The 144,179-nt window shown below is 39.3% G+C and overlaps 6 protein-coding genes, 1 non-coding gene and 1 pseudogene across 9 annotated transcripts in view; 3 read left to right on the forward strand and 5 right to left on the reverse strand.

The window, feature by feature from the left end:
- Positions 1–30,280: 30,280 nt before the first annotated feature.
- On the forward strand, positions 30,281–30,353 carry TRNAK-UUU (transfer RNA lysine (anticodon UUU)). Its single transcript has one exon. It is a non-coding gene; the product is annotated as a tRNA-Lys (tRNA).
- A 10,793-nt stretch (positions 30,354–41,146) lies between these two features.
- On the forward strand, positions 41,147–43,688 carry LOC132476444 (small ribosomal subunit protein uS19-like; annotated as a pseudogene).
- A 3,408-nt stretch (positions 43,689–47,096) lies between these two features.
- SNRPE (small nuclear ribonucleoprotein polypeptide E) lies at positions 47,097–52,639 on the reverse strand. Of its 2 annotated transcripts, XM_060088460.1 has the most exons (5): positions 52,505–52,639; positions 51,981–52,007; positions 50,887–50,949; positions 49,629–49,707; positions 47,097–47,312 (listed from the first exon to the last, which is right to left on the reverse strand). In XM_060088460.1, exons 1-5 carry the CDS (start codon positions 52,556–52,558, stop codon positions 47,257–47,259), a joined length of 279 nt encoding a protein of 92 aa, XP_059944443.1. In that variant the 5' UTR covers positions 52,559–52,639; the 3' UTR covers positions 47,097–47,256. The 2 variants fall into 2 exon arrangements, with proteins under 2 accessions (XP_059944443.1, XP_059944444.1); XM_060088461.1 differs by lacking the exons at positions 47,097–47,312; positions 49,629–49,707; positions 52,505–52,639 and adding an exon at positions 52,258–52,480 and having other exon boundaries at positions 50,897–50,949.
- A 9,137-nt stretch (positions 52,640–61,776) lies between these two features.
- On the reverse strand, positions 61,777–89,984 carry ZC3H11A (zinc finger CCCH-type containing 11A). Its single transcript, XM_060091090.1, has 16 exons — positions 89,902–89,984; positions 88,661–88,780; positions 81,222–81,345; positions 79,152–79,355; positions 78,913–79,029; positions 78,570–78,650; positions 77,233–77,343; positions 75,893–75,955; positions 74,341–74,439; positions 71,973–72,041; positions 65,747–66,250; positions 65,162–65,238; positions 63,727–64,057; positions 62,962–63,128; positions 62,536–62,603; positions 61,777–62,119 (listed from the first exon to the last, which is right to left on the reverse strand). Exons 1-16 carry the CDS (start codon positions 89,953–89,955, stop codon positions 61,861–61,863), a joined length of 2,448 nt encoding a protein of 815 aa, XP_059947073.1. The 5' UTR covers positions 89,956–89,984; the 3' UTR covers positions 61,777–61,860.
- Positions 89,985–97,969: 7,985 nt separating this feature from the next.
- LOC132484494 (uncharacterized) lies at positions 97,970–104,594 on the reverse strand. 2 transcript variants are annotated; one of them, XM_060091092.1, is made up of 2 exons: positions 104,443–104,594; positions 97,970–98,590 (listed from the first exon to the last, which is right to left on the reverse strand). In XM_060091092.1, exon 2 carries the CDS (start codon positions 98,066–98,068, stop codon positions 97,970–97,972), a length of 99 nt encoding a protein of 32 aa, XP_059947075.1. In that variant the 5' UTR covers positions 98,069–98,590; positions 104,443–104,594. The 2 variants fall into 2 exon arrangements, with proteins under 2 accessions (XP_059947075.1, XP_059947074.1); XM_060091091.1 differs by having other exon boundaries at positions 104,424–104,594.
- ZBED6 (zinc finger BED-type containing 6) lies at positions 98,546–104,414 on the reverse strand. The gene has a single exon (XM_060091087.1). It carries the CDS (start codon positions 102,688–102,690, stop codon positions 99,748–99,750), a length of 2,943 nt encoding a protein of 980 aa, XP_059947070.1. The 5' UTR covers positions 102,691–104,414; the 3' UTR covers positions 98,546–99,747.
- A 22,217-nt stretch (positions 104,595–126,811) lies between the features above and the next one.
- On the forward strand, positions 126,812–129,114 carry LOC132476455 (TOG array regulator of axonemal microtubules protein 1-like). The gene is made up of 2 exons (XM_060078421.1): positions 126,812–128,872; positions 129,022–129,114. Exons 1-2 carry the CDS (start codon positions 126,812–126,814, stop codon positions 129,112–129,114), a joined length of 2,154 nt encoding a protein of 717 aa, XP_059934404.1.
- Positions 129,115–142,306: 13,192 nt separating this feature from the next.
- LAX1 (lymphocyte transmembrane adaptor 1) overlaps positions 142,307–144,179 on the reverse strand; it is a 7,178-nt gene continuing 5,305 nt past the window's right edge. The window contains exon 6 of the mRNA XM_060088462.1: positions 142,307–143,050. Coding sequence (XP_059944445.1) covers positions 142,307–143,050 — 744 coding nt within the window. The remainder of the gene's footprint in view (positions 143,051–144,179) is intronic.

Below are 144,179 nucleotides of genomic sequence, written 5' to 3' on the forward strand. Positions count from 1 at the left end.
GTGAAGATTACCTGAAACAGCTTATATAAGATAACTCACAGAGTGCCTGTCTTATAGACATATGATAAACAAATGCAGAGTGAATGAGTGATTTCCTTCACCTATTTCTGACTTCCTGCCCTTCTGTTCCCACTCTCAGTGCCCTATCCTCAGCCTGATTTGCTGAAAGGCATGAATTTTCTTGGTTTTCTCATAAACCTTCAAATTTTTCCTGTCACTCCTAAAAGGTAAGGGCAGTTTCTTTTTCACATTCTGTAGATGAGGAAACTAAAGCCCATAAAAATGAAGGAATTAGACAAATATGGTATTTAGGAGAGTAGCTGGCACTGAATCTCCTGATTCTTGGCCTGCTATTCCAAACACTCTGCCATAATATTAACAAAACAAAAACCAAAGTAAACAAACAAAGCAAAATCAAAAACCTTAGGACTTCCTAAAAGATGACAAAGAGTAACTGTGCTCAGACCCTAAACTTCCTATACTCTTTTTTTAAAAAACTATTTATTTATTTATTTTTGGCTGTGTTGGGTCTTCATTGCTGCACGTAACTTTCTTTAGTTGCGGCGAGCAGGGGCTACTCTTTGTTGTGGTGCGTGGGCTTCTCATTGTGGTAGCTTTTCTTGTTGCAGAGCACAGGCTGTAGGCATGCGGGCTCAGTAGTTGTGGCTCGTGGGCTCTAGAGCACAGGCTCAGTAGTTGTGGTGCATGGGCTTAGTTGTTCCAAGAAATGTGGGATCTTCCTGGACCAGGGCTCGAACCCATGTCCCCTGCACTTGCAGGCAGATTCTTAAGCATTGTGCCACCAGTGCTTAAGAAGTTCCCCATACTCTTTAAGTTTCAAAAACAAATCATTGAAACAGTGAAATTTCAATATCAACAATAAGACACAAAAATTAAACTCAAGGCAGAAGTACACACAGAAGTTAATACAGGGCCTATAAAAATAGTATTGCCACATTAGCTCACATTTAACCCAACCATTGAAATGGCTGAGCCATAAGAAACACAAAAATATGTTAGAGAGAAGCTGAAAATTAATTCCTGAAGAAGATGCAAGGGAATATCCAGTCTAGAGAACTCTCATATGTATGTACCAAGCAACACCTGGTCAGATTTTCACATTACCAAGTAAGATAATTGTGTAAAACAGTGAAAAGCAAAATGGACTCAACAGGAAAAAGTCAAATCAGTAAAATGAAAAATAATTTAGAGAAATATATTAGGAAATAAAAAATATAAGTAGATTTTTAAATAAAATGAAAGAGGAAGGTAGAACCAAATTTTGAATAATAGAAGTCTCAAAGAATACAGAAAAACCATCACAGGTGTGATCAATAAATGTATAAAAGAATATTTTTTCACCCCAAAAAAGACCCAAGATTGGACACAAAAAAGTTCAGAGGATATCAAAATTAACTAGCAGAGATCAAGACCATGGCTTTGGAAAAAGAAGTTAAATTACTAATAAAAATGAAATAGGGCTTCCCTATTAAGAATCCACCTGCCCCACTGGGTACCAAGTTTAGTTAGTCTGGAGGCTCTGGGCAGGTGGAGCCTGGTCATAAAAAGGGGTGGGGAGAGGACTGGAGGCTTGAAATTATGCTTCCTTAGCCCGAGGAAGCATAGGCTCAGATCCTAGATGGGCTGTTTAGACAAGGCCTCCAACAACCAGAGTGCAGTGAACTGAAGTGAGGCCAGATTGTGTGTGTGTGTGTGTGTGTGTGTGTGTGTGTGTGTGTGTGGTGTTCGTAGCCTTAAAGGTGATATAGATTCCTGTTCTAGAGTCTAGAAGGTCTTGGATTCCTGGCACCTGTGAGTTGTTCCAAGTTTAACAGTGCAATTTAGGTTGAGCTTAGGGCCAAGCCTAGAGTAGAAGCTTTCTTACCTGACAGTACTGGGGGCTGGGCCCTTAGGTCACTGGTCAATTGAGAAATGACGTTAAAGAGCAAAATCATTAAGTCACTTAAAAATTACACATTTGTATCCAATTTTTTAATTTAGAAGCTTCTTTTTTAAATTATTGTGGTAAGAACACTTAACATGAGGTCGACCCTCTTAAATTAAAAAGAAAAAGAATCCGCCTGCCAATGCAGGGGACAAGGGTTCAAGCCCTGGTCCGAGAAGATCCCACATGCTGCAGAGCAACTAAGCCGATACACCACAACTACTGAGCCCTCGTGCCTAGAGCCCATGCTCCGCAACAAGGGAAGCCATTGCAATGGCTTCTCACGCACCACAATGAAGAGTAGCCCCTGTTTGCCGCAACTAGAGAAAGCCCGTGCACAGCAACAAAGAAACAATACAGCAAAAAATAAATAAATAAAATAAATAAATTTATCAAAAAAAAAAGAAAAGAAAAGAAATAATTCTAAGCCTTCCAACCTGAAAAGAAAAGCAGGCTATATGCAAATTAGAGCAGCTTTATATTTTGCCATTAAAACAAAACTGAAGGAATCAGAGGGGAAAAAAAGACATTTATTTCAAATATAAGTTTCATTTGTAAATAAATGGACAAGGAAAGCAATATTAGTTTGGCAAAGTGTTGATAAAATCTAGGAAGCCTTTTGTATTTGGTGTCTTTAAAAGCACCAAAAGCTTTGAAAGCTACTGTTTGAAGAAAAGTGATTTTGGGGAAAAGTGATGTATTATGTGTCAAATTGGCTAGGCTATAACCCTGTTATTCAATCAAACACTAAAAAGGTATTGCTATGAAGGTATTTTGCAGATGTGACTAACATTTATAATCAGTTAACTTTAAGTAAAGGAGATTATTCTAAATAATCTGGGTAGGTCTGATTCAATCAGTTGAAAGCTCGTAAGAGCAGAACTCAGAAGAAATTCCACTCATGGACTGAACCTTCATTTAGTTCAGCAAGGAACTTCAGCCTGGCCTTCCTGATGGCCTACCCTAAGGATTTCAGACTATTCAAGCCAGTCCCCACAATTGCAAAAGCCAATCCCTTGCAATGAATCTATTAATATCTGTCTCCTACTGGTTCTCTTTCTCTGGTGGAAGCTTGACTGACACAGTGATATTAACTATGGTTGTTGGTAAGTATCTTCATTGATATAATATTAGGAAGAGATATCAAAGAGAGGTTGATTTTAGGAATTATAAAACCTCATAGTAAATTAATAAAGAATGAGAAACTATGAGGAAATTATAAGACAAAGAAGCTAAATGTACTAAACTGCTCATCTTATAATTTGGTAGCCAAATTCTTATTTTTATTAGATGGTTATAAGTAAGTAAATATAGAGTTAAGGATGTTTCTGGACATAAGATATTCACCAGTAGAATTAAAAATAGGGTGCTTGAGCTAGCCAGCCTCCAAGATAGCTCCCAATATCCCTGCCTCCTGGTATTTACATTCTTGTGTTGTTTTTTCCCACACTGTACTAGTGTTGGTCTGCATGACCAATAGAATATAGCAAAAGTGATAGTATGTCATTGGGGAAATTAGGTTATAAAAGATATTGTGGCTTCTACCTTGATTCCTCCATCTCTCTGGGTCATTTGCTCTGGGGAAAGCCAGCTGCCATGTCGTAAACAGCCCTGTGGAAAACGTCTATGTGGTAATGAACAAGGCCTCCAACTACCAAGCCATCAAGGACTTTTTTTTTTTTGGCTGCATTGGGTCTTCATTACCGCACACGGGTTTTCCCCAGTTGCAACGAGCAGGGGCTACTCTTCGTTGTGGTGCACGGGCTTCTCATTGCAGTGGCTTCTCTTGCTGTAGAGCACAGGCTCTAGGTGCACGGGCTTCAGTAATTGTGTCACGAGGTCTCAGTAGTTGTGGTTCGCGGGCTGTAGAGAGCAGGCTCAGTCGTTGTGACTTACGGGCTTAGTTGCTCCATGGCATGTGGGATTTTCCGGACCAGATCTTGAACCCATGTCCCCTGCATTGGCAGGCGGATTCTTAACCACTGTACCACCAGGGAAGCCCCACCAAGGCCTTTTGACAACAGCCACTGAGTGAATCTAGAAGCAAACTTGCAGCATCTGCCCCTCCCCGCATCAAGCCTTCAAAAGACTGAAGCAACAGTAGACTGCAGCCTCCTGACACACCCTATGTAAGAAATACCCAGCTAGGCCACTTCCAGATTCCTGACTTTTAGAAATTGGGTGTGATAATAAATGTTTGTTATACAAGCTGCTAAATTTATCTTACAAATTGATTTAAAAGACAAAAGGAAACAAACTAAAACCTATAGAAAAGGCAGAACTGAAGAAACAAGAATAAAAGTTAGGAGACATAAAATAGAAAAAAAAATAGAAAGTAAGATAAACCAAGCATAACAATTAAAATGATTCTAAACACTCGAAATCCCGCATTAGAAGGTAAAACAGCATAAATTGTTCAGAAATTAATTAAATAATATGTTATTACTAGAGATACTTAATAGCCAAAAGGTCTAGGAAGGCTAAATATCAGAGAATGGACAAAGATAAACTAAGCTAAAATGGGCAAAGATAAAAAAGGAAAGCAATGACAGCAATATTCATATCAGATAAAGTAGAACTTAGGGCAAAAAAAGCACTTAAGGCCAGTGGAGTTACTGCATATGAGACAAGGTAGTCAATAATGAAAATATAATAATAAGGAATTAATATGGATCAATATGGCATCTAAATATATAATGCAGATTGATAGACTTGTAATGAGAAAATAATAAAAACACAATTATAGTGGGAGATTTTAATACTTAAATAGCAATGACAGATTAAGCAGATAATATATAAAGACATGGAGGATCTAAAATATTCATAATGTAGAATATTATTTCAGATTTTATATTCTGCAATAATGGCTACACATGTTCATGTATAAAAATTGAGCATCCTGGGTCATGGAGAAAGTTTTCATTAAAGGCAATAAAGGAAAACATTTTATGGGCTATATTTTCTGTCCACAATTGAACAGTAGCAGCATATTTGTTTTCTTATAAATAGCCCCCAACCACTTGTAAATTAAACAAGTATCCAAGGCTATAAAATTGTATGGCAAATATTAGTGATTTTTATTAGTTACCTTTTTTTTTTTTTTTTCTTTTTGCGGTATGCGGGCCTCTCACTGCTGTGGCCTCTCCCGTTGCGGAGCACAGGCTCCGGACGCGCAGGCCCAGCGGCCATGGCTCACGGGCCCAGCCGCTCCGCGGCACATGGGATCCTCCCAGATCGGGGCACGAACCCACATCCCCTGCATCGGCAGGCGGACTCTCAACCACTGCGCCACCAGGGAGGCCCAGTTACCTATTTTTTAAAAAATAAGGAAATTGCCAACCTGTCTAAGTCTTTGTGATAAGTCAAAGCAGTCAAAGCAGTATTTGAAGGAAAATGTAGAGTTTTAAATATTTTATTGTTTCTTGAGAGAGAAAAAAAGATTGTATAAAAAGCAACAACAAACTCCCCAAAAGTAAATAGAAGCATGGGAATAATTAAAACCAAAATAAAATTAATTAGAAAATAAAAACGATGTCATTATGTAAACATCATGAAATAGACAAGCCTCTGACAAATCTAATCAAGGAGAGAGAACATAAACATAAAATATTAGGAATAAGGAGGTAATATATGAACACGCCAAATTTTCCCTGTTCTAAAGAAGAAACGCTTTCTTTTACTGTAGTTCTCTTTCTCTCTTCTTTTGAAAGACCCTCTCAAAACCAAACAATTTTTGGAAATAGTGCATGCTTTCTGATTACAAAAGTAATACAAGACATATTTCTGGTAGTTTAACAGACTAGGCACTAGAGGACTAAACCACCTGTTAAAATTAACTAAAGTTACTACACTTTTTAAAGGCTCAAATGTAATTTAAATTTCAAATTTCTTGTAATTTAAAACTTTTATATTTACTGAGGGAGATCTTTAGACTTTGTCATCTATTTTTATCACATATTACTCTTGGGCATACATAAAAAGTAAAATATAAGTGAAAGAAATCACTTAAATTATGCCTAAAATTTTCCATTTAATCTTACTTTTCTACACAATCAATGCTCTGTGATATCAAGAACCTTGGTGGTATATTATTTCATAAAATACTTCTTAAAAGAATGAAAAACCATTGATGCTGGGCTCTTAAGCCTGACTTTGCAATTATGCAGTACTAACTTACTTTTGACTTACATTTCAGGAATGTTGCTAAATATGTGTGGTTCACTATGAGGACAGCTTCTCTCCGCAGACATTTGATCCCTAGGGGTTAAAATATGCTCCACTATCAGCCTCAAAATTTTCTTCTAAGTCACGGATGTTCATCCTGCAAGTTTTTATGCTTCACGTTTGATATTCATACATGCATAAAAAATGTGTTTATCTATGTTATGCCTGACCCTGGCTGACCATGGTTGTAGGATGCCATCAATTTAAGATGCATAATAATTTCAGAGATTTTAAAATGTTAAAGAATGTATATTTTGAATAATGAAATATGATAAAATGGGATGAAGTGAAATATGGAAATATCTAGCAAAAGTGGAAGAGCTTAAGATTCAATTTATATAGCATTGCATGGCATGCAAGTTAGAAGTCAAAGCCCAGGAGCATCTAAAATAGGGAAACTCCTTTTACGAGATACTTCTCCTAACCACCCCCTCCACCCAGTAAATCTGAGTCCTCAAAGTGTTACCCTCTCAGTGTCAGGCAAATTATGAATCATCCATTTCCCTACCACAACTATCATCACCAGGAGACTACAACAAAAATTGCTCATCTCAAAAGTTTGTGCAAGTTGGGAAGAAGAGGAGATTATATCCCCTAAGAATCTGTAACCACAAGCCAACTTTAGTGCAAGTTTGCAGCCCAAACACCTACAACCTGGACAGTTAAAAAACCTAAAGCCAAGTAATAGGTTTAAAGTAGTCCTAGTACAATGATGCCCTCAGGTGCCCAAAAGAAGCAAAAGCAAATCCCTCTGAAGGAACTCATCCTCCTCTCAGGTTTTAAAAACTTCCCAAAGAAAATGTTTTTTAAAAAAATCACTTCATAGGGGCTTCCCTGGTGGCACAGTGGTTGAGAGTCCACCTGCTGATGCATGGGACACAGGTTCATGCCCCGGTCCGGGAATATCCCACATGCCGTGAAGTGGCTGGGCCCGTGAGCCATGGCCGCTGAGCCTGCGTGTCCAGAGCCTGTGCTCCACAACGGGAGAGGCCACAGCAGTGAGAGGCCCATGTACCGCCAAAAAAAAAAAAAAAAAATCACTTCATAGTAAAACAACAATAACAAAACAAAACAAAAAACAAATCACAAAACCATCAGGAAACAAAGTACCATGAGCAAGAGCCAGCAGAAATGACAGAAAAATCAGAACTGCAAAGACATCAGATGTTGGAATTACCAGACACCAGACACCAAATAGGAAAATTAAAAAGTATATTTAATAAATTTCTAGAAATAAAAGAGAAAGTTGAAAAAAGTTAAAAGCCAACATATATGAAAAGAAACCAAAAAGAACTAAAAAAAAAAAATATATATATATATATAAATTTAAAAATTTCTAGATGGGTTTAAATTTTCTGGATGTATCTTTAGACACAGCCAAAAATAGTAGACTAGAAGATAGATCTGAAAAAATTATACAGAACAAAGAGAAAAAGATGATAAATATGAAAAAGATAATGGAGGATATAGTGTAAGGATCTAAAAAATGACTATTCAAATCTCCAGAAGTAGGAAAGAGAGAAAATGGGGCAGAAGAAATAATTGAAGAAATAATGGCTAACAATGTTTTAGAACTAAAGAAAGAAAACAATTCATAGATCCAAGAAATCCAGGGAATGCCAAGTAGAGCAAGTAAAAAGAAAGTTATACCCAGACCTACAACAGGGAAACTACAGAATGAAAAAAAAAAAAAGTTACTTGAGGCAGCCAGTAAAAAAGAGAGATTACTCTCACATGTATTATAATTAGAATGACATATGACTTATCAACAGCAACAATGGAAGCTAGTGAAGCTAGAAGACAATGAAATAATATTTTTTAAATGTTTAATGTGCTAAAAGGGATAACTGTCAACCTGAAATTCTATGACCAGTGAAAACATCTTTTAAAAATGAAGGCTAAATAAAGACACTTTTCAAACAAAAACAGAAAGTTTGCCACTGAATATCTTCATTAAAGGAAATTCTAGAATGTGTACTTTAGGCAGAAAGTGATCACAGATGGATGGTGTAAGATGAAAGAATATATTAATAATAAAGAACAAAATAGTAAATACATAGATAAATTCAAACACTGGCCACATAAAACTATAATAATAACAATGCCTTATGAAATTTTTAAAAATGAGATTAAAATAAAAATACATGACAATATTAGCATATAAATTCAGAAGAAAATGGTTGGAGTGGGAATATTCTAAGTTCTTTTTTTCTTTAAACTTGGCCTTGTTTTTTTGGGGGGCGGTGGCTGCATTGGGTCTTCGTTGCTGGTGCAGGCTTTCTCTAGTTTCAGCAAGCAGGGGCTACTCTTCGTTACAGTGCGCAGAGTTCTCATTGCAGTGGCTTCTCTTGTTGTGGAGCATGGGCTCTAGGTGCACGGGATTCAGTAGTTGTGGCATGCAGGCTCAGTAGTTGTGTCTCTCAGGCTCCAGTAGTTGTGGCACATTGGCTTAGTAGTTGTGGCTCCCGGGCTCAAGAGTGCAGGCTCAATTGTTGTGGCGCATGGGCTTAGTTGCTCCGTGGCATGTGGGATCTTCCCAAATCAGGGTTCAAACCCATGTCCCCTGCATTGGCAGGTGGATTCTTAACTACTGTGCCACCAGGGAAGTCCCTCTAAGTTCTTCTGTACTGTCGGAGAGGAGGTTAAAGATTCTGATTCACTATAAATTTTCCATTTATCTCTTCATATTACCTTCCTTTAAATTCTTGAGTATATTTAAAATAACTTTAAAATTCTGTGCTACTAATTCCATCATCTCTGTTATTTCTGATTCTGTTTCTATTAACAAGCTTGTCCTTGTATGGGCCACATTTTCCTTCTTCTTTGTATACTATTTTTTTAATTGAATGCTGGACATAGTAAATGTTTCAATGTTGAGCAATGGATTTTGTTGCCTTCTTTTAAAGAGTGCTGAATTTTCTTTTAGCTGACAGTCAAATTTCTGGATCCTTTCAAGATTTGTTTTCAAGCCTCATTAGAGTGGGTCTACAGTAACCACTACTCTAGGACTAGTTTACTCCTACTAGTAAGGCTTGATCTTTCTGGAGTCTCTACTAAATGCCCCAGGTATTTAAAAAGTTCTTTCCTGTCTGGCTGGTTAAAATTCAAATGTCTCTCAACTTCATGTATTATCTGGAATTTTTCACCTTATTGCCCCTTCTTTGTTCAGCCTCAAGGAGTTTTGTTTTGTTTTGGTTTTTATTTATTTTTTATTTATTTTTATTTTTTTTTTTGCTGCGTTGGGTCTTCGTTGCTGCGTGCAGGCTTTCTCTAGTTGTGGTGAGCGGGGTCTACTCTTCATTGCGGTGCACGGGCTTCTCATTGTGGTGTCTTCTCTTGTTGCGGAGCATGGGCTCTAGGTGCATGGGCTTCAGTAGTTTTGGCACGTGGGCTCAGTAGTTGTAGCTCACGGGCTCTAGAGCACAGGCTCAGTAGTTGTGGCGCACAGGCTTAGTTGGTCTGAGGCAACTAAGGGATTCCAGACCAGGGATCAAATGCATGTCCCCTGCATTGACAGGTGGATTCTTAACCACTGCACCACCAGGGAAGCCCCTCAAGGAGTTTTACTCTATGCATTCATAGATTGGTAGTCAATCAAAAATATCAAGGGACCATGGCCCAAATGTCCAGAACCATTTCTCTATGTAGTTACCTCTTCTCCAGTGCTCTGATAAATAATTCCAACTGCCTCAGCTTCTCCAGATTCTAATCTCTGTCCCCTTAACTCAACATGTCCACTGTAATCTGATTGAGTTCTCCCTCTGATACCAAGCAAGGCCTCGTGGGGCTCCTGGGCACAAAGCCTTTCTGTGTTCCCCATTTCTTTGATTACAGGAAATAACCTTCATTCAACCTCCTTGACCTTCCCCAACTTCCAAGGGGCAGATTCAAGCAGTTGTTAATTAGGGAAGGGAGGGGATGTTAGACAAAGGAGAAACAAACAGTCAAGAGAAATAATAGTGTAGCCTTGGGGCAAGGTCCTGGTTCCCCGCCAACGGATACACACAAAGATATCTTTGAGCTCTTTTTGCAGATACTGAAACCCCCTCCAGGTGGGAGAAGTTAATGATTAATGATGGTATGCTGCCCACAAGCACGTAGACCCCAGACCAGTTGGAACCTGAAAGTTGATGATGCTGACTCCTACTTACCTCACCACCAACCCATCAGAAGAATGTAAGCCCATCATTGCCTTGATCCTTATCACCTACCTCTGACCACAAGCCTGACTATTAGACCTCTCCCTATTCCCCAGGGAGGGAGGCATATTTCTTGAGGTGCTACCCTATTGTGTTCCCTCTTTGTCTGGCAAAGAATAAAGCTACTCTTTCTCTTTCTTCCAAAACCCTGTCTCCGAATTTCTGTTCAGCATCAGTTCACAGAAAGCCAATACTTTGGTATCAGCTCCCTATGTCATATTCCAGAAAATGCCACCAAACTGAAAGTCAGAGTCACAGGACTGACCTTGTTTGTTTCTATTCTTTCAGGGATCCTAATCCTTTGCTGCCTATTGATCAATGTCTGAAAATAGTTATTTCTTATGCTTTGTCCAGTTTTCTAGTCATTTGTGATATATATAGGGAAGGGGTAAGTCCAATACTAGTTACTCTGTCATGGCCAGAATGTGATTAACTTAGACTATGAGAAATTAGGCATACATGTTAACATTTCTAGGGTAATTTCTAAAAACATAAGAATAGATAGCATATACTTGTGGTAGATTGCAAAAATGACCACAAATTCTTCCCATCCCAAAAGAAAGTCGAGTCTATTTTTCTACTCTCTTTTTAAAAAAAAAAATTTATTTATTTGTTTGTTTGTTTTTGGCTGTGTTGTGTCTTTGTTGCTGTGCATGGGCTTTCTCTAGTTGTGGCGAGCAGGGGCTACTCAGCTACTCTTTGTTGCAGTGAGCAGGCTTTTCATTGCAGTGGCTTCTCTTTGCGGTGGCAGAGCACAGTCTCTAGGCTCGTGGGCTTCAATAGTTGTGGCATGCGGGCTCAGTAGTGGTAGCTCACAGGCTCTAGAGCGCAGGCTCAGTAGTTGTGGTGCACAGACTTAGTTGCTCTGTGGCATGTGGGATCTTCCCAGACCAGGGATCGAACCCATGTCCCCTGAATTGGCAGGCAGACTCTTAACCACTGAGCTACCAAGGAAGTCCCTATTTCTCTACTCCTTAAATCTAGGTTGGACATGTTATTTGCTTTGGACTTTAGCAAACAAGAGATAAGTGGAAAAATGAAGTTTTGTGTAGTGGAACTTATTTGCTTCGTGCTCTTCAAACTTCAAGCTGCCACTGAAAGAAGTCTGAGTGAGATAATGGCTGACAAGAGACATGTGACCCTGTCAATAGTCACCCCTATTGGTCTGGCCAACAGTCTGCCAACCACCAGACATATGAGTGAAGTCATCCTAGATCATCCAACTGCCAACCAATCTGCTAAATGGCCACAGATTCAGAGATCCACCTAGACCAGAGCACTCCCCAGATGGTCCAGGAATTGTGAGTCAAACAAACGATTGTTGTTTTAAGCCACCATTTGTTTTTGTTTGTTTTTTGTAGAGGAGAGAAAGATCGTTGTACAGCAAGAGCTAATTATATATAAACTTCAAAGACTAGAAGTAAAAACTAGAATGAGAGAAAAAAAATTATACAAGAAAAGCACAGGACAAAAACAAATAAAAAGCAAGACCAAAAAAAGCACAAAATGACAGAAGCAAAATTTTAATTACAAGTGTAATAACTATAGTGACTACAAAAAAACTCAAGTGAACTAAAAGGTACAGCTAAGATAAATATTGACAGATGGATTTTTTTTTTTTTTTTTTTTGCCACTGCTGTGCAGCATGCAGGATCTTAGTTTCCCAACCAGGGATCAAACCAGTACCCACTGCAGTGGAAATGTGGAGTCCTAACCACTGGACTGCCAGGGAATTACCCAGACTGAATTTTTTTTAAAAGATAACTATATGATATTTCCTTGAGACACACCTAAAATAAGATGTTTAGGTCACAACTAAAAAGAGGAAATTAACAAGTATACTTTTAAAAATAACACGAGTAAAAATAAATCATAATTAGAAAAATATTTAAAAGAACACTAGCATGAAGACTATATCAAAACTTGTGGTATATAACTAACGAAGTATTTAGACTAAAATTTATAGTTTTAAGTGCTTATTAAAGAAATGAAAAAGTTAACAGTGAGTTAGACACTAACTTTGGAAAAAGACCAACAGAGAACAGAAGGAAGAAAGGAAGAAAATAACAAAGATCAGAATGGAAATCCATGAAATGTAATATAAACACATAATACAGAGAAAAAACAAAATCAAAATTGCTGATGAAACTGACAAACTGCTGATGAAATTGATCAAGAAAAAGGAATGGTGGCAGAAATAATCAGCAATACGAATGAAATAGTATATAACTATAAATGCTACAAATATTAAAATATAGCATAAACAATTTAATGCCAACAAGTTTTAAGAGTTTGATAAAATGGACAAACTCCTAGAAAATATAATTCCTGGACTTTTCTTTGTGAGGGGATTTTAAATTACTGACACTCTCTTTGGTGATTATAAGATTATGTAAGCATTCTACTTCTAGAGTCAGTTTTGGTAAATTACACTTTCTACAAGTTTGTCCATTACCAAAGAATTTATTCTCTAATTTATAAAAAGTTTCTAAGAATCATTGAAAAAAAATAAAATCAATAGAAAATCAATCAAAGAATATGAACAGGCAATTCACAGAAGAAATATAAACATACAATAAAGTACAAAGTATACTGTACTGATAGTTCTTGATAAATGGCATAGCATAATGCAAATAATGGATGTTGTTAACACATTACTATTTATGACACCACAAGTATTCTTTTCTCATTTAATATAGGTAAAACCTCTACTCATTCTTCTATCTCCCTTCCAGGTTTGTTTCCTTTTTTTTTTTTTTTTTTTCCCGCTAGCTCTCTGCCTGTCTCTTATTCCATCCTTAGTCTTCTCTTTCTCTCAATCCATGTTTTTTCACATAGGGTGTTCACCACTTTCCATGGTTTCTACTATGCCTATTGAAATTATACTTGTTCTTCAATAATAATAGCTACTACTTACAGTCTTTACTTAGTATTTTATCTTTATTAATCATATTGATGAGGAAACTGGGGCACAGGGCTCTTAAGTAATGTGCCCAAGAGACATAACTAGTAGAACTCAGTTTTTTTCTTCCAATTTTATTGAGATAAAATTGACATGTAGCACTGTATAAGTTTAGGGTGTACAGCATAATGATTTGACTTAACATATATCATTTGACTTAATGATTGTCACAAAAAGTTTAGTAAGCATCCATCATCTCAAATAAATATAACATTAAAGAATAGAAAAAATATTTTTCCTTATGATGAGAACTTAGGATTTATTCTTTTAACAGCTTTCATATATAACATACAGCAGTATTAGTTATATTTATCATGTTGTTCATCCCAAGTACTTATATATCTATATCTGGAAGTAGGTACCTTTTGACTGTCTTTATTCAATTCCCCTCCCCCCAACTCCTAATTCTGATCATCACAAATCTGATCTCTTTTTCTGTGAGTTTGTTTGTTTGTTTTTGAAGTATGATTGACATACAACTCTATGTTAGTTGCTCTTACACAACATAGTGATTAGCTATTTCTATGCATTTCAAAATGATCCCCACAATAAGTCTACTTATGTCACCATACAAAGATATTACATAGTTATTAACTATATTCTCCAGACTATATATTTCATACCTGTGAATTTTTGTTTTGCAACTGGAAGTTTGTACCTCTTAATCTCCCTCACCTATTTCTCTTCTTCTCTCATCCCCCTACCCTATGGCAACCACACATTGTTCTCTGTGTCTATAACTCTGTTTCCATTTTGCTTTGTTAATTTGTTTTTTAGATTCCACACTTATGTGAAGTCATACAGTATTTGTCTTTCTCTGTCTGACTTATTTCACATAGCATATCTTCTGGGTCCATCCATGTTGTTGCAAACTAGCAAGATTTCATTCTTTTTTTTTTTTTTTCGGTATGAGGGCCTCTCACTGTCGTAGCCCCTCCTGCTGTGGAGCACAGGCTCCAGACGTGCAGGCTCAGCGGCCATGGCTCACGGGCCCAGCTGCTCCGCGGCATGTGGAATCTTCCCTGACTGGGGCACGAACCCGTGTCCCCCTCATCGGCAGGTGGACTCTCATCCACTGCGCCACCAGGGAAGCCCCTTCATTCTTTTTCTTTAATGGCTGAGTAACAGTCCATTTGAAATATTTACCACATATTCCTTATCTATTCGCCTATTGATGGGCACTTATGTTGCTTTCATATCTTGGTTATTGTAATGCTGCAATGAACATAATGGTGCATATATCTTTTCTAATTAGTATTTTCATTTTCTTCAGGTAATATCCAGGAGTGGAATTGCTGGATCATATGGTAGTTCTATATTTAATTTTTAAAGGAATCTCCATACTGTTTTCTATAATGGCTGCACAAATTTACATTCCCAACAATAACACAAGGGTTTCCTTTCTCCACATCCTCCCCCAACACTTGTTATTTGTTGATAATAGCCAGTCTGACAGGTGTGAGGTAATATTGTGAGCTTGATTTACATTTCCCTGATGATTAGTGAAGTTGAGCATCTTTTCATGTGCCTGCTGGCCATTTGTATGTCTTCATTGGAAAAATGTCTATTCAGATCCTCTATACTTTTTCTAATCTGGTTGTTTGTTTTACTGATGTTGAGTTGTATGAGTTCTCTGTATATTTTATATATTAACCTCTTATTGGATATATTGTTTGCAAATATCCTCTCCCATTCAGTAGGTGGTCTTTTTCTTTTGTTGATAGTTTCCTTGCTGTGCAAAAGCTTTTTATTTTGATGTAGTCCCATTTGTTTATCTTTGCTTTTGTTTCTTTTGCCTGAGGAGGCATATCCAAAAAAATATTACTAAAACCAATGTCAAATAGCTTACTTCCTATGTTTTCTTCTAGAAGTGTTAAGTTTCAGATCCTACATTTAAATCTTTAATCTATTTTGAACTTATTTTTGTTCATGATATGAGAGAGTAGTCCAATCTGATTCTTTTGCATGTAGCTGTCCAGTTGTCCCAATATCATTTATTGAAGAGGCCGTCTTTTCCCTATTGTATGTTCTTGCCTCATTTGTCATAGATTAATTACACATATAAGTGTAGGTTTATTTCTGGGCTCTTTATTCTCTTCCATTGATCTATGAATCTGTTTTTGTGTCAGTACCATAGTGTTTTGATGAGTGTAGCTTTGTACTATGCTTTGACATCAGGGAATGTTGTACCTCCAGCTTTCCTCTTCTTTTCCCAAGATTGTATTGATGATTTAGGATCTTTTGTGCTTCCATATTTGTTCTATTTCTGTGAAAAATGACATTGGTATTTTGACAGGGATTGCATTGTATCTGTAGATTGCCTGTGTAGTATGGTCATTTTAACAATATTAGTTCCACCAATTTATGAACATAGTATATCTTTCCATCTGTTTGTTTCATCTTTAGTTTCTTTCATCGGCATCTTATAGTTTTCTGAGTATAGGTCTTCTGTTCTTTTTGATGCAGTTGTAAATGGGATTGGTTTCTTAATTTCTCTTTCTGATAGTTTGCTGTTGGTGTATAGGAATGCAACAGATTTTTATATGTTAATTCTGTATCCTGTAACATTGATGAATGCTAGTATTTTTTGGTGGCATGTTTACAGTTTTCTATGTATAATATGTCATCTTCAAACAGTGACAGTTTCACTTCTTCCTTTCCTATTTGGATTCATTTTGTTTCTTTTTCATGTCTGATTGTTGTGGTTAGGAATTACAATATTGTGTAGAATAAAAGTGGTGAGAATGGGCATCCTTGTCTTGTTCCTGACCTTAGAGGAACAAGATCCTCAGCTTTTCACTGTTGAGTAGGATGTTGGTCATATATGGCCTTTATTTTTTTGAGATATGCTCCTTGTATACCCACTTTCTGGAGACTCTTTATCATAAACAGATGTTGAATTTTGTTGAAAGCTCTTTCTGCATCTACTGAGATTATCCAATGATTTTTATTCTTCAGTTTGTTATCATGGTGTGTCACATTGATTGATTTGTGGATATTGAACCATCCTTGCATCCCTGGGATAAATCTCACTTGATCATTGTTTATGATTCTTTTAATGTATTATTGAATTCAGTTTACAAATATTTTGTGGAAGATTTTTGCATATGTGTTCATCAGTAACATTGGCCTATAATTTTCTTTTCTGTGATATCTTTGTCTGGGTTTGGTATCAGGGTGATGCTGGCCTCATAGAATACATTTGAAAGCATTTCTTTCTCTGCAGTTTTGTTTTTGTTTTTGTTTTTGGAAAGGTTTGAGAAGGATAGGAGTTAACTCTTCTCTAAATGTTTGGTAGAGTTCACCTGTGAAGTCATCTGGTCTGGGACTTTTGTTTATTGAGACTTTAAAATTTTATTTCTGATTCAATTTCATTACATGAAATTGGTCTGTTCATATTTTCTATTTTTTTCTGGTTCAGTCTTGGGAGATTGTACACTTCTAGGAATTTGTCCATTTCTCCTAGGTTGTCCATTTTATTGGCATATAATTGTTTGTAGTAATCTCTTATGATCCTTTTTATTTCGGTGGTGTTGATTGTAAATTCTCCTTTTTCATTTCTGATTTTATTGATTTGGGTCCCTCTTTTTTTCTTGATGAGCCAAACTAACTGTTTATCAATTTTGTATATTTTTCAAAGAACCAGCTCTTCAGTTTCATTGATCATTTCTGTTCTTTTTTTTGTTTTTTGTCTCTATTTCATTTATTTCTGCTCTGAAATAAATAAACAAATCATGAAGATTTCTTTCCTTCTACTAAGTTTGGGTGTTTGTTTGTTCTCCCTTTTTTAGTTCCTTTAGGTGTAAATTTAGGTTGTTTGAGATTTTTCTTGTTTCCTGAGGTAAGCCTGCATCATTATAAACTTCCCTCTTAGAACTGCTTTTGCTTCATGCCACAGATTTTGGATCACTGTGTTTTCATTTTCATTTGTCTCCAGGTTTTTTTTTTTTTTTTTGCGGTATGCAGGCCTCTCCCGTTGCGGAGCGCAGGCTCAGCGGCCATGGCTCACGGGCCCAGCCACTCCGCGGCATGTGGGATTTTCCCGGAACGGGGCACGAACCCGTGTCCCCTGCATTGGCAGGCGGACTCTCAACCGCCATGCCACCAGGGAAGCCCCTGTCTGCAGGTATTTTTAAATTTTCTTCTTTGATTTTTTCAGTGAAGTATTGGTCGTTTAGTAGCATATTGTTTAGCCTCCATGTGTTTGTGTTTTTTGCAGTTTTTCTCTTGTAGCTGATTCCTACTGTCATAGCACTGTGGTTGGTAAGATGCTTGACATGGTTTCAATTTTTAAAAATTTACTGAGACTTGTTTTGTGGCCTACCATGTGATCTATCTTGGAGAATGTTCCATGTGCACTTGAAAATAATGTATATCCCACTGCTTTTAGAAAGAATGTTATATATATTTATATTATATATATATTTATATTTATGCTATATATATGTGCATATATATACATATATGTGTGTCTGTGTATATATATATATATTCCATTTGGTCTAATGTATTATTTAAGGCCAATGTTTCCTTATCACTTTTCTGTCTGGATGATCTGTCCATTGATTTAAGTGAGGTGTTAAATTCCTCTACTCTTATTGTGTTACTGTCAATTTCTCCCTTTACGTCTGTTAATATTTGCTTTATGTATTTAGGTACTCCTATGTCAGGTGCATATATATTTACAATTGTTATATCTTCTTCTTGGAGTGATCCCTTAATCATTACATACTGTCCTTCTTTGTCTCTTGTAATAGTTTTTGTTTTAAAGTCTATTTTGTCTAAGTGTTACTAACCCCAGTTTTTTTTTTTTCATTTCCAGTTGCATGGAATAACTTCTTCCATCCCCTCACTTTCGGTCTGTGTGTGTCTTTAGGTCTGAAGTGAGCCTTTTGTAGTCAGCATATGTACAGTCTTGTTTTTGTATCTATTTACCCACTCTATGTCTTCTGACTGGAGCATTTAGTCTGTTTACATTTAAAGTAATTATTATTGATAGTTATGTACTTATTGTCATTATGTTAATTGTTGGGGGTTGTTTTTGTAGTTCTTTTTTTGTTCCTGTCTTCTCCTTTTACTCTCTCCCTTTGTGATTTCATGACTATCTGTATCTGTAGAGTTATGTTTGGATTCCATTCTCTTTTTTGTGTGTATCTATTATAGATTTTTGGTTTGTGGTTACCATTAGGTTTATGTATAAAAATCTATACATACGTACATGATTATTTCAAGTTGCTCATCTCTTAAGTTCAAACACATTTTCCAATCCTACATTTTTACTCCCCACCCCATGTTTACTATTTTTGACATCATATTTTACATCTTTTTGTTTTTTGTATCCCATAACTACTTGTTGTGGATATAGATGATTTCACTACTTTTGTCTTTAACCTTTACTACCTTTATACATAGCTGACTTACTACCTTTACTGTATATTTGACTTTACCAATGAGACTTTTTCATTCCTAATTTTTATATTTCTAGTTGTGGCCTTTTCTCTTTTGGTTAGAAAAGTCCCTTTAACATTTCTCACAAAGCTGGTTTAATGGTGCTTGTGTCTTTTAGCTTTTGCCTGTCTGTAAAACTTTTGATTTCTCCATCAAATCTGAATGAAAGTCTTGTGGGTAGAATATTTTTGGTTGTAGGTTTTTCTAATGCATCACTTTAAATATATGCCACTCCCTTCTGGCCTGCAGAGTTTCTGCAAGTCAGCTGATAGCCTTCTCAGAGTTCCCTTGTATGTAACTTGTTGCTTTTCCCTTGCTGCTTTTAATATTCTCTCTTTATCTCTAATTTTTGCCATTTTAATTACAATGTGTTTTGATGTAGTCCTCTTTGGGTTGATCCTGTTTGGAACTCTCTGCTTCCTGGACCTGGATGCCTGTTTCTTTTCCCAGATTAGGGAAGTTTTCAGCTATTATGTCTTCAAATATGTTCTCTGCCCCTTTCTCTCTCTCTTCTCCTTTTGAGACCCCTTTAATGTCAGTGTTACTACACTCATGTTTTCTCAGAAGTCTCTTAAACTGTCCTCATTTATTTTTATTCTTTTTTCTGTTCAGCTTCAGTCACTTCCACTACTCTGTTTTCCAGCTAGTTGAACTGTTTCTCTGTAGCATCTAATCTACTGTTGATTCCTTCTAGTGTATTTTTATTTCAGTTATTATATTTTTCATTTCTGTTTCATTCTTCTTATGTTATCTAACTCTGTTTAAAACTTCTAACTTCTCACTCTGTTCATCCAATCTTCTCCTGAGTTATTTGAGCATCTTTATCACCTTGAACTCATACTGGGTAGATTGCCTACCTCCACTTCACTTAGTTCTTCTTCTTGGGTTTTATCTTGCTCTTTTGTCTGGAATGTACTCTTCTGTTGTCTCATTTTGTCCAGTTTGTTATTTCTATTTCTATGTATTTGGTAGGTTGGTTATGCTTCCTGACCTTGGAGAAGTGGCCTTTTGTAGGACACATCCTGTATGTTCCAGTAGTGTTCTCCCTTCTGGTCATCAGAACTATAGGGGTGCCTCCTATGTGGGTTGCATGAGTCCTCCTCTTGTACCAGGCTAACTACTGTGGGCAGTCTGGTATGTGTGGCTGGCCCCTTGTTCAGTTAATTACTAGGCCCTGCCTTGTGCAGAAGCTGCCAGTCACTGGTGTGCAGGACCAGGTCATGGGGAGGCTGGCTGCAGAGCCCTGGGGGTTTCCAGGGCTAGTGCTGGCCCACTGGTGGGCGAAGCTAGGTTCTATTGTGGTTAGCTCTGGGACCAGGGGTCCTGGATCCAGTGTTGGCCTGCTACTGGGCAAGGCAGGTTCCTGACATGGTTGGCTAAAGGGTCCAGTTTGTCCCAAAGCTGGTGTCAGCCTGTTGATTAGTGGGGATGGATTCTGAGGTGGCTGGTTGAAGGGTCTGAGGTGTCCCAAAGCTGGTGCTGGACTATTGGTGGGTTGGCTGGGTACTGACATGGCAGGCTGCTGGGCTGTGTTGGTTGTAGGGCTAATGTCTGCTGACTGGTCAGCAGGGCTGGGGCCCAGGGGATCTTGGAGCTGGTGCCTGCTCACCGTTGGGTGAGGCCAGGTCCTGGGGCTAGTGCTAGCCAACTGGTGGGCAGAGATGTGTCCTAAGGTCTCTGGCTGCTGTGCCCAGGGGACCCAGAGCTAGTGTCAGTCACTAGTGAGGTGAGGTCCATGGTGTTCCAGGGCTAGTGCCATCTCACTGGTGGGTAGAGACAGGTCCTGGGGGTCTGTGTTCTTAATCACACAGCCATACGTAGAAAATATCACTTCCTCTGAATAGCTATTATTTTCTCAAAGAAGAAATAATTTATTCTTTCCCTGCATCATTAAAAAACTCTGATTTAAACAACAAGTAGTGCTGGAATTCAAGTGTACCTGACCCTTTCCACTTCAGCACCCAGAGTAGGAGCAGGGGAGGTAGAAGAAACTGGACAGATTTTGTGAAATCCTGGATTAAGACCATTTGTACATGCCTCTTGAGAAGCTGATAATGTGCCACACTTTTGCAACTGTGTAGGGTTCTGGTTGGGGTGTTTGGGTGGTCAGAATTGAGAGTCAGCGTATTCCATTAATCTCTAAGTAATGGGGATTTATAGTAAGTGAGCCATGGAATACTCAAGCACTTGTGCTCAGGAATAGCAAGAACTTAGTAAAGTCGGGTGGTCTCACAGAAACAGAAACCAAAGGCAAGAAGGAATTTGGGGCAGTTAAGGAATTTGGGAATTGACCCTCCAGCACCTCACCCTCATCCTTTGAGGATACTTCAGTCACTCATCACCTGTTTAATCCATTCTCCTCTTGCTAAGAGATCCCTGATTCTTTCCTTCCACTCTCCATATCTTCTCTCTGTCCTAGAACTACTCCTACTCATGGTGAATGCTTTCCCATGACTTTGTGTTCCCATGACTTCTTATTGCCCTCACTCCACATTTATATCATAAGAAGCCAGGTTTTGGAGAGAAGGAACCAGAAGACCAGTTTTGGGAAGGAAGACCATGAATCTTGCTTTAGACATGTTGAGTTTGAGGTGATCATAGGCCATCCAATTTAAATTTGGCCAACTGGGCCAATGTGAACCTTTCCTCCAATCTCCATCTAGCTCTGGAACATAGAGGACAAGTCTGGGCTAGAGATGTGGACTTGAGAGTCATTGACTCCTAGGTAGAAATTGTTCTAAACTAACCTAAACTCAGGGTACTCTCTTATTTCCTTCATTTTGTGCTTCTTCAGGGTTTTCATACACAGCTCATGAGGTAGCATGTAGAGTGGTTAGAGTATGCACAGTCTTTTCAAATAGATAGAGCCAAGTAAACTCCTACTGAGCAACTTATTAGCCATATGAACCAGGAAAAGTCACTTAATGGTTTGAGCCTCTGTTTCCTCATCTTCAAAATGAAGCAATTATTTAAGGGTTAAAAAAGATAATTATACCAGAGGAGAATAAGGAGACATGACAACTAAGTGTAATGTGATATACTGGATAAGATCCCACAAAAAAAAAAAAAAAAAAAAAAAGAAAAGGGCATTAGTGGGAAAACTGGTGAAATTCAAATAAAATTAGAAGTTTAGTTAATAATAATGTACCTATGTTAATTTCTTAGTTTTGACAAATATACCTAGTATGTAAGATGTTAGCACTAGGGAAAGTTGGGCAAAAGGCATATAGGGACTCTCTGTACTATCTTTGTAAATTTTCTTTAAATCTAAACTTATTCCAAAATAAAAATTTTATTAAAATATAATCAAATAAACAACTATTTATATATAATTTTATATAAATATAAAATTTAAGTGTGTATACTTTTTATATATATGTATATTAAATTTTATAGCTCTGTTTGCTGAGATAATTAGAAGCAGTGACACCCCAGTAGCAATGAGCACACCTGAGCCCAGATCTTGGTTTCTGAATACCATTCTCCAATAAAAAGAACCAAGGTTCCTTGAAGAAATGGGATTTCAGGGCTGGGGCAAGGAAAATACAAGATAGGCCTGGAGCACCTTTTAGTGCCAAAAGTAAGAAAGTGCTCAAAAGACAAAATGATGGGGAAATGTCAAAGGGACACAGGAACCAACTGAAAGAGCTGCCAAAGACCAAATTTGGAAAAATTTGGGCAAGAAAATAGATAACACAGTATTAGATTATAACCTAAGGCATAACATAAATATTCATGAACCCATATGGATGTAAATAAATGATTGAACAAATAAATAAATGAAGAGAAAATTTTTCCTTACAGAATTCCAAATCATGTATGTCGATATTTTCACCCCTCCAGAAAGTGAAACCTAATTCCCCCATCTTGAGTGTAGGTTCCTCTTAGTGACTTGTTTCCAAAAACAGAGTATGAAAAGGAAAACACAGTAACTGTTCAGTTGAGAGATCTGGCAGACACCACCCTAACCAAGTGAGAAAGTTTAACTCATCAGCAGTAAGTCATGTTAACATCGTGTGCCCCCAATATGATGCAATGAGAATGCAATGATGCTTTACTTCTGAGGTTTTCTTTCCAAAAATCTGTAGCTTTAGTCTAATCATGAGAAAATCAAAACTGAGGAATATTCCACAAAATATTACTTGATCAGTATCCTCAAAATTGTCAAAGTCATGAAAAACAAGGAAAGACTGAGAAACTGTCACAGACAAGAGAAGAAAAGGAGATGTAATGATAAAACATAATGTGGCATTCTGGATTGGATCCTTGAGCAGAAAAAGGTAACTTGTAGAAAAATGGTGAAATATGAATAAAGTCTGGAGTTTAGTTAATAGTGATATACCAATGTTAATCTCTAGTTTTGCTAAATGTACCATAATTATGGAAGATGTTAATATTAGGGGAGACCAAACAAAGGTATATGGGAACTCCCTATACTATCTTTGCAAACTTTTCTGCAAATCTAAAATTATTCCAAATTTTAAAATTTTATTGAAAAGAAATCATCTGGCCTATTGGATTCACATGTGAATTATTTAAAACTTTCAAGAAATTTAAAATTTCCATATTATATAATTTATTCCAAAAAAGATGGCAAGATATAAATTCAATTTATTAGGCATATATGGCCCTGATAAAGGTAACACACACATTCAAACAGAGGATAATAATAATGACCAATGAAACGTGTTGAATGTTTCAGGCACTGTTCTAAGTAATTTATGTGAATTAACTCAATTCATCCTTACAACAATCCTGTGAAGGAGTTAATTTTATTATTATCATTTTATAGTGAAGGAAATTGAGATATAAGCTTAAATAAGATTACTGAAGTAAGATTTGGTAGATTACAGACCCTAGGACACATCAGTAGACTACAGACAGTCTTAACATGGAATTTAACATTATATATAAGCCTAGTGTCAGAAAACACACTTTTTCTCAATGTAACACACTCCTAGTTGTCCACATTTTCTACTTAAGTGTCTTAGTTTTTGTTCCTCCAAATGCCAAGGCTGAGGTCAAGATTTGGGTACAAGTAGTTTATTTGGGAGATGATCCCAGAAAGCACAGTATGAAAGTGGGGAATAAACAGGGGTGACAGGAAAGCTAACAAAATTGTTTTAATAAGCTGGTTAACCACTGTGGGTAAATGGGGCTCAATCTGCTGCAGACCCTCTGAGAGAATGTGCAGAATATGTCTCAGAATTGTAACATGGTTATTTTCCCTCATTTCCAGTCTCTTATTAGTTAAGGGTTGCTCTAAGAGCATTAAATCTCAGGCAGCACATAGACTGAGTGTGTGGCAGTGGCCAGAGAATGCCCCCAGGCAGAGATGTAAGAAGTGATTGTTGTGTACAGCAAATGGTCTGCAGGTGCCCTCAGTTTGAACCAAGGAAACATGGGCTGAACACTGATAGTCAGTCACAGTAACAAAACAATGATTTTGTTTGGTGTGGTAGTATGTTTAGCTAAAAATGCTGTTATGGACTGAATTGTGTGCCCCCAAATTCATAAGCTGAAGCTCTAAACCCCACGGTGACTGTATTTAGAGATAGGGTCTTTAACAAGTTAGTTGGGGTGGGGTCATAAGGTTGGAACCCTAAACCAATAGAATTTATAAAAAGAGGAAGAGACACCAGACATCTCTTTCTCTTTCCTTGCACACACAGATAAGGCCACGTGAGGACATAAGGAGAAGACAGTCTTCTGCTAGCCAGAAGAGGGCCTTTACCATAAACAGAATCTGCTGGCACCTTGATCTGAGACTTCTAGCTTCTGGAAATGTGAGGAAATAGATTTCTGTTATGTAAGCTACCAGTCTGTGGTATTTTGTCACTGTGGCCCAAGCAGACTAATACGTTTACTTTTTCAGACATCCTGGTAGCTAGGAGTGAACAGTAAGTCTTGGTTATGGCTAATGATATACAAAGAAGCCTTTGGGTAGAAACTCAAGAAAGTTTTTTTAAAAAGGTCAGACTCAAATGGCATGCTTCTTCAAGCTCCCTCCATTTTCTTAGTGGAGCAGCAGTCCTTTCTTATGATCACAAGGGGACAGGCATATGGATAATTCTCTCTGTGACAAAGGAAGCAGCAGGGAAAGATGGAAGTAGCCTGGGTGTCTGATGGTGTTGTTGGACTCCCATACTAGCACTGCAATGTGCTATATACCAATGGGTGGCACACAGCTCGACTGCCTAGCTCAGATTTCTTACTGTGTGCTAAATAAATTTATATTTGTTTGAGCTACTGATATTTGGGTCTTGTGTTATTCACAAGTTTCCATATGATATCATATTCCCAGATGATAAATCCAAGGAGAAAAGATGGAAAAACAAGAAGTTATAAAGTTGTGAAGCCACAGCATAAACTGAAGCATTCTCCTCCTTCAGAGAAAGAATGTGGAAGGTGAGTTAAGTTTTTTAAAATATAATTTGTTTTAAATAAAATATTAAGTAAAATGTTTTAAAATGTTAAACAATGATGAAAAAAATGGAAAAACTATAAGGAAAATCTACACAATTTTTTTAAGATAAAGCTTAACCCTTTAAAGAAATCTCTTTCTTTGAAGCATATACAAAAGCCCAGGACCAGATGGCTTCACATTCTATCAAACATTTAGAGAAGAGCTAACACCTATCCTTCTCAAACTCTTCCAAAATATAGCAGAGGGAGGAACACTCCCAAACTCATTCTACGAGGCCACCATCACCCTGATACCAAAACCAGACAAAGATGTCACAAAGAAAGAAAACTACAGGCCAATACCACTGATGAACATAAATGCAAAAATCCTCAACAAAATACTAGCAAACAGAATCCAAAAGCACATTAAAAGGATCATACACCATGATCAAGTGGGGTTTATCCCAGGAATGCAAGGTTTCTTCAATATATGCAAATTAATCAATGTGATAAACCATATTAACAAATTGAAGGATAAAAGCCATATGATGATCTCAATAGATGCAGAAAAAACTTTTGACAAAATTCAACACCCATTTATGACAAAAACCCTCCAGAAAGTAGGCATAGAGGGAACTTACCTCAACATAATAAAGGCCATATATGACAAACCCACAGCCAACATTGTTCTCAATGTTGAAAAACTAAAACCATTTCCACTAAGATCAGGAACAAGACAAGGCTGTCCACTCTCACCACTATTACTCAACATAGTTTTGGAAGTTTTAGCCACAGCAATCAGAGAAGAAAAATAAATAAAAGGAATCCAAATCGGAAAAGAGGAAGTAAAGCTGTCACTGTTTGCAGATGACATGATACTACACATAGAGAATCCTAAAGATGCCACCAGAAAACTACTAGAGCTAATCAGTGAATTTGGTAAAGTTGCAGGATACAAAATTAATGCACAGAAATCTCTTGCATTCCTGTACATTAATGATGAAAAATCTGAAAGAGAAATTAAGGAAACACTCCCATTTACCACTGGAACAAAAAGAAGAAAATACCTAGGAATAAACCAACCTAAGAAGACAAAAGACCTGTATGCAGAAAACTATAAGACACTGATGAAAGAAATTTAAAATGTTACAAACAAATGGAGAGACATACCGTGTTCTTGGATTGGAAGAATCAATATTGTGAAAATGACTATACTACCAAAGCAATCTACAGATTCAATGCAATCCCTATCAAACTACCAATGGCATTTTTCACAGAAGTAGAACAAAAAATTTCACAATTTGTATGGAAACACAAAAGACCCCAAATAGCCAAAGCAATCTTGAGAAAGAAAGATGGAGCTGGAGGAATCAGGCTCCTGGACTTCAGACTATACTACAAAGCTACAGTAATCAAGACAGTATGGTACTGGCAGAAAAACAGAAATATTGATCAATGGAACAGGATAGAAAGCCCAGAGATAAACCCATGCACATATGGTCACCTTATCTTTGATAAACGAGGCAAGAGTATAAAATGGAGAAAAGACACCCTCTTCAATCAGTGGTGCTGGGAAAACTGGACAGCTACATGTAAGAGAATGAAATTAGAACACTTCCTAACACCATACACACAAATAAACTCAAAATGGATTAAAGACCTAAATGTAAGGCCAGACACTATAAAACTGTTAGAGGAAAACACAGGCAGAACACTCTATGACATAAATCACAGCAAGATCCTTTTTGACCCACCTCCTAGAGAAATGGAAATAAAAACAAAAATAAACAAATGGGACCTAATGAAACTTAAAAGCCTTTGCACAGCAAACGAAACCATAAAAAAAGACGAAAAGACAACCCTCAGAATGGGAGAAAATATTTGCAAATGAACCAACTGACAAAGGATTAATCTCCAAAATATACAAGCAGCTCATGCAGCTCAATATCAAAAAAACAAACAACCCAATCCAAAAATGGGCAGAAGACCTAAATATATATTTCTCCAAAGAGGATATACAGATTGCCAACAAACACATGAATAGATGCTCAACATCACTAATCATTAGAGAAATACAAATCAAAACCACAATGAGGTACCACCTCACACCGGTCAGAATGGCCCTCATCAAAAAATCAACAAACAATCATTGCTGGAGAGGGTGTGGAGAAAAGGGAGTGCTCTTGCACTGTTTGTGGGAATGTAAATTGATACAGCCACTAAGGAGAACAGTATGGAGGTTCCTTAAAAACCTAAAAATAGAATTACCATATGATCCAGCTATCCCACTACTGGGCATATACCCTGAGAAACACAAAAAGAGTCATGTACCACAGTGTTCACTGCAGCACTATTTACAATAGCCAGGACATGGACGCAACCTAAGTGTCCACTGACAGATGAATGGATAAAGAAGATGTGGCACACATGTACAGTGGAATATTACTCAGCCATAAAAAGAAACAAAATTGAGTTAGTGGTAGTGAGGTGGATGGACCTAGAGCCTGTCATACAGAGTGAAGTAAGTCAGAAAGAGAAAAACAAATACCGTATGCTAACGCATATATATGGAATCTAAAAAAAAAAAGGTTCTAATGAACGTAGGGGCAGGACAGGAATAAACACATAGACGTAGAGAATGGACTTGAGGACACGGGGAGGGGTAAGGGTAAGCTGGGACGAAGTGAGAGAGTAACATTGACATATATACACTACCAAATGTAAAATAGATAGCTAGTGGGAAGCAGCTACATAGCACAGGGAAATCAGCTTGGTGCTTTGTGACCACCTAGAGGGATGGGATAAGCAGGGTGGGAGGGAGATGCAAGAGGGAGGCGATATGGGGGTATACGTATGCATATAGCTGATTCACTTTGTTAAACAGCAGAAGCTAACACAACATTCTAAAGCAATTATACTCCAATAAAGATGTTAAAAAAATTATATTAGTTTCATGTGTGTTTTCTATATGGAAGGTAAACTATGGTTAATTTTGCTCAGTTTCAGCTCTTAGCACAATACTATTCCCCATCCCCATCCACATGGCAGGCAGCTATGCATATGTTCCTGGAGCAGCTTGCACACATCCAGGATGGGTAAAAAGGACCCTGTTCTCCAAATACTGGAAAGTTGTATTTTAATTGGTGATGGCTGCTTCTGATCACAGAGGTGCAAAGAGGAGGTGCCACTGTTGTTGCACCTCCACCCATTGTTGCAAGCCACTTCCCCTACAGCTGAAGTGAACTTACAGGGGATTTAAAGTGCCAGTGCCTTTTTCTCCCTCCCTTTCATTTTTCTCTTTTTTCTCATGTTGGCAGCCAGACATTAAAAGACTATGACATTCAAAACCAACTACATATATGGGGAAAATTAGAAAGTGCTCAGGCTCAAAAAAGAACTGAGAAGACCTTAAGTTTAAACTTCTAGCTGATCCTTGGTACAGAGACAACCCATAACAATAAAATAATAATAATAACAAAAAACTTCAGGTAAGGGGGAGAATCTGATTTCCAGAGATAACATTATTAGATTCAAACGTCCAGTTTTCAGCAAAAAAATCACAAGACACACAAAGAAACAGGAAAATATTGCCCATTCAAAGGAAAAAACTAAATCAATAGAAACTGTCCCTGAGAAAGACCTGATTGCAGATCTGCTAGACAAAGTCTAACATATCATCTTAACAATGCTCAAAAACTAAGGAAGATGTGGAGAAAGTCAAGAAAATGATATAGGAAATCTAAAAAGAAACTAAAAAAATTCTGGAGCTAAAAAGTATAACTGAGGGACTTCCCTGGTGGCGCAGTAGTTAAGAATCCTCCTGCCAATGCAGGGGACATGGGTTCGATCCCTGGTCTGGGAAGATCCCACATGCCACGGAGCAACTAAGCCCATGTGCCACAACTACTGAGCCTGCGTTCTAGAGCCCATGCCACAACTACTGAAGCCCACATGCCTGGAGCCCATTCTCTGCAACAAAAGAAGCCACTGCAATGAAGCCTGCACACACTGCAACAAAGAGTAGCCCCTGCTCACCACAACTAGAGAAAGCCCATGTGCAACAACAAAGACCCAACACAGCCCAAAAAATGTATAACTGAAAAGAAAAATTCAGTAGAGGGATTCAAAGGCAGAATTGAGCTGCCAGAAGAAAGAATAGGGAAACCTGAAGAAGATTGGACAATAGGAATTATTGAGTCTGAAGAACATAAAGAAAAAAGATGGAAGAAAAGTAAACAGAGCTAAGGGACCTGTGGCACACCATCAAGTGGACCAACATATACACTGTGGGAATCCCAGAAGAGAAGAGAGAAAGGGGCAGCGAGAATATTTAAAGAAAAGATGGCTGAAAACTTACCAAATTTGATGAAAGACATGAAAATAAACATCCAAGAAGCTCAACAAACTCCAAGATGAACTCAAAGAGACCCACTTATAATAAAATGTTTGAAAACCAAAGATAAAGAATCTTGAAAGCAGCAAGAGAAATGTGACTTGTCACATACAAGAGATCCTCAATAAGACAATCAGATTTCTTATCAGAAACTCTGGAAGCCAGAAAGCAGTGCAGCTGATACATTCAAAGTGCTAAAAGAAAAAAACTTTCAACTGATAATCCTATATCTCACAAAACTATCCTTCAAGACTGAGGGAGAAATTAAGACATTCTCAGATAAACAAAAGCTGAAAAAGTTTATTACCACTAAGCCTGCCCTGCAAGAAATGCTCAAGGGTGAAATGAAAGGCCACTAGACAGTAACTCAAAACAACATGAAGGACTAATGAGAAAACACTGTATAGCACGGGGAACTCTACTCAATGCTCTGTGACCTAAATGGGAAGGAAATCCAAGGAAGAGGGGAGATATGTATATGTGTGGCTGATTCACTTTGCTGTACAACAGAAACTAACACAACATTGTAAAGCAACTATACTCCAATAAAAAAAAATGAAGAAATAAAGATCTCAACAAAGGTAAATGTACACAAGTAATTATGAAAGCTAGAATTATTTTAAAAACAGTCTCTATCTCCACTTTTTTTCTACATGATTTAAGAGACTAATGTATTTTTAAAAAAATTATTAGTCTAGGGGAATTCCCTGGTGGTTCAGTGGTTAAGACTCTGCACTTTTGCTGCTGAGGGTCCAGGTTCGATCCCTGGTTGGGGAACTAGGATCCCACAGGCCACATGGTGTGGCCAAAAAAAAAAAAATATATATATATATATACATATATATATATATGTATATATATAAACACAAAACAATAGGATTATTATAATTTTGGTTAGTAACTTCACATGTTGCTTTCTACAAAATTTAAGAAACTGATGCATTTAAAAGAATTATTATTTTATCTTTTGGGGCATACAGTGTTTAAAAGATTCAATTTTGTGAATTGACAACTGAAACCAGGGGGACAGAGCCATAAAGGAGCAGAGTTTTTGTATGTTATTGAAATTAATCTGGTATAAATTCAACTTAGAATGTTGCAACTATTGAATGTTAAATGTAATACCCATGGTAACCGGAAAGAAGATACCAATAGAATATACACAAAAGAAAATGAGAATGGAATTTAAAATTTTTACTACTAAAAAATCAACTAAACAGGACTGCAGGAAATTAGGGGGGGAAAAAAACTGTAACTCATAAAAACAAATAGCAAAATGGCAGAAGCAAGTCCCTTATTACCAGTAATTACTTTAAATGTAAATGAATTAAACTTTCCAGTTAAAAGACAAAGATTGGCAGAATGCATAAAAATACATGATCCAAAATATATGTTGCCTGCAAAAGACTCACTTTAGATCCCAAAACACAAATTGATTGAAAGTAAAAGGATGGAAAGAGATATTCCACGCAAATAGTAATTAAAAGAGAGCAGGATTAGCTATACTAATATCAGATAAATAGACTTTAAACCAAAAAAGATTGCAAGAGAGAAGGGAGATATCATATATTAATAAAAGGCACACTACAGTTCATAATAATTATGAACATTTAGGCACCTAATAGCATACCAGCAAAATATATGAAGCAAAAACAGAATTGAAGGGAAAAATAGACAGCTCTACTATAATAGTTGGAGACTTGAATACCCCACTCTCAATAATGAATAGAACAATCAGACAGAAGATAAATTAGAAAACAGAGGACTTAGACAACACAATGAACCAATTAGATCTAAGACATATACAGAACACTCTACCCAACAACTAGCATACACATTCTTCTCAAGTGCACAAGGGCCATTTTATTTTTTTATTTTTTTATTATTATTATTATTTTTTTTGCGGTACACGGGCCTCTCACTGTTGTGGCCTCTCCCATTGCAGAGCACAGGCTCCGGACGCGCAGGCTCAGTGGCCATGGCTCAGTGGCCATTGCTCACGGGCCCAGCCGCTCCATGGCATGTGGGATCTTCCCGGACCGGGGCACGAACCTGTGTCCCCTGCATCGGCAGGCAGACTCCCAACCACTGCGCCACCAGGGAAGCCCCACAAGGGCCATTTTACAAGATAGACTACACGTTAGACCTTGAATTAAGTCTCAATAGATTTAGAAAGATAAATGTCATTCAAAGTTATATTCTCTGACCACAACAGGACAAAGTTAGAAAACAATGAGAAGTAAAATTGGGAAATTTATAAATTGTGGAAATTAAACAACATACTCTTAAACAACCAATGAATCAAAGAAGAAGTAACAGGGGAAATTAAACAACAGAGATAAATGAAAACAAAAACACAGCGTATCACAACTTGTGGGATGAAGTAAAAGCAGTATTAAGAGGAAAATGTATAGCTATAAAATGCTTACATTTAAAAAAAATCTGAAATCAGCAGCCTAAATTTACAACTTAAGGAACTAGAAAAACAATAGAGAAAACTCAACGAAACCCAAAAGTTAGTTCTTTGAAAAGATCAACAAAATTGATACAACTAGATGAACTAAGAAAAAAAGACTCAAAATTACTAAAAACAGAAATGAAAGTGGGGACATTGCTACTGATTCTACAAAAATAAAAAGGATTATGAGAATATTATGAACAACTATATGCCAACAAATTGAATAACCTAGATGAAATGGAAAAATTCCTAGAAACACGAAACTTACCAACATTAAATCATGAAGAAATAGAAAATCTGAATAGACCATAAAGGAGATAGAGTCAGTAATCAAAAATCTCTCAACAAAGAAAAGCTCTGGACCTGATGGCTTCATTGCTGAACTCCACCAAACATTTAAAGAACTAATAGTAATCCTTCCCAAGCTTTTCTAAAAAATGAAAGGATGGGGAATTTTCCTAACTCATTCTATGAGGTCAGCATTACCCTGACACCAAAGCCAGACAAACACACTATAAGAAAACTACAGATCCAATATTCCTTATGAACAATGATGTAAAAATCCTCAACAAAATACTGGCAAACCAAATTCAGAAGCATATTAAAAGGTTATATGCCATGACTAAGTGGTATTTATTCCTGGAATCCAAGGATGGCTCAACATACAAAAATTGATTAATGTAATATAACACATTAACAGAATGAAAGGGGAAAAAACCCCACATGATCATTTCAGTTGATACAGAAAAAGCATTTGACAAAACTCAACAGCCTTTCATTACAAAAACACTCAACAAATTAGGAATAGGAGGAAACCATCTCAACATAAGAAGAACCATACCTGAAAAACTCACAGGAAACATCATACTCAAAGTTTCAAAATGGATTAAAGACCTAAATGTAAGACTGGAAACCATAAAACTCCTAGAAGAAAACATAGACACAACACTCTTTGACATAAATCATAGCGATATTTTTTTGGACCTGTCTCTTAAGGCAGGAAAGGAAACAAAAGCAAAAATAAACAAATGCCTAATTAAGAGCTTTTGCACAGCAAAGGAAACCATCAACAAAACAAAAAAACAACCTACTGAATGGGAGAAAGTATTTGCAAATGATATGACCAATAAGGGGTTCATATGCAAAATATATAAACAGTTCAGACAGCTCAACATCAAAAAAACAAACAACCCAATTAAAAAATGAGCAGAAGACCTGAATAGACGTTTTTCCAAAGAGGACATAGAGATGGCCAACAGGCACATGAAAAGGTGCTCAGCATTGCTAATCATCAGAGAAATGCAAATCAAAACCACAATGAGGAACTTCCCTGGTGGTCCAGTGGGTAAGAATAATCTGCACTCCCAACGCAGGGGGCCCAGGTTCGATCCCTCGTTGGGGAACTAGATCCCACATGCATGCCGCAACTACGAGTTCGCATGTTGCAACTAAGAAGGCTGCACACCACAAGTAAGAGCCCATGTGTTGCAACTAAGAAGCCTGCATGTCACAACTAATAGCCTGCATGCCGCAACTAAAGATCCCACATGCCACAACTAAACATGCTGCAACTAAGACCCAGCACAGCCTAAATAAATAAATATTTAAAAAAAACAAACCACAATGAGGTATTACCAATATCACCTCACACCTGTTAGAATGGCTATCATCAAAAAGACCATAAATAATAAGAGTTGGCGAGGATGTGGAGAAAAGGGAATCCTTGTACAATGTTGGTGGGAATATAAATTGGTGCAGCCACTGTGGAAAACAGTTATGGAGGTTCCTCAAGAAAACTAGAAATAACTCACAGACATAGAAAACAAATTTATGGTTATCAAAGGGGAAAGAGGGTGGGGGAGAGATAAATTAGGAGTTTGGGATTAGCAGTTACAAACTACTATATATAAAAGAGATAAACAACAAGGTTCTATGGTATAGCGCAGGGAACTACATTCAATATCCTGTAATAAACCATAATGGAAAATAATATATATGAATAACTGAATCACTTTGTTGTACACCAGAAGTTAACACAACATTGTAAATCAACTACACTTCAATAAAATTTTTTAAACTAATTAATTAAAAAGGAAACTAAAAATAGAACTACCATATGATCCAGCAATTCCACTCCAGGGTATACATCTGAAGAAAATGAAAACACTAATTTGAAGATATATGCACCCCAATGTTCATAGCAGCATTATTTGCAATAGTCAAGATATAGAAGCAAAATAAGTGTCCATTAACAGATGAATAGATAAAGAAGATGCAATACACACACACACACACACACACACAAAGGAATATAGTTCAGCTATAAAAAAGAATAAAATTTTGCCATATGCAACAACATGGATGGACTTGGAGAGAATTATGCTAAGTGAAATAAGTCAGACACAGAAAGATAAATACTGTATATTACTTACATGTAGAATCTAAAATGTAAAGCCAACTAGTGAATATAACAAAAAAGAAACAGACTCACAGATACAGAGAACAAACTAGTGGTTACCAGTTGTGAGAGGGAAGAGGGGAGGGACAGAATAGAGGTAGGGGATTAAGAGGTACAAATTATTATGTGTCAAATAAATAAGTTACAATATATATTGTACAGCACAAGGAATACAGCCAATATTTTATAATAACTATAAATGGAGTATAACCTTTAAAAATTGTGAATCACTGTGCTGTGCACCTGAAACTTATATAATATTGTAAGCCAATATACCTCAATTTAAAAAAATGTGAAAGCCTTTCCTCTAAGATCAGGTATAAGGCAAGGATGTCAACCTTCCTCACTCTTATTCAACTTAGTACTGGTAGTTCTAACTAGAGCAATTAGACAAGAAAGAGAAATAAAAGGCATCTAATATGGAAAAGAAGAAGTAAAATTATCATCATTTACATTTACAGATATGATCTTTGATAGAGAAAACCCTAGTCTACAAAAAATTGTGACACTAAAATGTTAATTCAGCAAAGTAACAGAATATAAAGTCAACATACAAAAATCAGTTATATTTCTATCACTAATAATCACCAATAATAAACAATCTGAAAAGGAAATTACAAAAACAATTCCATTTACAATAACATCAAAAAGTATAAAATACTTAGGAATGAACTTATCTAAGGAACTGAAACACTTGTACAGTGAAAACTACAAATCATTGCTGAGAGAAATTAAAGAAGACATTAAAAACTGGAAATATCCCATGCTCATTTATTGGAAGACTTAGTATTGTCAGTACTACCCCACAGATGTCAAGACTACCCAAAGTGATCTATAGATGCCTAACAAATGTAATGTATTTCTTATCAAAATCCTGATATTTTTTCCAGGAATAGAAAAAAAAAACAAAACCCATCCTAAAACCAGGGACTCTGAATAACCAAAACAATCTTGAAAAGGAAGAAGAAAGCTGAAAGATTCACTTCCTGATTTCAAAACGTACTACAAAGCTCCAAATAGTGTGGTACTGGAAGAAAGACAGATATATAGACCAACAGAATAGAGAGAGCCCAGAAATAAATCTTCACATGGTGAAATTATTTTTGACAAGGGTGCCACAACCATGCAATAGAGAAAGGACAGTCTTCAACAAGTGGTGCTGGGAAAACTGGATATTCACATGCAAAAGAAAATGAAGTTAAACCCTATCCAATACCATATACAATGAATCAAAGACTTAAATGTAGGACCTAAAACCATAAAACTCAGGAAAAAACACAGAATAAAAGCTACACAACACTGAATTTGGCAATAATTTCCTGGATATGACATGAAAGACACAGGCAACGAAAGAAAAAAATAGGCAAACTGGACTTCGTGAAAATTTAAACATTCTCTGCACTGAAAGACACCATCCAGAGTAAAAAGGCAACCCACAGAACGGGAGAAAATATTTGCCAATCATATATGTGATAAGGGATTAATATCTAGAATATATAGAGAATCCCTAAAACTCAAAAAGCAATTTGATTAAAAAATGGGCAAACACTTGGATAGATATTTCTCCAAAGATACACAAAGGACAGATAAGCAAATGAAAAGATGCTAAGCATCAATAATCATTAGGGAAATGTAAATCAAAACCACAATGTCAATTAATGTAAATTATTGCAGTATTGTAAGATAGAAAATTCATATAATCATTAATGCAAGAAAGCACTCTATAAAATTTAACATACATGCAGGATAAAAAGAAGGAAAAAGTATTGTACACTTACAATTTTGTTAAAGGGTAGATATCATGTTAAATGTATTTTCCACAAAAAACATTTTAAAAAGAAAAAAAAACACACAATGAGATACCACCCCACACCCATTAGGATGGCTACTATCAAAAAAACAAAACAACAGATGTTGGTGAGGATGTGGAGAATCTGGAACTGTTGCATGCTGTTGGTGAGAATGTAAAATGGTAGGGTTGCTGTGAAAAACAATATGGTGGTTCCTCAAAAAATCAAAGACACATTTACCATGTGACCCAGCAATTCCACTTCTGAGGATATATACTCAAAAGAATTGAAATCAGGGTCTCCAAGAGATATATGTACACCCATGTTCAGAACTTTGTTTACAATAGCTAAAACATGGAAGCAACCCAAGTGTCTGTTGATGGCTGAATGGATAAGCAAAATGTGATATATATATATATATATATATATATATATATATATATATATATATATATATATATATATATACACAGTGGAATGTTCTTTAGCCTTTAAGGAAAGAAATTTTAACATATACTACAACATGGATAAACCTTGAGGACATTATGCTAAGTGAAATAGCCAGTTATAGAAAGACAAATACTGTATGATTCCACTTAAATGAGGTACTTAAATCATAGAGACAAAAAGTAGAATTGGAGATGAGAGGATTGTGGGAGTTATGAGCATAGGGTTTTAGTTTAACAAGATGAAGAGTTATGAAGATGGATGGTGATATTAAATACTGATCTGTACACTTAAAAAATGGTTAATATAGAAAATTTATATGTATTTCAGACAATAAAAATTTTTTTTAAAACCAATCAAGAGGTATTGAAACCTCAAATACTAACCTCTGGAAAAAGAACAGTAGAGATCCATGACCAAATTTTTGAAAATTTCCTTGCAATAGCCTGTCTTCAACAAGTCTATGCAATTTCTTTACCTTCTTTTATTTATTTATTTATTTTTTTTGCTGTACGTGGGTCTCTCACTGTTGTGGCCTCTCCGGTTGCGGAGCACAAGCTCCGGACGCGCAGGCTCAGCGGCCATGGCTCACGGGCCCAGCCGCTCCGCGGCATGTGGGATCTTCCCGGACCAGCGCATGAACCCGTGTTCCCCGCCTTGGCAGGCAGACTCTCAACCACTGCACCACCAGGGAAACCCTTCACCTTCTTTTCTCTAGGCAAAGTTATAAGATCCCCAAACCCCAGGGTAGGTATTTTCCAGGTTTCTTCCTCTTTCTAACCTACTTTTGTAATATATAATAAATATAGATAAATATATTTATATAAGTAAATATATACATTTACCTATATAAATGCTGGTCGTTTTTAAATACACAAACCCACTCATGGAAATGTACCTCATGAAGTGCAAAAGAGATGCAAAAGGATGTTCACTGTGGCATAATTTATAGTAATGAAAAAGCTGAAAGTACATAAAGAAATATTTCATAAATTATGATTTGTCAGCTCAGTGGAATGTTATGCAGAAAGCCTGAAGGACAGCAGGAAACAGCTATTACAAGGAACCATGATTATGGGTGATAATTTAAAAATCCTTGAATGCCATAACAAACTGTTTTTAACAATGGAATCTATAGAAAAAGGAACCCTCTAGAGTTGAAACAAAGTATAAAGACTGCAGCAGAAAGTACCTTTTCTTTTCTTTAGCTGTCTGAAGGAAATTAAGAAGAGGAGAAAAGGAAATGCCCTTATTGACCTTCCCTCCAGCCTTTCCTGCTGCTAATTCCTTGACACTCAACACTAGCCAACACTTTAAAAGGGAGCCTATACAGAAATGGATTCAGCGCTCAGGTTTCCTCTAAGAGGAGGTGGGAAGGTTACGTATGAAAAGATCTCAAGCTGAGGCCAAGAAAAGATCCACCTGGTTAAAAAAAAAAAAACCCTCACGTCTCTGAAAAAAAAAATGACCCGAAAAATTATTTCCAATCCAAAAGTTAAAAACTGATAAGACAGAAAAGATGGGACTTCCCAACCAGATATTCAGGCAGGTATATGTGAATCTTGTTACTATCTAAAGCAAAGATAGCAACAATGTACTGAGGAATTTATAACACATCTAAAAGTATGACAACAGAGTATGAACAACGTGAGGAATAAGGTTCTAACACCATACATGAAGCAGTAAAATACTATTGAAGGTAAACTATAATAAGTCAAATATGTATATTGTAATCCCTAGGGGAATCATGTAAAAAACTTTTTAAATGAGGTATAGCTAACAAGCCAATAGACAAATAAAATGGAATCATAATAAAAACAATCTAAAAGACAGAAAAATAGATAAAAAGAAGAAATGGAGGGCTTCCCTGGTGGCGCAGTGGTTGAGAGTCTGCCTGCCGATGCAGGGGACACAGGTTCGTGCCCCGGTCTGGTAAGATCCCAAATGCCACGGAGCGGCTGGGCCCGTGAGCCATGGCCGCTGAGCCTGCGCGTCCCGGAGCCTGTGCTCCACAACGGGAGAGGCCACAGCAGTGAGAGGCCCGCGTACCGCAAAAAAAAAAAAAAAAAGAAATATTTAGGAAAGGATAAATCTAACAAAATGTGTGCAAGAATCTTATGCTGAAAACTACAGAACACTGATGAGAGAAATAAAAGAAAACCTAAATAAATGGAGAGATATCATGTTCATCAATGGAAGATGATATTAAGTTGTCATTTCTCCCCCGAACTATTTACATCATCAAGTAATCTCAACCAAAATCCCAGCACATTTTTTGTAGAAATCGACAAGCTGATTCTGAAATCTATATGGAAAAGCTAAGGCCCTGGAACAAACTACTTTAAAAGAACAAAGCTGGCTGATTCCCACCACCTGATTTCAAAGCTTATTATAAAGCTTTAATAGTGAAGTCAATGTGGTATTGGTTAAAATACAGACTTACAGAGCAATGGAACAAAAGAGCCCCGAAAAAGTGACCCACACATACAGTCAACTGATTTTCAACAAAGGTGCTAAAGTAAATCAATGGAAAATGACAGTCTTTTGAGCAAATGGTCCTGGAATATTGGTCATCCATCTGCCAAAAAAATGAACTCAATCTATACCTCACACTGTATTATAAAATTAACACAAAATGCATCATAGATCTAAAGGTGCACCTAAGATCTCTAGAAAAAAGCATCAGAAAAATCTTTGTCACCGTTGGTTTGGCCGAGAATCCTTACGACACAAAAAGCATAAGCCATAAAAAAATTTTTTTGATAAATGAAAACCTTGAAAATTGAAAAAATGAAAAACTTGTGTTAAGACATTGCAGAGAAATGAAAAGATAGACACAGACTGGGAAGAAATATTTGTAAAACCCCTCTCTGATAAGGAATTTTTTGTGCAGAATATATAAAGAACTCTCCAACACTAAAAGAGGAAAACAGCCCAATTTTTAAAACAGCAAAAGGTTTGAAGAGACACTTCATCATAGATACAGATGGCAAATAAGCACATGAAAAGACAGTCGGCCCTCCTCTGCATCTGAGGGTTCCACATCTGCAGAACAAAAATTTTCAGAAAAATAAAATTACATAACTTCCAAAATGCAAAACTTGAATTTGCCCCCACACCAGAAACTATTTGCATAGCATTTACATTGTATTTACAACTATTTACATTGTATTAGGTATTATAAGTAATCTAGAGATGACAAAGTATATGGGGAGGATGTGCATAGGTTATATGCAAATACTACGCCACTTTATATGAGGGACTTAAGCATCTGCAGATTTTGGTATCCTGTGGGAGGAGGTGGGGGGCAGCCACCCAGAAACCAATCCCCCAAGGATACCAAAGAATGACTGTAGTACTCAAAATTATTCAATATTAGGAAAATGCAAATTAAAACAATGAGATACCATTATACACCTATTAGAATGGAGAAAATAAAATCTGACAATACCAATTACGGGTGAGGATGCAGAGCAACTGGAAGTCACATACATTGCTAATGGGAATGCAAAATGGTATAGCCACTTTCAAAAGTCTGAGTCTCTTGTTAAACATACACTTATCATTTGACTGTCACACCACTCCCTTGCCAAAAACTGGAAACAACCCAAATGTCCATTAACTAGGTAATGGATGAACAAATTGTGGTATATCCATACAATGGAATACTTAGCAATAAAATGGGAAAAACCACCGATACAAGAAACATGTATGAATCTCAAAAGCATTATATGAAGGAAGCCAGACACAAAAAGCTATACATTGTATGATTCCATTTATATGACATTCTGGAAAAGGCAAAACTGTAAAGTCAGAATTCAGATCAGTAGTTGCCAAGGAGCTAGGGTGAGTGAAGTGGATTGACTGTGAAGAGCCTGAGGCAACCATTTTGGATCAGGAAATATCAATGTTATGGTTTTGTTTTTTGTTTTTCAATGTTATGTTTTGACTGTGGCAGAGGTTACATGACTATACATTTGTCAAATGTCATCAAAGTGCACATGTGTGAAGTGTGACTTACACTATCTGTAAACTATGCCTCAGTAAACTGAACTATGAAAAACAAAAGATTCCCGAAGTTGTGATCTGTCTCGTTCTATGTGGAACAAGTTTACCTTTTCCCCCCACATTCCTAAATAAATCTTTTAAACGACAGATCTATCCTCATTTGTAAGGAGACAAATACTTCTTAAGCATTCCCAAGGCCTGATAGGTACTTTATATGTATTATCTCATGAAATTATTCCACCAGCCCTATGAAACTGAGGTTAAGAGGTTTGGGTAATTCTAAAGTTGCCGTTTAAACCCAAGTATGCGGACTACCAAGGTGATCTTTCCCTCTGTACCTCGCTGCTTTCCCAATTCCCTAAAGGCAAGGACTGAACTTTTTTTTTTTAGTATATTTATTTATTTATTTATGGCTGAGTTGGGTCTTCGTTGCTGCGAGCAGGGGCTACTCTTCGTTGCAGTGCGCAGGCTTCTCACTGTGGTGGCTTCTCTCGTTACGGAGCACAGGCTCTAGGCGCGCGGGCTTCAGTAGTTGTGGCTCATGGGCTCTAGAGCACAGGCTCAGTAGTTGTGGCACACGGGCTTAGTTGCTATGTGGCATGTGGGATCTTCCTGGACCAGGGCTGGAACCCATGTCCCCTGCATCGGCAGGCGGATTCTTAACCACTTTGCCACCAGGGAAGCCCAGGGACTAAATTTTATATTCTTCACTATGTCTAACATATAACATCCAAATAAAAACTGACACTGGTAAGACAAGAAACAACTTCCCAGAGTACCTTATCAAGTGTAGGATCTAAAGAAAGATGCTTTTCTGGGGAAAATCCTCCCTTTCCCACTCTACTCCTACCATCTCTGGTTTAGTAACAGCCCATCAAAAGGAGGCACTCATTTGTTTATTCTGCCTAGTTCCTCTCTGAAATTTCCCAGAACTGCAAAACATCGCAGACTCTGGTGGTTCTGGGGATGAGGCTAATCTGTTAATACTCCAGAGACAGCAATTTCTATGGACATAGAATGATGATCCAAGATCATCTTTCTCAGGAATTATTTTAACTAAGGAAGTTTACTGTTTTATTGAATAAAATCAGTCACATCACTTCATTTGTATTCCCTCATACAGTCCAAGATTATCACTTCAACTGCCAACTTTCTTAACTATGGCATTTAACAAATCTTCACTAAACAACTAATCCCATCCCAAGCTTAAGAGGTACTGAAGACAAGTGGCCTCATTCTGACACTGTTCTCAGTTACAATGCTTTAGTTGTAAGAAACAGAAAATCCAATCAGGAATTTTCTTCTATCACATAACAAGTTAGGTGATAAGGAAGTTCCAGAGTTAACTCAGTGGTTCAAAAATCATCAAAGGCCAAATTTTTTCCATTTTTCTATTTTGGCATCCTTAGGATGTTGGCAATTATTATTTCATAGTATCCTCACAATAAGCCTGAGTTTCATTAAAGCTGCTGCCTAACGGTTGCCTAGTATGAGGACAATTTTCTCACATGTACTTTAGAAGGCAATTTAGAAGTACCTACAGAATTTTTTTTAATGTGTATATCCTTTGATCTAGCAACTCCACTTATAAGAATTCATCTCAGAAAATGTTAAGTGGACAAAAACAGGCATGAAGACGTTCATTACAAAATTTTTTTTAATGGTAAAAAATGAGAAACAGCCTAAAATACCCATCAATAGGGTGTGATTACTTAAATTGAGAGACTCATATATAATGCAATACATCATAGCTGTTTAACATGGAACTATGTGCAACTTTTGTTGATAGCAGCGGAACTGCAAAGAGTTATGTGTGCATAAATAAATAAAAATACCTATGACACTAAAAAGGCAGCAGGGGATTCCTGGCGGTCCAGTGGTTAGGACTCTGCACTTTCACTGCCAAGGGCCTGGGTTCCATCCTTGGTCGGGGAAGTAAGATCCCACAAGTTGCAGCAAGACCAAAAAAAAAAAAAAAAAAAAAAGGCAACAAAAGCAAAAACAGATAAACTGGATTACATCATAATTTTAAAATTCCGTGTATCAAAAGACAATGAACAGAATGAAAAGGCAACCCACAGAATGGGAGAAAATATTTGCAAATCATTTATTTAGGCCAGAATATGTAAAGAACTCCTTCAAATTAACAACAAAAAATAAACTGTTTAAAAATAGGCAGAAGACTTGAATAGACATTTCTCCAAAGAAGACAAGCTAATGACCAATAAACATATGAAAAGATGCTCAACATCGCTAATCATTATGGAAATACAAATCAAAACCACAACCTCACAACCATTAGGATGACTGCTATCAAAAACAGAAGTTTTGGGGGCTTCCCTGGTGGCGCAGTGGTTGAGAGTCCGCCTGCCGATTCAGGGGACGCAGGTTCGTGCCCCGGTCTGGGAAGATCCCATATGCCGCGGAGCGGCTGGGCCCGTGAGCCATGGCCGCTGAGCCTGCGCGTCCGGAGCCTGTGCTCTGCAATGGGAGAGGCCACAACAGTGAGAGGCCCACATATCGCAAAAAAAACCCCCCAAAAAACAGAAGTTTTAGCTCTCCGAAGAATCGACAAGATGACAGAAATGGAGAAGCAGCAGACCCTTGGCAATTTCACCTACAGCAGCGTGGACCTTGTAGGACGTGTCCTACAAGCAGCTGGTACAGCTGTACAGCACCCAGCTACTGCTGAACCAGGACTGCCAAGGAAGCAGCACACCCTGCTAATGCGCCAGTGCAAGGCCAAGAAGGAGGCACTGCCCAAGGAGACGCCTGAGGTGGTAAAGACGCACCTGCAGGACATCATCATCCTGCCTGAGATGGTGGGCAGCATGGTGGGCATCTACAAGGTCAAGACCTTCAACCAGGTGGAATCAAGCCTGAGTTCTCAATCACCTACACAGCCAGGTTGGCATCGGGGCCACTCCTCTGGCTTCACGCCCTTCAAGTAGCCTGCTCGGCCAATAGTCACAGACTTCTCTAAAAAAAAAAAAAAGTTGTTTTGCCAAGGATGTGAAGAAACTGCAACCTTTGTGCACTGTTGATGAGAAAGTAAAACGGTGAAATCGCTGTGGAAAACAGTATGATGGTTACTCAAAAATCTTCAGAGAACATACTCAAAAGAACTGAAAGCAGGGTCTCGAAGACTCACAGCAGCATTATTTACAAAAGTCAAAAAGTGGAAGCAACCCAAATGTCTATCGACAGTTAAATGTATAAACAAAATGTGGTATATATACATGCGATGCTATTCAGCCTTAGAAAGGAAGGAAATCCTGACACATTCTACAACATGGATGAAACTTGAGGACATTATGCTAAGTGAAATAAGTCAGTCACAAAAAGACAAATATTGTATGATTCCACTTATATGAGGTACCTAATCAAACTCAGAAACAAAAAAACAAATCCAGGGGCTGAGGAGAGGGATGGTTAAGTTGTTGTTTAATAGGTACAGTTTGTCTTTTGCAAGATAAAAAAGTTCTAAAGATTGGTTGCATAACAATGTGAATATACTTAACACTACTGAGCTGTACACTTTAAAATGGTGAAGATAGGGACTTCCCTGGCGGTCCAGTGTTTAGGACTCCACGCTTCCATTTCAGGGGGCAGAGGTTCCCTGGTTGGGGAACTGAGATCCCGCAAGTTGCGAAGCACGGCCAATAAATAAATAAATAAATAAATAAGATGGTTAAGATAGTAAATATTATGTGTTTTTTACCAAAATTAAAAACTTTACCTAAAAGAAATTTTAAGTAATACCAAAATGAGAATCAAACCAAGCTATACATATCTGTAAAGAGTTCAGAAAGCACCTAACTGTTAATAGTGGTTATTTATGAAGAACACTGATGGGAAAAGGAGGGACTTTTGTTTTCTGCTCTGTATATTTCTGTATAGTTTATATTTGATCATAAACATGTATTAAGTTAATGCTTTTTAATATTTAAAAATTCCACTGGATATAACTTTTAAATTCAAATTAAATTCTAAGTAGTAACAGACTTAAGTTCTCATGCCACCTTAAGTTTTACCAAGCATCCCCTCGAAAAAGCATGCCACGAGTATGTGGTTATGATCAGTTCTAATAGAAATAATTAATTAGGGAAAAGATCCTGTGTCATCCAGTTAACATGAGATGGTGCTATTAGGTTTTCCCCAGAAAATGCCCGTGACACTTCCTGGCTAATAATGCCTTAATCCAAATTAGACAGAGATCCACTCTCTAATCTTGAAATTGACAAATGTGATACAATAACATTTGGTGCCTGCATATACAAAATTCTAGCATTTTCAAACTATTCTTATCCTTCTTTCTCCCTACTTACTACTAAGAGAACACCAGGCCCGAATCAGCACTTACTTTTTCGGAGCCTGATTCTCCTCCCACCCCTCACTTCAATAATGTTACAAGAGAGTTTGTGGGTGGTTAGCAAGACCCCTTCAGAAACCAACAGCCATTCCAGAAAAATAACCGCTCACATGCCAAGGGCTGCCAACAAGAGCAGCTTCCCAGCAGCATGTTTTAATAACCTTAATGAAGCAGACAGCAACTCCTTCTGTAATACAAATTCTGGGTGGAAGAAAAGATCTCCAGATTGTGGAAAAGTACAACTTAAAAAGTAAACACCACAGGCTCCAGTACAGCAGGAAAGCAAGCAGAGATTTCTAAATACAGAGCTCAATTTTAAGAGTTCACTGTACCTTATTTCTCACTATCACCACTTGCTCTGTCAAAAATAGACGTTTCCATGTCTTGATCATTCAGGATAAGCCACAGCAGGCACAGCTTTGCTTACATAGGGCAGCCAGGTCAGAAAGGCCATACAGGGAAATGGAAAAAGCAGCCAGCAGGTTTTCTTAGGGATTATACTGCTCCAGTTTTTATCCTGCTTCCCAGCTATTTTGGTGCCAAGAAAGCTGCAGGGAGGTCTTCACTCTGCTCTCAAAAAGCTTTTCACCGGAAAGGCTGAAGCAGTCTCAGGACTGCAACTCCCTCTGCTGCCCAATGTTTTCTTTGCATGCTGTAGCAGGCTCAATTGAATTTCAAACTCAAGTATGTTAAAAGAGCTAAAGCAGCCCTTTATTTCAAAATATGACCAAAAAGGCACAAGTTCAAATGGAGTGGAACAGCTAGAATGCCAAGTTCTAAGCTAGACTGATTTCTACACTCACCGACAAATCTCCTCTGTCTCATGAAGTGGTTCTTTTACTCAGTTTAAAGAAAAGTTCTGTATCTCCCTCATAGGCACTTGGAAAAGCCCGAACTGGACTTTTTGCTTCTTCCTTTCCTACCCTTAATAATACTGCCCATTACCAGAATTTAAGGTAGGCCTTATTCATCTTTCAAGATTCAACTTAACACTTAGCATGTGGTATTGAAGCTATGTTTGTCAGTCTGTTTCACTGTATAGATTCAACTAAGAGCGGATGCTCTATAACCATTTAACAGAATTCTAACTAGAACAACGCTGAGATATTGGGGCAAGAGAGAACTAACCACATAATTCAATTAGGAAATAAGCAATTACTGGAGGAGGAACCAAAATTCTTGGAGATAAGAATAGGAGAGGGCTTCCCTGGTGGCGCACTGGTTGAGAGTCCGCCTGCCGATGCAGGGGACACAGGTTCGTGCCCCGGTCCGGGAGGATCCCACATGCCGCGGAGCGGCTGGGCCCGTGAGCCGTGGCTGCTGAGCCTGCGCCTGCGCGTCCGGAGCCTGTGCTCCGCAACGGGAGAGGCCACCACAGTGAGAGGCCCGCGTACGGCAAAAAAAAAAGAAGAATAGGAGAGGTGTTTCCCCAACTAACATACTACTGTTCTGCCTAACAACAACTTACCAGTGTTGCCTGTGGGTCTTTTTCAGGTTACCAATCTCACAAAGTCTCCCTCCAGTTAACTCTTAACAGAGCTCCTTTTTAACAAACTTTCATTCTTTGCCTATATCCAAATACTTCTCACATTCTGATCTTAGTGATAAAAGAATTCACAAAGGCCTTACACAATAACTCTAAGAGAGTGCTAAGCAAATACTGAGCGACTATAATGTCCCCAACCTATTGTGGTTAGAAACCCTTGTGTCCCAGCATTCAGAATTAGAACTGATGATGAAGACATATATTGGCACCATAATCTTTACTTTTGTGAACACTTCCCTTCTCCACCACCCAGTATCAGAAGATTACATGTCAGGTAGAATTCCTACTCTTTGCCTTAAGAATCTACAGATCCCAGTTCTGTGAAAAGCAAATGCCCAGGACAAGTGCCATCTTCAGAAAACCTTAAAATAAATACTAGCAGCTAATGGTGCCATTGTGTAAAAACTCTCTACAACTGGATAAAAGAAAACAATGTAAATATTTTAATAAAAACAATCCCACAGCATTTATTGTCATCTGGTAATAACATAAAGGTGAGCAAAACAATATGAATAAATGCTTTAGAACTACACTTCTAACAAAGCACACCTAAAAGAAACTGTATTGCCTTCTCAACAATTTCTTACTTCATTGATCATTTCTAGTTGGAGACACTTTGCAGCAGAGTAATGTTATCTCCTTTTAGCATGATCCGACCTGCAACACAAAATTAAAAAAAAAAAAAAAGCTATTAATAGCCACTCAGACAACTTTGTAACCACCTTTTGGCCTCAGAATTTCAGATCATTCTTAAGTGATTCTGAAAATGCTTTCTCTCTTGTGAAGGTATGTGACATTTTCCAATATTCATATATTGAAAGGCTGTGCATATTAGACCATATGCACTTTCCCAACAATAACCTAATGAAGGTAGAGAAATGTTATTTTACGAAAAGTAGTTTCTGTTGACTAAGTCAACTACCCCAACATTTCCTAATGCTCCGAGTTTGTAAAAGTTGAGAAATTAGTTTTTTCAGGAAATGCAGCATATTTACTATAATCCCTTTCTTACAGTTTTTTTTTTAACGTCTTTATTGGAGTATAATTGCTTTACAATGGTGTGTTACTTTCTGCTTTATAAAAAAGTGAATCAGTTATACATATACATATGTTCCCATATCTCTTCTACAGTTCTTAATAGATTTCATCCTGAGATACACAAACTTGTTTAAGTTTTACCTAACATTTTCTAAACTTATTTGAGCAGAGAATACTTTTTTCCTGAGAAGTATCTATAAATATCTTCAGGAACAGTGGTGTTCAGTAAAACAGTTTGAGAAATGCTAATCAACACCAATAGCAATTAAATTGTTTCACTTTCCCAGGCTTCTACAACAGGTAATATTAATCTGTTCTACAGGGTGGATATTACCATGGGAAATCAACATTTTGCAAATAATTTATAAATAACGTCAGTAAGGTTAGCTTGGCCTTCCTGGCAAGACATGTTTAAATTAGAAAAATCCAGGCTTTCACAAAAATAGCCTAAGCAGGAAAAAGCAAAGCAAAACATTAATACCACTCCTTAGAATCTACTTTCCACATAGCTAGTATAGGCTCAAGAGAATCCTCAAGGACTGGAAGAAAGAGGCACCTGAAACCCACCACTGATAAAAATACTAGTGAGCTCTGAAGTGGGGCTTTAAACAATTAAAGACAAAATGCCTAAATAAACCTCAGGTTAATGGAGTTTTAACAGAAATGATTCAGTAGGTCTTGATGAAGCCATGAATCCTAAAGAATGTGGGTTAAGAAATTGCCTTCACTGTTCAAATATCTTAACATTTCTACTATGTGGCATGCACTGAGTTAGGCACTGAGCATATTAGGGAGCAAAAAAGACAGGACTCATGAACTAATCAAGTGTGTGGTCCAGTGGCAGAGACATTAATAATTCCAGTAATGAATATTTTACTACAAACTCAGCAAAGCACACCCTCCATCAATCCCCACCCCAAGCAAAACCAAACCAAACCCTGGCAGGAAGTGACATTTGATCTGAGTCCGAAGAAACAGGTGACAGCATATACAAAGATTTATGATGGAACAAATGTGCAGATTCCAAGAATTGAAAGAAGTGTGGGTGAAGCTCAGAATATGAAGTGCAAAGTGATACAAAATGAGCAGAGGGAGATAAGGCCAGATCATGAAGGACCTTGAAGGATACATTAAAGATTTCCTTATCCTATGAGCAATGAGAAGCCACTGAAGGCTTTCTAGCAAAGAGATGACAAGTTCAGATTGGTGTTTTAAATAAAAGATGACAGGAGCCTGCAGAGCAAACTGGAGGGAGCTGAGGTAGTTGCAGAGAAATTTATTAGCAAACTGAATAGAACTGGTGCCATTCAGTATGGCAGGGAACACTAAAATTGCTCTAAACAGTGTGTGAGGGGTTGGAACTGAGTTTGATTTCTGATATGCTAACTTTGAGGAGCCTTTGAGACATCCAAGTAGAAATGTTGAATAGGCTCAGAGAGGTCTAGAGCTACAAATGTAAATTTGGAAGTCAACATATAAATGTAATTTAAGGTGCAGTCTTGAGTGCCTTGGAAAATAATACTGAGTGACAGGAGAACCTAGAACCAAGACTTGAGCAACTCAAACAGTTAATGGCTGGGTCCTAAAGAATGAATATATAGAAGTCTGAAAAAGGAACAACTAGTAATGAAAAGCGAAAACCTGACTATAGTATCACAGAGCCAAATGCTGCTTAGAGCTCAATAAAATGAGGACCATTAGACTTAACATCATTAGTCTTTGGTAACCTTTGTGAGAGCTCTCTGAGTGGAGAGACAAAAGCAAAAATGGCGTGGGGTGCAGAATAAGTAGCAAAGGATGATTTCAAGAGTATATTTCTCTCCCAAATAATAACTTCTCAAATGCAAACTAAATTTAAACATGAAATGAGTTGCAATTCAATTCTGCAAGTGAATAAAAATTTCTACAATTCTTTAAGGCCATCTATAGTCTTACCCAGTTGTTTTCTTGACTTTGTTTTCGAGTGAATCTCTTCTGCATCATCTAATACGAGGTTCATATACTCATCAAAACCCTAGAAAAATAAGCCAACAATTGACTGTCATCTTCACGTAAGATCATATCCAAACCATTCTAAATGAAAATGGCTATATATAGAGATGCTAACTTCAGAAACTCACCTCTCCACTGATCTTTTAGCTGAAACACCACCTCCCTGTCCTAAGCCTTTTTTTTTTTTGGCCGCGCCGCACGGCTTGCAGGATCTCAATTCCCCGACCAGAGAATGAACCCGGGCCACGGCAGTGAAAGCCCGGAACCCTAACCACTAGGCCACCAGGAAACTCCCTCAGCCTTTTTTTTTTTTTTTTTTTTTTTTGTATACGGGCCTCTCACTGTTGTGGCCTCTCCCGTTGCGGAGCACAGGCTCCGGACACGCAGGCTCAGCGGCCATGGCTCACAGGCCCAGCCGCTCCGCGGCATGTGGGATCTTCCCAGACCAGGGCACGAACCCGTGTCCCCTGCATCGGCAGGCGGACTCCCAACCACTGCACCACCAGGGAAGCCCCCCTAAGCCTCTTTTTAAATAAAGGAAGATGGAGTGTACTTCAGATTACTTCTGGAACCTTTGGGACTTAAGATTTCATTAACTATGCCAAAGAGCCATTTCCCTTATCTTTTATAACGAGCTCAATATAGTGTGTGTACATATATGAATTAACTCTTCCCATGTTCCCCACAAGACACTATCACCACTAACCACAGTGCTTGTTTTCCAACTAGTAAACAGGGAAGGGGAGATTACTGATGGAATCTACACTGTCTAAAAGAAATACCAGAATCGTAGCATAACACTTCCATACATATCTTCCTTTTTAAAAACATTATTTAGGCTATTCTGTCATTGTGGACATCTTATTTAACTAACCCCACCCAGTTCTATTCAGGTATCACCTAACCCAGAACTAATACTCCATTAATCCCATCTCCCCGGCCCCATTTTATTTCTTTTGACTCCTCCTTTAAAGACTAATACTGTTGTTTAAATAATTTTCTAGTAATTTTCCCTCTCTTTTATGAATTACCTAATCCCTATCAAGCAGAACAATGAGACAAGGAGAGTGGGTCCTGAAGAACTTTCCGTGGGTTGGGTCTTTGACTTTTTGACTTTTTGTATATCGCTCTGCTGGCTATCCTTTGGTAAATCTTTTTCTATGAACAAACTGCTCTGAGATAAAATATCTTGGGTACTCACAATGATACAGCCCTCTATCCGCATATTCACTTGCTCATAAAGCCACACCTGAATCCGAGATCTCTGAAATAATCAACAAAAATAGAAATGTTAAGAAATAAGTAAATAAAATCCAACCACTTTGGTCAAACAACAGACAAACATGGCTCCTAAAAAAACTTTAACAAATAAAAGCCAAGACTAGTTACTTACCAAGAAACATTCTCACTTAATAAATGCTATATTGGAACTAAGTTAATAATTTTCCTGTGAACTTAGAACTCAATCATATTTCCACTGCTTCTAGTCTCTATACATTTAAAGTGAAAATTTGTGACAGGATAGCATTTAAAAGGGCTTCTTTCTTATCTGCTATAGCAAAATCCAGCTCCAAGACAGCTTTCTCTAGGTACTCAGTTCTCCAGGTCTCATACCTAATTATCAGGAGGGGGGACCCTCAATTCCTGTGATTAAAAATTACAAGAGCTTGAAATTAATCTGTTTTTCAATTGTGTTGTCAAAGTTTGTCAGAACAACAGGAGCCACATTTTCTTTTAGAGATAACTTAAATACTCCGCCTTGTCAAGTCAAATTTTGAGTTGCTAAAAATCCCCTCAAAGGAAAGAAGGCTGCCACTAAATCCTCTGAACCTATCCTTCCTGTCTTCCTTTTTTTGTGTCTTTTCTGTATGTATGTGTCCCCCGCCCCGCAAAGTGCTAAACACACCACTTTATGACCTAGTTTAAAGCCGACTGAGTTTTTCTTCCAGTGTCTCATCCTAAAGGGAAGGGGGAAAGGTTCCAACGTTCTGGCCATACCCACTGCAACAAAAGTACCCAATTACCACTGTCATGTCAACCAATAATTACTTTTTGAAATTAGTAGTTTTGGTCTTGTAAAGTAATTACGACACAATTCTTTGCATGCTTGGAGTTGGCATGGTTACACCCCATTTTATCACATTAGAGCTTTCCCAGCACTCCTTCCCCTCAAATACCCTCGCAATCTCCAGTTTCATCTACATTTAACTCTAGAACAATGATCAGACAGGATGAAACAGCCAAATAAATTCACCTTTAACTTAAAAAGTAATTATGAAACAGTTAACAACTTACATTTTGCAAGTATCTGAAGATGAGATTCTGCAGCAGTAGTTAAGGAAAAAATACACGCATAGCATAGACTCTGCTTCCTGGAACTGGTCAATCCTACCCCCATCTCACTTTTCTGAACGCGACGTCTGTGCCTATGCAAAGTGCCCAACCAGGCACCCATTTAGGGCTCCCTAAACACTGTAAACGAATCCCCTCCCACTATCATTCTCCTGGAGTTTCTTCGGCGCCGACATCTTCCTCAGGCACTAGACCGATAACTCCCGCTTTCACTGAGTACTTAACTAAGGTTATCTTCCAACGGCTCACCGCCGCCATTCCTGCATTTCCCACCGCCGGGGTCGGCCAAGCCCACCTCCCATCCGTAACTGCTTCTTCAACTACCCGCGCTTTCTCCCAGTCTCGGCCGCCCCAGGGGCTCATGGGATGAGGGGCCGGACTCCACTCCCTCTGGCCTGCTCCGTCTGCTCCTTCGCCCCCCATTTCCTGGCCCGAACCTCCTCCTTCTCACATCCCGAGTAGGATACGATTGGCTGCACCATCACCTTCTGCACCTTCTGGCCCTGGCCCCGGTACGCCATGGTGGAAGCTCACAAAGACCACACTACCCCGCACACTACCTCAAAAAGCAACTTCCGGAATAAAGGGCCGGAAGCGGAAGTGCATGGTGCTCGCGGGGCGACCTGGGAGGCTCTTGGGAAATACCTCTCTAGCCACGGGCTCCGCTTATCTCGGTGCTTTGTAGCAACTGCGGGGACTGCATTTGGAACGTGGGTTGGTCCTACAGCGCCACCTGAAGGGAGCCTGGAGGAGGAGCTTAGCGGCTTCGGTGTGCCTCGGCTGCCGGGAGGCGGTGCACAGCGCTTGGCCATCGCGACTTCATTTTCTGAGTCGGTTAAGAGCCAGATCGTCCCATTGCGTACCTCTGTCTGTGAAATAGGTTGGTTTAGTGCTTTTTTTTTTTTTTTTTGCGGTACGCGGGCCTCCCACTGCTGTGGCCTCTCCCGTTGCGGAGCACAGGCTCCGGACGCGCAGGCTCAGAGGCCATGGCTCACGGGCCCAGCCACTCCGCGGCATGTGGGATCTTCCCGGACCAGGGCACGAACCCGTGTCCCCTGCATCGGCAGGCGGACTCTCAACCACTGCGCCACCAGGGAAGCCCCCTAGAATTAATTTTTAAAAATCTAAGTACATGATGGCTTTCTATTTGTTCAAACTTTCCTTTGAGTCTTTGAGAGGTTTTTAATTTTCTGTAGTTTTTAGTTTCTTCTTTCTAGTTCATCCAGTTTAATCATAGATATTTCATCTCTCTTGGTCTGAAAAATTGTCTTTTATTCAATTGTATGCTCTAGGTGGTTTTTAAAAGAAAAGTAGTACATTCAATTATATAAAAATTATAAAGTTTTGCATCACCAAAAAGCCACCATAATAAGCAAAATGAGAAGATCTGGGAAAGTTTGCACCACATCAGAAAAGTGGGTAATTTTACTAATATATAAAGAACTCGGAAAAAAAAATGCTGTGTAAGAAATATTCCAAAACTTAATGGCTTAAAACAGCATACTTTTTTTTTTTTTTTTTTTTTTTAATTTGTGACCTTTGTGGGTCAAGAGTTTGGGCAGGGATCAGCTGGGTGATTTTTCTGCTTCAGATGTGTCTAAGGCCTTGGCATGTGTATTTAGAAGGCTAGCCCCACCTGAGTCAGTCTCCATGTCTGTATAACCTCAGGGCCTCACCACATGGTCTCTCTGGCAGAGGAATATGCTTTATTACATGGGGGCCCAAGGCTCTAAGAAGCCAAAGCTGAAGCTAACAGTACCCTTTAAGGCCAGGCCTGGAACTAGTATAATGTTCACACCCCAGGCCAGGTTCAAGGGCTGGAAAAATAGAGGCCACCTCTTTATTGGAGGTGTATTAAAGAATTTGCAACCATTTCTAATCTGACACAAAGACCCAAAATAAAAATTGGCGATGGATATGAACAATCAGTTTTATAGCAAAGGAAATACAAATGGTCTTCAAAGGTATGAAAAGAGGTCAAACTTCACTCATTATAAAAGAAATGCAAACTAAACTACACTGAGAAATCATTTTCCCTCCCTAGGTTGGCAAAGATCAAAAACTGGTGGTACTATACCTTATTAAGCTCCAATTCTAGACACTTAATCGTACAAACTTACACGTGTGAAATAATATAATCATTGCAGCATTGTTTAAAGTACCAAGATGGGAAACAACCTAAATGTCTATCAATAGGAACTAGCTCAATTATTGCATGTTCATATAGTGTAACACTATGCAACTATAATAAAAATTGCAGTTCTTTGTGTCCTGTTATGAAAAGATATCCAATATACGGTAAGAGAAAAAGTAAGCTATGATACATTTCAGATTAACTTCAGCATAATTTAGTGGAGCCGGCAGAGCTGGATCTCAGATGGGGCAAGCCTAAGGAATATAAGGAGTCACACTTGCATGTACAAGTACAACCCTGAGAGTGAGCACTTCCTTAAATTATGCCCAGGTACCTTGCTTGCCTCACCCTAGCCCCAGTCCTGGGGGCCAGAATAGGGGATGGATAGCTGGTATGGGTATAGGTGAAACAGGATTTGTCATGAATTTGTAATTCATAATTTAAAACTGTTCATAATAAATATAATAAAAGCAAGGTGCAGGATATCATGTTTTATATATAATATTACATAGAAGTATATTTACTTATATGTGCCTAAAATATCTGTAGAATACCTGAGAAACCGAGAACACTGGTTTCAGAGGAGAAGTGGGTAGCTGGGGCAGGAGTAGGAGGGAGGATTTTTACTGTATACCCTTATACACATTTTGAATTTTGAAACTTGTGAATGAATATCAACAATTCAATGAATTTATTAGATAGTGGAAGGTACTATGACATTTGTTTCCCTTTTTTTGTTCTAACTAATCATAATGTTCTTGTAAAATTTGAGATTTTTGTGACATTCCCAAGGTATCTGCAAATGACTGGTACACAGAGACATACCCTGAGAATCACTGGTCCAAAGGGACATATCCTGAGAAGAGTCACCTCCAGGCCTTCTGAATATTGAAGAACATCCTTCCTCTCAGCTTAAAGTTTCTTGCATATCAACCAGGAGCCTCAAAACTTGCTGAATGAAGCATGACAAAGAATGGAGTTGGGAAGAGACAGGGGCAGCCTAACAAAGATCAACAGCCCTTGAAATGGGCAGCAAGTATTTATTGAATGCTTTCTGTTATTTTCCGAAGTGTGCCCCCCAAAATTCATGTGTTGAAGCTCTAAACGCCCAGTACCTCTAGAATGTGACTATTTGGAAATAGACCCTTAAAGAGTAAATGAAGGTTAAATGAGTTCATATGGGTGGGCCCTAATCCAAGGTGACTAGTGTCCTGAATGTGACTATTTGGAAATAGGCCCTTAAAGAGTAAATTAAGGTTAAATGAGGTCATATGGGTGGGCCCTAATCCAAGGTGACTAGTGTCCTTCTACCGAGAGATTAAAACACAGACATGTACATGCAGAGGGAAGGCCATGCCTCATATGAGGACACAGTGAGAAGGGGAACATCTGCAAACCAAAGAGAAAGGCCTCAGAAGAACCCAAACTAGCCAACACCATGATCTTGGAATTCTAGCACCCACAACTGTGAGAAAATACATTTATGTTGTTTAAGCAACCCAGGCTGTGGTATGTTGTTTTGGCCCTAACAAACTAATATACCTTCTATGTGCCAGACTTGTACTAGGTGCTGAGAATATATAGGTTAGTAAGAATCTCTATCTCAAGGAGTTTATACTCTGCTGATGGAGAGGTAAACAATTTCAAAACAATGAGGGTAAACAAAGAGTATATGTCTAGTAGACAGGCAACAGAGCCCAGCGTGGGGAGAGGGAGAACAGGGTATTGGGAGAGGTAACCTGGAAGTCATGGAGTGTGTAGGAATTAGCCAATGAAAAGAGGAGAAAAGAGACCTTTAAATAGAGGACAGCATTAACAAAGGCAAACAGCTAGAGACAGATTGGTGTATAAGGGAAGTCGACTATCAGTAATTTTGCTAGTGTAGAGCATGAAGGGTGAGTGATGGAAGAGGCTGGTACAACAGGGCCTTGCCTTACATGCTATGCTAAGGGACTTGAATTTAATTTTGGAGGGAAGGGGAAGGCACAGGAGGACTTCATGAAACAGAGTGACTCAAATTCACATTTAAAATAGATCCTTCTTTCTTTGTAAAACACCAGTTTATTCCTTAGCCAAGAACAGCTGACAGCAAACTGAGCAAGAATGAGACAAGACAGACTGAGAATACCAACAGGATTGTCAGAGGTCACTAAAAACAAACCTTACCTGCTCAATTTGGCTTTGTTTGCAGCTCAAATCATCTCCTTTGCTAAACTACACAAAACTCCAGATCTAACACCTCAAGGAAAACTTCCCTGACCAGTCTTGAACTCATTGATTTCTCACTCATCCCCTCTGTAGACAGCATCATCCATTTATTACTTGTACCTATTTCACTCCTGTTAATTTTTCCTTAGAAGTATTTCAAAGGCAGGGGTTTACCTTATACTTAATCTATCCCTAGTGGCCAGCAGTGTTTAATGATGGTTAGAATTCATAATGTTCTAATTTGAGCCTCTTCAAGGGAAGGCAGTCCAAAACACTTTGCGGCAGTTATGCCAACGTATTTCACATTTCCTCACAGCTTTTCTAAACTTGACTACCTTCCTTGACCTCTCAACCTAAATAAGTGACCTCACTAATCAAATACACCTACCAGGGAAGGTTCCTTTTTTTCTTTTTTTTTTTTTACATCTTTATTGGAGTATAATTGCTTTACAATGGTGTGTTAATTTCTGCTTTATAACAAAGTGAATCAGTTATACATATGTTCCCATATCTCTTCCCTCTTGCGTCTCCCTCCCTCCCACCCTCCCTATCCCACCCCTCTAGGTGGACACAAAGCACCGAGCTGATCTCGCTGTGCTATACGGCTGCTTCCCACTAGCTATCTATTTTACGTTTGGTAGTGTATATATGTCCATGCCTCTCTCTCGCTTTGTCACAGCTTATCCTTCCCCCTCCCCATATCCTCAAGTCCATTCTCTAGTAGACCTGCATCTTTATTCCCATCCTGCCCCTAGGTTCTTCATGACATTTTTTCCCTTAAATTCCATATATATGTGTTAGCATACGGTATTTGTCTTTCTTTCTGACTTACTTTACTCTGTATGACAGACTCTAGGTCTATCCACCTCATTACAAATAGCTCAATTTCGTCTCTTTTTATGGCTGAGTAATATTCCATTGTATATATGTGCCACATCTTCTTTACCCATTCATCCAATGATGGACCTTAGGTTGTTTCCATCTCCGGGCTATTGTAAATAGAGCTGCAATGAACATTTCGGTACATGACTCTTTTTGAGTTATGGTTTTCTCAGGGTATATGCCCAGTAGTGGGATTGCTGGGTCATATGGTAGTTCTATTTGTAGTTTTTTAAGGAACCTCCGTACTGTTCTCCATAGTGGCTGTACCAATTCACATTCCCACCAGCAGTGCAAGAGTGTTCCCTTTCCTCCACACCCTCTCCAGCATTTACTGTTTCTAGATTTTTTGATGATGGCCATTCTGACTGGTGTGAGATGATATCTCATTGTAGTTTTGATTTGCATTTCTCTAATGATTAATGATGTTGAGATTCTTTCATGTGTTTGTTGGCAGTCTGTATATCTTCTTTGGAGAAATGTCTATTTAGGTCTTCTGCCCATTTTTGGATTGGGTTGTTTTTTTGTTATTGAGCTGCATGAGCTGCTTATAAATTTTGGAGATTAATCCTTTGTCAGTTGCTTCATTTGCAAATATTTTCTCCCATTCTGAGGGGTGTCTTTTGGTCTTGTTTATGGTTTCCTTTGCTGTGCAAAAGTTTTGAAGTTTCATTAGGTCCCATGTGTTTATTTTTGTTTTTATTTCCATTTCTCTAGGAGGTGGGTCCAAAAGGATCTTGCTGTGATTTATGTCATAGAGGGTTCTGCCTATGTTTTCCTCTAAGAGTTTGATAGTTTCTGGCCTTACATTTAGGTCTTTAATCCATTTTGAGCTTATTTTTGTGTATGGTGTTAGGGAGTGAAGGGTTCCTTCTTATTTAGCTTCTTCCCCTTGAAACTTCTCCTCCTCCTTTGAGTGTTCTTGATCCATCCAATGTCCTGTATTTCAGTCATTTGTCTATTCAACAAACAGTAGTGTTTTTTTTTTTTTTGGCCGCGCCATGCAGGATCTTAGCTCCCCAGCCAGGGATCAAAACCACGCCCCATACAGTGGAAGCGTGGAATCTTAACCACTGAATCGCCAGGGAAGTCCCACAGTCGTCTTTCACTTAATCATTTTTCCTCCTCTGCATTCTTGAGTCTGAATATTGGGCGTCTACACCCTTCGCTCAGTAGGCTATTGCTCAACTCCTATCTGAACACAAATCAGCCACAGAACCTAAAGACCAAAAAGCCCAGGAACAGGCAGTACCAAGTTTTAATCCACTGTTGCTCGTCACGATTGACTCAGACTCTGCAACACTTTCCCAATTAAATCCAACCAAACTTTACTAATAGGCCCACTCAGTAAATTTTATGACTCCTATTTTTTTAAATATAAAATTTTAATTGCTGTTCTTATTTACGGCCATTGTTTATACTGTCCATTTTATTGTACAATGTTAAGAAAATGGTCAAGTATTTTGTGTTGATGCCTCTAACATTTTGCAATTCATATAGAGTTTGTAGAATAAATTATTAATGCAGTTAGATGTGTAGGTTTTGGAAACTTCCACAGACTTACTGACCAGCTTTCAAAGACCAGATTTAAGAAAAAAAGAGTTCTTGAAAGGTTCAACAAATCAAACCCAACTGCACATAAAAATATACTTTCTGTTATATCTGAACACACTGATTCTGACACTACAGTGGAGATAAAAAGCAGTTATCTTCCAAGGCAGTGTAGGATTTAGTGTCAAAATGGATATGTGAATTAAGAAGCACATAGTAAGTACTCAATACATGTTAGCTACTTTAAAGTGGTGTTACATAGCAACTGGAGACTACACAGTCCCTGTTGGTTCCTGACAAATTCAAAGCAAATATTTTAAAGAACTGCAGAAATATTCTGGCAAAATGAAGCCACAATTTTAGAAAAGGATCGTAGAACTTTGATCAATATAGACAACAAGCTTTATTTCTGAAACTGTAATTATTTAACATTGACCAAAGATTGGTTGAGATGAAAACAAACTATGTTCTGGTTGTATGTGAGAGGATCCACTGGAACTTGAGGTTAAGGCCAGAACTTTAAGGATCATTTATTGAGACAAATACATGAGCTGCAAATTATCTTGAAAGTTCTGGCTATGCTATGACCAAGTTCTACAACATCTGGGCCCTTTTCCTGTTAAAATTGAAAACCATCATCACTCAAAACTGAATACACAATCTGTTCTGCTTTCTGTGAAAAGCTGACTCAACTTTTTGGGGACTACTTTTAGACTATTTGGGAAAATCTATATTCTCTGGTAAATTAAAAATTTGTATGTATTCCCATAACAAAAAACTAGACTTTCCTGAAGTAAAAATTTTATATGCCTTCATGCTTGAAAATTCTAAATTGTTGGAACCATCTAAGATCACTTCTAAACCCTCTCTCCTTTAAAAAAATTAATGACATTACTTGAGTTACAATGCTAATGGCTAAGTATCAGTGTCAGAAAAAAAATCCTCACATATAATAGTATTTATTCTTACCTAAAGCAAATGCAACTAAAACTGAGCATACTTGTGGAGAAGTCTGGCAGCATGTCTTTGTAAAAGGTTTCTAAAGACAAATAGTATCTGTGAAACTGTTTTTTTTTTTTTTTTTTTTTTTGCGGTACGCGGGCCAGACGCACAGGCTCAGCGGCCATGGCTCACGGGCCCAGCCGCTCCGCGGCATGTGGGATCCTCCCGGACCGGGGTACGAACCCGTGTCCCCTGCATCGGCAGGCGTACTCTCAACCACTGCGCCACCAGGGAAGCCCGAAACTGGGCCTCTTTTGAGGCAGATCCCAGGCTGAAGTGATGTACGACTACTTAACTCATAACATCAAGACTTTCCTACACCAGCTTTATTTAAAACACAAATAAAGTATTTCTCTTTCTGTAATGGCAAATGGTTCAAATAATGCTGAACATGAATCATCGACTAATACAGGGCTTTAAATATGAAACAAAATTATTTTTAAAAAAGCAAAAGAATAAAGGTTATATACAAAAGGGACCTGGAATCTACAAGCCGATTCCAAAAATGAAATGAGTAGAAAATCTGTGGTGAAACCAGAACATTCCACCCTTGCTTTGGAGAAGGGCTATTAGATAACATTCAGTCAGCTGAAGATGGATTGGTAGAGAAGTGTCTATACATAAATTTCAAGTCAGTTTTGCTTGTGTAGAATCATCCAGATCTTCCCAAGACTGAATGGGCAGTCCTGTGGCTTTCTTCCTTTTCCATATTCCCAAAAATGCTACATGAAGTTCAACTCTTGATGAGCCGCTTACAACAGCAGTTCCTTAGGAGCCAACATGACAGGTGGGTCAGATTTCCCTATGAGAAACCAAACTGGCCACCTATAGCAAAATATCAAAATGGGCAGGTCCTTTCCTCTTCCTTCTGATTATGTACAGTATGTCTCCTTTCAAGACTATTATCCCCATTATACTTGTTCCTTCACAGTCTAAACCTTGAGGTGATATGAAGGAGACCAACATCAAGAAAAGAAAATTCAATTCAGAAATGAAGAAAACCGGAAGGTATACAATACACCCCCAGAGCATCTTGATAATCCCTGCTACAGTACAGTTCAGCATACTGCTACAGTCCATAGATAAATAATGGCAGCTTGAATGAGCTCATTTCCACCCCCCTCAGGTGTTTAAAGGACACCAAATAAATACTGGGCAAGAGGAGTTTGCTAGGAGAATTAGAAATTAAAAGTTAACCAATTTTTATCCCTGTGATAATTCAATGCTAGTAAGGGGGCAAGTACTGAAGAACAGAAGGGACAACTTTCTTACTAAAAAATAAATTCCTGTGATCATTATGTCACCATCTCTTATTAAGAATCCAAGGAATCCCAGAAATAGAAAATTAGTTTCAGAGGACCCCTGAGGCACTTTAAAGCCTTAAAAAAATTACAGTAATAATAAATCAGCTATTGCTCTTCAGAGGCTTACAGAGCAGTAGAAGCATGAAAATCACATCCAAAAGGTTATGTCCAGATTACAGGTTTCCTGACCTGCTCAGCTGTCTCTAAAAGCTTAGTTGAATTCTCCAAATACCTTTAAAAAGACGTACAATTTAACACAGACTGAGTGGATTTTTTTGTTTAGTGGTGGCATGAAATTTGGTCCTTAAAGGTAGCAGCTGTCTTCATCCTTTTCAAACTCAGGTAACAATAGGTACATTAGGACAATACATAAAAGAAATAATACAACCAAGGGGAAAAAAGCCAAAATTAACAAACACCTCAAGGAGTCACTAAGTTTTCTTGTACCCTTTCACTGAGGTCTCCCACTCAGTCTTTTTGTGGAGAGAGGGGTAAGACAGAACTTTTTTCTCAAAGATGCTAAACAATGGCATCAAATGGACAAAATGACTACCAAGGGACTTAAAAAATCTGACCCCAAGGAATCCAGAACACACATGGATAATTCAGAGGTATACTTCTCGTTTGGGGTAAATAAGACTAAAGAAATGATCATGTTGGATAAATGTTATAATAGATGAAACAAAGTCCAGTTTTTGGTGAGTCTTTTTTGTGTGTTTTTGTTTTAAATGTTCTACTACCACCTTCAGCTATCAATCATTTCTGATAGCTCAAGCAGAAGGTCATCTTCATCCTTCCCAGGATCCAGGTCAATCTCAGCTTCTAATTTGCCTCCTGAAATCTCCCATATTAATTTCTCAAAATCATCCTCCATAGGGAATGGTGGCTTTCCTGTTGAGGCAGCGCTGAGTCGGCGAGTTTTTGCGGCCACCTGGGATGAAGAAGGGCCAGATACTTCTGGTGGGGAAGGATCTGAAGAGCACTGGGTTGGAGGCAGCACAAAACTGTAAGAAAAAAAACCCCAAAGGATTATTAGATAATTGCCCTTCATCAATGGTTGGCTGGACCACCCAGTCTCAGGTACACAAAGAATTTTAGCAAAGAGTTGTTTCTGAAGACACACATAAACAAAGAATTGTTTTACTGATTTGGGATAAAGCATTTTCATCCTTTAAAGAAGAATCCAGACAGGTGTTTAAAAACTGTTTTCAATAATACAGGCAAAATATAAACAACAGCACCAAAAGAGAACAGTAACCCTGAATATCATGTTTTCCTGCAATTAATATGAAGTTTAGCAGATTTATTTAGATGTGGCTAAACTGTACATTTTTCAAACTATTTAGCAGTGTTATTCTCTAGAGAGCATAAACAATAACAGCGGCCTAAACTTTGGTTAAAAAGAACTGCAAGGTATTACCTGTCTCTAGGTTTTTCTGTCTCAGGCACAGTGACTGATTTGTCTTCAGAGAGAAGTGGGACAACACCCTACAAAAGTAAGAGTAAGGTAATTCAGTGGGAGAGTCAGGCCTTTAAATTTGAGCAGATTCATTTTCTCTGCTGCCTTCTTAGAACCATTCTTTAAGCCTGGGAATCCAAGAATAAATCCAAAGACTGAGGGTACAAATAAGCAAAATATCTTAATTAGGTTAAAAAAAAAATTCACCCTGCCACTGCAAATGTTTAAGCTGTAAACATAATATACAGTAACAACCTAAACAACTAAAATGCTTAGGAGTTGACAGAAACTATTACACATAATACAGAGAGAGCTAACAGAGAATTAATCTTGCCCACTTTCCTACCACACAGACTAAAGTACCACTGAGTTGGATTTACTTCTTACCATAGCTGCTTTTTTGGCTGGGCTTTCCTGCAGGACGCTGCTGGAGGTGAGTATTTTCACAGCTGCAGTGACAGAAGAGTGGACCTCCACTGCCTTGCGTTTTGGGGCCACTCTGGGTGATGAGACAACTTGAACCACAGATGGCTTCACATTCACTTTAGTTTTAGCTACAAGACAGAAAACATCTGATTAAAAGCTAGAATAATCCCCTTTTTACATGGAGAATAACTCAGGATATCAAAATTCCTTCTCAGCAATAGCAACAGCACAAATAAGTAAAAAACGAACCAACCAACTAACCAAAAAAGAAAACCAGACTGAAAATGATCCACCAGCAATCTGCACTACACTTGGCCGTAATACATACACACACACGTGTATATATATACACATGTATCTACGTGTGTGTGTGTGTATATATATGTATACACTCTCTCTCTCTCTCTCTCTCTCTCAAACAATTCCTTTCAGGGCCTCTTGAATTTGCTACTGCTCTTTCCCAGGTGTTTTTCTCCTTCAAAACCAGAGGGAAAAGGCACCATGGAAAGTTTTATACAAAGCTTTATAAACAGCAATTTTAAATTGCGAAAAAGGAACTCATCTAGTCTTTCTGTCTCTTTAAATAGAATTTTCAGAAATATTACTACCCACCTGTGTGACCAGTATACAAAGGCAAATGAAATTCAACCCAATTATTGCCAGGCAGTCACTGAAACTTGGTAATTTTGAAATTCTAAAGCAAAATGTACTAGAAAAAACATTCACCTTTGCCCCTTTTTTCCAAGGTCTGTGTTGCACCTTTCACATTCCGTTTTGAGTGCCCAATCCCTGAGGTTTCTACCTCTGTCTTCTGGGATAACTTTGAAGGAGGCCATTTAGTCAGGAGCTGTGTGATGTCTGGCACGGTAGCGAGCACTGGTTTCTCTGCTAACTGGGTACTGCAAGTGTCTAAATCTCCCGGAAGGAGTGTCAAAACTGATTTTTCCTTCTGTGAGGTTCCCTTCTCCGACAGTTTCTGCACATGCTTTTCTCTCACTGTCTCACGTCTCTTGGCTTGAATTATACTGATTTCAATTGCTGTGGTCTCATCTGAAGTCTATGGATAAATTTAAACGACAGAATTAAAATCTAGTACCTCTAACAACCTGTATGATAATTATTGTTTATAAGTTACCAAGCTAACATCTAAGTCAAGCAAAGTTTCACATGATCTAGAACACAAGAGCTTTTGCCTTTTATGATATTAAATAGAAAGATCAAGATAAAAGATTAAAGATGTGTGGAACAATAAAAACCCAAATTCTATAAGCTAGACTATCATGACCATAAGTCTAACACAAATAGTTCCTAATCAGACACTTGCACAAAGGTGTATGTACAAAGACGTTCATTATCTTAACTGGGTAAAACAAAATCCAGTCCAGAAACAGACTATATTTGTGTAATAGAACACTATGTGGCCAGTAAAAGCAATCGTCTTAAAGAATTATTAATATGGTAAAGTCAAAGCAGGCTGCAAAATGATACACTGTAGAGATTCGCCTATGTTCTAAATATGAGTTAAACATTAAACAAGTTCACGTACATACATATACAAAGAAAAGGCCTGAAAGAAATGCATGAAAAAAACTAAGGGTGGTGACATCTGGAATGTGGAATGATAGGGTTCCTTTTTTTTGTTGTTGTTGCGGTTCACGGGCCTCTCACTGTTGTGGCCTCTCCTGCTGCGGAGCACAGGCTCCAGATGCGCAGGCTCAGCGGCCACGGCTCACGGGCCCAGCTGCTCCGCGGCAAGGGGGATCCTCCCGGACTGGGGCACGAACCCGCGTCCCCTGCATCGGCAGGCGGACTCCCAACCACTGCACCACCAGGGAAGCCCCACCTCATTCTTTTTAAAAAATAAAAATTCCTGAGTTTTATAAATGAGTAGCATTACTCTCAAAGGCAAGGGAAAAACTTAGTTTGAAAATATGAATGGCCAATTAAAAACAACTTTAAAAGGGCAGAAAACACTGATATACACAGAAGTACAGAAAACTCTCATAGAAAATTATAAGCATAGTGAAAGACTGTTTACCTGGATATATCAGTGAAGTGTTAAATAGAAAACTTATAAACTAAAACTAAAAAGCACATATACCATTCATCTAGCCTTTGCTTGCCATGGACAAAATTATAAAATGATTCTAAATAAACTCACCTCTTTAGGCTCTGTTCTAGTAACACTGATCTGAGAAGCAACAACACTTTCTTCAAGTTTCCTCTTTTCTTTTATACCTAGATTCACATTAAACACATTGCTAGTAATTTTATTCATGCTGCAACCTCGTAACAGATAAAGTTAAACAAAACTTTTCTTAATAAAAGTAATGATAAGATAGGACAAATAAAAATTGTGGACAAAATCTATTTAGTCCTCAAACAGATTCAAAATGCACATTAAAATATCAAGGTCTATATACAATTGTTGTAAAGAAAGAGCTTAACAACTTTTTTGGGGGGTGGGGTGGGGGTGGGTGTTGGCACGCCTCACAGCTTGTGGGATCTTAGTTCCCCAACCAGGGATCGAACCCATACCCCCTGCAGTGGAAGCACAGAGTCCTAACCACTGGACTGCCAGCTTAACTTCTTTCAGTGCCCAGCTTAACTTCTTTTAATCCAGTGGTTTTCAAAGTTATCTGAGTAAAGAAAAGTTCTCACAGAATTCCTATGAATATCCTGTAGAATACTGCCCTTTGAAATATTATCTGGGGAAGCGGTACTACAGATCAAGTTCTTCTGTTACCTGTTTTTGTAGTGATCGGGAGAAGCCGTCTTGCCCCTGGGGTGGCCTCAGGCTGAGGCTGGGAGCTGGTGCTGCTCTTAGAACTCTGCTGCACCCTCAGAGCCTTCTCCAGTTTAATTTCCTCCAGCGTCTTGACATGCACTTCCTGCAAAGACTTCGCTCTACCTGCAGGTTCCTCTGACTGTCCTCTGCCGGCTACTACACGTGGCAAAACCACTGGTTTTTTAATTTCATATTCAGTCTTTAGCTTGATGCAGGTTACGTCCTTTTTGGTTTTTTGTCTCTCTGCTTCCTGCTGCCGGTGTTTCTTTTCAGCCAAGACCTCAGAGAACGTTTTGATTCGGATAGTGGAGGAGGTTCTTGTTCCTGTTGTAGAATCATCAACTTTTGAAGGTCCTTCTGTCTTGAGTTTAGTTTGCAATTCTCCACGTTTTCGACTGGCTCTTTCGCGACGAATTTCTTCTAATGTCTTCACGTGGATCTCACCAACTTTAGTAACTCTCTCTGCTTTCATGGGGGAAAAAAAAAATCACTGTACTTGGATTTCATCTCTTAATGACTGACTTATGATCTCTCTATTCTTGGATCAGGACAGAGTCCAATAGAGTGGTATCACTTAGGCAAGCAATTAAAATGGTCAAAAGCACATTAGTTTCAACCTCAATTTTAGATAGTGGCCCTCAAGGAAAACTCTTAGGAGGCAAAAATTAGTGATTTGGATTGCTATTCAGAAGCTTATTCTTGAGGATCCTGAAAGCCATTTACTAGTTAGAGAAGCTTGTCATTATAAATCTTACCAATAAAAATAAATTCTTCCGTTTGTGCACAGATGCTAGACACTATGCTAGAAATATAATGGCAAGCAAAATGCAAACTCTGCCCACATGTATTGATAGTTCGCAGTCTAACGGACCAATAATTAAACAACAACAAAGTATGGTAATGATAACAGCTTTGATAAAGGAGGTAAAGTTGACCCTTAAACAATGCAGGGGCTGGGGTGGAGTACTGGGGCACCAACCCCTATGCAGTTGAAAACCCGCATATGTAACTTTACAGTTGGGCTCTGTATCCATGGTTCTGTATCTGCAGATTCAACCAACCAACCATGGAACGTGTAGTACTGTAGTACATACTTACTGAAAACAAATCCACGTATAAGTGGACCCACGCAGCTCAAACCCATGTTGTTCAAGGGTCAATTGTATAATGCTATGTAGGAGCATACAGCAAGAACACCAACAATTTTCTACAGATTGGTTAAGGGAAGCTTTTCAGAGTAATATTCAAGTGACATTGAAAGGATGAAAAGGAAGTAGAACACGTGACAAGACAGAAGAAAAATGAGAAAGGCCCAGAGACTGGCATGCCACTGAAGAGCTATTTTTAATGATACATTAATCATTCTATATTTGTTTAAACTAAAGAGAAAATTTCCCACTTGGCACATATGCCTGTCCTCATTACTGAAGGGCCTAAAGAAAGAAATAATGAAGCAATGTGAGAAAAATAAGAACAATTTGGAGATTATACACACACATATTTAATCACCAGCACCTTTTAAAGAAAGATCAAAACAAAAAATACCCTTTTACAACCTTAAACATATCACTTCTGTCTCACCTTCTGAATCTTTGAATATGCTGTCCCTTCTATATGGAATATTCTCTACTGGTCTCATTTCTCCTGCTGCTTAGTTAGTTTAAAGTGAGTTCAGCTTAGAACCTGACACCCTCCAGCAGTCTAGTTTGTTTCTCTGATCACAGCACTGATCACACAGTATAGTAACTCCTTGTAATTCCAACCATACTAGATATTTCATGAGAACAGTGACTATGCTTAATTATTTTAGTACAGTACCTGTTACAGAGGAAGTACTCACTGATTTTCTTAGGTTTTTTAAATAAAAATTCTTCCATTTCAAGATGGTAGTCTGATCTCAAAACCACCACTTTAAGAAAGTATGTGAATGGTCAGTGGTTAAGAATCCGCCTGCCAATGCAGGAGACTCGAGTTCAATCCCTGGTCCAGGAAGATCCCACATGCCACGGAGCAACTAAGCCGGTGCACCACAACTACTGAGCCTGTGCTCTAGAGCCCGTGAGCCAGAACTACTCAGCCCTCGTGCCACAGCTACTGAAGCCCGCGTGCCTAGAGCCCAAGCTCCACAACAAGAGAAGCCACCACAACGAGAAGCCCGCACAACACAACAAAGAGTAGCCTCCACTCGTCGCAAACTAGAGAAAGCCCGTGTGCAGCAACGGAGACCCAGTGCAGCCAAAAATAAATAAATAATACATGTTATTAAAAAAAAAAATGTGAATGGTGACACAGAGACCCTGTTTCCCTACACTACAAAATTTCATCAAAACAATAAAGAAGACATTAAAAGAATAAATCCACAATAGCAATGGAAAACAAGGATGCTACTGGCAGAACATAAATCTTGAGGAATTTGAGACAGAAAGATGTCCGAAATTACAGAAACAGAAAAACAGATAAAACCATAGGAGTGAGATCTGTTCTTCAAAAAACAGGCAAAGAAAACTGCCAAACTAGAATGAAAATTAACAGTGGTAGAAATTAAGGACGGTTTACAACAGAACAGCTGAATCAATCAAGACCTTCTCCTGAGAACTGCTCCCTAAAAAGAGGAGAATCTGTCAGGGAAGGGAGCACATTATGAGGATGTTGGGGCTGAAAAGAAGTAGAGCATGAAAATTTCAGGCTTTCACAAATGCCAAGCGGAAAAAGGAGAGGGGATGGAGAAAAGCAAAAAGCAAAGCTAGAAAATGAAATTAGTTACACTCTGAAAGAAAGGCTTTCTTACCATAGCAATCATATGAGCCCTCAGCCTTGCAGCCTACAACCGACACAAGCTGCCATTTAGTGCACCCTCTCTACTTAGGCAAACAGATCTCCCAGCCAGGAGAGAGGACCACTTGGGAAAAAGACCTTTAGATAATCACAAGCCCAGTGATTCTAGGTTTTAAGAAACCTAGGCCCAGTACTTACAACTATGAAAAAGCAACATTAAAGATGAACCGAAATGAAGAGAAGCAATAAGGAAGACAAAATAACATACAAACCCATTAAAAAAAAAAAAGATTCAAATTAGAAACCGCAATCAATGAAACAGAATAGAGAGCCCAGAAATAAACCCACATGCCTACAGTCAATTAATCTTAGACAAAGGAAGCAAGAATATACAATGGAGAAAACAGTCTCTTCAGCAGTCGTGTTGGGAAAGCTGGACAGCAGCATGTAAAATCAGTGAAGTTAGAGCACACCCTCACACCAACATGTACAAAAATAAACTCAAAATGGCTTAAAGACTTAAATATAAGACATGACACCATAAAACTTAGAAGAGAACATAGGCAAAACATTCTGACATAAATCGTACCAGTGTTTTCTTAAGTCAGTCTCCCAAGGCAATAGAAATTAAAGCAAACAAAACCAAAACAACCAAATGGGACCTAATCAAACTTACAAGCTTTTGTACAGCAAAGGACACCATAAACAAAACGAAAAGACAACCTACAGACAGGGAGAAAAATATCTGCCAATGATGCGACCAACAAGGGCTTAATTTCCAAAATATACAGACAGCTCATACAACACAACAATTAATAAAAAAAAAACCGTATCGAAAAATGGGCAGAAAACCTAAATAGACATTTTCCCAAAGACATACAGATGGCGAACAGGCACATGAAAAGATGCTCAACATCACTAGTTATTAGAGAAATGCAAATCAAAACTACAATGAGGCACACTGGTCAGAATGGCCATCATCAAAAAGCGTACAAACAACAAATGCTGGAGAGGGTGTGGAGAAAAAGGAACTCTCCTACACTGCTGGTGGGAATGTAAACTGCTGTAGCACTATGGAAAACAGTATGGAGGTTCCTCAAAAACTAAAAATAGAATTTCTATATGATCGTGCAATCCCACTCCTGGGCGTATATCCAGAAAAAAATATAATTCGAAAAGATACATGCACCCCGATATTCACTGCAGCACTACTTACAATAGCCAAGACATGGAAGCAACCTAAATGTCCGCTGACAGATGAATGGATAAAGAAGATGTGGTACCTATATACAATGGAATACTACTCAGCCATAAAAAAGAATGAAATAATGCCATTTCCAGCAACATGGATGGAACTAGAGATTATCATACTAAGTGAAGTAAGCAGAAAAAGAAAGACAAATACAAATACCATATACTATCACTTACATGTGGAATCTAAAATATGACACAAATGAACTTATCTATGAAACAGAAATAGACTCACAGACATAGAGAATAGACTTGTGGTTGCCAAGGCGTGGGGGTGGAGGAGGGATGGATTAGAAGTTTGGGATTAGGAGATGTAAACTATTACATATAGGATGGATAAACAATGAAGTCCTACTTATAGCACAGGGAACTATATTCACTGTCCTGTGATAAACCATAATGGAAAAAATACGAAAAAGAATGTGTATATATGTATAAATGAATCACTCTGCTATACAGCAGAAATTAATGCAACATTGTAAACCAACTATATACTTCAACAAAATAAATTTTTTTAAAAAAAAAATAAATTACTTTTAAAAAAGGAAAGAAGCCCCAGAACTGCCTGAAATCAGGCTGTACAAAAGGAGCAATCAGAGAACTAAAAAAAGTTCTTGGAAAATAAAAAGCCAAGTGACAAAATAAATCCAACCTAATTAAAAAAAAAAAAAAAAAAAAAGACAAGGCTAGTAGAATAACAGCCATCTAGAACAGGGTCAGCAAACTATAGTCCATGGGCCAAATCTGGCCATTGTCTAAATTTTATAAATAAAGCTTTACTGGAACACAGCCACACTCATTCATTTACATACTGCAAATGGCTGCTTTCACACTACGGTGGCAGAGTTGAGTAGCTGCAACAAGAGACTGTGAACCTCAAAGTCTAAAATATTTACCATCTGATCCTTCATAGAAAAAGTGTGTCAATTCCTAATCTAGAAAATATAACCAAGCAAAAGTCATAGAAAGTGAGGCAAAGAAACAAAGGAATGGAAAGTATGAAGGCAAGGTTAAGACACATGGAGCCTATGTCCAAAAGTTCCAACATCTAATAACAATTCCATAAAGAGAAAACAAAAAGAAGCATGGGGAGGACATACTCAAAGAAATTAGAGGAATATTTTCTACAACTAAAAGTTAGTTAAGTCCTTAGATTCAAAGGACCCACTAAACACTGAGCATAATGAACAAAAAGATCCATGTTTTAGATCTATCATAGTGAAGTCCCAGCCTAGTAGGAAGAAATAAGAGGAAATCCTCAAAGTTTCTGAACAGTAAATTCAGGTTGTTTACAAAACAATGTTTGACATCAGATTCCCTTTTTATGATACTTATCCTTATCTAAAGATAAGGATAGGATGAAAAAAGAAAAGCACAGGCTAACACCATTCATACATATAGATATAAAAATTTAAATGCATTACTGAATCGAGCAATAAAATATTTTAATAAAAAAGCTGGATGGCTGAATACACAAAGTGTTCATTTTATTATTCTTTAAAATTGTACACAGGTATATACACTTAGGTAGTTATATCTCACAATTTAAAAAGTCAAAAAATTAGAGTACAGGAGGAATATGATGAAGAAAATTAAAATTACTTAAAAGTTCAACACCCAGATAAAACCAATGTTAATATTTCGGTGTATCTTTTTTTCTAGGCATGTATTTTTATAGAACTGGAAATCATCTCACATGTGGACATTTTCCCTAAGGAATATGTTTCTATAATAAGAAAATAAACTTCATTCCCCACCAAAAAAAGATTCGTATGTTGCCCTAAGACAAAAGCACTGTGTATAGTTTCATAACCTTCCTTCGTTCAATACAAGGGGATAAGTTTCCCATATCATTATTGTTCAGAACATGACTTTTCATGACAGAAATTATTTTAGTACATAACTATCTTAATTCCTTTTTGTTAGATATTTAGATTATTTCTAATTTCTGGTTATTAATGCTATCATAAACAATCATTTTGCCACCTTTAACTACAAAAAGAACTCATTCCAGTGAGAAAACTATTACTTAAAAAGCAAACCCACAAAAAACAGAAAACATAAGCCCCAACATAACTCAAAAGGTAAACTGGAGAAAAAGCAAAGATTCTAATAGCAAGGAAAAAAGTATCAGGAGCTGGCATGAGAGTTTACCTACCTGCTGCCTCCTCATTGTTGAGACCAGCTGACATGCCTAATCGCTCCTTCAGAGACTTGGAAACTTGAACTGTTAAAAAAAAAAAAAAAAAAAAAAAAGTTGGGGACTTCCCTAGTGGTACAGTGGTTAAGAATCCGCCTGCCAATGCAGGAGACACGGGTTCAAGCCCCGCTCCGGGAAGATCCCACATGCCGCAGAGCAACTAAGCCCGTGCGCCACAACTACTGAGGCTGCGCTCTAGAGCCCATGAGCTACAACTACTGAAGACCATGCACCTAGAGCCCACAGCAATCATCAATCAATCAATCAATCAATCAATAAACGAACACTGTCTTTAAAAAAAAAGTTGAACAGAGACTTTTTTTTTTTTTTTTTCTTTTTTGCGGTATGTGGGCCTCTCACTGTTGTGGCCTCTCCCATTGCGGAGCACAGGCTCCGGATGCGCAGGCCCAGCGGCCATGGCTCACGGGCCCAGCCGCTCCGCGGCATATGGGATCCTCCCAGACCGGGGCACGAACCCGTATCCCCTGCATCGGCAGGCGGACTCTTAACCACTGCGCCACCAGGGAGGCCCGAACAGAGACTTTTTATAGGTCAAAAATCTTTTTCAAAGGTCATGAATTAGGCTTATACTTGTTTTCTAACGAAAATGCTTTTCAAAAATCTATTCAGGTCTTAAAACTTTTCTTCTTCACAGTACAGATAGATCTATACAAATAATGGATTCTCTAGAGCACTTTGGAAAGCACAAAGAAAAAGTCCTCTCTTTTACATGTGAAAAGCAAAAATTAGTGAATTTAAGGAAATAATTTTGTTACTGTGCAACATTCTAAAATCTTATCATTCTAAAATCTTATTGGCATCAAAAGGTTTTTTCCCCCCTAGATCCATCTGAAATATGCTCTTTAGTTATGAGAGTCTTCAATACGATTGATAGGCAAAAGGGAAGGAAATCTGACTGCAAAGAAAAAAAGTAACTTCTGTTTACAGCTTTCAGAATATAAGAAAGCCCCCAAACAAAGTCTACTCGTCAAAGCCTCTTGCGCTAGGGGAGAAGTGGAAAGAAGTATCTTATCTTCGGCAGAAGTTACAACTAAACACAAGAAGGAAAAAACACCTTTTTTTCTAAAAGTAATTAACATCACTGCTTCACTGAAAGTGAGACAAGGGAAAAAAAATCCAACCCTTTACTTCCTTCTATAAGTAAAACTTCAACTATAAAATCATTCTAACTGCCAAATATCTCTCAAATTAGTCTGCATCTCTTCATACCAACTTCCAGAACACTAAATCTATGACACTAACTCCTCTTGCCTTTTAACAGCTTGCTAGCTCATTCCTGGACAGCGCTCTTATCCCCTTTTCTCCATATTTTAGATGATGGTTCCAAAATGCCAATGAGGATCTCTGATCCTTGTTTATAACCTTCCCATTGTTTGCTACTATCTTAGGATAAGCCCAAACTCTCTAATATGGCTTAAAAGGTTCTATTATCAGCGGTCCCCAAACTTTTTGGCACCAGGGACCAGTTTCGTGGAAGACAATTTTTCCACGGACCCAAGGTGGGGAGGGGGTAGTTTTGGGATGATTCAAGCGCATTACGTTTATTGTGCATTTATTTCTATTATTATTACATTGTAACATATAATTAAATAATCATACAACTCACCATAATGCTGACAGGAGGCAGAGCTCAGGGGGTAACGCAAGCTATGGTGAGTGGCTGTAAATACAGATGAAGCTTCGCTTGCTCACCTGCTGCTCACCTCCTGCTGTGCAGCCCAGTTCCTAACAGGCCACGGACCGCTACCTGTCCGTGACCCGGGGGTTGGGGACTCCTGCTCTATATGACCAATCCCTTCTTCCTCTCCAGTTACCACGCTCTTCTTTCCAATTCTGATTCAGTCACAGTGAGTCCCTTGAGCTCTGTGCCTTCTGTGTATTATACTCTCTGCCTCTGGCCCTTCAACTTTACCTGGCTAAATCATGTTTCAGGTCTAAGCTTCAGTATCATTTCCTCTGGGAACCTTTCCCTGACAGATGGTGAGATTAGGTGCCCTTCCTATGTGCTCCTATAACGCTGTGTACTTTCTCTGTCACAGAATTTATCACAATATATGGAAGGATTCCTATCTGCCATTATACTACAAGCTCCTGAGGTCTGTGATGGTGTTTATTTTTATCCAGTGGTGTCTACCTAGAATCCAGCAGAGTAAACATTCAAATGTTTGTTGAACAAATAATAAAACAGACACAAGAAGATAATAATCTTATTAACCTGAACAAAAAGAATGACAAACCATACCTGTTAACATTACAAGAGACAAGTGTCAGGATTACACACAAAAGGAATTTAGAACAAAAGTACCTTTCTTTGGTGGTGTGTCAGTGTTAGTCTCTGGAGCTTCAACTTTCTTCCCTAGCCTTTGTGCAAGGCTATGCTTTAATGTAGGCTCACGGTCGCAACCTACAGAGAGAGGGAACTCAGTTTAAGATTTCAAGCCAACCTTTAGCAAGGTCAAGAAATACAAGCAAAAACAGACAATGTAGAATAATTGTGTAAGTTTTCTGCATTTATACGATGTGTTCATTCACTAGCTTCCTTATAACTCAGTGTTAGAGAAGGAATCAAAATGTCCCAGAAATAAGAGGTAAGGAAGGAGAATGTTAGAGAAGGAATAAAAATGTCCCAGAAAAAAGAAGTGAGGAAGGAGAATGTTAGAGAAGGAATAAAAATGTCCCAGAAAAAAGAGGCAAGGAAGGAGACAAAAAAAATTAGAAGGCACAAATTAACATTTACCAAATAACTAAAACTATAAATGGAGGATTATAAACCCTGATTCAAACTGAAATTCAGGATTAGGAATATGTGAAAAAAAAAATCTTCAGGCACAAAAAAAATCTTTAACTGGCCAACTGTTGAATTCTAGGTTGATCTGTGATTAAATACAACTGGGATGATTAGGAGGACAGCAAAAGAACCATAAAATTTAAAATTTTCCAGGGACATGAAAACTCCAAAGGCCAAAGAGCCCCTTTCTCCAATTCCAGATAAGAAATCTAAGGTTATGAAAGATGCTGTATCTTACCCAAGTCACCAATTAGTGACAGAGCCAGGACCTGAACCAAGTTTCCTGACTCCTGGTTTACTGCATTACACTGGTCAATACAAGCTGTTCAAATGTCACAAGTTTTTAAAAACTATTCTTTGGATCACTTGACTGAAGGTAGAACTTTAGCAGGGTCCCATAAAAACTTTAAAGACCCTACACAGAATGTACTTTTCTCTCTCCCCTAATTTTAATTTAAATATACAACCCAAAATCACAAAGTTTATTACATATATGCTGATATTAAAATAGATTATTTCCGTAATTTTTAACCTAAATTTCTCAGGCAGCGAGAATGGTATAAAACAAAACACAAAACAGATAAGATTTCATATTCATAAGCACATTTTAAAGGAGTATGAAGGAAACTCTGAAGTCAGGTAAGATTTTCAAAATAATTATTTTGAGACAGATACACTAGGGTCAGTACACAATAATTCAGTTACATGGTAAAATACTTCCCTAAGTATAAAACAGCACTAATAAAATTCAAGGACTGAATTTATATTAACTGGACACTTTGTTTTCCCTCTAAAAACTCAAATTTCAATTTATCCATAGAAACAGAGATATTCTTTACTCTTTTTTAAACGGAGCACCTTCTAAAAAGTTGGCCATGATCTAATTAAAACACTATAAATTTGTATAACTTCGCACATGTCAAAAACATGAAGAGATTTTATACATGCTTTCAGCCAGAAATACAAGGGAGTTAGTATCGACAGGGCATTTGTATAAAGAGAATTTTGGAGGAGATATGTAATGCACAAACAAGCAGAAAACAAAGGATATGCTCAAAATTTATCTCACCTCCTGAAAATTTTCGTTTCCCCAGTTTCTCGGTTAGACTCAATCCTACCAAAGGTTCTTCTCCTAAAATGGCAAAAACAGAATTTCTCTACCATTAGCCAATTTTTCCATATTCAGTAACTACTAATGGGTACGAAGTATGCTCTGATATTAAAGTCTCTTGGAAATCAGATCTCAGTCTTAAGGAAAACTACCCACATTAAAAGAAAAAAAATCAACCTATTAAATAATAATTTAAATAACCAAATGCACAGCCCAAAGGGAAGCAATAGCACAGTCCTAATTAATAGGAGCCCAAGTACACAAAGACAAGCTGTGTCTAACCCACTGATTAGAAAACCCAAGCCATAGCCTTGCTTGTGCACTTCCATATGTTAAATGAAATCATACTTTACTCCACTGCTAACTCTCCTATATAACGTTCCTTGATCACCCCAGCAAGAAGTGAGATCTCTTTCCCCTGATTCTTTGTTGTCTGAATGGCACATTTTAATGTATCTGCATACGACAATTACTTGTGTCATATTCCTTATCAGATTTAAAACTATTAAGGGAAAAGACTTTTACATTTTTCTATAACTTAAAAGGTTTATTACAGTTCTTTACTTACAATGGACAGTCAATAAATTTGTTGGATAAAATAAACAGTATATGTAAAGATCAAATACAATACATAATGTGAGAACTGCATGATTAAGAATTTCATCTTTTTTTTTTTTTTTCTTTTTTGCGGTATGCGGGCCTCTCACTGTTGTGGCCTCTCCCGTTGCGGAGCACAGGCTCCGGACGCGCAGGCCCAGCGGCCATGGCTCACGGGCCCAGCCGCTCCGCGGCATATGGGATCCTCCCAGACCGGGGCACGAACCCGTATCCCCTGCATCGGCAGGCGGACTCTTAACCACTGCGCCACCAGGGAGGCCCAAGAATTTCATCTTTTTAAACAGTAGGGTCTTTTTTTTTTTTTTTCTTTTTGCGGTATGCGGGCCTCTCACTGTTGTGGCCTCTCCCGTTGCGGAGCACAGGCTCCGGACGCGCAGGCCCAGCGGCCATGGCTCACGGGCCCAGCCGCTCCGCGGCATATGGGATCCTCCCAGACCGGGGCACGAACCCGTATCCCCTGCATCGGCAGGCGGACTCTTAACCACTGCGCCACCAGGGAGGCCCAAGAATTTCATCTTTTTAAACAGTAGGGTCAAATGCACTAATTTTTCATCGTTCTATCCAATCAACATATTGAAGTCTCCCTGCAAATCCACCAATAAACCCAACCCAAGCATTGTGCCCTCCCAGTCATTTAAAAGTAGTAGGCTCACACCTCTTAAGACCTATCTATACCTCACCTTGTTTGTTGGACAGAGTTACTGTCCTCACCACAGTCCGGACATTCTCTTTTTCAGGACCTGGAATGGGCTGTGGTTGGAGTAAAGGACTGGAAACTCCCGAAGAACCTTCTAAATATAGAGAGTCAAAGAACAGTAAATAATTTATGGAAAATAAGGCTATCAGAAGTCAAGAAATTCTGTTTTTAAGACCAGGTAAATCCAACACAGACCACTGGACTACAAGTCAATCAGTTTTTCTGTTCCTGTTTGCCTACAGTGAAATGGAGTAGGGAAAGGGGAGATAATCTTATTTTTATCTGCCTTTGGCACAATGTGAAAGTAAAATATAAAACTGTTTGGAGTGACTCAGGCACTCCATGTACTTTTATTTACTAGGAAGGCTAACATTATCTTAAAGTTAACCTCAGAAGCACATCAGCTATTAAGTGTGTCAATTCAATCTTTTCCATCTATGTTCAATCATCTGCAAAACACAACTCCAAAGTTGCTACAGAACAATCTTTAGCAAGAAGGCACTTAGAACCAACCATTTGATTCTCTCTAAATACATTTCACACTATATAATTTTTAGGGTTGGAAATATAGATCAACCAGGCTAAGGCAAGCACCAGAAGAAAATCCTAGCAGCTCTTGAGGAAGAATTCACCTACTACAAAATAAACTTTTTCCTCTTTTAAATAATAGTTTAGGGAATTCCCTGGCAGTCCAGTGGTCAGGACTCCATGCTTCCACTCCAGGGGGCACGGGTTCGATACCTGGTTGGGGAATTAAGATCCCGCAAGCCATGCAATGCGTTAAAAAAAAAAAAAAAGCTTATATGCTATTCTTTAGAGTTATATTTCTCAAAATAAACAAACAAGTTCTTTCAGGTTCTTCATTGTATGTGGCTAGCTCTGAACAGTTAGGGACTGAAGCAGCTGCAATGGGTTAAAAAAGCAACTGTGATTTAAATAAGACTGTGTTTTACTTCAAAGAAGCCACAAAAATCAAAATCTATTTGCTCATTTTGGCTGGTGTCAAGTGTCCTTATTATCAGAAGTATCTTTTTTTTGGGCTGCAATTGGGTCTTCATTGCTGCAGAAGTGTCCTTTCTATTCTTCTCTAGCAACATTCAATCCTCCGTGTCAGGATTTCCCTGGTGGTCCAGTGGTTAAGACACCACGCTCCCAATGCAGGGGGCCTGGGTTCCATCCCTGGTCAGGGAACTAGATCCCACATGCATGCCGCAACTAAGGAGCCTGCCTGCCGCAACTGAGACCCGGGGGAACCAAGTCAATAAATAAATTAATTTATTTTTAAAAAAAGCCTCCATGTCAAAACTCCTGATAACTCACCACCTTGCTTCTTTGATTTTTCCTTCATTTTCTTTGATTTAATTTCTTCAAGAGTTTTTATCCCAAAATTCAAACATTCACCTAGGAATGCAAATAGCAACCACATGAGGAACCAGCACCATTTCATCTTTGCATTTTATTTGTACACAGCTGGCATTCAAATGTTTGTTCAATGAATAAAATAAATTGTGGTGTGTGTGTGTGTGTATAATGGGCGCAAGGAAGATGGGAGGTGGTGGTAAACATGAACCAAATTTCAAAGGTATTTAAAATAGTCTGGACTCACTCAACAGTGCTGTAAGATTTATGAACAGGAACCAGCATCAATATAGCCTCTTCTTACCTTGTTTTAAATTGACCCCAGGTTTCCGGGCAGAAGCCACTCGTAATCCATTATGAACTTCAGGAGTTGGTTGCAGGGTAGGTGTTTTGGTTTCATCACCTTCCTCAGAACACTGATCTATATTATCAAAATTTAAGGCAAATTTCCAATTAAAAACAGGTCTAGACCTTTAAGTCTGATTCTAATTCACTAAGTTACCCTGATCATTTACTTGCCTTAAAGAAAGAGCTAAAGCTTACCATCATCATCTTCATCATCATCTGCAGCATTGATTACCACTGGTGGATGTGTAGGGCTAGGAACATTTTCTGAACTTTCCACTTTCATAACACTTCGCAGTTGAGGAGAGGGATTAGACTGGACAGATAATTTGCTCTGTTGAACTGTGAGCTGGCTAGCCTTCACTTCCTCTTCTGGAGACTCAGGCACAGTGGGCAACACAGCTAGACATACAAAGTTAGTCATAAATTAAAAATAGAAGATACAGTCCTAATTCATCAAAAATCTCGGACAGAACAGTATGGAGGTTCCTTAAAAAACTAAAAATAGAACTGCCATATATCCCAGCCATCCCACTACTGGGCAAATACCCTGAGAAAACCATAATTCAAGAAGAGTCATGTACCACAATGTTCACTGCAGCTCTATTTACAACAGCCAGGACATGGAGGCAACCTAAATGTCCATCGACAGATGAATGGATAAAGAAGATGTGGCACATATATACAATGGAATATTACTCAGCCATAAAAAGAAACGAAATTGAGTCACTGGTAGTGAGGTGGATGGACCTAGAGTCTGTCATACAGAGTGAAGTAAGTCAGAAAGAGAAAAACAAATACCGTATGCTAACACACATATATGGAATCTAAAAAAAAAAAAGGTTCTGATGAACCTAGGGGCAGGACAGGAATAAACACATAGACGTAAAGAATGGACTTGAGGACATGGGAAGAGGGAAGGGTAAGCTGGGACGAAGTGAGAGAGTAACACTGACATATATACACTACCAAATGTAAAACCGATAGATAGCGGGAAGCAGCCACATAGCACAGGGAGATCAGTTCAGTGCTTTGTGACCACCTAGAGGGGTGGGATAGGGAGGGTGGGAGGGAGACACAAGAGGGAGGAGATATGGGGATATATGTATAGCTGATTCACTTTGTTATAAAGCAGAAACTAACACACCATTGTAAAGCAATTATACTCCAATAAAGATGTTTAAAAAAAAAAAAATCTCCAACCACCTATCATAAGTTTGGTGATTTTCTTAGAGCATGATGTCCTTTTAATTTACGTCTTTTAATTAAAATTTTAATCTAATTTTTAATTTCCCCATTTTCCCAATGAGGTTTTAAACTCCCAGGGAGGGAAAATGGGGCTTTCAGCTAATAACTATTCACTGCATGTAAACACACTCAAAGTGGGTGCTCAAAACAGAGAATAAACAGGAAGCTAGATGCACAGTAACTGTTTACAAATTCTAGACGTTAAATATTAATACTGAAATTCTAGGCTTTTTGATCAAGCAGCAGCTTTTTAAAGAGATAGCGGGCAATACTTCTGAATTAAACCAGAAAGGAATGAGCCTTTTTTCCCCTTAAATAGAGATAAAAATATATAACCATCAAATTTTAATCACATAGCAGATGTGGCTTTTAAATGGCTGATCACTCCACTAGGAAATTACTTTAAAAGGACTTTAGAAATAAATACTAGCTTTTGGCAGAGTGTAAGTTTCATTTTAGATTACACCCTAGAGCAGGGGCAGGGTTAGCAAATGTTTTTCTGTAGAGGTATATAGTAAATATTTTAGGCCTTGTAGATCTTGTCTCAACTATTCAACTCTGAAGCAGTAGCACAAAATCTGGCCACAGAAAATATATAAACAAATGGGTAGGGCTTCATTTCAATATATCTTTATTTTACAAAGCAGGTGGAAGATCAGACTTGCCAACACCCCTGGCCTGGAGAATCAAGTTTCTTTTGAAAATCTCTATAGATATGATAAGAAAATGGGAAATGAGGTAATAAGCTATAGTAATCTAAACTCTCTTGCCAAGAAACATTTGTGAAGCAGCATGGATTTTGGCAACAAAGTTTTAATTGTGACTGCTATTTTATTGGCTTATGACTGTGTACAAGTCATTTAACCTTAATAAAGTTCAATACCCTCATCTGTGAAGCGAAAATAATACTGCTCTCTCAAAAGACTAAAAGAAGGCAATGTTTATAAAGTACTCTGTACATTGTGCATGTAGGTGTTCATTATACAGTAACTATTCTTTTAAAATTGAAACAAATCTCACTTTTGCTTGGAGGTAGGAAAAGGCCATCAACAAAACGTCCTTTGTTGTGATGAAAAGCACAGTTTAGTTTCTGACATCCCACTGGCTGATTTTCCCAGTAACAAGGAATCTCACTGCGTTTTTTCTGTAAGAGGAAAAACACATTGTTTTCAAATAAAAAATAGTGTGACCTGTATTAATTTGGTCATGTTTTCTGGACAAAGTTCATACAAGGTTAAAAAATCTGAGGCATATGAAATGATTTTGAGTATGAGGCAGAAGGGTTGCTGAAAGTAACTTATTCTAGCATGACAGAGAGATGAAAGGAGCAGGGAAGTAGTCTGCTATTCTTTCCTCCTTGCCCTCATCCTTGAACTCCTAAATGTCTATATTTAATTTAGAAAAGCAGGGTAATATAGTAGGGTAAGATTATGGAATCAATCATAACAGTCAGAATCTCTATTATGTTACTTATTGACCATGTGATGTCAAATAATTTAATACCTCTTAGTCTCACTTTCCTCAGCTATAAAATGGGAGTAACAGTAGCTATTAATTAGTTTCTCATGAGAATTAAATGAAATAATGTACATGAAGCACTTAGCACACAGAAAAGACTCAATAAACTGCAGTTATTATTTGAAGCTGAGAGTTCAAGACTTGGAAAAATTCTTCCCATTCGTGACTTCTAAAGGTTCATGTAACACACTAGGGTGGTATCTTTCCTTCCCAAGCTACCTCGCTCTTATAAAGGGGAACAAGAAAAACAAGAATACCGGTACATCTAGAATGATTTGCTGGATAACAGGATATATGTCCAAGAGAAACACATACATAAGTTCTAATATACACATTAGATGTATATAAAGAATATTCAAAGAACACTATTTGTAACAGCTCCAAAATGGAAACAAACCAAATGTACATCAACACTAGAATGGATAAATACACTGTAGTATTTTCATAAAATACAATGCTATCCAGTAATGAGAGGGAATAAACTTAACACCATGGGTGCAGAACAAAAGAAGCCAGACACAAAAGAGCACATACTGTATGATTCCATTTACGTAAAGACCAAAACAGGCAAACTCCTCTATTGCAGAGTAGTCAAGACGGTGATTAGTTTTGGGGGTGTGGTGAGTGACAATGAAGAGATAAAGGGGGAAGACAGAGTGTTGGAAATGTTCTATTTCTTGATCAGGGTGCTGATCTAGTAAGTATATTCACTTTGTGAAAATTCTTCAACTTGTAAGATTATGATATGTGCACATTTCTATATATACTTTAACAAATAGTTCAATAAAGAAAAAGAAAAAAAAAAGACGTGGTAAGCACTTCTGAAAAGCAACTAAATTCTGATTAATAACCTGCATTATGTTGGATCTCTCATAATAAGCAGCCTAAGGATTAAATTTCCGGGAAAGAACAGAAGCACTACTTCAGAAATTTTTAAATATGGAGGAAAGAAACAGAGGAACAATGACCATTACAAAAAGATCCCTAAATGTATCAAAAAGGGCAAAGATCCCAACATCTACTATATTGGGAGATTGATAATTTGATAATACACTGTGTTGGTAGGGATGTGGAAGAATCATGGAGCCCCGCATACTGATAATGAAGATATAAATGAGCTCAACATCTCTGAAAGGCGACTGGGTAAAAACTATGTAAAAAATTTATGTCCTGGGGCTTCCCTGGTGGCACAGTGGTTGGGAGTCCGCCTGCCGATGCAGGGGACGTGGGTTTGTGCCCCGGTCCGGGAAGATCCCACATGCCGCGGAGCGGCTGGGCCCGTGAGCCATGGCCGCTGAGCCTGCGCGTCCGGAGTCTGTGCTCCGCAACAGGAGAGGCCACAACAGTGAGAGGCCCACGTACCGCAAAAAACAAAACAAAACAAACAAACAAAAATTTATGTCCTGCATTTACTGCCACGTATTTTAAAAAAGTATAGCAAGTAACTTTGCCTCTGAAAAAACTGGATAGTATTTATTCGTCTCCCGTTACACTTAAAAGGTAAATATAATAGATACCATTGTTTTTTAGAATAACAACAATTATTCTATTACTCCTTGAGGCAGAATCTAATGCCAATCTTCCTTGCTCCTGGATTTGTGTTTGCTTAAGTTTTTACTTCTTTCCTGAAAGCAATCTTCAAATTACTGGATGACTACTGTGACAGCATCCTCTTTATCACATGACGTTTATTTGATCTGTTTAATACTTTTACTGAATTTTGTTTCAAAATAAAAAGTAATACATAAGCAATGAAGATGACTTGGAAAATAAAATTAATGCCTGTTAGGCCATTACCCAGTGAGAGTCACTTATTTTGGTATAGAATTCTTTTTCTTAAAAAACAAAAACAAAAACCTGTAGAATGTATTGATTCACACTTAAAAGAAAGTTGTTCCATATAATTCTGTACATTTTCACTTAGCAATACATCCTCCATAGTAACATTCTCCTATATGATTACTCCTTTAACTTTTTAATAGTAACATAGCACATGGTCCAAAGATATACAGTTAATGCTCACATTATTTAATTAGCAAATACTGAACCATTCTGCTCAAGGAAACAGAGTTGGGTTCCTGAAAGCTCCTGGTCACATTTTCATCAAGTGATCAATACATAACCTTGTTTTATGTGTGTCTGTGTTTAAAGACACCTTATTTAATAAATATCATTGGGGACTTCCCTGGTGGCGCAGTGGTTAAGAATCTGCCTGCCAATGTAGGGGACACAGGTTCAATCCCTGGTCTAGGAAGATCCCACATGCTGTGGAGCAACTAAGCCCATGTGCTACAACTACTGAAGCCCGCATGCCCTAGAGCCCGCACACCACAACTACTGAAGCCCGCACACTCCAGGGCCTGCGTGCCGCAACTACTGAGCCCATGTGCTGCAACTACCGAAGCCTGCGTGCCTAGAGCCAGTGCTCCACAACGAGAAGCCACCACAATGAGAAGCCCGCACACCACAATGAAGAGTAGCCCCCATTCGCTGCAACTAAAGAAAGCCTGTGGGCCTCCCTGGTGGCGCAAGTGGTTGAGAGTCCGCCTGCCGATGCAGGGGATACGGGTTCGTGCCCCGGTCTGGGAGGATCCCATATGCCGCGGAGCGGCTGGGCCCGTGAGCCATGGCCGCTGAGCCTGCGCGTCCGGAGCCTGCGCGTCCGGAGCCTGTGCTCCGCAACGGGGGAGGCCACAACAGTGAGAGGCCCGCATACCGCAAAAAAAAAAAAAAAAAAAAAGAAAGCCTGTGCACAGCAACAAAGACCCAATGCAGCCGAAACTAAATAAAATTTTAATAAATAAATATCATTGATTCATTAACACTGAACTCAAGGTCAACAGCGCTGTAACTCACACCTGAATGAAGCTTATTGAACACTCGTGTTTTCTACACAAGGCACATAAGAGCTTTCTTGCACTTAGGGACATTACATACAGCACTTCAGCACTACACTTGGGGGCCATTTAAACCAGCAAAATCACAAACAAAAAGCACAAAAATGCAAACAAACATGGCATTAAATAGATCATGAAGAAGACATCTGTACTGATTTTGGGGTTATAAATAAATTTTAGCATATATACAAATTTGCAAATATGGAACCCATGAATAATGAAAGTCGATGCATCTAGAAAGGGGGGTATACAGTAAAACGACTCCTTACCATTCCCGTCTCCACTCTCCTATAGCCATTGTTGTTAGGTTTCTCCTTTATACTTCCAGAGACATTTAAAATGCATATACGAGTGAAAAACAAATATAAATTCTTTTCCTTATCTTTTTTTTTTAACACAAATGGTAGTATATTACACACTTTATTCTGTCCTTTGCTTTTTCAGTGACACTATATCCTGATCTTTTCATATAAATAAATAAGTAGTATCCCTTTAAAATTTTTTGATAACAGCTGCCCAGCACTCCACTGTATGAACGTAATAAAATTTGTTTTAAATGAAGGTTTGGTTGCTTAATATACTTTACATATTACGAATTATGTTACAATGAGTAATTCTGCATAGATCTCATTTTGCACATGAGTACAGATGAGACAAAGGTACAAGCAGTTAGTAGTTTTGAAAGATGCAGCCAAACAAGCCTCTGTGCAAAAAAGAGTTAACAGAGTAGCCCTAAGCCTGCAGTCCTCAGATAGCCTGCTTGTAAGGCTGGCCCTTTCCTGGCATGTGGGAAATTGGCTCTTATAATGCTCCTGGTCAGTTAACTGATCACTGTTGCCTGGACTGTTCATGCAAACAATATGGCTTATGCTGAACACCTGACATCCTTCTAGGAGACTAGAGTTTTGGTATGTGTTAGGTAGAGGGTGCCTATGTGACCAGCCCCAACAAAAAAATTTGGATGCTGATCTAATGGGCTTCCCTGGTCAAAAACACCCCACACATGTTGCTGCATTTTCACCACTGGGCAAGTGTATGTTCTTTGTGACCCCTTATAGGAGCGAAAGATGATAAAAGAAACCCACACATGGATTCCTCCAGACTCTGTGTTTTTTTCTTTTATGATCAGTGTATCCTTACTATATCACTGTAATAAATCTTAGCCATGAATAAACCATATGCCAAGTCCCATGAGTTTTTTAGAAAAATCTCCAAACGCAGATGTTCTTAGAGACTGATACACCTTTCCTAGGAGGTGCGCCAGTTTACACTCTGCTCGCAATGTTACAACATGATTTTTTGAAAGTTCCAGAGTATTTCTTTTTCTGAATGTATTTAATGAATTCCCTATTTGGAAGACAGCATAGAATGTAGTTGAGAGACCATAAATCTGAAACCAGAATGGAGTAGTTATATAACCACAGGCATACAAATTGCATATTTAGTCTCTTTCTTCTTTCCCCACCCCCTCTCAAACAATTCAGTCCAAAGTCATTAGGTGAAGCTGAGAAAGGTAGGCATTCATGTTGGGAGAGGGAAGGGCAAGTGGCCCAGAGCAAGGTGTTGGGAGGTTGACTGAGATGAGGAAGGTATCCACATAACAAGGTGGAACCGGCATAGGGTGTCAGGGTTAGTAAGGCATTTGTGTAGAAGGATGGCCTGGCACAAGGTTGGCGCCTGAGAAGGGTGAGCAAGGCTTTTATGCAGAAGGTATCCTAATGTAGGGTGAGGAGGGTATACTCATGGAGTGTCAGCCTAGAATAGGCATCAAAGATCAAGTGGGGTGAGGAAGGCAGGCTCTTCTGAGTGGGTCCTGGTACAGTCAGAGAATGAGCAGGGTGAGGAAAACAAGCATCTCACATGGGAGGGCTGCCCAACACAGAGTATCAAAGCCCAAGGATGTGAAAAAGGCATCCATGAGGTCCGGAGCAGGGTGAGGAAGAAGTCCTCACAGTGGAGCAAGGTGGGAGGCCTGCCCTGGTACAGGATGTCAGAATCGAAACAAGGTGAGAAAGACGTCCTGTGCAGGAGCAGCCTCATGTGACATCAGAGACTGAGAGGAAGAAATAGGCTGTGATACACTGTCTAGTTTACATAACTAGGGGACTGATCAAATAAGATTAAGAACAATGGAAATCAAGTTTTGGAGAAAAGAGTTACAAGTATGAATAAGGAGAAGCCTAGACAAAACACCGTAGTGTTGGTAAATTGGAAGCACCTATGTGAATTCATGATTTTCAATACTTAAAGTAATAAACAATGATATAAATGTATTTATATACATTTATGTATTCCTCTGTTCTGTCCACTGCATGCCTGGAAGCAGTGACACTCCAGGAGCAGTTACACTAGAAGGAACCAAGGCTCCTTGCAGAAATGGCTGATTCCACAACTGGAGGAGGAAAAGTACCAGATGAACCTGGATAATCTTGTTAAGCCACAAAGTGAAGACATGTTCAAAGAACGATGGAAACATCAAAAAGACACAAAAACCAGCTTTAAGGTCTCTTACTGGCCCAAACTGAGTCAACCTGAGGATAAAAAATGATAGCAGTGACATATAACACATTGAATAAAACAGGAAACCATGAGTTCCCACATAAAAAGCAAGGGAAAAAAACCTTGAGAATTTGATGAGGAATGGGATAATTACAAGGTCTCCAAGTTCCTCTCCACAAAATACTTACTAAATACAAAAAGGAAAACTTTATAGTGAAGCAATCTGGTGGATACCACCTTAATGAAGTGATCAAAGTTAACAACACCAGTAATGGGATAATTAATATTGTATGCCACCCAATGGTAAGCAATGAGAAGAATATCACCTCTGTGATATTCCTGCCAAATATACATGACCTGAATTTAGTAATGAGAAAATATCAGATAAACCCAAATTGAGGAACACTACAGAATAACTGCCCTAAAACTACCAAAACTGTCAAGGCCAATGAAAGGCAAGAAAAGACTACCTGTTCTAGACAGAAGGAGACTGAAGAGTTATGGCAACTATATGCAACACTTGATTCTGGACTCACTCCTACTGCAATAAAGGACATCACTAGTACAATGGCAAAACGTGAATGGGATCTGAGGATTCAATGAAAATAATACATATATGTTAATTTTCTAATTTTGATGGTTGTATCACAGTTATGTAAGAGAGTATCTTTCTTGTTTGTAGGAAACAGTCATGAAAGTATTTGGAAGTGATAGGAAATGTCAGTAATTTACCCCTAAATGGCTTAGAAGAAAGTTTTATAATACTGTACTTGCAAGTTTTCTCTAAGTTCAGATTGCTTTAAACTAAACATAGAGGGCTTCCCTGGTGGCGCAGTGGTTAAGAGTCCACCTGCTGATGCAGGGGACACGGGTTCGTGCCCCTGCCCAGGAAGATGCCACATGCCGTGGAGCGGCTGGGCCCGTGAGCCATGGCTGCTGAGCCTGCGCGTCCGGAGCCTGTGCTCCGCAACGGGAGAGGCCACAACAGTGAGAGGGCCGCGTACTGCAAAAAAATAATAATAATAAAAAAATAAAATAAAATAAACATAGAAATATAAATACCCTCCAAATATACATATATAATTTTTACACTTTGGACAGATTACCAAACTACTTTTAAGAAATATGACACCAATTCATACCATGTAACATCTAGATATTAAGTGAACTTTTTTTTTTTTTTTTTTTTTTTTTTTCTTTTTGCGGTATGTGGGCCTCTCACTGTTGTGGCCTCTCCCGTTGCGGAGCACAGGCTCCGGATGCGCAGGCCCAGCGGCCATGGCTCACGGGCCCAGCCGCTCCGCGGCATATGGGATCCTCCCAGACCGGGGCATGAACCCGTATCCCCTGCATCGGCAGGCGGACTCTCAACCACTGCGCCACCAGGGAGGCCCTTAAGTGAACATTTTAATGAGAGAAATTTCACTAGGTCATTAAAAAAATTTAACCCACATGTTACATGAAATGTTGTTTTTTACCCCCATATTTTTTTATTGGCCCATCAGGACACAAGACTACTTACTATAATACAGACTGAAAACTTACATCAATATTCATGTGCCGAAACCTGCACACCTGTCGAAAACAGCGCCCTTCCTGCCATAATGTGCAAACTGTTTCACTTCCTAATGCAGCTTCACAGTGACGGAATGGACAGCTGTCACCCTGTAAACAAAGAGGATAATACAGAAAAGAACTGTGGTACCAAACTAGATCCCAGGCAAAATGTTCACTGTACATTTCTTGGTATCTAGACAAACACAAAGGAGTAAGGAGAGACAGGTAAAGTAGAAAACAACTGAGATGAGATGACACAAACAATCTGAGGTCAACAAATTTTTAATTTCCTAAAACCTATTTCTTGACAGCATCCTATATCTGATCTGACAACATGAATGACACGAGCTGAGAGATGGGGCTGAAAAAGACAAATGGGAGTATTAGGTACTCTTTAAAAATATATTTTACTGTTAATCTTCAAAACCATTTCATACATCCTGACTTGTGTAACTAGTTTTTAATGGAAAATTAGAAAGTAAGTTAATAGATTAGAATTTAAGTATAATTCCATACTTCACTATGTATTTCCTAAGTTAATATCTGAAACAAAATGCTACTGTTGTGCAACTTGCTATATAAAATCAAAGCTTTGCTCAAAACTGACAATTTTAAACATAGCACCAATATGATTTAAGAAAAATTTTTGAAAAAAAATAAACATGTATAGAATTAGTCATAAAGGAACAACAGAAAATAGCAGACAGATCTAAATGGAGCTATAGAAGAATCAAGCTGAAAAACAGGAAGCTCTGACAAAGAAAAAGCAATAAAGCTGCAAAAGCTTATTTAGAAAAGTGGCTTTAGTATTCAGCAGAAAATCTGAAGCAAGAAGTCAAATTCAACCCACGACAATTTCTACAAGTACAATACAACCCACCCATTCATTTTAACACAAAGTAAATAAAAGCAAAGTTGGCCAGCCACAGTTAAAGTGTTCCTAATTCCAAAAGCACCCTGAACGGATTAATTACAGCTAGAAGGACACTGAATGATGATTAAATGCTATGAACCTTTTTATTTTTGGAGAATATGGAGAACATAAAATGAAGAGAAAAAAATGATGAAGAATGAATTCCCTTAGGAATGCTACCCTTTACTAAAAAATTGACAGCAGATAATAAATAGCTGAGCAAAACATAAAGACGACTTGGTATATTGGGAAAATCTTAATCCAATTTTATGAGGGAAATCATAGAAAGAAATGATTTAGAGATGCCAATTCTTACTTTAGTACATGTAGAATAGAAAAAAAAATAGCAGTCTTCTTGTTTATTAGGCATGCTGAGTAGATCCTCAGATGAGAAGTGGCTTCTTGAAAACAAGCCACTGCTTCCTCAAGGCGAGGATCAGCTCCAAGTCCTCTTGAAATGGGTTTAATTTTCCAAGACAACCCAATCACAGAAATTGTCTTTTAAATGTAATCCTAAAATGAGAAGACAATGAACAAAAGTATTTCAGGTAAATTCTTCCAACTTTCTCCTCCAAATCACTTTGACCAATGAGATCACATTGTTAAAACCAAATTTTAATTGTATTAATATGTCTATATTGCCTATAACAGAGCCTTATGAAAACTGATTCACATTTTATTCTGATGTGAATGTTGTACATTTTCATCTACAAGGTAAAAGTTTTGTTAAGAATAGCCATGCTTCTTTCTTTTGCACTCTCTATGGTGCTTCAGCATAAATTAGGTAAGCACTACACACTCAATAAATGATCTGCAGTTTAGATTATTAATGGGACTTGGATTATTTTACACAAGGTAATTTGCTAAATCTACATTTCTGACAAACCAGATTGTTTTTCATCTAACAGAAGTTCCAATATTTTCACAAGCATTTTTGTTATTTCAAAAGTATATAATTATAAGTATGTGGGAAAAACTGTCTCACTAGAAAAACTGGTGAAACAATTACCCCTGAAAAATCTGTAGAGCTAGCTAATATAATTAAGATGGACAAAGAGCTGCACACCAATTGCGAACAAGGAGCAAAAGAAGTTCTCGGGGCTTGACCCATAAAATAGTGCTTATGCAAAATGACCAATATTCCCTCCCGCCTCAGTCCCTGCCATACCCTGACCCCCTGCACTAAAGGGTTCAAGAAAGAAAGCTTCTAGAGAAGTAAAAATACGTGACAAGAGCACAAGCCACAACTTGGAAGCGGTTTCTACAAACTCCTACATCAGAAGATCGGGTTTCAGAAACACTGATCTAGGGACATCCCTGGTGGTCCAGCGGTTAAGACTCTGTGCTTCCACTGCACGGGGCATGCAGTCGATCCCTGGTGGGGGAAGTTCCACATGCTGAGAGGTGCGGCCGGAAACAACAACAACAACAGAAACATTGATCTACAATTTGAAATCAGCTGAATCAAATTCCTTCATATTTCCCACTAACAATTCCTAATCCAAGAACAGCAGGCCATGACAAAAACCAGCCTTTAAGTCAGCAACCAAGGTTAGAAGAGTTATGTCACTAAACATACCTTCAAAATGTACACACCCTATGACTTCCAATTCCATTTCTAGAATTGATCCTGAGATTAATATTAAACAAATATGCAAAATAATAGTGCGTAAGAAAGTTCATCACCATCTTCTCCTAACAATGAAAAACCACCGAGAAACCTAAATGTTCAAAAACCGATGCATCTATAAGCCAAGGAATGACACGGATTGCCAGCAAACACCAGAAGCTAGAAGAAGCAAGGAAGGATCATTTCCCTACAGGTTTCAGAGACAGCATGACCCTGCCAACCTTTTCAGACTTCTGGACTCCATAACTGTGAGATAATAAATTTCTGTTGCTTTAAGACACCCAGTTTGTGGTACTTTGTTATGGAAGTCCTAGGAAACTAACACAGATTACAAATATAGTCAACTAAACTTTGACAAAGGAGCAAGGCAATTTCAATGGAGAAAGGATAGTCTTTTCAATAAACACTCCTGGAAGAAGTGGACAAAAGATCGAAAAAGACACCTCACCAAAGAAAACATACAGATGACAGAGCAGCATATGAAAAGATACTCAACATCACAGGGAATTGCAAATTCCTTTTAGAAGAGCTAAAATCCAAAAACACACCACCAAATGCTGGTGAAGATGAGTAGCAGGAAGAAGTCTAGAAGAACATAGACCAAAATGTTAGCAGTAGTTACAGCCATGGTAGTAGAATTACAGGTGGCTACTGATTATTTTGTTTTATGCTGAGAATAACATTAAGTTTTCTAATATAATGCAACGCAGACATAAAAAATTTAAGTTTGCCCTAACCAACCTGACCATCACTGATCCACGAAGGATTGGACCTCTAATAGCACCTCACCAATCCACTACCAGGATTCCTATGACCACAAACACAAGGAAAGCATTCTGCCTTCTAGGGTACACCAAAAGGTTAACTTTAAAAATTGGGGGGGAGGGGGACATCCCTGGTGGTCCAGTGGTTAAGACTCCACGCTCCCAATGCAGGGGGCCCAAGTCCAATCCCTGGTCAGGGAACTAGATCCCACATGCTGCAACTAAGACCCAGTGTGGCCAAATAAATAAATAAATATTTTAAAACTGGCAGGAGAGGGGCTTCCCTGGTGGCGCAGTGGTTGAGAGTCTGCCTGCCGATGCAGGGGACATGGGTTCGTGCCCCGGTCCGGGAAGATCCCACATGCCGCGGAGCAGCTGGGCCCATGAGCCATGGCCGCTGAGCCTGTGTGTCCGGAGCCTGTGCTCCGCAACGGGAGAGGCCACAACAGTGAGAGGACTGCGTACAGCAAAAAAAAAAAAAAAAAAAAAGAAAAAGTGAAAAAAAAACAAAAACAAAAAAACTGGCAGGAGGGAGGGAATTCCCTCGTGGTCCAGTGGTTAGAACTCGGTGCTTCCACTGTCATGGCCTGGGTTCGGTGAGAGAACTGAGATCCCACAGCAGAATGGCCAAAAAAAAAAAAAGAAAGAAAGAAAGAAAAGAAAGAAAGAAAATAGGGGGGAGGGATAAATTAGGAGTTTGGGATTAACATATACACACTACTATATATAAAATAATCAACAAGGACCTACTGTATAACACAGTATATTACAATATTCTGTAATAACCTATATGGGAAAAGAATCTAAAAAAGAATGGATATATGTATATGCATAACTGAATCACTCTGCTGTACACCTGAAACACAGCACTGTAAATCAACTATACTACAATATAAAATAAAAATTAAATTTAAAAAAATTGCCTCAAATGGGGTCAATGAACATTCAAATAATTACAATGCCCCGTGCAATAGGAAAAGTATTCATCAGAAAAGAATGAACAAGTTTTACAACAGAAAAGCTTTTTTATAAAAGAAAAAGAAGGCTTAGAGGTCAATTTCATTCCTGAAATCAACATCTCAAAGAACAGTGAAACTGTCGCTGGTTTCAGGAAGACTCCTACATACTAATCAAACAACAAAATGGAACTTATGAAATAGCAACAAGATAGCATGAATTGTACTTTTTTCCCCCCCAGTTCTTTCAAATTAGGTTCTGCAAAACACCCTCAGAGGTAGGCAAGGCATGGAGAGATTGAATCCTGAGTAGATGTGTACCACCTCACTAATGTTTACACAGAACAGTTCCTCCATATATTTGTTTTACACACTGAACTTCTATAACTTGCACTAGCAGGGAAAAAAGGATATAACTGCTATGTAAGAAAATAGCCCCCAGGGCTTCCCTGGTGGCGCAGTGATTGAGAGTCCGCCTGCCGATGCAGGGGACATGGGTTCGTGCCCCAGTCCTGGAAGATCCCACATGCCGCGGAGTGGCTAGGCCCGTGAGCCACGGCCACTGAGCCTGTGCGTCCGGAGCCTGTGTTCCGCAACAGAAGAGGCTACAACAGTGAGAGGCCCGCATACCGCAAAAAAAAAAAAAAGAAAAGAAAAAAGAAAATAGCTCCCAAAAATGTAGAGGTAAAAAAGTGGCAGTAATTAATACTACCCCAGACAAAAATCTAAAACTAAGGTAGCATATTCCTTTTTTTAAAAGGAAAAAAAAAAAAGTGCCCAGGATAAAGAAAAACCTGAAAAAGAGATTTCAGTAGAAGGAATAGATAAATAATAAACATTGATGAAAAACACAACTGAATTATGGGATATCATTGTCAGGACATCTCCCAGAATGCAAAAAGATGTCAATATGAGAGAAAAGATATATAACATGGAAATAATTCCAGAAGATTCAATTTCTACACAGTGAAAATTTTAGAAGGAATGAATGGAATTAGGAGAGATAATAAAATAACAATACAAGAAATTTCCCTAAACTGGATGAACTTGAGTCTTTTAACTAAAGGGTTCATCAAATGCCAGGCAGAAATTTTCTTTAAAGACATCCTTACTATACCATATACGGTGAAATTTTTGAATTCCAATGGTACAGACAGACTCATACGGGCTTCTAGGAAAAAGCAGACTGATGACAAAGGAAAGAAAGTCACACTTGACATTTGACTTCTCATCTGAATCTCTAAAATGCCAAAAGACAAAATATCCAGAATTTAAAGGAGAAGTTATGACCTTAAGATTTAGCCTTTCAAACTACATTTCCCTGGAAGAAGTTTCTGGAAAAGTCTCTGAAAGTATATACCATCTATGTACTCCATGTATTCTTTTAAAAATTACTGAAGGAAGTAGTCTAACTTCAGAAAAAAAAATTTAGAGAGGATAACTAAATAATAGTAGAAAAAGAACAAAACAATGAAAAGGCACTATTTTATTGCTTGTTAAAACTACTTGGGGTATCTGATTTATGATATAGCTGATAAATCCTAAATAAAGCAAAGTGAACCACAGTATATAGAAAGAGTAACAAAACATGATCAAAGGGGCTCCCCTGGGCTTCCCTGGTGGCGCAGTGGTTGAGAGTCCGCCTGCCGATGCAGGGGACACGGGTTCGTGCCCCGGTCCGGGAAGATCCCACATGCCGCGGAGCGGCTGGACCCGTGAACCATGGCCGCTGAGCCTGCGCATCCGGAGCCTGTGCCCCGCAGCGGGAGAGGCCACAACAGTAAGAGGCCCGCGTACCACAAAAAAAAAAAAAAAAAAGGGCTTCCCTGGTGGCGCAGTGGTTAAGAAGCCGCCTGCCAATGCAGGGGACACGGGTTCAAGCCCTGGTCCGGGAAGATCCCACATGCCGTGGAGCAACTAAGCCCGTGAACTACAACTACTGAGCCTGCGCTCTAGAGCCCCTGAGCCACAACTACTGAAGCCTGCTCGCCTAGAGCCTATGCTCCGTAGCAAGAGAAGCCACCGCAACGAGAAGCCCGCGCACAGCAACAAAGACCCAATGCAGCCAAAAATAAATAAAATAAATTTAAAAAAAAAGAGAACATGATCAAAGAAGGTTGATTCCAGGACAAAGAATGGTTTAATACTGGGAAATTCATTACATTAATAGAATAAAGGGGGGGCTAAAAAACAGAAACTCTATGGTATCTTAAGATTTCAAAAACAGAAAAACAGTGGAAAAAAAAGATTGAAAATTATAATTTTTTTAAAAGTTAAAATGGCTTAAAAAAAAAGAAAGCTACAACACAACATCTACTCCCAATAAAAACTCTTTGTAAATTACAAGGAACCTCCTTAGCATGAATGTACTAATTCATCAGAAACTATCAACACATGAGACATGGTAAAACACTAGAGGTAAATCACTCAAGGCAAAAAAACAAGAACAAAAAAAGGCAAAAAAAACGTCTCGCTGTCTGCACCATCATTCAACACCGTTCCAGAGTCCAGTATATGCAATAAGGAAAAAACAGGATAAAGATTAGAAAGGATGAGGCAAAAAATTTAGTATCTGCATATTATATGCTTGCAAACTATAAAGTCTAACAATCAACTAAAGAAATTTAAAATAAGATATTTAAAAGATCAATAAATTTCCTATGTGCCAGCAACAACCATTCAGATAATAACATTGAATGCATTTCAATTCAAAATCTCAGTGATCCTTTATTTTTATTGGAACTTGACAGACTGCAAAATAACCTAGAGTAACTGAGAAAAATAAAGAAAAACTTAAAAAGAATGAGAGGCCTTGTGCTTCCTGATATTATCATAGATGTGAAAGATAACATTTAAATGTAATATCGGCAAATGAATGAGTACAAGATTAACAGAATCCAAGCAATTTCTGGAAAAGGTGGCATTTGAAATTAACCAAAAAAATTAGCTACCCATTTGAAAAAAACAATTGCTACTTCATACAAAAAGATTCCAAGGGAATAAAAGCAAGCATAGCAAAGAGGCTTTAGCTCACTAAAAGCACTATATAAGAAAGATTCTAAATTCGTAACTATGCTGAACAAAAAAGCAAGCAATATTTGACAATGCTTAATGGGAGGAAGAGAGACAATGTCATATAATTACAATCCTTAGATTACATTTTTTTTGGCGGGGGGGCGGGGGGGGGCGGTTCGCAGGCCTCTCACTGTTGTGGCCTCTCCCATTGCGGAGCACAGGCTCCGGATGCGCAGGCTCAGCGGCCATGGCTCACGGGCCTAGCCGCTCCGTGACATATGGGATCTTCCCGGACCGGGGCACAAACCCATGTCCCCTGCATCGGCAGGCGGACTTTCAACCACTGCGTCACCAGGGAAGCCCAGATTACATTTTTAATATAAAATATATAACCGCCCAAGTACTGGAAAAAAAAATGCATGCTATTTTTTTATAAGCTCAGGATGAAAAACACCTGTCCTTAACATGATACCAAAGTTACAAACCGTAATAAAACTGATGGATTTCACTACCTAAAATGAAAAACATTCATATAGCAAAAGGTTTATCAGCAACATGGCCAAAGATTAATATCTTCACTAAAAGAGATGTGTTAAGAACTTTTAAAAATCAAAAAGACTTCATTAATTCAGTAAATTGGTATAATCTCTTTAGGGAATTTTAACAATTCTACAAATACGATCTAAGAAGTGGTTCAAAGAAATAGTTCACATATATGTGTGTACAGAGCTGTTTTTGGATGCAGGGCTTTTTTGTTTTTAATGGCAAAAACCCAAATGTCTATCCATCAGGGATACATTATATTATGGCACATCCATCCATATAAAGGAACACTATGTAGTCATTAAAAAAAGGTGAGGCAGAGCTATGTGTATGGACACTGAACTATGCCACGATAAACTATTAACAGTGCTTTTCTATGAGGAGGTGGAATTACAGGAAGAGTCCACCTTGTTTATATTGTTTTTACCTTTTTTATAATGTGCATATATCATCAAAAAAAGAGGGGGTAGGGATATTTCCATCAAAAAACCTAAAACTCATGAACAATTACAAGAAAAAAATGTGTTAATATCTTTTTGATTTTGTTACTGATCCAGGAAAATTATGCCTTAAATTACAAAAATGTTCACTCCTTTAATCAGGGAAAAAAAGAACACATTTCCACACTTACATTATTAGCTGGTTGCTCTCAGCAGGAATGTCTGTGTCTTCACTGAGTTCCAATCTATTACGCCTGTAGGTCGAACCAACACTCAATCCATGAATTAATAATAATGAGGCAGAAAGAATTTTCCTCCTCACATTGCCAAGGAAACCTCTCAGCCACAATTCAAACACAGGGTGTGTTTTTAAAACATCTCCCAACTACTGAGAGATTTAAGTCCATTCAAACAACCTTTGTCAAACTGGAGACAGCTAGGGTTAGTTATCTCCTCAACAAAAAAACAACAAAAAAAGGGTTCATATAAAGATGAACTTGAGATTCAAAGAATTAAAAAAAAAAAAAGATCCATCTTCCATAGCTGAACAATTAATTTAAAAAGAAAAAAGAAAAAGAAAAAAGAAAAAGAACACCAAAATTCAATAAGATCCAATTTCTGGTCTTCAAGATTTCTTCACCTATTAAGAAAAAAACAGAAACCTTCCCCCATCTTTATTATCTGTATAATGAAAACATACTTGTATGTACAAATATAAAGTGTTTTATGTATAATATATATATACATATATACTAACTGGCTTATACACACACACACACACACACACATACACAAATGTGTAGAAATAAAACATTTGGGTAAGTTTTCCCTTTTAAAATACACTACAAAAGCCTTTAAATTTGGGTTCATTATAAAAATAGTGAACTTCCTCTTCTACCAAAGTATCATGAAGTATATTAATATGTTACACTAAATTTTGCCCAGCCCACAAAATAAAGATGAAGGGAAATCCTTACACATATATCGATGTTTACAATGTGGATGTATGTAATCATCACATCATCTTTTATCACCTTCAGGGAGTGTTTAACCAAAAAAGATAGAAATGTATAGTTATAGAGTAACTACAGAGTGGTGCAGCAAGCTGTAGAAGGCAGAGCAGCACTATAGTCATCCTGAACTGGCACTGTCAAAATTACAGAAAGCTTCTATCTAATAAGGGAAGATGTTTTCCTTCTGTTATAGCAACACCAGTGTCACACTGGCATGACATTCAATGGTGGCCCTGCAAAGGCTTGCTTATGCAGCCTAGGTTCCAAATTCTTTACTAGTGATGGCTTCAACTAAAGACTTTATAATTATCCATTTACTCCAGTTAGTAAAAGGGTAAACTTTTGGAGTTGAAATTTCATTTCACAATGGTACATTTACCATTTAAGAATTTCAAAAAAACAAAAAACAAAAACAAAAAACAATTTTGATACATAGAAATGAGTTCTAAATTTTGAACCAGCTCAGTAACAAAGCAATTTTGATTCTCACGTAATAAATACTACATAATTTCTAGGCTAAATCTTGCCAAATACTACCCAAGACAAAACTAAAATCAAAACTTAAAAAAAAGTGGACACCTTTTACTCACACTTAATACTAGTCAATTTTCCAGGAAATTTTTGGGCAGGGAATATCCCCAAATCTAAAATGAAAAAAAGGAAAAATTGGGATCTTACATTAGTTATTCAGTCTGAAACTTTTAATAGACTTTTACTAAAAGTCATCATTTATGGCCTCCCACTCAATCACACAAACGTACTTCCAGAGTGGAAAGGGACAAGATCAATTGAGATCAATTCTCTCATTTTACCAGTGAGGTGATGATTCCTAACACATGAAAATATTGACTGCTTATTTTTAAATAAGAATTGAGGCCAAAATAATCTCATAGTTAAGAATACAGTATTATGGATCATTCAGTATAATTTTAAGAAGACATTTAAGATCACTTAAATTCAGAGAAACATTCTGTGGGAAAGGGATACTGGTTTGTCACAGTATACTCATGGGGCTTTCATTCCAATTTCCATTCAATCTTTTTCAATTCTGTAAACTTTTTATTGTCATTTACCCATAAATTATATAAAAGTAGCTAATCTTTGTTTTTACAATAAAAGTTAAAAAGGGCAATTCACAGACTAAAAGTAATTTCTTCCTAATTGTTTTCTAATGTTTCCTCTCTATATAGACCCAATCTTAAATATAAAGGGCAACTCTATCACACTTAGTAAGTTGAAATTATAACGCTGACCAGTATGAGGAGGCAATTAGGAATTCCCAAATATAAAACAATTTTGTGAACTTTGTTTTTGCCAAGCTGTAAGCATGAATCAGGGTTTTTAAAGAAATAGAAAAATGGTGGTGATGGGGAGAGATACCAGTTTAGTATGCTTTTTCTCTATTTCATTGGTTTCAGAGCAATCAAACTTCCCAGGTTGAGAGAAATTTTTACTTAAAACCAATTACTAGTTCAAGCTACCAGCCAGAAATAGCCTAAGGCCTTTCAATGCTGCACTATATTTTTTTAATTAAAAAAGTCTTTTTTTTTCTCTCAATTGGTAGAAACAAAATTTCAAGTGACAGCTACACTGAGTAACTACTATGAAATCTTTAAAGTTAATCTTCACTTTGTCAACATTATATTACCCTTGAGGAATTTTCAGCCCTTTCTGTGTTTTCAGGTTTCCCCAGATTGTGCATAAAGAATAATTAGTATAACTGCATACAACAATTATAGCAATTAGGACACAGTAACATAGCAATAAGTTGCCCATTTTAAATGGAGAAAGGAAAAAGAAATTAAGATAATATTTCTTTTTCATTGCTTTGAATAACTTCATTCTCAGGATCCCAGCTCAGAACCAATGAAGAATAATCATAGTTAACATTTTTCAAGTTCATTTTCAGAAATATCAGCTGTTCTATATTGTCAAAGTCCAGGCTCACGATCTGCTTTGGATGAAAGTGGCTATTTGCAGTAAAGATACATTCAGATTGCCAGCTACACATGGGGCAGCTCAGATACTGAATGGCAACTTGGGTCAAAGCTGGCCATACGCTCACCTTCTTCTGCCAGTAAATCAAAGGGTCATCACCTCCTGAGGTCTCTGAATAGTTCTCTTTGAAGTATTCATCCACTACTGCCATAGCAGAAGGAAACATGAAGCTTTTGCCTCCAATGGCAACATTATCTGCAGCTGAACTATCAACAGACCCTGAACTGGAGGTGCCTTCTCTTATAGATGAGGTAAATGAATCAGCTCCTACTATGGCTGAGGAACCAGAAGCTTCTGAAGTTGCAATATGGCAGACCTCTGATGAAGATTCCATATAGTTACAAACTTCTTCTGCAAGGATCTGCTTGTAAGTTTCCAAATCAGCACCTTGAGGGAAGAAGTCGTCCAAACTGTTTTTAAAGCAAGGGTCTAACAAAGCAGCCAAGATACAGGGCTTGGATTTGAGCATGGCACTTAATAGGGTATCAGTTTCAAGTTTCAGAGATAAACTGTCTACCAGATTGAGGGCCTGAGTAATACCTCTAACTTGAAAATCTTCTCTGAGTTTCTGCAGGGAAAGGAGTAGATGATGGATTAGGGGTAGCACCTGATTCAATCCTGTGGTCTTCACACTCACTTTCTGGGTGGCCTCCTCAAATGGTTTAAGAATATCACAAACATATGTCATTAGAGTCCACTGAAGGGAGGTGAGCACAACTCCACTGGCTCTACCAAGACTATGGTGAACTGAGTAACAATGCTCCAAGAGCCATTTTAACATATAAAAGGTAGAAATCCAATGGCCAGCTTCATCCTGCTTCAAATTTTTCCATGGAAGTTCGTGATCATTTTGGAACTCTTGTAGTATCTGACGGGCCTTGACTGAATGACTAAAATGATGACAGGTTTTCCTAGCAGCCACTAACATGTTCTCAATGCTTTTGTGCTCACAGAAAAAGTCCTGAATGACTGAATTTAAACAATGCAGGAAGCATGGCACGTGGGTAAAACCACCATCTTTGATTGCATGTACTACATTAGAAGAATTGTCAGAAACGATGAAGCTAGGGATGAGGAAATTAGGAGAAAGCCACAGACCAATCTGGTCACTTAATTCTTGTAAAATGTTGGTTATCAAACAGTCTTTGGCCAAACCTGTTACACAGAGAACTGCCCACTTTCTAAAATTGGGGATCCTGCCATTACTGGAAGGTGGTGTAGTTTGCAAAGAGACCCAGTGTACAGTCACAATGAAATAGTCAGTGGATGGGTCATGGGTCCATATGTCCACAGTCAGGTGGATCTTTTGGCTTTGAACATTCTCCAAAGTTAAGAAAATGTTTTCTCTGACCCAATCATATAATTGAGGCACAGCCTTAGTGAAAAAGTAAGTTTCAGATGGTAACCTATAGTCAGGGGCCACAATCTGCATGAACCTCTGAAAGGCTGGAGTTGAGAAATAGTTGTAAGGATGCATATCTTCCACAATCATTTGAATAATTGCCTGACTTATTTGACTTGAGGTTGAATTTTCACAATATGTTGTTTCTTGTTCCTGTGCATGCATTAGAGTGTCTTGCTCTGCAACAGGAATAGGACTCTCAGATCTTCTATTTTCAACCTCTAATACAGGAGGTTCATCTGAATCAGAGTCACTAAGGTCCTCAGCTATTACATCCTGGCTGCCTGTAGACTTCTCTCCAGGCAAAGTATCACTCAAGAGATCATTTCTCTCAGTCTCAGCTTCATCTAATCCATTTCCAACTGCACCACTGTCTTTGTTGGCAACTGCCCAATGGATGGGATGTGTGGCCTGCAGGTGTCGTTGAAGTGTTGAAGTTCCTAAGTGAGAACCCGGCCTACCCCGGCTCACGCTTCTTTTACATATATTACAGACAGCTCTTGAGATGTGCTGAGGATCGGTATAGAAAAAATTCCAAACTGCAGATGTCTTGGCTCTTGTTCCAGGAATTAAGGCATGCTTGACAATGTTACTTTTGATGAGAAATCTCCCTCTTTCTGCCTTCAGGGCATCAGATACTGATTTATCACGTTTCTTTCCCATTCCATTATTATCCAATGGATCAGTAGGGATGTATTCAAAGCTTCCACTGCTTCCAGCGGAAGAGGGAGATAAAGGTACATCCAAAGTAAAATCCTCCTCCCCACTAGTAACTCCAAATTTGTTGGCCCTGGTCCAGTGAGGTGAATGCCTTGCCTGCAGATGTCGCTGAAGAGTAGATGTCCCGAGATGGCTACCTGGTTTACCCCTGCTAACACTTTTTTCACAGAGGTTACAAATAGCCCGCCAGGTGTACTGGGGGTCAACATGAAAGAAGTGCCACACAATGGAGGTCTTGGCTCTAGTACTAGGTAAATAGATCTGTTTTTCTATATTGCTCTCAAAAAGACTTTCTTCATCCTGCTCAGGGGCATTGGAAGCCAACAAAGCAGGGGCATCTGCAACTGGCCTCCCAGATACCAAATCCTTACTAAACTTTTTCGCAAGGATCAGTTTCTTGCGTCGCCTTTTCCCCTTAATTCGCAAACCCTTCTTTCTTTTCTTTTTTGCGGGCAATTTTGCCTCTTTATCCAGTCCTTCTGCCACCATCTTTCCTTCTACCACATCTTCATCTGTATTAGACGTAATAGGAACACATCCCAGAATCCCAGCACCACTAAAAGTGCTACATCTTCTGCCAGGAGAGAGTGAGGAAACTGGTACACTTAAGGTACATACACTCATTCTTTTTATGTCTCTGAAATTTGTACCAGAATCTGTTAGTGGGTTTACTCCTCAAACAGATATACAGCTGTTCCTCTCTACTTGCATTACCTTTTCTCCAATTTCTATGGGGAGTCAAATTCCCGTTGGACCAATGACTTCCAAACCAGGTTATTTTTGGAGGAAAAATGACAGCAATGGAGAACATTCCCAAACTCTTTCACAGAGGGCTTTAAGATCCCTTCCAACTTTCTGAGTTCTGAATTCAAACAGTCCAATTTACTCATGTTACAGAAAAAAGAACTGAGGCCTACTTTCCCCGAGTAATAGAGTTGATCAGTAGCAGCTAGAAACCAGGTCTTCCAAATCCCAGGTTCATGTTCTTTCTGCTTCAGGAACTATACCTGCTTGAAATGTCTTCAATTTTAAAATATGTATTTTTTATGCTGCCTCATGATAGCAACATCAATTTCCCTTAATTCTGAAGTTAATTATTCTCAGTAAATTTCATTTAAACAAAAACATAGTGCATCATTCAACATTCATCGTTTAGGACTGTGATTTGGCAATACAACCCAAAATGTTAATTCTGGAAAGCTAAATCAGACTCCACATACTGGTCATTAACAGCAAATGCTAGTTGAGGCCTTTCAACTCTAATTAAAAGTAACACAATTTTTTAAAAATGTGGGTACCTAAAAAAATGCTTTGGGAGTAAAATTTTTAAATTTTACTCACAAGCTGAATTTTCAATTTACTGTTCGTATGGAGAGTTAATCCATGCTTGGTTTTCAGACATTTTTGGTCTGGAGAAGCTTTACAGCTTGTAAATGAGTAACTCCTAGGTTGGACTCTATATGAGCAGCAAAAACTGAAATATTAGCTTTAAACCACTTCCACGCCTTCTCGGTTGATCCCTCCCCCAGTACCTACATACATTTACCCTAAAAAGCATCGCTATCACTAGTTCAGCCTCCTTCTCAAGGTCCAGAACCAAGGCCTGAAAGATGTCAACAATATGGGCCTTCCCCATAGGAATCCGCACCGATTATGGGAGTTTAGGGGGTGTTCTTCATTACGGTTTCATCAGTCCTACAAGGAAAACGGAAGTGTCCCTGTTGCTCTTGACTCCGATGCTGAGGGCTGGGAGTGGGAAGTGTAATTAAGGTAGGGAAGGGGTGTAGGATACCGGAATAAGGTCGGTGGCTTTCTGTGTGTGGAGTTTGAGAAAATCTCCCAAGTAGTGGGACCCTGGAGAGGAATGAGAGTAGGTAAAATCAGCTCCTGGCACTCAATTTGACTTAGGCAGCGGGGGTCCGCTAAACTATGTAAACTGTTGCCCCCGAAGAAAGCAATCTACTGTCAGTTCTCCTCTGGGAGTAGGGTAACAAGTCGGCTTCCTGGGGCTGCTCCGGGCTCCTACAGTTTCACCAACACCGGATGTGGGGGAGGGAAACAAGGTTTATTGGGAAAAGGAGCAGGCGCCGTGGGGGTGGGGTGGGGTGGGGTGGGGTGAAGTGGGGTGGGGGTGGGGTGGATGGGAGCGGGAGCCTGGGGCTCCCAGCCCGCCCCGGCGACGGCAGCGGCCGGGAGGTGGGGGAGGGGGTCGTTACCGCGGGGCCGAAAGACCCACTCTGACTTCCCGGGCTAGGCCGCGACCCAGGGGCGAGGGGAGGCCGTGGCCACTCCCCTCGCCCTCTCCCCCACCTCCCCGGCCCCAAGCCACCCGGGAAGCAAAAAACGGGTCTAGTTACCAGAGAACAGAAACTTTACCGAACCGTCGACACTATGCCCGACTCCCGTTTGCTGCCACGTCTTTCTTCTTTCTTAGCCGCTGCCGCCCGCCGCCTCTCAGCAGCAACACCACAGCAGAAACCCAACACTGCCAGAGTCAAAGATGGCGCCCGGCTACAGGCTCAGCTCTAAGACCCGGCCACTAAAAGTGCCAGCACGACGCAAAGCGCAAGGATTCTGGGAGATGTAGTTTCCTCTATGACGCGCTGCTTAAGATGGCTTCCCAGGGTGAGAGAGGGTCACGTGAGAGGGGAGGCGGTAAACCGGTGGCGTCCGTTCCTTTCTAAGGCACGCGTTTTAGAAAGTTACGGGTGTTTTGAAACCGTCTTTGATTTTAAAAAATTTTTTTAATCAAATTGACGTAATAAGCGAGGAAATCGCGAGAATTACCTCTACCAGACAGTAGGCGCTCAGTTTATTCTTACCAGAGTGTTTGCTTAATGAATAAATCGTCCAAATCCTGCGTTAATTTGATTTAGAAATAAACTACTTTTTTCTTGCAATGTTGAAGGATTTGTGCATTTATTTTTATTTGAGGAAGTGAAATGGGTTTGAGGGCAGTTTCTTTTATTTCTTAAAACAAATTTTCGTTTTGGAAAAACAATTCATGCTCATTAAGAAGTTGACAAGGATTGAGACGTGAAAAGGAAAAAGATCACTTGCCTATCCACTTCATTATTGATATTAGCCTGTATTTTCCCATTTGAATGTCTTTCCTTTCTTCCCCCGATTATAAAGTAATGCATATGAGTTTTTTAAAGGTAATAATAGAGAAATGTAAAGGTAGAAAGTTTAAATCTGCGTTAACCTCATTCCTGAGAAATAATCTCTCATTAATTTAGCATGTATTCTTTCTGACTTTTTTGTATGCAAATATACTTAAATATATTGCACTGATACAGCAGGAGCCCAAGATCCCCCCTGGGTTATAGGCTCACAGAACTTGCTTAGGTGGCAACATTTTACTGAACTTAGATAAAGGATACATTTCTGCTACTAAGAAAGGATACACTTGATGGTAAAGCTGATGGGATTCCAGGCACCTTTTATTTCCTATTGGGCTTGTTCCTCCACTTACCAGCTTAGTGAGAGAGTCCCTGGACTGGATATGAATCAGGTCAGACGGGTGAGTCTCTTCACACTTGAGCTGTTATCTCCTTTAAAGTGAGAAGCCACAGCATTAGAATCCTAGCACCAATCCCTGTATTACATAACAATACTCTGATTGCCATGTCAACCAGCCCTACAAGCAGGTTCTTGGTAACCAGTTTCTGTCTGTGCCACAACACCTAGGGTTTTTCAGTTTAACAGAAGGCTTTCCAAACAGCTGAAATGTTTTGCAGACTAGGACTTTCAAGCCGCATCCAAGACCTAATATGTAACCAAACTGTAGTTTCGGCCTCTCCCAGGAGTGAAATTTTAAACCAATCAGGCTGAAATTTCCTGGTCAGCACTAGTGAGGCAATCTGCCTGATAAGATTCCCCCCTACCTTTCTCTAAGAAAAGGTAAATTTCCCCCAAATAATCCACTTTTAACTTCCTTATCCCACCCGCTTTCTGCCTGTAAAAACCTTCCATTTTATACAACTCCCTCCTTCTATTTGTTAGATGGGATGCTGCCTGGTTCATGAAACGTTGAATAAAGCCAATTTCATCTTTAAATTTACTCGGTTCAAGATTTGTTCTTTAACAATAGTTATATTTCATCAAATCTGAAGTATCATTGATTATAACGTGCATCTTATTTTATAGGCCTCTAAGAGAAAAAACTGCCACTTAAACTCTGACAGGCCATTGATCAGAGATATTAAAATATGATAGGATGTTCATCTCAGAATGAATGAAATACAGTAATTTCAGGATAAGAACAGGCTAAAACTATGCATATTGCTTTGCAACTTGCTTTTTTTCTTTCACTTTACCATTTATCTTGAATATCTTTTAATGGTCATCAGTGCTTAGAGGCCTACTATATTCTTTTTAACAGCTCTCATACCATGGTAAGGCTGTTTTGCAGTAAATTTCACCAGTTCCTTTTTGATGGAAATAATCCTGTTTCTGTCTCCATTAGTCTCTCCCAAGGGGGAAAAGAAAAATAATGGAGTAATAGGGACACTGAAGAGTGCAGAAGTTAAAAGCCTCTGGCTATTAAAAAGAGGGAGAGCTAGTTAGGAATTCTTCTGAAGTCCAGGTGAGAACCCACATGGGGATCCCCCCACCCCACCCCACCCCATATATACAAACAGAATTCTTAGGGGTGGATGTGGGCTTGCCCCTTGTTTGTTAAAAGGGGATAAATTATCTAGACCAAGGGCACAATGCCAGATTTTCCTTACTCACACCCCACCTTGATTCTAAATGAATTTCAAACAATCTTTAGACCTCTTCAGTAAATAATTGACAAAACATTTTAGGATGTGCAATGTGAGAGCAAAGGTTTTGTAGAGCCCTCTAGAAAAATAATGCAAAATTATTGAAAAAAAATTGATTCAAAAGTGAATATTTATTTAGACTAGGAAAGGAAATCACAGTAAATTACACATTAAAAAAATCTTGTACTATATATATTACAAACTCAAAAAAGTCATACTTTTTTTTACCAATAAACTATAATCCTCTGTAATAGATTTTTCTATATATTTAGCTGCATAGTTTTTGATTGCCTCTTCATATGACAATCTTGTAATATTTCTATAAAGATAATAAAAAATACATCAGTCTTCCCTCTGGAATCTTTAATAAAAATAGTTTTATCAATGATAGTTTAGAAAAGTCTCTTATTTCACAGCTTATTGGTAAAATTGGTGAAAATTATAGATTTGTTGTCAAATTTAGGGAAACTTCCATCAAGTTTCTTACATATGTAAGTACTAAGACTTCATAGAATTAATATTGAATTATTTAATATATTCTTGACCAGGAGAGAACAACCGTTTTTGCTAGATATATTAGTTATCTATTGCTACATAATAAATTATCCCTAAATTTACTGGCTTAAAACAATGAACATTTATCACCTCACAGTTTCTGTGGGTCAGGAATTCAGGAGCAGTTTAGCTGAGTGGTTCTCATTCACGTTCTCTCATGAGATGGTAATCAAGTTGTTGGCCATCTCTACAAGTCATCTGAAGGCGTGACTGGGGCTAGAGGATCCATTTCCAAGCTCTCTCATATAGACCTCAGTTTCTAACCATGTGGACCTATCCACGGGGCTGCTCAGGATTTTTCCAAACATTAGTTTCTGGTTACATAAATTTCAAACCTTGTCTCTCCTCCCCAAAGTACATGCCACTTGTATCAAGATATGACCTCTGGCCCTACAACTTTGGGTCATAATGCCAGATGAGTCTACATAGCAGGTAATAGGGGTATTGTTGAAAGTCATTTCTACACCTAAATGTCTGGCAATAACTTAACTCTAAGTGAAAGTGACTGTACACCACATAAATAAAACCCAAAATATTTGTATCCCAACTCAACTTCCTCTTAGCAGGATCCCAAAAATGTCCAACAAGGGGAAGGTATTGGAGAGAGAGTCTGAGTGAAAAGAAACAAGGATCTTAGTCATTGCTATGAAAATATCTTACTTATGGAATTTTATAATAACCACATGAGCATATTGCTAAGGCCTTGCCCAGAGCCTTGAAGGGGGCTTGTGCAAGTAGAGGGCCTGAAGGTTAAACTTCTTTAGCTTCATGCTAAATCCTCCTTTCTTGGTATAGTATGTTGACTGTGGAGCCATATGATCTGGATTCAAATCCTGGCCTGTCCCTCCTCTGAAGCTCTAGCCAACTCTGTGGGCTCAAGTTGGCAGTAGCCCTCTTTTTGTACTTCCCACATTAGAGAACAGAATGGGAGGGACATTCTGTGACCCGGTGTCCATCACCACTATCCATCAACCTTCCTCTTTTTCTTCCTGCCTTTGGGTCTCAAATGTCTGACACGAGTAAGGAAATAGGAACTAACAGAGTCTCCTAGCAAGGAGCCTTGCACAGGAGTCACAGATACCTGTTAACTGCAATGGATAAATTTAAAACTTCTTGCTCTAGCTGCAAGACCAGAGCTGGTATCACTGAAATCAACCTTCCTAGGGCTGCCTTCCCCTATTCACTCCCAGTGTTTTTCTTATTTCCTTATATAGAATTTTTTCCTTGGTATTTAATTTTGGAGTGGGGTAACTGTAGAACTGTTGGGTGATGGGTTAGTTAAGAAAAAGCAGATTAGGTTCTCATTCCCATTTACCTTATACTAAGTATTCTTCTATGTGTAGGTTGCTGTGCTAGGCATTGTGAGGAATCCCAAATAGGCATAATATGTGGAATTGCCCATGTGGAACTTTTCCAGAAGACATGATAAACGTAAAGATAAATAACCGCCATGTACTGTACATCAAGTGTCCAGCTACAGTTTAGACCTGGGATTACAAACTCAAATGCTTACAAGAGCCAGGCACGTGTGTATATGAGAATGATGAGCCAGGTGTAAGAATAAAACTCGAGGGACTTCCCTGGTGGTCCAGTGGTTAAGAATCCACCTTCCAGTGCAAGGGACGTGGGTTCGATCCCTGGTCAGGGACCTAAGATCCCACATGCCACAGGGCAACTAAGCCCACGTGCTACAACTACTAAGCTTGTGAACTCTGGAGCCTGTGTGCCACAACTAGAGAGAAGCCTATGCGCCACAACTAGAGAAGCACGTGCGCTGCAATGAAGAGCCCGTGCACTGTAATGAAAAGATCCCGCGTGCAGCAATGAAGATCCTGCATGCCGCAAATAAGACCTGATGCAGCCAAATAAGTAAATAAATATTTTAAAAATTATTAAAAAAGAAAGAATAAAACTTGAGAATGTATGCCCTAGCTAAAGGTCCCACTGTTACATTCAACTCCAGCCCAGACTTGCCAGGAGGGAATGCCTGATTTTTCAATGGAAGCCACAAATTCAGATTTTTATGTGAAAATTTATGATTAAGCTGATTCAAATGAAACAAACAAACAAAATCACTTCATGGCCTGGCCTGCAACTCTACTTTAGTTCTAGAAAGGAAGAGGTGGTCATTGAAAAGTGCAGTGTTCCAGGAAATACTTCCTGGAGAGTGTGAGACCTAAGCTGACCTTAAAGTAGGAGGGAGTGAGAGGTAAGTGAAGACTATGTTAGGGAGATCCCTGAAGGAGCTAGGAGAGAAATTCAGCTGGGGAAGAGTCTACAGACTATAGGAAGAGAGAACATTGTAAAAGTAGGTTGGAGAAAGATTATGGAGGCCCTTGAATGTTGGAAAGGCATTTGAATAATATTCTTTGGACATTAGGAATTCCTTGAAGACTTTGGAACAGGGACAGAAAGGTAGAAGATGGGACATTTGCAAACCTGTGTTTCATAAAGGCTAAACTAGTGGTGATGTTCAGCAGGAGTGATGACAGTAAAGAGTCAACGGGAGAATCGAGGAGTGGTTCCTTATTGATCCTACCCATGATCCCCTCTTGTCTCTTGTATTATTTTTTTTAAGGTAAGACATAGCTTTTATTGTCATTGTTTTCTTTTCAAATATTTATTTATTTATTTATTTATTTTGGCTGTGCCGGGTCCTTAGTTGCAGCATGCAGACTCTTAGTTGTGGCACGCGTGCCAGATCTAGTTCCCCCACTGGGGGTCAAACCCGGGCCCCCTGCATTGGGAGCGTGGAGTCTTACCCACTGGACCACCAGGGAAGTCCCCATTGTCACTGTTTTCTAAAAAATGGCACTACACTGTACATACCATTCTGAGACTTGTTCTTCTCCCTTAAAACTATCTGGAGTTCTTTCTAAGCTGGCATGTGTGTGTCACCTCAACCCTGGTTCAGCTGCAAAGAGCTCTGCACGAAGAGTTTTGAGTCTCCCACTTGCAGAGTAGGGCACATCCAGAGCCATGCAGCAGCTTCTCTACTGACAACTCCACTAAGAGTGATCTTGACCCATTTGAGTCTTTGCTTTTAGGGTATGAGGGGGACACTATGAGCACTTAAGAGGGTTCTTGTATTTAAAAAAAAATTTCTTTTATTGAAGTAGAGTTGATTTACAATTTGTGTTAGTTTCTGGTGTACAACAAAGTGATTCAGTTATACATATATAGACATATTCTTTTTCATATTCTTTTTCATTACAGTTTATTATAGCATATCGAATATAGTTCCCTGTGCTATACACTAGGACCTTGTTGTTTATTTTTATACATAGTAGTGTGTATCTGCTAATCCCAAACTCCTAATTTATCCCTCCCCCTGCCTTTCCCCTTTGGAAGCCAAAAGTTTGTTTTCTATGTCTGTGAGTCTGTTTCTGTTTCATAAGTAAGTTCATTTGTGTCATATTTTAGATTCCACATATAAGTGATATCATACGGTATTTGTTTTTCTCTTTCTGCCTTATTTCACTCAGTATGATAATCTCTAGTTCCATCCATGTTGTTGCAAATGGCATTATTTCATTCTTTTTTATGGTTGGGTAGTATTCCATTGTGTATATGTACACTACATCTTTTTTATCCATCCATCTGTCAATGAACATTTAGGTTGCTTCCATGTTTTGGCTATTGTAAATAGTGCTGCTATGAACATTGGGGTCCATGTATCTTTTCAAATTATAGTTTTCTCCAGATATATGCCCAGGAGTGAGATTGCTGGATGATATGGCAACTCTGTATTTAGTTTTTTAAGGAACCTCCATACTGTTTTCCATAGTGGCTGCAACGTAATTCCCACCAACAGTGTAGAAGAATTCCCTTTTCTCCACACCCTCTCCAGCATTTGTTTTTGTGGACTTTTTAATGATGGCCATTCTGACCAGTGTGAGGTGGTACTCACTGCAGTTTTGATTTGCATTTCTCCAATAATTAGAGATGTTGAGCATCTTCCAATGTGCCTGTTGTTTATCTGTATGTCTTCTTTGGAGAAATGTCTGTTTAGGTCTTCTGCCCACTTTTTGATTGAGTTGTTTGTTTTTTTGTTATTGAGTTGTATGAGCTGTTTGTATATTTGGGAAATAAAGCCCTTGTCAGTTGCATCATTTGCAAGTATTTTCTTCTGGTCCATAGGTTGTCTTTTCGTTTTGTTTATGGTTTCCCTTGCTGTGCAAAAGCTTGTAAGTTTGATTAGGTACCATTTGTTTATTTTTGCTTTTATTTATGTTGCCTTGGGAGATTCGCCTATGAAAACTTTGGTATGATTTGTGTCAGAGAATGTTTTGCCTATGTTCTCTTCTAGGAGTTTTATGGTACCATGTCTTATATTTAAATCTTTAAGCCATTTGGGTTTATTTTTGTGTATGGTATGAGGGGTGTTCTTACTTCATTGATTTGCATGCGGCTGTCCAACTTTCCCAACACCACTTGCTGAAGAGACTGTCTTTTCTCCATTGTACATTCTTGCCTACTTTGTTAAAGATTAATTGAATGTGGGTATGTGGGTTTCTTTCTGGGCTCTCTATTCTGTTCCATTGATCCAGTGTCTATTTTTGTGAGAATACCATGCTGTTTTGATGACTTCTTGGTCTGAAGTCTGGGAGGGGTATGCCTCCAGCTTCTTTCTTCTTCTTCAGGATTGCTATGGCAATTCTGGGTCTTTCATGTTTTCATATACATTTTAGGATTATTTGTTTTAGTTCTGTGAAAAATGTCATGGGTAATTTGATAGGGGTAACATTCAATCTGTAGATTGCTTTGGGTAGTATGGCCATTTTAACAGTATGAATTCTCCCAGTCCAAGTTATCTCTTGTATTTTAACTTGTCCCTCTCTAAGTTGTTCCCCAAAGGCTAGTAACATACACGACTCCCCATTCCATTTTTTAAAAAGGCTGGGGTGGGGGTGTAGGCGAACATTATGCTCAATTCCTTGTTTCCCTCTGGCACACCTACTTTCTCATTTTATCTTCATTGCCGAATTCCTTGGCTCTTTCTTCACCTCTCATACACTCTTCTATATATTTCATTTGGATTTATATCTGTGTGGCTTCTCTGAAATTACTGTAGTAGGGTCATTAGTTTTAAATTGAATGGATTCTTTTCTGTGCTTATTTTTCTTATTAATCAGCATTTATTGATAGTTTATTATGTGCCAGATATTGTGCTAACAGCTTTATATACATTATCTAATTTAATCCTGACAATAACTCTATTAGATAAGTAATATTATTAATCTCTTTTTGCAAATGCTTATAAAGTTCTGGTGATGTGTCCAAGGTGTCATTGTCGCTAAGTGGCAAAACTAGGATTTACACCCAGGTCTGTCCAACTGCAAATCATTATGCAATCATTTGGCCTCACTCACCATTTTCTTTCTTTAAACTCCTCCTCCCATGGTTTAAAGGACAAAATCCTATCTCGGTTCCCTTCCAAATTCTCTGGCTGCCTACTCTCTAGTTCCTTTGTAGGTTTCCCCTTCTCCATCATCTCTCACTTAGTTGTGATTCAGTCCTCAGCCCTCATCTTTTCTCACTCTGCATTCTCTCCGTGGGTTATTTCATCCATTTCCTTGGTTTTGACTATGCATTAATTATATGTGGTGACTCTCAGATCTGTATCTCCAACCCAGATCTCTCTCCAGCTGGCTTTAGGAATCTTTCATCGGATGTTTCAGAGGCACTTTAAATTCCAAACAAAAACTGAAATGATCATCTTGTCCCCAACATCTATACTTCCTCCTGAAGTCTTTGTCTTAGTGGATGGTGCCACTCACCATCCACCCAGTTACTGAGGTCAGAAATCTGGGAATGGGGACTTCCCTGGTGGTCCAGTGGCTAAGGCTCTGTGCTCCCAATGCAGGGGAGCCAGGTTCGATCCCTGGTCAGGGGACTAGATCCCACATGCCTCAAGTAAGTGTTCACATTCCACAACTAAAAAAAAAAAAGATCCCGCATGTGGCAACGAAGATCCCACGTGCCACAACTAAGACCCAGTGCAGCCAGATAAATAAATATTAAAAAAAGAAAAGAAAAGAAAGGAAATCTGGGAATCAGTGAGGACTTCTCTTTTCTCACCTTCCATATCCAACTACTTAGGAAATCCTATTGACTTTACCTCCTAAATATCTCTCGAATATTCCTTTTTCTTTTCCATTCCCATTTCTTCTGCTTAGTTTAGGCCTTTATCACTTGTTGCTCATTTTCCAGATTGCTGCCACAGCCAGCCTCCTCATTGCTTTTGCTGCCTGTCCATCTTGCCCTCTCCTTAGTCTCCCTTCCAAACAGAATTTCTCCCTACCACAGAATTTCTCTTTCTAAAATGCAAGTATAATGTAAACAACACACACACACACACACACTTACTTATGCACAGAAAAGTTTCTGGAAGAATCTATTAATGGTGGTTAATTGAAGAGAGAGGAGCTGGATGTCTGAGGTGGAACGGAGACTTTTATTATATTTTTTGGTACTGATTCAAATATTATTTTACTATATATGTGTTACTTTTATTATTTAAAAACTAGTTTTTAAAAATGACTTCTCTATACTTTCACCCAGAAATTCTACATCTAAAAGTTTATCCTATCCTTGTACATACACGTGAGCAAAAGTGACATATGTACATGGATATGATATAACCTAAATGCCTATAAATACTATAATGGCTAAGTACAAAAATAGTACAGACATACAATGAATTTCTATCCTGTCATGAAGAAGAATGATGTGCTTTGTACTATGTACCCCTGTGTATTAATGTGCATGAACATGCAAAAGAGGATATTCTATGATATACCACTTGTATATCACAGACCATCTCTGAAAGATTTTTTAATAGACTTAAACAGTAGTTGCTTCTAGGGAGGGACAAGGGGACAGGGGATATCTCCTATGTAGCATGGGAGGAAGCTTACTTTCACTGGCTTATAGTGTTTGAATTTTATACCATGTTTATGTATTAATCTACACAAAATTTTTTAAATGCATATAATTTTAATAGGTAATATAATCCATTTCATGGAAAGAGGCACAATTCACTTGGATTGTCCTATACCGACTGGAAGCTATCTTGCTTCTCCAAGCTTCTTTATCACTCATTCTTTGCAGATACACAGTTTTATGCAAAATGAAGGAAGGTTATACTAGTAATGGTTTTAGTTTTGTATTTCCTGATAGGCTGGCTAAATATGGTTTTCTACATTGGTATACATGGTGTTACTGAAGATATACTGGTCACTCCTCTTACCCTCTCTTCCATGTTCAGAAACACGTGATCTCTCTGTATTGTACTGATAAGCTCTTCAAAACACATAACATGCCTCTTAATTTGGACTTATTTATGAATCAGAACAATTCCAAACCTGTATGTTAAAATTAAACATTGCTCCCCTATTGAAAATCCTTCCAATCCTGTTCATTGCCTTTAGGATAAATTCTAAGCTTCTATTAATATCTATTATTATTAAAAATCTTACTCCTGTCTGCCTATTCCTCCCGAAAACTTGCTAGTCTACTCTCCTCCAGTTCTTTGCTTTGTCTTGTTGAATAACCTGCAGTAACCTGAATGTGTCCAACTTCTCAAGCCCCCATACTTTTACACATGCAGTTTATTCTGCCCCCAAATTCCTTTTTTCCACCCTCAGTCAACCTACTGACTGGTTACCCCTGAGTTCCAGCAGCCTGTGCTTTGTCACATGGTTTAGGAATTGGCTTATTGCTCATTTGTTTCTTTCCACACACTGTAAACTCATTGAGAACAGCAACATCTTGCTCATCTTCATAGCCCCAGTGCCTCAAGGCATTCAATATGTATTTGAATGAATTTGGGGGAGTAAATGCTAAGATTGCATACATAGGGGAATAGGGTTTAACAGCCAGGGAGAGGGATTTGGATAATTACAAATAAGGAACCACTGTTCCTTGTGCAAGGGAATGACGTGACAAAATGGGACTGGGAGAGAGAGAGGCTGGAGGGGGAGAGATTAGATAGTCAGATGTTGGGAGCAATTTGGGTATAAAGAAATGAGGACTAATATTAGGGCTGTGGCCCTGGGATGGGTAGGGAAAGCTGGTTTGGGGAGAAGGAGAGTTTATAGGCAGAAACAGGCAATAATAATAATAGCTACCATTTGTTGAACATCTGTACCATGTACATGCTAAGTGTTTTATAGGCCTGGGTGGACCTTGAGCTTTTGCTGAGAGTTTAACAATGCCCCTCCCCCAGTGCATCTATTTGCTTTTGGGGTTTGATTGCTGTGGTTGGTGGATTCTGGTGGAATCTCTTGTATCTTTCTGCAGCCATGAATTTATTTAGAAACTAATCCATCCCACAAAACAAAGGGAACAGGAACTCTGACCCCACTGAGATTTAAGGTTACAAAAACATGACTGATGGGACTTCCCTTGTGGTGCAGTGGTTAAGAACCTGCCTGCCAATGCAGGTGACACAGGTTCGATCCCTGGTTCGGGAAGATCCCACATGCCTTGGAGAAACTATGCCCATGCACCACAACTACTGAGCCTGTGCTCTAGAGCCCACGAGCCACAACTACTGAGCCCGTGTGCTGCAGCTACTGAAGCATGCACGTGCTCCACAACAAGTGAAGCCACTGCAGTGAGAAGCCCGCGCACTGCAACAAAGAGTAGCCCCCACTCGCCGCAACTAGAGAAAGCCTGCGCGCAGCAACGAAGACCCAAGGCAGCCAAAAAATAAATAAATAAAATTAAAATAAATAAATAAACTTAAACAAACAAACAAACAAAAATAGCATGACTGATGAATGGGGAAGGCCCAGGCAAAGCAAGTTTTCAGGAAAGGACAATCAGATTCCTTACAGGGTAAAATTTTACCCCTACAGGGTAAAATGGACTTGGGCCAGTGACCTAAATTCAATTCAAAGGTCTAAAGGGGAGTCCCTTTGACAGTGTACTGAGTGGTGGTAACACTGGAGGAGTGTATGCATGTGAATTAAATGAGCTTACCACTTGCAGAGCCAGGCAGTTTTGCCTTGGGTTTAGTTGAAAAGGAGTATGTTCCCTCCCATTTCACTAAAGTTGTGCTGTCTGTGGAAACTTAGAGAGGTCTAAACTAAGGTCTTTAGGAGTCAGTAGACTAGGGTTTTATTCCTTCAGGATTTCTGGGGTGTAAGCCAAGAAACTGATACCAGTGCCGTTGATGGATTTCTAGCTCTACTGAGTGGTGGATCTGTGGTTCCATTATTAGCAGTGGCAGCAGGTGCCTGGCTGCCCATGCTGGGGCAGAAGCCAGAGGGCATGAATGACTTGGTCAGAGTGGTGTCTCTGAGGGTTGGTTAGGGACCAGAAATTGGGCCCAGCTCAAAGTGTATTTTAGTCTCCTTTTCACCAATAGGCTGAAGTAACAAGCAGTAAGCAGGCCTATTTATGGACATATAGGCATCATGGGGATTCTCAAAAGCAGGAGCAGAACGTAACCCCTGGAAAAAGCTGTAGCTTCTTATTTGTCAAACAGGTAGAGACTCAGCAACACCTGGAGTGTTGTTAGGAATACAATTCTCAGACCTACTGAATCAGAAAAACTGTATTTTAACAAGCCCTCCAAGTGATTCAAATAAATATTAAAGTTTGAGAATTACTGATAGAACATCACTGCAAAAGTAAAATCATTTAGACTAAGAAAGACAAACACTGTGTTAACTGAAAAAAAAATTGCACAACCTAAAAGTTGAGAATTATGTTTTATTTGGCAGACTTACTGAGGACTTAAACCTGGGATACAGCCTCTCAGATAGCTCTGAGGGACTGTTCCAAGGAGGAAAGAGAGGAACCGGTATATATAGGAGTTTTTGCTGGGAAAAAAACCCCCACGTATCCAAACATCAAAAGATTACTGACGGGGCTTCCCTGGTGGCGCGGTGGTTGAGAGTCTGCCTGCTGATGCAGGGGACACGGGTTCGTGCTCTGGTCTGGGAGGATCCCACATGCCGCGGAGCGGCTGGGCCCGTGAGCCATGGCCACTGAGCCTGCGCATCCAGAGCCTGTGCTCCGCAACGGGAGAGGCTGCAACAGTGAGAGGCCCACGTACCGCAAAAAAAAAAAAAGATTACTGACATCTCAAGTAATGATTTTAGTACCTTTCTATGTATGGGAAGATGCAAGAGTCTGGGCTCACTGAAATTATTCTTTTGATATGCATTTTAACTATCAAGGGCCAGTATCCTGTTTTTCTCCATCCTGAATTCCCCTCAGGTTGCACCATCAGGGGCTGCTGCAGTAGCTGATGGTTTTATGGCTGCAACATCCTTTGTTTACTGAAATGGCAGGTGACATTCTTTGTCCACGGTGTGTGATATCACTTATATGTGGAATCAAGAAACTAAAAGAAACTAGTGATAATAACAAAAAAGAAACAGACTCACAGATGTAGAGAACAAACCAGTGGGGAGAGGGAAAGGGGGAGGAGCAAGATAGGGGAAGGGGACTAAAAGGTACAAACTACTATGTATAAAATAAATAAGCTACAAGGATAAATAGTACAACACAGGGAATATAGCCAATACTTTATAATAACTATAAATGGAATATAACCTTTAAAAATTGTGAATCACTATGTTGTACACCTGAAACTTACATAATACTGTACATCAACTATACCTCAGTTTAAAAAAAGTAAAATCATTTGAACTCAGGCTAATGACATCTTAGATATAGACTCTCTATAATCTATAATCCTCAGAACAACCCATTTTACTGACAGAGAAACTGAAGTCTCTATGAGCTCTATGTTGGCAAATCCAAAGAACATCTCCATGCCCCTTCTCACTCAACCTCTCAGCATTGTTGGCCATGGATGACCACTACTTCTTGGGAACACTCTCTTCACATGGCTTCTATGGCAACATACTCTCATAGTCTTCCTCCTATAGCATCAGGCAATCAGTCTCTTTTCCTGGCTCTTTTCTCCAACTTTCAAATGATGGAGCTCCAAAACTGGGACTTGCATCTCCTTCTTTCCTCTATCCTGCTTCTCTCCCTAGGGGACCACTTCCCCTTCCATGGCTTTAAATACTGTCTACAGGCTTGTGACTCCCTAAACTCCAAACTTTCATCTAATTACCAACTTCACATCTCTACTCAGCTCTCTAAAATATATCAAACATAATATATTCAAAGCAGAGCTCTTAATTCCCCACTCCGAAACTTGTTTCTCCTCAGTCTTCCCCACCCCAGCAAATGACATACCATCTACTCATCATCTATTTGCTTAGGCTCCAAACCCAGGAGTCATCCCTGATATCCTCTAAGACTAGTATAACTGTTGAGAATATAGACTCTGCCAAAGGCAAAGGTTTCCTGAAGAACTTTGCATTGAAGGTGGAGCCCTTTCCCACAATTAAGATATCAAGGATTTTTGGTAAAAAGAATGGTAAAAATTTTGCCCCAAGTGTTGGCTGTCAACTTTCATATTAGATCAAGCAGATTTTTCACTGTGAGGTAGCCCAGGGCCATCCAAGGCCCCACAAATTGGCATCCAGATAAGTCTTTGCCTATGAAACAAGATAATATTTGTGAAAGTGCCTACTACAGTGCTTCAGGAAGTGTGATGGTGAAGAGGGCTTGGGACTGCTCAGACATACCCAGACTGACTGCAGGACAGATCTACCAGCAGTTGGTTTTCTAAGCCCTCAGACCCATCCATGTATTGCCAAAGTGTCACGTGGGACAGTGAGCATCAGATGACTTATTCAGTGTTGATGGGGTCTGCTGATTGAATTTGATGGACTGACTGATACATGAAGAGTCTTCTTTTCCCCCATCATCCAGACCTGAATACAGACTAACTGTGCAAAGGCATAAAACCGGCTCTCTTCCTTACATGGGCTTCTGAGAGTCGATTAAGTGTTAATTAATTAATTATTTTTGTTTGTTTTAAGAACTGCTTGGTATCCCTGGGCACACAGACAGTACAACCTAATAGGGCTTAAGATATATAAAAAAGAACCAAACAGAAAATTTTAATTAATTAAGAGGCTAAGCCTGTTGAGAATAGCATTAAAAAAAATCAACACTGGCCCAAACCCTAGTGAGGTGGCCAGCTGAATGTGTTTATGCTGACCTTTGGCTAACAGAGTGCCTGTAGCTAACTGAAGATGAACTATAGCTTGTCAGCTCAGTGGTTCTCAACTTTTCTATGTAACATCCCAACCATCACATTTCAACAAATATTATCGAACCTGCTTTAATCCTGGGAGAAACTATATCTAACAGAAGATACAAGAGACTCCAGAATGAACTCTGTATAAGGCTGAATAAGCCAGAACATTTTTCTTTTTAATCAAATAACTCAAACATAAACTGAAAAAATATAGCACATGAAATTTAAAAATTCATTTGATGGGCTAAGAGAATGGAGATTGTAAAAGAGAGAATCAATGAACCTGAAAATAGATCAATAGAATGTATTCAATCTGAAGAACAAAGAGAAAAACAGTTAGGATGAAAAATGAACAGTATCTCAGGTTTCTGTGGAATAAAAAAATTTTTTTTAATTGTAACATTTATGACATTGGAGTTCCAAAGAAGAGGAAAGACAGATTGATGCAGAAATATGTTAGAAGAAATAATAGGTTAAAACGTCCCAAATTTAATGAAAGATGTAAATTTGCAGATTCAAGAAGCTTGGTGAACCCCAAACAGGAAAAACTAAAACAACAACAAAAATCCCAAAAACCCCCAACCGCACACATGAAGACACATCATAATTAAACTGCTAAAAACAAAATATAAAGAAAATTCTTGAAAGCAGCTAGAGAAAAATGAAATATAGCGGACACAGAGATGAACAATTATTTGAATGACAGCAGATTTCTCATCAGAAATGTTACTGAGTCCAACCTTGTACTGTTTGTTGCACAACAGGCCAATAAATCAAGAGATGATCTGTTGGGGCAAAGAATAACAATTTAATTCAGTAAGCCAGCAGACAAAGAATATGGTGGACTAGTGTCCCAAAGAACCATCTTACCTGAGTTAGAATTCAGGTTTCTTTTATACTAAAAGGGGAGGGGGTGAAGTGGGCTACTGCAAACTTCTTGGTGCTGGAACCCTTATTTTTGCAGCTATCCACCTAGGTCTGGTCAAAATGTTCCTATAAACTTCCAACAAGACAAATGTTATTCTCTGTTCTGCAACTTTTTAAAGGAAAAGTGTTATACCTTTAAAGGTCAGAGCCTTGAGAATGGACTATCCTGTATATTTCAGGCTATAGGCAACATTCTTTTGCAAAAGGTGCAAACCAGCATGACTAAGCACAGGCAACAGAGCACAAAGGTTAGAGCATATTGAATAGATACAATATGGAGTCAGGTTTGTTCATCTCTGTTACAGAAACTGTGGGGGCTAGAAAACAGTGGAACAAAATCTTTAAAGTAAGAAAATATCTGTCAACCCAGAGTCTTACATTCAACAAAAATATTCTTCAGTAATGAAGGCTAAATAAAGACATTTTTGGGGACTCCCTGATGGTCCAGTGGTTAGGACTTGGTGGTTTCACTGCCGTGGCCCAGGTTCAATCCCTGATCAGGGAACTAAGATCCTGCAAGCTGTGCAGCACAGCCAAAGGAAAAAAGACATTTTCAAATGAAAGAAAACTAAGAAAATTTGTCATCAATGGACATATTCTAAAAGAACAGGAAGAAAGGAAGTTCTTCAAGCTTAAGGGAAACAATGCTAGAGGGAAACCTGGAGGTTTAAGAAGAAAGGAAGACCAACAGGAGTGGTAAATAGCTAGGTAAATATAAAAGTCTATTTTTCGTCTATCATGTTTCTTTAATATATATGACTGAGTGAAAGCAAAAACAATATCATTGTCTGTAGGAATTTTCAAATGTTCCTATAATACATATGACGGCTACAATATAAAGGAGAAAGGGTAAAGAGGCCTATATGGTTAAAAGCTTCTACATATTATTTGAGATAGCAAAATATTTACTCTGAGTAAACTGTGAAAAGTTAGATATATATACTGAATTTCCTAGAGCAACCCCTAGAATAAAAATCCAAAACAATATAGCCAAAAGGCCAATAGATAAAGTAAAATAATAAAAAATATTCAAAGAATCAAAAAGAAAGCAGAGCAGTGAGGGATAAAAACAGCAAAAGAAATAGAAAGGAAAAGCAGAAGACAAATAATAAAATGGTAACCCCAAATCCAATCATATTAATAATTATATTACATGTAAATTGTCTAAATATACCAATTAAAAGGCAGAGATTGTCAGACTGTATTTTAAAAAGACCACATCATGGGGCTTCCCTGGTGGCATGGAGGTTAAGAATCCGCCTGCCAATGCAGGGGACACGGGTTCGAGCCCTGCTCCGGGAAGATCCCACATGCCGCGGAGCAACTAAGCCTGTGCGCCACAACTACTGAGCCTGCACTCTAGAACCCTCGAGCCACTACTAAGCACACGCACCACAACTACTGAAGCCCTCACACCTAGAGCCTGTGCTCTGCAACAAGAGAAGCCACTGCAATGAGAAGCCTGTGCACCACAACGAAGAGTAGCCCCCACTCGCTGCAACTAGAGAAAGCCTGTGCGCAGTAATGCAGCAGCCAAAAATAAATAAATAAAAATAAATTTTAAAAAAAGAAGACATACCAATCCTAAACATGCATGCAACAAACAACAGAGCTTCAAAATACATGAAGACAAAATGGTAAAACTGAAGGGATAGATAGGGAATCCACAATTACATTTGAAGATTTCAACACTCCTCTCTGAGTAGTCGATAGAACCAGCAGAAGGAAAATCAATAAGGATATGTATGACCTAAACAACATTATCAACCAATTTGACATAACTGGCATTTTCAGAGCATTCCACTCAGCAGCAGATGAATACGTATTTTTTGTGTGACAGATTCTGCAAAATTAGAACACACTTAGAGACTTATGCCTTGATCTGAGATTATCAAGAACACATACCTCTTACAGGGCATCAAGGTTAGCCAGGACACCTGTGACAAACCCAAGCTTTTGTCAGAGATTCTAAGTATCTAAGTGTAAGCTACTCAGGGATTTTTTAATAAATTTAGCCAACTGGAAACCTCCCCTGATGTGTCTGCCTGGTATCTCCCAGGGCATTGGTGGCTCTACATGGTTGCTTTCTGCTTTGATGTTTGCTATGATTTTCAGGAAAGGAAGCACCTCCACTAAATTAATACCCTATCTGGTACATAATCTAAATCAGTTTATCAAGAAACTAGCAAATGTGCCAAGCCTAGCAGCCATCTTCCTACTCTCATTTTTTCTTTTAAAACCCAGATGTGTGTGTATGCCTATGTGTGCACATATCATTTTGCTTTTCTGAATCTTATAACAGAGCTTCAGATGCTATCAGCTTCATCTATCATCAGATATGTTAATCTGTTATGTAGTTGTGATAGACAAAATAATGTCCCTCCCAAAAATGGTCATGTCTCAATCCTTGGCATTTGTGAATATGTTACCCCATGTGGTAAAAAGGACTATGTGATGTGACTAAGCTAATAATTTTGAGATGGGGAAATTATCCTGGATTATCTGAGTGGGCCCAATGTAATCACAAGGGTCACTGTAAGAGGGAGACAAGAGACAAGAGAGGTGAGAGTCAGAAAAGGAGATGTAGGGAATTTCCCAGTGGTCCAGTGGTTAGGCACTTTCACCGCCTGGACCTGGATTCAATCTCTTGTCGGGGAACTAAGTTCCCACAAGCTGTGTGGCACCACCAAAAAAAAGGAGATACAACAACAGAAACAGCGTTGGAGTGTGTGCTCTGAAGATGAAGGAAAAAGGCCATGAGCCATGGAATGCAGTCAGTCTCTAGAAGCTGAAAAAGGCAAGGGGCCTCCTGAAGGAATACAGTTCTGCCGATACCTTGGTTTTAGTCCTGTGAGACTCATTTCAGACGTCTGACTTCCAGAACTGTAAAATAATAAATTTATGTTGTTTTAAGCCACTAAGTTTATGGCCTCAGAAAACTAATACAGTAGTCAAATTTATCAATCTTTCTCTTTATAGCTTTCTAAGTTTGGGTTCATGTTTAGAAAGACCTTTGCCACTCTGAGATTATAAACCTTTCCCCCATGTCTCATTTGAAACTTCCATGGTTTTAGATTTTATTACTTTAATAGATTGACTAATTGAAGGAAGCAGCCAGAGGTCTGTATCTTGTACTGATATAATAGAAAAAGGAAACATGGATGGAAGAGTCTTTATCTGTTTGACCTTTGGACTGGGCCTGTCTTTCTCTATAGGAATCTGCTAGCATAGGAAGGGATGGTCATTTATTGTCTGTCTAGCTGACACTGAAGCCTGCAAATCCTAGGCTTGGGGCATAGAATGCTGGGGAGAGTGAAGGACTGAGGGAGCCAGAGTTCTCCTTGTGAGAAAGGATGTGTTTCTTGAGGTTGGAGTGGGGAAGACGAATGTCCCATATTCCCATAAAGAGACTCAGTACTTTGTTTGGGGGTGACAAATTATGCTCAGAGACTGAGATTGTTCTTGTTAAATATTTTATTTAACACAGGTTCACTGTGGGAATTACAATGATTTCACAAGCCAATAGCATACAGGATAGTGTCTCTTAATAAGCCAGTAAAGAAACAACATACTCCAAACCAATGATAGATTGCTCCATGCAAGGGGAGATGAAAAGAATAAAGTCCAAATTTAGTTGAGGGAATACCTTTTCTATGAGTTCTGATTTCTTGGAAGAGTTGACATCCGACGCCAGCGCAAAAATAAAAGTCCCTGGTTGCTAAAGCATGTTGCTAAGGAACGATGGTGGTTGTGTTGGCAGGCTGGCTGATCTCCCAGCAGTTGGTCACCACTGCCAATAAAGAAGTTGCCTTTACCAAAGCAGGGGCCAATGCCCCAAGGTCCTTGGAGAACTAGGTTAATAAAGAGTAGCTCTGCCCAGACAAAAGTCTCGGTACTCATAGTCTAAATGTTCCCTGGCCATAGTTCCTTCTCCACATCTTCTATGGAAAAGCCCCCTTCCGGATCCCTTAGCCACTAAGCTACTGACTGCTTATCAACAACAGATGAGATGATGACATCCTGACACAGCTTACTTCATTCTCATATCAAAACAACTTTACTTCTAAAAACAACATTTTATGTCTTAGTCATAAACAAGTCGATTAAAACAACTTCACTTAGGTCATAAACACCTGGACTTGAAATCATATCAAACCAATACACAACACTGGGGCAAGCACATAAACTGGAGGACAGGGAAAGAAGGCCCCTGGGAACAGGGCCAGATAGATAACTCATGGGGCCCAATGCAAAATGAAAAAGTGGGACCTCCTTATTCAAGAATCAGGAAAAAAAAGTGTTGTCAGAGGTGCTAAAATAGAAAACGTTTTCCTTTCTTCTAGTCCCCTGACTTGTGTTTTTTCACTTACTACTTAGTGTCATTCTAAGTAAAGCTTGAATTTTAAATTGTTGACATAATTTTACCATTCAGCTTTATATTGTGCAAATGCCAGTTTTAAATGTAAATATATCGGCATTTAACTAACTCATCAGTGGAATCACCAAAATTACACAATTTTTATTTTGTAATTTGTACATGCATACACATAGTTGATCCTCACTATTTTTAGCTTCTGTGCTTGTGAATTTGCCTACTAGCTAAAATTTTTTTGTAACCTCAAAATCAATACTCTCAGCATTTTTGGTCATTCATGGACATGTGCATGCACAGTTTGGGAAAAATTGGAATTGGACAACATGCATATTCCCTCCCAAAGTTTGTTGACCTAAAACAAATAGACTGCCAGATATTTCTCCATCAAAGATGGGTTTATTCGGAAACAGCAGAGGATTGCAATTCGAGGTCTGTGAACATGGTGTGCCATGTGCAAGTCCCCACATGGCAATGGAAGGGTACTTGACAAGGAGGAAAAGGAAATTGGGAGGGCTATAGCAAACAAAGAGTCCATGGCTTTTCATTGGCTCCTTGCTGAGAAAGAAGAGGGGTCTTCCTTTTTCCTTTTGGGATCTGCTATCATTCCAGGGGTGACAGCTTCCCCTTCTAGTCCCCCACTCTATTCAACTGAGGTTTCTGTTTATTAATTTTCTTACAGGTTGAAAGAGGTGAAGTTCTGCTTTCTTGTTTTAGGTCTCAAACTGTCAACAAGTGTTTTTTTTGTGGACTATTTAGTGCCACATTTTTTGCATTTTTGTGGTTTTCATTCATGATTTCACTGTTTCAAATGACCCCCAAGTGTAGTGCTGAAGGTTCAAAGGGCAAGAAAGCTGTGATGTGCCTTATGGAGAAAATATGTGTGCTAGATAAGCCTCCTTTAGGCATGAGTTAGTGCAGTTGACTATGACTTCAAATGTTAATGAATCAATACTGTATGTTAGATAAAGTGTCTTTAAAGAGAAACACACATAAAATAAGGTTATGTATTGATCAGTTGATAAAAATGTGACCAGAAGCTTGCAGGAACCTAACTCTGTATTTCCCTTGGGAGCACTGTGGTTCAGTATTCACCAATTCAGTGTTTGTGGTAACTTTCTAGACCATAACTACCGTGAATAACAAGAATCAATTGTATTTTGTTCTTACCAGAGCAGTGGAAACACTGTACAAAACTAACGCAACTGTTTTTGTTTTTGTTTTTTTTGCAGTATGCGGGCCTCTCACTGCCGTGGCCCCCCTGCCGCGGAGCACAGGCTCCGGACACGCAGGCCCAGCAGCCATGGCCCACGGGCCCAGCCACTCCGGGGCACATGGGATCCTCCCGGACCGGGGCACGAACCCGCGTCCCCTGCATCGGCAGGCGGACTCTCAACTGCTGCGCCACCAGGGAAGCCCAACGCAACTGTTTTAACTCCTGTGATATAGTGACCTATAATAAGAAATATATATTTGGTCTTTGTCCCCATTTCTGGCACAGAGATCTTAAAACTCTTGGAATTTCCTAAGTGATGAGAATGACAAAGATATCTTTTGTTATGTCAATGAGGTGACTACTGGACCCCACCTAAGGAAGGGGGCTGATTGTCAGGAGAGCAAACCATGTGATTAGAGGGGAGGAAAGGACAAGGAGGGAAGGGAAGGGAGGGAAAGAGGAGCTAGAGGTTGAATCAACCGCCAGTCATCAATGATTTGATCAATCTGCTTGTGAAACAAAACCTCCATAAAGCCCCAGAAGGGGGTTTGGTCACGTGGTGCCCCTGGTTACGCCCGGAGGCAGCTGTGGGGTCTGGGGCTCAGACGGGGGCCATTTTGCCGAAGGCAGTCTCCGGAGTTGGGGGCTTAAGCTGTTCTTTTTCCTCCTCTGCAGCTTGAGGATTGGAGAAGAACAGGAAGGCTGGGCTCCATCGAGCCCTTCGGAGAAGATGGTTTCCTACAGGCTCCGCCACTTGACGACCCTTCATGGCGGCTGCACCCTTCGCGCTGCTCCCGCTGCCGCCCCTTCCAGCCCTCTGTGCCTATCGCCTCCGGAGCCGCAGTCGTCCTCCCGCCCCAGAGACTGATCATAGACGAGGTGGGGGCGCCATGAGAGGTGAGAAAAACTACTGCTGCTGTGGAGCTGCCGGAGACCACGGTTCCTGCCTCCCGACACCTTCGCCTCTGGCCTCTACCCTCTTGATGCCCGCGGAGGCAATCTCAAGTAATTGGTCTGGGTCTGGAGGTGGTTTGTCAGGGGGAGATGAAGAGGAGACTCGGCTCCTTCAACAACTCCGGACCGCGCCGGATCCTTCCGAGGCCTTCCAGGCTTTACAGGCTGCTTTGCCGCGCCGGGGCGGTAGACTTGGCTTCCCCCGACGAAAGGAAGCATTGTATCGGGCCGTGGGTCGAGTGCTTGTGGAAGGAGGTAGTGATGAGAAGCGACTCTGCTTGCAACTCCTCTCGGACGTTCTCCGGGGTCAGGGGGAGGCAGGCCAGTTGGAAGAGGCCTTTAGCCTAACACTTCTGCCTCAACTAGTTGTCTCCTTACGAGAAGAGAATCCAGCCCTGCGGAAAGATGCGCTGCAGATCCTACACGTGTGTCTGAAACGTAGTTCTGGAGAGGTGCTGAGAATGCTTATACAACAAGGACTGGAAAGTACCGATGCCCGGCTTAGAGCTTCCACGGCACTACTGTTCCCTATCTTGCTTACTCCTGAGGATTTGTTGCTCGGCCTAGATCTTACCGAGGTGATAATATCCTTAGCCCGAAAGCTTGGCGGTCAGGAGATAGAAGAAGAATCTGAGACAGCCTTCTCTGCACTTCAACAAATTGGGGAGCGTCTTGGCCAAGAGAGGTTTCAGTCATATATCTCTCGTCTGCCTTCTGCCCTGAGGAGACACTACAATCGCCGCCTGGAGTCCCAGTTTGGAAGTCAGGTTCCTTATTATTTGGAACTTGAAGCCTCTGGATTTCCTGAAGATCCCCTTCCCAGTGCAGTGCCTCTTTCCAACAGCAATCTTAAATTTGTGATTATTCCTCAGGAGCTGCATTCAAGGTTGTCAGATCAGGAAGACTATAAGAACCGGACTCAGGCTATTGAGGAGCTAAAACAGGTGATGGGACGCTTTAACCCTAGTTCCACCTCTCATTCTAGCCTCGTCAGTTTCATTAGTTTGATGTATAATTTGTTAGACGATTCTAACTTCAAAGTGGTCCATGGCACACTTCAAGTTCTTCATTTACTGGTTGTTCGTCTTGGAGAGCAGGTACAACAGTTCTTGGGACCAGTTATAGCAGCTTCTGTCAAAGTGCTGGCAGACAACAAGTTGGTGATCAAACAAGAATACATGAAAATCTTCCTCAAGCTAATGAAGGAAGTAGGTCCTCAACAGGTGCTTTGCTTACTCCTGGAACATCTCAAACATAAGCATTCCAGAGTGAGAGAGGAAGTGGTGAACATTTGCATCTGCTCCCTCCTGACCTATCCCAGTGAGGATTTTGACTTATCCAAACTGTCTTTTGATCTTGCCCCAGCTCTTGTAGATAGCAAACGCAGGGTACGCCAAGCAGCTCTTGAAGCCTTTGCTGTGTTGGCATCATCAATGGGCTCAGGTAAAACCAGCATCCTTTTCAGAGCTGTGGATACTGTTGAGCTGCAGGATAACAGAGATGGAGTGATGAATGCTGTGCAGGCCAGATTGGCTAGGAAAACCCTCCCAAAGTTAACAGAAGAGGGATTTGTGGAGTATGCAGTACTCATGCCATCATCTGCCCAGGGTAGATCAGGCCATTTGGCACATGGAGCAGATACAGACTGGCTTTTGGCGGGTAACAGAACTCAGAGTGCGCACTGTCACTGTGGTGACCACACAAGGGATAGCATGCAAATTTATGGATCTTATGGTCCAACTATCTGTACTCGAAGGGTACTAAGTGCAGGAAAAGGAAAAAATAAATTACCATGGGAAAATGAGCAGCCTGGAGTCACGGGAGAAAATCAGACCTCCAATTCAAAGGATATAGAAGCACGGCCCCCACCCAGGGCCCTACCTCTACACTCGGAGACCCCCTCTAACCACACTGGGCCTAAACCCCACCCACACACCCTCACTCAGGGTCCTACCTCCAAACTCCAGAACTCCACACTCCAGGCGCCCTCCTTTCGTCCTGCTGCCTGTCTCCTTACGCTCAGATCCTAAGCGGAGGCCCAGCTCCACGCTTGAATGCCGCCCCGCCTAGGCCTCGCCTCCAGGGCCCTTTCAAGCTACGTGGGTCCAGAGCCTAGGCCCCACCCCATGCTCAACCGTCACCCTCCCCCACCCGTCTATGTCACGCCCACCCTAAACCCCACCCCTGCCTAAGTTCCACCCCCGCCTAAACTCCGCCCCCATAGGCAAGGCTTTTTTTTTTTTTTTCTTCTTTGCCTCTTTCAGATTGGGGTTCTGTTTTACCTTGTTGATTCACTGTTATTGATTCCTTTATATTTTTATTCTTCCTCACAAATCTTTTATTGCTCCGGACGCGCAGGCTCAGCGGCCATGGCTCACGGGCCCAGCCGCTCCACGGCATGTGGGATCTTCCCGGACCGGGGCACGAACCCGTGTCCCCTGCATCGGCAGGCGGACTCTCAACCACTGCGCCACCAGGGAAGCCCTATCTTATTCTTTATAGTTTGTTATTGTTCTCTCCTTCTGGCTTGTTTCCCCCCACCCCACCTCTTTTTCTTTTCCTTTTTCTATTGTGGTTTCATTTTACCCTTTGCAGCTGTTTCAATTATAGTTTTATTTTTCTTAATATATTTTTTATCTTTCAAATTTTATTTTGTTTTTTATTCTTTGATATTGTACTGTTCCTTTTTTTCTTCCTTCTTTTTTTCTTTCTTTTTTTTTTTTAACTACACCACGAAACTTGTGGGATCTTTGTCCCAGGCCAGAGGTCAGGCCCAAGCTACTGTGGTGGGAACTCTGAGTCCAAACCGGTGGACTAACAGAGAACCTCAGACCCCAGGGAATATCAATCGAAGTGAGGACTCCCAGAGGTCCTCATCTCAGCACCAAGACCCAGCTCTATCCAACGGCCTCCAAACTCAAGTGCTGGATGCTGCAGGCCAAACAACCAGTGAGACAGGAATACAGCACCACTCATCCAAAAAATAAATTTGGATGGCGAATTCTATCAAACATTTAGAGAAGAGCTAACACCTATCCTTCACAAACACTTCCAAAATATAGCAGAGGGAGGAACACTCCCAAACTCATTCTATGAGGCCACCATCATCCTGATACCAAAACCCGAAAAAGATGTCACAAAAAAAGAAAACTACAGGCCAATATCTCTGATGAACATAGATGCAAACATCTTCAACAAAATACTAGCAGACAGAATCCAACAGCACATTAAAAGGATCATACACCATGATCAAGTGGGGTTTATTCCAGGAATGCAAGGATTCTTCAATATATGCAATTCAATCAATGTGATACACCATATTAACAAACTGAAGGATAAAAACCATACGATAATCTCAGTAGATACAGAAAAATTTTTCGACAGAATTCAACACTAATTTATGATAAAATCTTTCCAGAAAGTAGGCATGGAGGGAACCTACCTCAAATAATAAAGGCCATATATGACAAACCCACAGCCAACATTTTTATCAATGGTGAAAAACTGAAACCATTTCCTGTAAGATCAGGAATAAGACAAGGTTGCCCACTCTCCCCACTATTATTCAATATAGTTTTGGAAGTTTTAGCCATAGCAAGCAGAGAAGAAAAAGAAATAAAAGGAATCCAAATTGGAAAAGAAGACGTAAAACTGTCACTGTTTGCAGATGACATGATAGTATACCTAGAGAATCCTAAAGATTCTACCAGATAACTACTAGAGCTAAATAGTGAATTTGGTAGAGTAGCAGGATACAAACTTAATGCACAGAAATCTCTTGCATTCCTATACACTAATGATGAAAAATTTGAAGGTGAAATTAAGGAAACACTCCCATTTACCACTGCAGCAAAAAGAATAAAATACCTAGGAATAAACCTACCTAATGAGACAAAAGACCTGTATACAGAAAACTATAAGACACTGATGAAAGAAATTAAAGATGATACAAACATATGGAGAGATATACCATGTTCTTGGATTGGAAGAATCAACGTTGTGAAAATGACTATACTACCCAAAGCAATCTACAGATTCAATGTAATCCCTATCAAACTACCAATGGCATTTCTCACAGAACTAGAACAAAAAATTTCACAATTTGTATGGAAACACAAAGGACCCTGAATAGCCAAAGCAGTCTTGAGAAAGAAAAACAGGGCTGGAGGAATCAGGCTCCTGGACTTCAGATTATACTACAAAGCTATAGTAATCAAGACAGTATGGTACTGGCACAAAAACAGAAATATAGATCAATTGAACAGGATAGAAAGCCCAGAGATAAACCCACGCACATATGGTCACCTTATTTTTGCTAAAGGAGGCAAGAATATACAATGGAGAAAAGACAGCCTCTTCAATAAGTGGTGCTGGGAAAATTGGACAGCTACATGGAAAAGAATGAAATTAGAACACTTCCTAACACTGTACACAAAAATGAACCCAAAATGGATTAAAGGCCTAAATGTAAGGCCAGACACTATAAAACTCTTAGAGGAAAACATAGGCAGAACACTCTATGACATAAATCACAGCAAGATCCTTTTTGACCCACCTCCTGGAGAAATGGAAATAAAAACAAATATAAACAAATGGGACCTAATGAAACTTAAAAGCTTTTGTACAGCAAACGAAACCATAAAAAAAGATGAAAAGACAACCCTCAGAATGCGACAAAATATTTGCAAACAAATCAACTGACAAAGGATTAATCTCCAACATATACAAGTAGCTCATGCAGCTCAATATCAAGAAAACAAACAACCCAATCTAAAAATGGGCAGAAGACCTAAATACACATTTTCCTAAAGATATAGATTGCCAACAAACACATGAAAATATGCTCAACATCACTAATCATTAGAGAAATGCAAATCAAAACTACAATGAGGTATCACCTCATACCAGTCAGAATGGCCATCATCAAAAAATCGACAAACAATAAATGCTGGAGAGGGTGTGGGAAAAGGGAACCCTCTTGCACTGTTGGTGGGAATGTAAATTGATACAGCCACTACGGAGAACAGTATGGAGGTTCTTTAAAAAACTAAAAATAGTATTACCATATGACCCAGCAATCCCACTACTAGGCATATACCCTGAGAAAATAATTCAAAAAGAGTCATGTACCACAGTGTTCATTGCAGCACTATTTACAATAGCCAGGACATGGACGCAACCTAAGTGTCCACTGACAGATGAATGTTTAAAGAAGATGTGGCACATATATACAATGGAATATTACTCAGCCATAAAAAGAAACGAAATTGAGTTATTTGTAGTGATGGACCTACAGTATGTCATACAGAGTGAAGTAAGTCAGAAAGAGCAAAACAAATACTGTATGCTAACACATATATATGAACTCTGAAAAAGAAAATGGTTCTGATGAACCTGGGGGCAGGACAGGAAGAAAGATGCAGATGTAGAGAATGGGCTTGAGGACATAGGGAGGGGGACGGGTAAGCTGGGACGAGGTGAGAGAGTAGCATTGACATATATACACTACCAAATGTAAAATAGATAGCTAGTGGGAAGCAGCTGCATAGCACAGGGAAATCAGCTAGGTGTTTTGCGACCACCTAGAGGGGTGGTAGGGAGACACAAGAGGGAGGAGATATGGGTATATACATATGCATATAGCTGATTCATTTGTTATACAGCAGAAACTAACACAACAGTGTAAAGCAATTGTACTCCAATAAAGATGTTATAAAAAAAAAGACCCTGGGGGATTCCCTGGTGGCGCAGTGGTTGAGAGTCCGCCTGCCGATGCAGGGGACATGGGTTCGTGCCCAGGTCCCGGAAGATTCCACATGCCACGGAGCAGCTGGGCCCGTGAGCCATGGCCGCTGAGCCTGCACGCCCGGAGCCCGTGCTCCGCAACGGGAGAGACCACAACAGTGAGAGGCCCGCATACCGCAAAAAAAAAAAAAAAAAAAGACCCAATGCAGCCAAAAATAAATAAATTAATTAATTAAATTAAAAAAAAGTTAACTCCACTGCTCAATAGATGTGCATTCTATCAACATTCTCCAGTTCTGACTTGATGAGTAAGGGCAGACAGAAGAACAAACCATGGATTCCCCTATTTTTCCCTTTCATGATAATGTAATTTTTTCAGCGGGGGCAGGGAGGGATATTTTCCTTCTCCCCTTCTAAGTTTCTTGGCTGGCCTAACTGACATAAGACAGGTTAACAGAAGAAAAAATTCACAATAGCTTAATAACATGTATACTTGGGTCAGACCTAGGAAAAGTGAGTAACTCTCCAAAATGGTGGAAAAGGGCACCTTAAATATCATCTTCAGCTAAAGACAAAGGACATGGTGATGGGGAGTCAGTTATGGGCGATCACCAGGAAAAGCACAGTAAACAAGGGTAAGGTTGTTATGCAGATTTAAGTTGCTGCCTTCTCCAATGATAAGAGTTTCTAAAGATTTAGTCATCCCCCTCTTCCTGGTACAGTGAGGGAGATACCCTTCCAAATGGCGATTTCCCTTATAAATGTAAATGTCTCTTACAAAGGGGTAAATTTTACTTAGTTTTCAGAGCTTCTCCTGTGTCTGCAGTTTCTTTAAAATAACCAGTTTAAATAATCCTTATGTCAAAAGGGCATATTTTGCGGTGGCAAAATTCTGCTCCCCTACAAACGTAAGTGGTTAACCAATACAAGGAAATAATGTACATAGATAGGGTAGGGGGGTCCCAGGAGGAAAAGAACCAGATATAGCTTTTTGACATAAGAAAAGCCATTTTGGGGCTTCCCTGGTGGCGCAGTGGTTGAGAGTCCGCCTGCCGATGCAGGGGACACGGGTTCGTGCCCCGGTCCGGGAAGATCCCACATGCCGCGGAGCGGCTGGGCCTGTGAGCCATGGCCGCTGAGCCTGAGCGTCCGGAGCTTGTGCTCCGCAACGGGAGAGGCCACAACAGTGAGAGGCCCGCGTACCTCAAAAAAAAAAAAAAAGAAAGAAGAGAAAAGCCATTTTGGCCAAAGCCATTTTGTGATATAAGCCTGGCCATAATTCTTGTCCTTGAACAAATCTCAGTAATTAATGATCTTAACGGAACACAGGAAAAGCAGCCAAGAAACAATGGTTCAGTGATAAAACAAAGTTATATAAAAACAGTTCTTCCTCATGCAACTGTTTTTATACAATAACCTGATACACATCTTTGAGTTGTTCTACAAGAACTAAGGCTCCCAGCCAGGTGGAGGATAGTGAATACTTGCTAAGACCCCAAAATGGTTGGAACCTAAAGAATGATGATATTGACCTTTTCTGGCCCTCCTGACTTCAATCAACTAAGTCTTGGACTGTCACCTTTTCCCCAATTCAAAACGTCCCCACTTTTGCTGTTTGAGGAGACACTGCTTTGGGAAAGATCCCCGGTGTTCTCTTTACTTGCTGTAAGCAATAAAAAAAATCCTTCCTTCTGCTGCTCCTTGGCTTGGTTGAGTCTTCTGGCTTGACACCCACAAAGAGGTGAAGACAGTATTTGGGTAACAGTAACAGAAGTAAGAATAGCTATGATAGATTTCCTTGGTTGTTTGTGCTTCGTAGAACACCATTGCCTTCTTTCTGTGACAACAGCTTATTGACTCATTTAAGACTGAGAGTTTCTGGAAGTATTTGCAAGTTCATACAGGCTCTCAGCCCAAAGGAAAACCAGAAATGACGATAAAGCACCGTGACACTAATGGAGTGCTCAGGAAGGAGACATGCCAGAGGGAATGTCCTCTGCTCACCATTAGAGGGTGAATGATAGAGAGAGAAGGAGGAGACTTAGCCAGCTTCTGTATTTGATACTAAACAGTACTCTGAAGGAAGTCACAATCTATATGCTACAAGTTTGAATAATTAACTTACTATATTTAACTAATTAAGGACTCATAATGAGTAAGTTAGTTTTATATCTACTTTCTCATCCTGATCTTGAAAATTTTCTTCATATTTAGCATTATCAGGCATATGAGATGGGGCAAGTACTGCAGCTGAAACTGCACAACTCAGATGGGATGTGAACCCACATGCCAGGACTCGAGCCCAGCCAGAATTCAGATTGGGGCTTGAAATCATGGTCTTTTAATTGAAATCACACCCCCGGTCTCAGGACTTAATGAAGCTCAGGTTCTTTAAGTTTCATTGCAGAAAGAATTCAGTGAGAGACACAGTGATAGGTAAGAATGGATTTAATTAGAGAGATACACATTCCATAGACAGAATGTGGTCCATCTCAAAAGGCAGGAGTGACCTTGGGAGAAATACACTCCACAGACAGAGTGTGGGCCATCAGAAGGCAAGAGGCCTTGAAATATGGGGTGGTTAGTTTTTATGGGCTGGGTAATTTCATAGGCTAATGAGTGGGAGGATTATTCCAAATATTTGGGGGGAAGGGGTGGGGATTTCCAGGAATTCGGCAACCACCCATTTTTTGGCCTTGTACGATTACCTTCAGAACTGTCATGGTGATGATGGGTGTGTCATTTAGCATGCTAATGTGTTACAATAAGTGTATAATGAGGCTCATGGCCTACTGGAAGTCGAATCTTCCACCATCTTGGACATAGTTGGTTCTAACCAGTTTTTGTCATGACCTATGGCTATGTCATTCTTTAAAAAGACATCCCTCCTGTTTCACAACTGGGCATTCAATTTAACTCAAATTTCCTGGCAACTAATGTGAGAAAATAAAACTGTTGGGGAAACACTGACTGAAACTGCCCACCCTGGCCAGCACCACAGTAACCATTTGCATGAGTTTTTTACGATAGGAGATCCTGGTAAGGAACACAGAACTAACAAGCCACCACCAACCGGAAGAATTTGGGAAAGGTCAAAAGGAGATGCCAGTCCATCCTACCAACCTCCCAGAATCCTTCTCGCTGGAATCCGTCTTGGCTGAGCAATGTGTGCGCCACCAGGAAGGACCCTGAGTCATAATGATTAGCCAGAGACAACCCAGGAACTAATCCCATCACCATAAAACCCGAGACTGAGCCAGGTGGCAAAGCAGTCCTTACCCTCCTGCTCTCCGCCCGGGCGCCCCTTCCCAATAAAGTCTCTTGCTCTGTCAGCATGTGTGTCTCCTCGGATAATTCATTTCCGAGTGTTAGAAAAGAGCTCACTCTCGGGCCATGGAAGGGGTCCCTCTTCCTGCAACAAAACTGTAAGGGGAAAGAATTATAATAAAGTCTTTCATCCATTCATTTGTAAAAATTCTCAGAACAAGAAATAAACAGAAAGGTTACCTATCTGAGAAAATAATTTATTAATTATTCTCAATTTGGGAGAATGTATATAAGGGTAACTGATGTTTAAAAAAACAAAATTCAGCCAAGTAAATTTGAGATCTAATTAGCTTTATTAGGCAATTCAAGAATCAGGCAGCATCCCATCTAGCATTCCAGGAGTGGTACAAAATGGAAAGCTTTTACAGAAAGGAGGGTGGGACAAGAAAGTTATTAGCAAAAGAAAAAGGTTACTTTGGGCCAGGTCCTCCTCTTTTTGAGGGGAAGGGAATAGCAAGGATCTTTATCATGCAGATTACCTCACTTGTACTGATCAGGAAATTTCATATTGTTATACAGGTCACATTTCTGGGCAGAACTGACACTGCAATTAAGCCATGGTTTGATGTAGTGGAGGGCAAATGACTCCATTTGGGGCTTGTCATTTCTTTTATATTGAGGTGTCCAGCTCATTGGGATATAAGCATGAGCTGGCTTTCCTTTTTCTGGGACCTGCCACCCAAGTTGTAGGTTGAACCTCCCCTTCTTACTGGGTGGTAGCTCTCTTAACAACTCATTTTGATCCCATAGTTTTTCATCTCATAACTGAAACTGAAACAGGAGGGAAGGGGGGCAGGGCACAAGCTTTAAAAGAATGACAAAGCCATAGGACATGACATAAACTGGTTAGAACCAACTAGGTGCAAGATGGCAGACAAGACTTCAACTAGACATTGAACCTCAGTATACACTCATTGTACCAGCAAGTTAAATGACACACACACAGGCGCCATGACAGTTCCAAGGCTAACCATAAAAGGTCAACAAGTAGGCGGTGGCCAAGTTCCTGGAAATTCCTGCCCCTTCCCCAAAATAACTAGAATACTCCTCCCACTCATTAGCCTATGAAATTACCCGCCCCTATAAAAACTGGCAACCTCGTACCCAGGTGTCGCTCTCGCCTTCTGAGATGGTCCACATTCTGTGGAGTGTGTTTCTCTCTAAATAAATCCACTTCTTACCTATCACTTTGTCTCTCACTAAATTCTTTCTGCGATGAGACATTAAGAACCTGAGTTTCATTAAGTCCTGAGACCAGGTGTGTGATCTCAATTAAAAGACTGTGGGTTCAGACTTCCCTGGTGGCACAGTGGTTAAGAATCCACCTGCCAGTGCAGGGGACATGGGTTCGAGCCCTGGTCTGGGAAGTTCCCCCATGCCGCGGAGCAACTAAGCCTGTGCTCCACAACTACTGAAGCCCACACGCCTAGAGCCTGTGCTCTGCAACAAGAGAAGCCACCGCAAAGAGAAGTCCGCACACTGCAACAAAGAGTAGCCCCTGCTCACTGCAACTAGGGAAAGCCTGTGAGCAGTACGAGGACCCAACACAGCCAAAAACAAACAAACAAACAAATAAATTCATTTATTTAAAAACAGACAAAAAAAAAAAAGAGACCGTGGGTTCAAGTCCCATCTAGGTTTTGGCTGGGTTTAAGTCCCCCTAAAACTGCGTTCCTCTGCTGAGTTTATGATTAACCTCTCTCTCCAAAACTTTATTCCTTTTCTTGTCCCGCCCCTGTTCCCCTCAAGATTGAGGGGTATCAAAGAAAAGGGAGGATTGACACTGAGCAGGCTCCTGTGGGGCCCTCCCAGGTACAAAAGATACCCACCCCCTTCTTGTTTATAGAAGAAGGCTTTAGTCTCCTAGGCCTTCCCTGAGTTCCAAAGAGCAGATTCAAATTCAAGCAGTTACTAATTAAAGAATGCAGAAACACAGGAAAAGGAGTCAAGAAACAATAATTCAGTGATAGAACAGAGTCCTAGTTCTGCCTCAGGGAATACACATAACAATCTGATACATGTTTTCGAGTTGTTCTGCAGGAACTAAGACCCCGCCATCTGGTTGGAGGATGGTAAATACATGCTGAGACACCAGACTGGTGAGAACCAGAAGGTTGATGATTGAGATTCCTGGAACACCACCCTGTTTACCTCACCACCAGCTAGTCCAAAGAAAGTTGTACACCCTGCAGCCCTCACCCTAAATATTGCCTTTAAAAACTCTTCCTTGGGAATTCCCTGGCGGTCCAGTGGTTAGGACTCAGTGCTTTCACTGCTGTGGCCTAGGTTCAGTCCCTGGTTGGGGAACTAAGATTCTGTAAGGCAAGCGGTGCAGCCAAAACAAAACAAAACAAAACAAAAAACACTCTTCCCTGAAAACCATTGGGGAGTTCAGGTCTTCCGAGCATGAACCACCCATTCTCCGTGCATAGTCCTTGCGATAAACCTTTTTCTGCTCCAATGCCGACGTTTCAGTTTGTTTGGCCTCACTGTATGTCGGGCACATGGACTTGAGTTCGACTACATAACTGTCTCTTGGTTATGAGCATCCTTACATGCCAGTGTTTTTCAGTTCTGTCTGAATCTTCGTCTCACATCTGATACAAATCTCTCCTTACTTGACTGAGTGAGGTTGCCATCCTCCCTCTGTGCTTATTGTTGCTTCCCAGGCCAACCTTTACTGGCCATCAATATCAGACTGATGTGGTGCCCTCTGTGTGGCAGGAATTTAAATGCTGGTCACATGTAGAGTGAATCTGAGAGCAATGAAGAAATCTACCCAAAATATAGCCACCAGGTATGAGAGAGCTAGCTCCTGTAAAAATCTGTCTTTATCCCACCATCTTGGTCTGCTTGGGCTGCTATGACAACAATACCATGGACTGGGTGACTTAAACAGCAAACATTTATTTCTCACAGTTCTGGAGGCTGGGAAGTCCAAGATCAAAGTACTCACAGGTTTGGTGTCTGGTGAGAGCCTGACACCTGCTTCATAGGCAGCCATCTTCTTGCTGTGTCCTCACAGGGCAGAAGGGGTGAGGGACCTCCCTTGGGCCTCTTTTACAAGGGCACTAATCCCATTCGCGAGAGACCAACTGTCATGACCTAATCACTTCCAAAGGCCCCACCTTCTACTACTCTCACAATGGGGATTAGGTTTCAACATATGAATTTTGGGGCACATAAACGTTCAGTCTATAGCACCCACCCAAGTGTTTGTGAAGCCACCTCAGATGGTCTATACCTCACAGATTTATCCTAGAGGCCTCTTGCCTTGGCACCCTGTTGAGGTGGTGCCAACAAAATGACCCAGGTCCAGTTGCCTTCCTCTGGTGACACTTTTATTGTTGCCATGGCCAACGGTGGGTGGCCATCTGCTCCACAGCCCTTTCTCTCAGTTCTGGCAACACACTGCTCTTTCTCCTTTTACTGGGGCATCAGGTACTCTGCAGAAGAGATGGTTAGCATCCCTGGGGATGGGGGCAGTGAAGGAGGAAAGAAACTCTCTTCCTGACCAGCATGTCCTCAAAGGCTAACCACAATCACATCTCAGTCCTCTCCTGTGGAGCAGGGATGCGACGCGGTGGAGAGCAGTACATGGTAGAACTAATTTTCCTACTCTCAGTAAGCCTTGAGTGGTGTTGGCAGATCCCTAACAGCTGGTGGTGCTCTGAACTCAGAATGTGGGATGTTTTTACACCTTTGATACTTAGCTTTAAGCCTTAGTCTCCATTCCTGAACCACAGAAAAACCTCACTCAACATTTTATAAAGACATGCACTGGAACCACATCATCAACTGTCACATAGATAACCTGACTTTATCTTGGGCCTCGTGCCAAGAACTAGGGTGAATACAAAGGATTTAATTATATTTTCCTAAAGGCAAAGTGATTTCAGTTTGATAGGAGAGACTGAGTACATATATTAACAGAACAATGCAGAAAACAGACAAATATCCAGAACAATTACAGTAGCATATGCTTTATATTATGTCCATTTTGCAGAAAAAGGAACAAAGGCACATTTATTTAAGTGGAATGAGCCTAGATGTCTTCACTTCCAGCTTTGCCCATGTTTTAAAATTATTTTTTGTTTTCACATAACTTACAGAAGAGTTGCAAAGATAGTACAGAGAGTTCCTGTATACCCTTCACCCAGCTTCCCCTAATGTTAATTATATAACCATGGTACATTTATCAAAACTAAGAAATTAACATTGATACAATACTATTAACTAAAATATGGACTTTCTTGTTTTTCATTTCACCGTTTTTTCCACTAATGCCCTTTTCCTGTACTATGATCCAATCCAAGGCATCATGTTATATTTTAGTCATCCTGTCTTCTTAGTCTCCACCAGTCTGACAGTTTCTCCAGTCTTCTCTTGTCTTTCATGACTTTAACACTTTTAAGAGTTACAGTCGGGTATTTGTAGAACATCATTCAATTTGAGTTTTCTGATGTTTCTCATGATAAGACTGGGGTTGTGGATTTTGGAGAAGAATACCACGGTGGTGAAGTACCCTTCTCCTTGATCATATAGCAGTATAACTTATTACTGGTGAGTTGACCTTGATCACATGGTTAAGGTGGTGTCTACCAAGTTTAGAAACCAAGGTCTGAGAGCTAAGTGAATTCACTGCTAGTGGACCATGATTGCTGCTAGACCCTCCAGTGGACCGAGTTAGGAAGTATATATGTATACTAGCCTATGTATATACACGTCTATATTTCCTTTTCTACTTGCTTATTTGTCACTTCTTTCTCTGACAGCAAGAAACCTGCCTCTCCCTACCTGCAATATATTTACTTATTTGTTCAATTCAAGTATGCCCTACAAATTTACCAACTAGACTGCAGTGTTTGTTTTCAGTTCTTCGTGTCTTTATCTTACAGTTTCAAGCAAAACATTGTTTCCCAAAGTTACTTAGGCCAGCTCACTTTTTCCCCCACTCCCTTCAGTGAGATTATGTCATACATTTGTGAAGCAGTTAGATTCATTTTTTACAATCTGCATTTTATTGTGGGTTCCCCTGACAGCCTGGTGAATTTTTGAAAATTTTGCATATAATAGAAGTCACCTTTTGTGCTATACAGGTTTTTGTGTGTGTGTTTTGACAAATGAATACAGTCATGTATCCATCACCATAGTACAATACAGAACAATTATCCTAAAAATTCCCTTGTACAGCTCCTTTGTTGTAAACCGCTTCCCTCTCCCCAAACCTGCCAACCACTGATCTGTTTTCCACCCCTATAGTTTTGCCTTTTTCAGAATGTCAAATAAATGAAACCATACAATATGTAGATTTTTAGGTCTAGCTTCTATCACTTAGCAAAATACGTTTAATATTTGTCCATGTTGTTGCATGAACCTACTTCATTCCATTTTACTGTTGAGTGTGGATAAACTCATTGTGTGGATATAGGACACTTGTTTATCCATTCACCTGTTGAAAGACATTTGGGTTATTTTAGGTTTTGGCAATTATGAATAAAGCTGCTATAAACAGTCATGTATGGGTTTTTTTTGTGAATACAAATTTCACACTTGGACAAATACCTAATAGTGGAATGACTGGGTTGTATAATAGGTTTATGTTTATAAGAAACTGCCAAACAGTTTTCCAGAGTGAATGTTATGCCTTGCAATCCCTTCAGCAATGAGCGAGGATTCCTATTGTTCTGCGTTTTCTCCAGCGTTTGGTTGTGCACACTCATTTTAGAGCGGAAACTGTCCCCCCACCCCAACCCAACTTCCTTGTTCCTTTTGGCCTCTGCCTTGATTACCAAATAATCTGTATTCCTGTTTTGCAGCCTGCTGGTATTAGTGAAGGTAATGATTTTAGACTACTTCATGTTTCCACTGTGTACTAAAGCACTCTTCCATTTTTAACCTCCTCACAGACTTATAAGGCAGTTTCTGCATTCTTAAGTTGGTATGAGAGATAACAGCACCCTGCCTGAGAAGAATTTCTTTCTGACTTTCTCAAACCCCTGCTTTTGTGAGCCTCTTAGCTCTCTACTCATTTCAGCTTCTTTTTAGCGTAACCAAATGAATCCACTGAAATACAAGGGTGGTCAAGGGTCTTCACTAGACCCTGTAATGGCTATGGATCCGGCAGGATAGACCACTCCATGTGGCTTTCCAGCTGGGTGGCTGGGTCTTAATTCATCAGGAAGGAGCCATGTGTCAGGCCCCTGATCAAAGTCCCTACCTCCTACCTCAGCAGCTCACACATTCTTGTAGTCATGAGAGTCTTCATTTGACATCTCTTCTCCATGTTTCATCTGACTGTTCTCACTCTGTGCAGATGACTGATAGGCCACATAATCCTTTAAGGCCAGGAAACTCCCTGACTGCATGACAGGTTGGATGTGGGTCTCTGGACCATCTGTCCTGCCCTCTACATGGTCTGTGTTTGAGGATGTCGCTTCCTTCTCCTCCTGCTGCTGGTTTCCACTGGGATCTGGTGGTACATTTTCATAATCTCTGCAGCACTGAAAAGTTCCCCAGGGCTGCTTCCCTTGGATGGTCTCAAGATCCAACACTGCCATGTTGACATAATCATTTGAGGTCTGAGAAGACCCTTCCCCATCGTTGAGTGGATAACTGCTCTCAGTTCCTGGAGACCCCAAACTGGTGCAGTCACTGGCGTTCCCACAGCCCTCATCTATTTCTTCAGTCAACTCCAGCACCTTGGTACTTGGGAGGATGAAGAGGTTCCCAGGAGGGCTGTTGGTAGAAGCTAAAGTCTCAGCAATCTCCTTTGCTGTGGGGATATTGACATAATCTCTTGAATCCTCTGAAGAAGTGCTTGGGCAATCTCCTGAAGCTCTGACGTTGACATAGTGCACTGAGGGAGTGAGGTTTCCACACATCTGGGGCCCCATGGTATTGTCATAGATGCCCACTGCATACCCCATGGCATGAGTATGGGCTCTGTGCACATGGAGGGCATCACCTGCTTGGGAGGGCTAGGAGTAAGAAGAGAAAGCCAGTGACAAGATAGAAGTAGAAACATGGACAAAACCTTCCTTCTTCCCTCACCAGTACTACTACAACTAATGGTTCTTCCTCTCAGTTCTTCACTTTGGAGAAAAGGTCTGAATCAGGGATCTCAAACCTCAAGGCTTCAGATGCTAGGTAGGAATAAGTGAAGTAGGCTGAGTTTAAGGAAAGCAGCAGTGTAAATTTGACAATAAATTGCAACTGTTTTTTGGCCACACTGTGGGGTTTCAATGGGGAGTGGGGGAAGTATTATGAATTGGAGAGAGCCTGTCACACCCCAGAGCACACTGAGGTGCGGCATAGTGGTTAAAGGTAGAGGCTTAGGCTCAGACTGAGGGTGCAAGTCCCAGGCCTCACCACTCTGTGCTGAGTTTGGGCAAGTTACCTAATCTCACTGTGCCTTAGTTTCCTAACTTATAAAATGGGTATAATCATAATAATATCTACACCATGAGGGTTTTGTGAGGAGTAAATGGATTACTGACCCTTTAGAATAGCTCCTGGCACAAAGAAAACACTAAAAAATGCTTGTTGTTGTATTAGTATAGGGGCAGCTGACACGCAGATCAGCTGATTATGGCCAATTAGAGATGCTAGTCTGTTGTTTCCAGAACTTCTGATTTTCAAGAAAAGCTGGACATCTGGACTTTAATGTGAAAGCTTTTAGGTTTTTAAATGTTGCCAACTGGTTCAAAATCTCCTTCAAACACTACAGAGTACAATCCAAACATGTTTGTGGGCTTAAGCCAGTTTGAAATCTAAACTCTAGATGCAAAATTCCCTCAGGGCCCACCTGAGTCCTACAAGTAGCTTTAGCAATGGAGTTTCCTCTGCTCTTCCTTTTATCAGCCACTTAGACTTACTGCCCCAGGAAGTCTTAGAAGCAGGAGCAGAGCCCAAGGATGGGACATGCAAGAGGAAGAGGAAGCAAAGGTGGCAACATGGAGTGGCCGCATGGTAATCAACCTAAGCCCCTGAGTGAAGAAAGGCTGGGTAACAACCGAATTAGCAGCAGCTGCAGCATGGCTGTACTTACCCAAGGATGGTCACAAAACCAAAGGAATTGATTCTTTTAACAAGCTAATGAGAACTTAT

Source organism: Mesoplodon densirostris, chromosome 2, assembly GCF_025265405.1.
Source record: "Mesoplodon densirostris isolate mMesDen1 chromosome 2, mMesDen1 primary haplotype, whole genome shotgun sequence".
In the NCBI taxonomy this organism is placed as follows: Eukaryota; Metazoa; Chordata; class Mammalia; order Artiodactyla; family Ziphiidae; genus Mesoplodon; species Mesoplodon densirostris.

Bases quoted from the DNA above. Each gene is read 5' to 3' on its own strand.
- SNRPE (XM_060088460.1), bottom strand. From the start codon at position 52,558: ATGGCGTACCGGGGCCAGGGCCAGAAGGTGCAGAAGGTGATGGTGCAG. The intron at 52,008-52,504 runs GTATCCTACTCG...CTACTGCTGCAG, and splicing joins AGGTGATGGTGCAGCCAATC to AATCTCATCTTCAGATACTT. The intron at 49,708-50,886 runs GTGAGTACCCAA...TTATTTTTCTAG, and splicing joins GGATAGAGGGCTGTATCATT to GGTTTTGATGAGTATATGAA.
- ZC3H11A (XM_060091090.1), bottom strand. From the start codon at position 89,955: ATGCCTAATAAACAAGAAGACTGCTATTTTTTTTTCTATTCTACATGT. The intron at 74,440-75,892 runs GTGAGATAAATT...CTCTCTCTGTAG, and splicing joins GAAACGAAAATTTTCAGGAG to GTTGCGACCGTGAGCCTACA. The intron at 64,058-65,161 runs GTGAGTTTATTT...ATTTATCCATAG, and splicing joins CTAGAACAGAGCCTAAAGAG to ACTTCAGATGAGACCACAGC.
- LOC132484494 (XM_060091092.1), bottom strand. From the start codon at position 98,068: ATGACTATAGTGCTGCTCTGCCTTCTACAGCTTGCTGCACCACTCTGT.
- ZBED6 (XM_060091087.1), bottom strand. From the start codon at position 102,690: ATGAGTGTATGTACCTTAAGTGTACCAGTTTCCTCACTCTCTCCTGGC.
- LOC132476455 (XM_060078421.1), top strand. From the start codon at position 126,812: ATGGCGGCTGCACCCTTCGCGCTGCTCCCGCTGCCGCCCCTTCCAGCC. The intron at 128,873-129,021 runs GCCCTACCTCTA...CCTTACGCTCAG, and splicing joins AAGCACGGCCCCCACCCAGG to ATCCTAAGCGGAGGCCCAGC.